This window comes from Malaclemys terrapin, chromosome 5 (assembly GCF_027887155.1).
Source record: "Malaclemys terrapin pileata isolate rMalTer1 chromosome 5, rMalTer1.hap1, whole genome shotgun sequence".
Classification (NCBI taxonomy): domain Eukaryota; kingdom Metazoa; phylum Chordata; order Testudines; family Emydidae; genus Malaclemys; species Malaclemys terrapin.
In genome coordinates, this window is record NC_071509.1 from 142,478,653 (window position 1) to 142,609,693 (window position 131,041).

General features: G+C 48.9%; 1 protein-coding gene across 3 annotated transcripts; it reads left to right on the forward strand.

The window, feature by feature from the left end:
• The first annotated feature begins 6,358 nt into the window (after positions 1 to 6,358).
• On the forward strand, positions 6,359 to 101,641 carry MFHAS1 (multifunctional ROCO family signaling regulator 1). Of its 3 annotated transcripts, none has more exons than XM_054029428.1 (4): positions 6,359 to 9,609; positions 84,683 to 84,967; positions 91,687 to 92,135; positions 101,158 to 101,641. In XM_054029428.1, the coding sequence occupies exons 1-2, from the start codon at positions 6,375 to 6,377 to the stop codon at positions 84,811 to 84,813; spliced, it is 3,366 nt and encodes a 1,121-aa protein (XP_053885403.1). In that variant the 5' UTR covers positions 6,359 to 6,374; the 3' UTR covers positions 84,814 to 84,967; positions 91,687 to 92,135; positions 101,158 to 101,641. The 3 variants fall into 3 exon arrangements, with proteins under 3 accessions (XP_053885403.1, XP_053885404.1, XP_053885405.1); XM_054029429.1 differs by having other exon boundaries at positions 84,683 to 84,809; XM_054029430.1 differs by lacking the exon at positions 91,687 to 92,135.
• Positions 101,642 to 131,041: the final 29,400 nt, after the last annotated feature.

Genomic DNA, 131,041 nt, shown 5'->3' on the forward strand with positions numbered 1-131,041 from the left:
AAGTTACTAGTGACACCCCCCACCCTTAACAGCTAGTAGCTGTTATGTCAGCCAGCAGCCATTAGGGGGAAGCAGACACTTCAAGTACACAGTAGCCTGAACTTTTCAACTGTTTTCCCTTCAAGGCCTTAAGGTAGTTGGAGCTGGTCCCAAGCCGGTTTTCACTGACCAGATAGCAAAAGCACGGGTCTGACCACCACCAATCAAGTGTTAACATGGCAAGGACCTTTGTCTGAATGTGTATAAAAAATCTGTAAAATGTGTGTAAGACAAAGTTTTTGTACCAAGGTGCAAAGCTCTCCTTTCTTCTGCAGAATAAAGCAACTCTTCCTTATCCCTGTCTGGCTGTTATTGGCTCTCAGCTAGGTGGACCCGATATTTCGGTAACATTAGTTACCAAAATAAAATAAAATAAAATAAAATATAAGCATGCAATCTAAACTCTCAATCCTATTAGACTGGGCAACATTTAGATTAACCAGTTTTTCTCACCCCACTGGATATTGCAGTTCATAGTACACAGATTTCACCCTTGAAATCTGGGCCAGTCCCCTCAGTTGGAGTCTTCAGAGTGTCCTTGTTGCTTGCAGCGTAGGTGGGTGAAGGAGAAAGGCGAATCATGGGCCTGCTCTGTTCTGTTTTATACCCTCAATCCCAGGTGCTTGGGGAACACACACGTCCAGGCATGTCTAGGGCATTGCAGAGTCTCCAGGCAAGGTTGAGCAATTCCCCTGGTGTGGCCTTATGTAGGTGAGTCATTGAATTGAAGCTTCCTTGCTGGACAATGACTGGTGATGGTTGTTTGACACCTGTCCGGGCATTGGTTACTTTCCTTGCTGTTGCCTCTGGGGAGCTAATATCTGGCTGATTCCCCAAATTACAGCATGTTTTAGTGACCACCATACAACACAATTCTCATAACTTCATATGCATTGATGATACACATATTTCGATAGAACAATGTCTTTCAGCAGATCATAACCTTTCCCTGATACCTCACATAGCCTGCTTTATATGCAATATCACCATTATATACAGATGAGGAATATGGGGGTTACAAGATGCTCCCCCAAGGTATAGTATGTCACAGTGTGTTGTCGGGGGTGTTGATTATTGTAGCAGTGGAGATGTGTCTGCAGGTTTTGCATCTGTTGTTGTGGCAGGGTCTGGTGCCACTTTGAGTTGGTGTGTCCTGGTCTGTTGGGAGCTTGCTCTGATGATGAGCTTGGAGAAGTTGAGGGGTTGTTTGAAGGCCAGAAGAGGGGTTTCAGGAAAGATTTCGGGTCCCCACTGTATGAGTTGTAGTTGTTTGATGGTATGCCATATCGGTTCCAGCATGGGGTGGCAAGTGACAACTAGGTGTGTGCAGTCAGAGCTTTCACTCACAGGATACATGATGAGGACCCCATCCAGAGGGAAATCTTTCCTGAACTCCCACCTTTTATTTAGCTGTTCACCTTTCCCAGACCTGAAGCAGAGCTCTGTGTGGCTTGTCTCTCTCATCAACGAAAGTCGGTCCAATAAAAAATCACCCACCTTCTCTTTCTAATATCCTGGGACCGACACGATTCCAACTACACTGCCTACATGCAGCCGTAAGTCATATGCCTTACAGAAGTGTACTTAGATTCTGCTAACACAGTTATCATTAGCATTATTTGTGATCTCATCATACCCTCTGCTGTATCGCCACACAGCTTTTCATCATTATTTTTCAAGGTCCACATTTCTCCACCCTCCAAGCCCTTTGTCTTATTTGGCTCCTGGCATTGTCAGTTTCTCTCCTCCTTTCTGCATCTTTATAGCACCCTTCCTTTAGCCTACTGGTGTTTCTCTCTGCCAATCGACTGCTCTGCTTTCCCCTCCATTTCCATCTATCTTAGGTATTCCGATAGCCCCCATTCTGGTAGTGTTTGACCACCTCACAATCTTTAAAATATTTACCCTCCTACATCCCTGTGAGTCAGAGTAGTGCTATTATCCCCATGAGGCAGCTGGGGGAACTGAGGCACAGGGATCTATGGGAGAGCAGAGAACCAAACGCAGGTCTCCAGAGTCATTGGCTAGCACCAGAACCACTGGACCATCCTTCTTCTCTGGAAATATTCCCCCACTTGTCCTCCCATTTCCAGTAACAGCCCCAAGACTCCCTTCCTTCTCCACTAGTTTTGTCTTCTGCCTAATATTGCCTCCCAGTGTGCCCCTTCCTGTCTCTGTCTGAACCTCCCTCCCCTATTACTCCTTCTGCAGCATCTGTCTCCTCACTCCCTCCTGGGCCTGATCGACAATAGCAAACTAGAATCAGGTTCAGTCCTTCACAAAGACACAGCCACACCCGGCGCAGCAGTGATGGAAGCTGTAGTGTAGAGAAGTCTTTAGATGATGTGATGGAAAAAATGTGTGAGTCCTGTCTACATTGCAGTATGCAATAGTGGATCCCTTGGTGTGGTGGTGTGTGGACAAGGGGCACTCCCTTGCCCAGGCCTAAGGGCAGAAGTGTGGGAGAAGGGATCTCTCTGGATCCAATCTGATGGAGGAAAGGGAATTGCGCACTACGCCCATGTTTGATCTTTTCCCATTTGTGGTGGGATTCCCGCCAGAAGAGGAAGCAGGGCTTCTCCAGGGCATTACCTTTGAAAAGCAGGCCTAGGGCTCAGCCAGTTTCATTTGGGAGCTGGCCTGGCTGGCTCAGCAGTGGGGGAAGGGCAGGGGATTTCCCCCAGAATATTAGGTTCTCAGTGTGACTCCTTGGCACGCCTTGCAAGACAGAAGATGGAGTGCTAAAGTGGTTGACCAGGCCAGCTGTCACTGTGAGAAGGATATGGGGAGAGTCCATCTTCCTGCCCCTAAAGCCCTACAGGATAAGTCTTGGGGTGACCCCACGACAGAGATGGCAGTAATTTGGGGCAACACAAATGGGGCAGACAGGAAGCCGAGAGGGTAAGTGCAGCAGCAGTCAGGGGGGTAGTTAGGAGAGCAGAGGGCACTAGGACAGAGTTGCCACCTGTCCTGATTTTTTTACACGATAGTCCCTGTATTCAAGATATTGTCCCACTACCAAGGAGAGCTCAGCTTTAGAAAAAGAGAGACCCTCTGTTGACTGGATTTTATACCTTGGCCGGGGGAACCAGTCTGAGGTTCGTCTCCCCACCCCGCGTCTATCAACGGGTTTGTTCACCCCAAAGAAAATTGACAAGGGATAAAGTACAAAACAGGAAACGGATTTATTAACAGGTCAACAATTAACCAAGTAGGTAAAACACGGATAAGTGAACACATGTAAGCATATCAAATAAACACTAAAGGACTCCCAAATGGAACAGGAAAGGGGCTAAACACAAGCCTAGGAAGGCTATAACAGAATAGAGGCCTTAAAGCCCTGACCCAAGATCGATCCCCAGGTTAGGCTAGCATATGGACATATGTTGCTCCTTTACCAGACTCTTGCAGCTTGATGGGTAGCTCACACCGACACAACTGGCTGGGCTCCGCATCCAGGTGAGACTGGCAGGTACTAGAAACAGGACCTCAGGACAGTAGGATGACCACTCTGTCTTCTTCTCGTAGATCTTCTTTCCGTGCGTCGTCGTGGGTGGATGTCAGTTGAACAATCAGAACAGCAGATGACGGGCCATCCTATGTGTGCAAGGTAAGAAACCCTCCCGACAACTCTGATGTGTCCTAGGCCTACCTATCAAGTAGACAGCAGCACGAGCAATTCCCTAGAACAGCAGCACACTCTGCCTCCAGGATGGGCAGCCCCGCCTGACTGGTGAACTGGTTTTATATACTGTCCCAGTAGCTGGGCAGACTCTCAGTCAGATGACCTGCCAGTTTCCCGCCTTTGGGTGGAAAAAAGCGTCAAAACCAAAAGGGGTGGGGATCCAACATGAATTCCAGGTTGTTGGAAATCCAAGAAGGCATATGGGGCAAATGTGAAAAATCCTCTTGCCCAAAGTGCCCTGGGAAAGATGGGCAGAGTGGGAAGCCAGGAGCTCTTGAGTTCTAGTGCTAGCTCATTTGCCAGCTGCTATTATTTGAGTCTGTTGCACAACCCTTCTTTTTGAGGTCTTGTTCACAGTCATCTGTAGAAGGCCAGCAAGTGTCATTCCCTTCCTTCACAAACATTGCTTTTGGCAGAGCTAGAACGCAGATCTCTGAAAGGGTAGATCAACTCTCAGCCATGCTGCCTTTCAGAAAGGCTGCCCGCCTGTTTGCAACCACTAGACCAAATTCCCCTTGCAGGGCCAGGCACAGAACCCAGAAATCCCAATACCCAGGGCCGTCCTTAGGCATACGCAGCACACGCAGCTGTGTAGGGCACCATGAAATTTGGAGCACCAAATTCCTCCAAATTTCATGGTGCCCTAGGCAGCTGTGTGCCCTGGTGACCAGCCCTATCCCTTGGCCGGCCCCCCTGCAAGGGGCAGGGTCATCCCTAGGGGAGTGTGGGGCCCCAGACAACTCCCTCCGCCCTGCCTCTTACCCTTCTCCCCTGCTCCGCCCCCGGCCTGCCCCCATTCCACCTCTTCCCCCAGCAACCCCGCACTCACTGGCAGCAGTGGGAAGCGGAGTAACACAGCCCCAGCCCCACTCTACTCTGCCAGCTCCCAGCCGCGGCGCTCCGCTTCCCGCCGCCAGTGAGTGTGGGGAAAGGATCGCCCCCCACACTCACCAGCGATGGGAAGTGGAAAGACGCGGCCCCAGCCCGCTCCACTTCCCTTGCCCCGGCCTCAGTCATGTCACTCGGGTTGGGGAAAGGACTGCCTCCGGCTCTCACCGGCGAGGGGAAGCGGAGCGCCGCGGCTGGGAACTGGCGGAGTAGAGTGGGCTGGGGCCGGGCTGCTCCGCTTCCCGCCGCTGCCAGTGAGTGAGGGGGGATCTATTCCCCCAAGTCACCTCTCCCAAGCGACATGGCTGGGGCCAGGGCGAGGGAAACGGAGCGGGCTGCTCCCGGCCCCCTGCTAATCCCCTGGGCCACTCTGGGCCTGTGGAGCCCCCCAAAGCTCCTGCCTCCCAGACCCTGGGGGGGGGAGGCCTGGGGCCCCACACAGCCCCCTCAAATGACTAGGGACGGCCCTACTGTTGTCTAGCAAATATGTGTCACCATTGGCAAAAGGCACTCCCCCATCCCCAGCAGTTGGGGTGCAGAGAAAGTGACAGCCTGATTCCACAACCCCCATGTGACAAAGTGGGGTTTTCCCCCTTGTTGCATGTGCGGCTTACTGTCCTGTATGAACACTGTGTGTACCTCAGTTTCCCTGTGTGTTGCACCACTGCCTAGGTGGTGGGAATTGGGTGTGTGACTATTGCTGAGGCCCTTGGGGCAGGTGAGACTGCTCCAGCTGTCTGCATGTAAGCTATGGGGTGGCCTTCGTAACCTGAGAACCAGGAGGGGGATGCGACCAGGTGACACTTTGCCTGGGAAGTAGGACAAAGACCAGAGGAGGAGCAACAGGCGTGTCAGAGGCCAGGCAGCAGGGTTCAGGGCAGTCTACCATGGGGGACTCAAGGAGGGGGGAGTCCAGTGCATCTGGGGTTCTTCTAAGATGGACTTGGCTGAAAATCACTGATTTCTGTACTAAGAAGTTCTGTGCTATGTTGTGTTCCTGTGGACTAATAAACCTTCTGTTTTACTCGCTGGCTGAGAGTCATGGCTGAGTGTGGAGTTGGGGTGCAGGGTCCTTTGGCTACCTCAGAAGCCCAGCCCAGCCCAGGCGGACTCGCTGCGGGGAGCACATGGTGAAACAGGGATGCTGAATGCTCTGAGGTCAGACCCAGGAAGGCCGAGGCCGGATGGGCTCCTGCCCTGCAGACACTGTGCTCAGAGCGAGGAGGCTGCTAAACCAGAGTCCTGACCGGCGTCATTCGGCGCAGTTCCAGAACATCGCCCGGGGACTCCGTGACACCCTGGAACTCCCGGGGACCGAGTCCGGGCTGTGAACCGCTTGGCGTCAGGCCCCGCCGAGGGCTCGGCGAGGAACTAGCGGTAGGTGGCGCTGTTTTGCAGGCAGTCGGGTCACGCCCGGGGGTGTGGGGCGGTGGGGCGCCGGCCCCGGCAATGGGGCGAAGGGCCGGGCAGGGTGCGGGACGCTGAGCCCAGGCAAGGCGCCGTTCCCGGCGTGGGGCCGGGCTGTGTCCCGCCCCTGGCAGAGGGGGCGGCCGGCTGGCTGCGCACGGGGGCGGGCCGGCCTGGGCCCCTCCCCCGGCGGGGCGGCGCGGCGCAGCGCGGCGCTCCCTCTCCCGGAGCCGGCCCGGCGCGGAGCATGGGCTTGGCGGCTGCCGGGGCGCCGGCGGGCTGGGGAGGTCCCGGCGCCGAGCGCTCCGCGGCCAGGCCCGGCCGGTAGCGCAGCCCCGCTCCCGCCCCCGCGGCCATGGCCGAGCCCGAGCCCCCCGCGGCGGCCCGGCGCTGGCGAGACGCCGCCCTGCGCGCACGGAAGCTGCGGAGCAACCTGCGGCAGCTGAGCCTGGGCCCCCGCGAGGAGCCGGAGCCCGCCGGGCCGCCCGCGCTCCGCCGCCCGCCGCTGCCCGCCGGGCCGGGCGAGCCGGCGGCGCTGAGCCTGGGCGGGCGCGGCCTGGAGGAGCTGCCCGAGGGGCTGGGCGCCGCGCTGGGCGGCCTGCGCGTCCTCAGCCTGCGCAGGAACCGCCTGGCCCGGCTGCCCGCCGCGCTGCGCCACCTGGGCCGCCTGGCCGAGCTCGACCTGAGCCACAACCGGCTCGGCGGCCTGGGGGACGGCGAGGCGCTGGCGCCGCTGCGGGAGCTGCGCAAGCTGAGCCTGAGCCACAACCAGCTGGGCGCGGACGGCGCGGCGCTGCCCGGGCGGCTGGGCGCGCTGCGGCAGCTGGAGGAGCTGGACCTGAGCTTCAACCGCCTGCGCCGCCTGCCCGAGGCGCTGGGCCGCCTGCAGCGCCTGCGCTCGCTGGACGTGGACCACAACCAGCTGCCCGCCTTCCCGGCGCCGCTGCTGGAGCTGGGCGCGCTGGAGGAGCTGGACTGCTCGGGCAACCGGCAGCTGCGCGTCCTGCCCGAGGGCATCGCTGCCTTGCGCTGCCTTAAGATCCTGTGGCTGAGCGGCACGGGGCTGGGCAGCCTGCCCGAGGGGCTGTGCCAGCTGGGCGCCCTGGAGAGCCTCATGCTGGACGGGAACCAGCTGCGGGCCCTGCCCGCCGGCTTCGGCCGCCTGCAGCGCCTCAAGATGCTGAACCTCTCCTCCAACGTGCTGGGTGAGTTCCCCGAGGCCGTGCTGGCCCTGCCCAGCCTGGAGGAGCTCTACCTGAGCCGCAACCAGCTCACCCTGCTGCCTGCCCGCCTCTGCCAGCTGCATCAGCTCCGCACCCTCTGGTTGGACAACAACCGCATCCGCTACCTGCCCGACTCCATCGTGCAGCTCCACAGCCTGGAGGAACTCGTGCTGCAGGGCAACCAGATCGCCATCCTGCCCGAGGGCTTTGGGCAGCTCTCCCGGGTCACCCTCTGGAAGATCAAGGACAACCCGCTCATCCAGCCCCCTTACGAGGTTTGCATGAAGGGCATCCCCTACATTGCCGCTTACCAGCAGGAGTTGGCACACTCCCAGCCCGCTCTCAAGCCCCGGCTCAAGCTGGTCCTCATGGGCCTGAAGGATGCTGGCAAGACCCTGCTGAGAAGGTGCCTGATGGAGGAGGAGCGGCAGAGAGACTCTCCCCTGGCTGCAGCTGGCAAAGATGCTGGGAGAACCCAGCAGCAACGAGACATCACCCTGGGCCTGATTCCCGAAGGTGTTGGGAAAATACAGCTAGGACATAGCCCCATTACTGAGCCCCGAGATGCTTTGTCTGCCAAAGGCTCCTCGCTAGGATATGCCTCCATTGAGCAGCAGGACCCACTGCTGTCCCCGTCCCTTAAAGTTGCTGGGAAAATCAAGTTAGAGCACCAGGACGGCTGCCTGTCTCCATCCCCAAAAGTTAATGGGGAAGCCCAGATAGGACACTTCCCCATGCTGCTGGAGCGAGACGCCCCCCTGACACCATTGGTTGCAGGACTTCCAGGCACCAGCCAGGGCATCGAGGTGACGGACTGGACGGCAGATGTAGAGAGGGGTCTGACCTTCATTGTGTATGAGCTGGCGGGCGACCCTAGCTACGATGTGATCCAATCCTTCTTCCTTTCGCCGGGAGCCCTGTATGTGCTGGTGGTGAACCTGAGTGCCTACACCCCACATTGCTTCTACTCTGCAGTAGGCTATTTCCTGCACTGGCTAGGTGCCAAAGTGCCCCATGCTGTAGTGTGCATGGTGGGCACCCATGCTGACCTGTGTGCTGAGCGGGAACTGGAGGAGAAGTGCCTGGACATCCACCACCAAATTGCCCTGCAGGAGAAGCGGGATGCTGAGGGACTCCAGAGTTTGGCCCAGCAGGTGGACAATGCCCTGGGACAGGACTTTGACCTGCGTTGCTCCAGCCCCCACACTGCCTTCTATGGGGTTTCAGACAAGAACCTGCGGCGCAAGAAGGCCCAGTTCCAGTATCTGCTCAACCACCGGCCACAGATCCTGTCGCCGGTGCTGCCCATCAGCTGCCAGGACCACTCCCAGGTGCGCCGCCTGCGGGACAAGCTTCTGTCAGTAGCTGAGCACCGGGACATCTTCCCAAACCTGCACCGGGTGCTTCCCAAGTCGTGGCAGGTGCTGGAAGAGCTGCACTTCCAGCCGCAGGCTCAGCAACTGTGGCTCAGCTGGTGGGATTCGGCGCGGCTGGGCTTGCAGGCGGGCCTGACCGAGGATCGACTCCAGAGCGCCCTGTCCTATCTGCATGAAAGTGGCAAGCTGCTGTACTTTGAGGAGCATCTGACTCTGCGGGAGTATGTATTCCACAATCTGCCCAGGCTCATTGACATCCTCAATGTCTTCTGCCAGCAGGACACCACGGTGCTGCTCCAGAAACTGCTCAGTGACACCCATATAGATGAACTGAGAACCACCCAGCTCCACCACTACGTGGAAGGGTTCCTGCTGCATGGGCTCCTTCCTGCCCATGTTATCCGCCTGCTGCTTAAGCCCCATATCCAGAGCCGGGAGGACCTGCAGCTTATCCTGGAGCTGCTGGAGAAAATGGGGCTCTGCTACTGCATCAATAAGCCCAAATGCAAACCCCTTAATGGGGCCACTGCCTGGTACAAGTTCCCCTGCTATGTGAAGAACGAGGTGCCCCATGCAGAGGCGTGGATTAATGGTACAAACCTGAGTGGACAGTCTCTTGTCATTGAACAGTTGCAGATTGAATACACCTTCCCCTTCATTTTCCCACCTGGATTATTTGCACGCTACAGTGTCCAGATTAACAGCCATGTGGTTCAGCGGTCTGATGGCAAATACCAGATTTATGCCTACAGGGGGAAGGTGCCTGTGGTGGTGAGTTACAGGCCTGCTAGGAGTACTCTGCACCCAGATACTCTGTCTATTGCTAGTCACGCATCTCTACCAAATATATGGACAGCCTGGCAAGCTATTACCCCCTTAGTGGAAGAACTGAATGTACTGCTTCAAGAATGGCCAGGTCTGTACTACACTGTGCACATCCTCTGTTCCAAGTGCCTTAAAAGAGGATCGCTGAACCCCTACGCTTTTCCAGGTAAGGGGTGATTCAGATTGACTTTAGCAGCCTTTACGTGGTTTAAATCTCACTCATTCTTCCAGAGCACTGGTTTTCAAAGCTGTTTGGTTTTGTGGGTAACTTTTTGGGGGATACTTCTCTTCCCAGCCAAATTCCGTCCCTTCCCTACAACTACAGTACATAGTTACATGGGAGAACATGAGTATGGCCTGAAGGAGACAGGAGCAAAATAAACTTAATCTGCTGCATGGTCATATCCCCCCTAGCTATGTGGTCTATTTTTGTCCCTCAGGGTAGGGTCTTCACATAGAGTAAGACTTAACCCCCAAGTTGCCTGCACTCCCCGCTCTGCATTTTTCTGTTCACATTTTATTGCTTACTCAAAAAAAAAAAAAACCAAAAAAACAAAAGGAAGCTATGAAGCAGCTACTCTGAATGCAAAGAAGGTTTTTATTTAATTTTTTTTGTTTAAAAACGGCTTCAGAAAACCTCAAATTCCTGTCTAGATCTAGGAGGAATAGTCACTTCCTGAATACTGAAGGGTGCTTCATTATCCGGGTGTCAGACCTCAGTTTGAGAGCTATTGTTTGGAGAATAACTCTGAAACATTTTTTAAAACAAATTTTTGTTGATGCTTTAAGTATACGTGAAACTTTAAAGCCGGTGTTTGAAAGAGGTGGTAGTTATCACAATAGTACATGTTTAGGTAATGGAAATTTTCCGATGGCCTCTGGTTTGGATTCTGTTCCATTTAGTATGTATGCAGATGCTGCTATCTCACTTTATAGAACTGTTGCCACTTTTGCTGCTACAGCCTCAAAGAGAACCAGAAAAGGATGCGTTAGCAATCAGTGCCTGTGTTGGCATAAAATCAAAATAAACTCTCGACCTTAAGCAATGCTCTGAGCTTTCTACCCTCGCCCCCCCCCCCCCAATGAAAGTACTTTGAAATATATTTTATTTATAAAGATTTTTAATTGGAAAGGAGGTGGAATAGTACTGAAACTGAGGGTAGTAGGACTCCTGCTTCAGCTCGTGAGGTATAATGTGGACAATTTAAATATTTCTTAAGCTCTTTAAAGCAGAGAGCTGCTAGTTGTGCCCCAGCCTATGTCCTGGCTCCGTCAGTTACGTCTCCGCCTCAGTGTATTACGTTATATAAGTGACTGAAGGGAGAGCGTGAGCTTCCACTTCTGTGAGCCATTGGTAGCTATTGAAATATGAGGTGCATACCTGGACCTCTCTTTTGTGGACACACAATACAGTTTCCCTGGACTGCTGACCCATCTGGTGTTTACGCTAAATGGAATTAATTAAAAGCAAAGCAAAAAAATGAACTGCAAAGAAAATAAGTAAAATGCACAAATAACAGCAATAAGCACTGCATGTGCCTGCTTCTCCCTCTGGTGGGTGTTTGCTAACCCCTCCCTCCCCCAGGATCCATCCTGGTCCCGGATGGGGCCAGCAGTGATCATTCCTAGGCTGTAACTGTAGTGTTGATAAATGGAGAACTCCACTTCCAGCGCTTATCAGGTGAACTAAATGCATCTAAAAATAGAGTACAAAGGAAAATCTCTCTCTCTCTCTCTCTCTCTCTCTCTCAACATTGGCAAAAGCTGTTCTACTAACCTGAGTGAGAGGCATAACATAACCCCCACTCAGACCTAAAAAATCCCTTTTCCTCTTGGTGTTTAGTCTCCTGAAATTATTGTACTCTGATTTTTCCTGACTTCTTTTTTTTTTTTTTTGGTAGCTGTGTGAAAGAGTACATGAATTGAAATCTCAGTTGGAATCTGTATGTATATGCAAGAAATTCCCATCAGTAGTACTGATAAATTGTGCGTTACTCTTGTGTGTGAATGTTTTGACTAGTTAAAAGGATGCTTGGAATGACTCCTATATGTTCATAGAATCTGTTGCAACTCTAAGAAGATTAGATCAGTGCTTCTCAAAGTCAGGCTGCGCTTGTTCAGGGAAAGCCCTTGGCGGTCCGGGCCGGTTTGTTTACCTGCAGCGTTCGCAGGTTCGGCCGATTGCGGCTCCCACTGGCCACAGTTCGCCATCCCAGGCCAATGGGGGCGGTGGGAAGCGACGGCCAGCACATCCCTCGGCCCGCGTTGCTTCCCGCCACCCCCATTGGCCTGTCTCCGATCACAAGGGGACGTGCCATGAGATTAAAAGGTGAGAAATTCAAAACCGACAAAAAGGAAATAGTTTTTCATGCAATCTGTGAGCTCACTGCCACCTGAAGTCATCTGGAATTGCTAGGCTGGATGACACGTGTTTTCCAAGGTGCTAAGTGGCTAGGACAAGGGTAGGCAACCTATGGCACGCGTGCCGAAGGCGGCACGTGAGCTGACTTTCAGTGGCACTCACACTGTCCGGGGTCCTGGCCACCCGTCCGGGGGGCTCTGCATTTTAATTTAATTTTAAATGCAGCTTCTTAAACATTTTTTAAAAACCTTATTTACTTTACATACAATAAAGTTTAGTTCTATATTATAGACTTATAGAAAGAGACCTTCTAAAAACGTTAAAATGTATGACTGGCACGCGAAACCTTAAGTTAGAGTGAATAAATGAAGACTCGGCACACCACTTCTGAAAGGTTACCGACCCCTGGGCTAGGAGCTCCTGCTGTTCGCAGGTGGGTGAAGGGGAGAAAGTCGTTCTCAGTGGGAGCTGCAGGACGCTGAGCTCTTCTGAAGATTTAGCACCAGCTGACTCATGTTGAAGTTCACTTTGAAAATTGGAGTTGGAAACCACAATATCAGGTGTCAACGTGCTCGCCTTTATTTATAATTAAATTCTAGGCTGCTGTTTTTCATACAGTTGCTGTGTAGCAACATCTCATGTAATAGAGATTGAGTCTAGCATCTGGCAGCATTTTCATAGTCTGACATGGGAGCTGGGTTTCTTTTTTCTTGCCTTATTTTAAAGATAGCTGCTGTAGCTGTTTTGTTCCAGTCTTGCGTTTGTCTTATTGGAGCAAGAGGTCAATCTCCTCTAAATCTGTGGGGAAAGGCTTACTTTTATATAACCACTGGGTGTTTAAAGGTTAGACTGTGGAAAGTCACAGATCAAGCTGAATCAGTTCTGTTGAGTCGGGTTAAGAGGATAGAAGATTAGCTGTAAAATGTAAAACTCTAAAACTCTAGCGCTGTTTGTTCAATGTATCCTGGTTTTCCCTATTATTGAATGTTGGGTTTGGATAATGTAATTTGCTATAAATAATGGGATACAAACTACTTCAATCAGATCTATAGGAAAAAGGCCAAAATGCCCATCTCAGAGTGTACATACATACTATGAATTTCGTGTTTTGTTGAGGATGCCCAGCACCTGGGATGGCTGATGTATTTTTGTTCTGTATTTAGTAAATCTAAATGAAATATTACAAAGAGGAGAAAATTGGGCAAGCCCACTTACTGTATGGGAGAGATTGTCAGAAACGCAGAGATCAGTTAGGTCCCCAGCTTTTGCAGGATGGATTGATTTAAATCAGCAAGCAGAAAAGCTTGATTTAGATCATTGATTTTAATCATGTTTTGCATTTGTACATTTTATTTTTTTCTAAAGAAAGGTTGATTCTCCTTGGTTACCATTAAAACACGTTATTTGCAGCTAAACATAATCTTTACGCTACATTTGGGGGTTCTTTCTGCTGATCAGGAGGATCTGTTCTATCTATCCACATTTATTTCAGCAAATAAATAGCTTAACTTACTATGATTCATCTTAGTGTTTCTTTTTTTATGTTAGAAAATGGTGAACGATGCATTTCTTATTTACTAGATTAAGTAAGATTCTTACTTAATCTAGATTATTTATTTTTTATTATTTATTTTACTTACTAGATTTTTTATTTATAATTTGTCAAGCCCTCTTTGGATGGAAAATAAAATTCAATTAAAAATACACAACTAACATTTTATTTTTTTTGTTAAATAAAACTACTCCAAAGTGCTAGATACATAAGGGAAAAAAACTTGATCAAAACATGTTTTGCATTTAAAACTAGCTGATTTATTAAGCAAGGGAAATATCTGTAGCTAATTAATTGAACTAATTTTTTCTGATCCCCATGTCCTTCAAGATTTTAGAGCTAGTAGAGTTTATCCTCCTAGAGTTTATTCAGGTTACCTGTTTTTTCAACTCCAAGTTGGTTTCTTAACTTTGAATGAACTAGTAGTCATTGAACTGAACTAGCTGAATAAACTGAAATGAAGCAAATACTCTCTCTGCACTTGCAGAAGAGGCTACTGCTGTCAAAAGCTGGTTTAGCACTTCAGCAAGCTCTGGTTCCAGGCAGTGATGAGCTGCCAAAATATTAACAACCAGTTCCCTCCTCCTCACCCCACAAGAGGGTCGTGCCCCTCCCCTGCTCCCCCGGGACTCCTGCCCCATCCACCCCGCTTCCCTGTCCCCTAACTGCCCCCTGCCGCCCCATCCAACCCCTCCTCTCATTCCTGATGGCCCCCTGGGACTCCCTGCCCCATCCAACCACCCCTTCTCCCTGTCCCCGGAACCCCTGCCCCTGACTGCCCCCCACCGCCCCATCCAACACCCCTGCTCCTTCGTGACTGCCCCCCCCCGGACCCTTGCCCCCATTCAGTTCCCCGCCCTCTGACTATCCCGATTCCCGACCCTAATCCATCCCCCCGCCCTCTATCCAACACCTCCTCCCTGCTCCCTGCCCCCCTTACCGCACTGCCCGGAGTCGGTGGCTGCGCCGGGAGCCTCGGGGGCCGGGCCGGAGCTGTGGGCTGTCCCAGAGTTTAAATTAAAAAATTAGATTTTTGATTGAAATCAATTTTTTTTAATTTAAAAAAATCAGTATTCACCCTGACAGCTTGCACTGAAAGTCATTGGGAGGAAAAACTACTGTTTGCCACCTCTGCTCAGGATTGAGGACTAAATTATCCATGTTAAAGGCGTCTTTGTTAAGCTGCCACCACAGGGAATGGAAAATGCAGACAAACTTGCTGCACATGTTGGCAAAAATTTACAAGTTATTTGTAAAAATACTGATACTTTTTAGAAAGTGACCCATGGGTTAAAGTTACTGTGCCAAGCACATCATTGATTCCTTGATACGGTGGAACCTCAGAGTTATGAACACTTCGGGAATGAAGGTTGTTTGTAGCTCTGAAATGTTCGTAACTCTGAACAAAATGTTATGGGTGTTCTTTCAAATGTTTACAACTGATCATTGACTTAATACAGCTTTGGAACTTTCCTATGCGAAGAAAAATGCTTTTTTTAACCATCTTAATTTAAATGAATTAAGCACACAAACAGCTTCCTTACCGTTTCCATTTTTTTAAACTTTCCCTTTTTTTGTAGTAGTTTATATTTAACACCGAACAGTACTGTGTTTGCTTTTTTTTATTTGACTCTGCTGCTGCTGACTGCATACTACCAGTTCCAAATGAAGTGCATGGTTGACTGCTCAGTTCGTAACTCTGGGATTCTATTGCAGTGGTGGGCAACCTGCGGCCTGTCAGGGTAATCCGCTGGCGGGCCGCAAGACAGTCTGTTTACATTGACTGTCCACAGGCATGGCTGCCTGCAGCTCCCACTGTCCGCGGTTCGCCGTTCCTGGCCAATGGGAGCTGCGGGAAGCGGCGCGGGCTGCAGGGACATGCTGGCTGCCGGTTCCTGCAGTTCCCATTGGTAGGGAATGGTGAACCGCGGACACTGGGAGCTGCGAGTGGCTGTGCGGATGGCCAATGTAAACAAACTGTCTCACGGCCCGCCAGCGGATTACCCTGACGGGCTGCAGGTTGCTCACCGTTGTTCTACTGTATTGTTTTTTTCTTCTTTGAGTGCTTGCTCATGTCCATCCCATGCTAGGTGTGCGCACTCTCATGTGTACGGTGGTCGGAGATTTTTCCCTTAGCAGTATCGGTAGGGCCGGCTCTGGCGCCCTCTGTAGTCCTGTGCTCATGCGCTGGTATATGGAGCGCTGCCGGCGCCGCGCCCTCTCAGTTCCTTCTTACCACCAGTGATGGTGGCTGGAGCTCTTGCAAGTGCCCTTAGCGTTGTTTCTGGACTCTCAGTTGTTTTCCTGTAAATAGTTTCCTGTGAACAGTTAGTTATCTGTTGTTTGACCTGCCCCACTGCTGTTGGAGCAAGAAGAAACTGAGAGGGTGTGGGGCCGATGGCGCCCCATACACTGGCACATGAGTGTGGGACTCCAGATAGTGCCAGAGCCAGAGCCAGCCCTATGGATATTGCTAAGGGAAAAACCTCCTGCTGCTATGCATGTGGGCGCGCGCACACCTAGCATGGAATGGACATGAGCAACACATCTCGAAGAACAACCGTTACCGAAAGGTAGGTAACCGTCTTTGATAAAATGTTACTAAAGCAGTAGGAAACTTGCCAACATATTAGAAGTTCCTAGTGCAACAATTATTACAATTTTTACCCAATCAATAATCAACATTAGTATATAGTATTAAGCTTATCTGAAACTCCAAACAGCTTAAATATGTAACAACTGTGTAGAAAAGCAGTAGTTCAATAAAACTGTTCTTTAAAGGAAAGAAGATTGGTAGGCTGGAAATGTGGCCTGTCCTTTTTCATGTTGGCGCAGAGTCTGTGCCTTTTTAATGCAAATAACACTTGATTTTTTTAATAAAAATTTAAAAATAAATGCTGTAAAACCCTTATTTCCCTCTCCTCCCTCCCGCCCCTTTTCTTAAAACGTTTGGGTAGCCCCAAACTCACAAATAATACTTCAGTAAGTAGTCAGCATGTCTGCGTGCGATGCAAGCAAATTGTCAAGGGACAATATTCTAAATTACAGTTAGGAAAAAACAGTTTTTAAACAATAAGGAAAGATTACAATTATTGTACTTTGTTAAGGAATCCTGGGTAAACAATATAAAATGGGTTTATCCGAAGAAGTGGGCTATAGTCCACGAAATCTTATGCTCTAATAAATTTGTTAGTCTCTAAGGTGCCACAAGTACTCCTGTTCTTAATTCAGCAAAGTTTCCCTTAATCAGCTGGTGTCTTGGTGCCAGCGTGGCAGCACATTGCTTGAAGACAGTCATCTCTTGCTGTAGGCCCTTATGATGATTCCCCAGCTCAGCACCGAGAGTGTAATACTGTGTTCAGTTGAATGGATCTTTCAGTTTGGCTAGTGAAGCAAAACAGAATTCTGTGCCTTTATTGTATTACTTTTTAGACTTGCTGAAATTTGTTTGTGCAGGAAGTGACCTGTAAAAGGGATGCACTGCTTTGAATTGGTCTTTGTTTTGTATTATATAAATGTTAATTAACAGCCACTCATGAAGATTTTTGCTTTATGGATTAGATTGCATTCATATTAAGACTCGTTTCTGCTGTGTTTCATCACCTCTGCTAATGAGTCTTGTGAACTGGCTGGAGACACTGTTCTGTAGTGATCTCCTCCATCTCTGACCAGGTGTGTCAGAATCTTGTATTGTCTGCTTGGTTTAAAAACTTGATAACTTGTGGTTCTAGTGGCGTTAACTTACATTGTTAGGGTACAATTCAGTAGGCTTAGTGTGATTAGACTCTTATGTCTTCAATATGCGTGCCATTGACAGCAGTATGAGTGGAATTGCATTTAAGACTGGATGTTTTTTCTAAAAGGATCTGCTGTAGGAATTATTTTGGGAAAGGTGTGTGCCCTGTGTTTATGCAGGAAGTCACAATGGTCCCTTCTGGCCATGGAATCTATGAATAATCTGCTTGTGCAGAGCAAGAGTAACTTGTAAAGTAAGCTAGAGAGAAAAGGTTCAAATTTCTTTAAACATCACTGGTTTTGTGAAAATTTCTTTGAAGCGATGTTTGTTTTTAGCATTAAAGATGATAACCCTGTATGTATCTCTTACAGCGGAAAATACTGTTAATAGGCAGTCTAGTGATCAGAATCATTGAGGAGTGTTACTTTAAATAGTGGGAGCAAAAGGAGAGGGAGAAGTGTGAGGGGGAAAAAGAGACTAGAGAGAGTGAAGAGAGTGGTGAGGTGAGGTGAGGAACACACAGTTGGTCAAATGACCTTGTATGGCAGTGACTCATTGGTATTGGAAATCCAATTCTCTCTGCCTAACCAAGCAAGAGCTGCTTTCCACCTAAGCCAAGACACTTTGGGAACTGATCTGAGCTGTGTGTAAATCCACTTTCTGCTGTTTGTCAGATCTGAGCTTAGAAAGATGTTGAAATGCCACTTAAGCAGCAGTGTGGCTTTGTGGATTTGAGCACCAGGTTGGGCATTGGATGCTCTCAAGTTCTAATCTGCCAGAGATATGCAGCCTTCATCTGTGTCTGATTCCCCATCTGTAAAGTGGGGAAGATCATTCTTACCTACCTCCCTGGAGGATAATCTAATGCATGTTTGTATGGTGCTTTGCAAATATAAACCGCTGTGCAACAGTATGGGCAATACAGGTCTAACCTTCAGGCAGTGTCTTATGCTCTGCAGTCTCTTTGATGCTGGAGTATTAAGTAGGTATCTGCTTACAGTAGCTTGGCCTGAACTCTAGTCAGGAACTCTGGTTAATGACAGCACAGACTAATTGGCTGTCAGTTCCTTCTGGCTCATTGCTGGGAAAAATTAAGAGAGAGAATTCAATTAAACAAGTTATTGGTCATGTTCGAAGGTTAGAAAAACACTAAAGTAGGATTTTTTATTTGATATTTCTGTTAAGATTGGAGTCTGAATGCAGGAAAAAACTACATTTGTCTAATGAAAATAGCTTTTTGGATTAAATATAAGAAAATTACTTATTCCCCCCCGTCCCCGAGAGAATTAAGAGAACTAGCTGAAGTCAAATAGCCATTTGAATGGGCTGTTGGCCCAGGTGAACTTACAGGACACCGATTAAGGGCTATGCTATTTTCAGTCTGTCTTTGTCATCTGATTACAGAAAGGAGAGAGAGATCCTACAAAAAGCAGGATGGATAAAAATCAATGATTTAAAAAAAATTGGATTTTTTGATATGCTTTTGAGGGGAAAAAACCTGTTATATAAAGATAGATACATTATAGCTCAAAGATATCTCATCATGGAATAGGGATTATAAATTCTAATTCTATAGTATGAGACAATATTCATAGATTCTAGGACTGGAAGGGGCCTCGAGAGGTCATAGAGTCCAGTCCCCTGTCCTCATGGCAGGTCCAAATACTGTCTAGACCATCCCTGATAAACATTTATCTAACCTGCTCTTAAATATCTCTAGAGATGGAGATTCTACAACCTCCCTAGGCAATTTATTCCAGTGTTTAATCACCCTGACAGTTAGGAACTTTTTCCTAATGTCCAACCTAAACCTCCCTTGCTGCAGTTTAAGCCCATTGCTTCTTGTTCTATCCTTAGGGACTAAGATGAACAAGTTTTCTCCCTCCTCCTTATGACACTCTTTTAGATACCTGAAAAATGCTATCATGTCCCCCATATATTCATGTAATGTTTAAGAAAAAATTTGTAAATGATTTCCAATAGTTCATGGATTAGGGACCCAGTCTTATGGGGCTTCTGTATAGATTATGTAGGTTAATCTTTCTATCTACCAAATGGGATTCAGTGCTCAGTCTAGAAGGTACCATCAGAGATGCTTAGTTTTGCAGTTCTCAAACTGGACTTGTGTGTCTAGAGATAACATGCTTGTTAACAGCAAAAATGTTTTTAAATAAATAATCAATATATAGAGGTGAGAAATAACAGACCTCAACCCTATTGTCCTTCTGCAAATTTGTGTTACACAGAGTCAATCCCTTATCCCTCTCTAAAAGTGAAAAGTTTCAAAAAGTTCAATGAATAGAATATTGTTGGGGACGAAATAGATCTGGACGAGGAGAAGAAGTCTGGAGATAAATGTGAGAAGGGAGGGACAGGCAGTAGAAACAAAAGTGAAACGGTTTGAGCAGCATATTCCAGAAGTCTTGAGGTCTTTCTGAGTGTAGCCTTCATTGATTTGAGATCTAGCATACCATTTTCTCACTAGAAGGGAAACCTATAATGGCAGCAGGCTGTAAAAGTGACCCAGTTTGAGAATAAGAACTATTCAAGAAATATGTTTGATGATGTTTTAAAGAAATTCACACCAGTGAACTCTTAAGCAGTTGGATTCAGGGACTGTTGAAGTGATGATCTCATTTTTAACAGCAGTAGCTTCTTCTTTCTACACCAGCAGAATATTTTCTTCCTTTGGACTAATTAATTCCAAATTGAGAAATCGTTTGTGACCTGAAAAAGCAGGAAAACTTGTTTTTCTTTTTCAGATTATGAACAAACAGGGAAATGAAGGTAAAGACAACTGAGTTAGCTGCAGAAGCCAATATTTTAAATGTCTCATGTTGACCTGGCTGACAGTCTGTCTATTTATTTATTTATTTATTTATTTTTAAAAATTTCATTTAACTGTTTTAGTTAAAAACAATTTTAACAAAAACAAACCTGATCTTAAAAAACTTGAATGTTTAACTAAATTCAAAAATTCATATGCTTGTTTTGTTAAAATATTGTTTGCTGTTGAAGAAAAAAATCCAGAATACATAACGTTGTTGTTTTAGTTAAATAAAACAATTTAAGTGTCTGTCTGTGATGTTCTTCTCCTAATACAGCATGGCAAGAAAATCCTCCAAATATTAATGACAGTCCCAATGACTTCATAAATATCTGCTTCAATTACGTTTGGTAAATGAAATAACCAAATACTCATTCATTTTCTGGTATAGCTGTAAAACTCATCTGAAAAGTTTTCAAAATAAATCACTTAAAAATGTATAGTGTGTACCTTCTAAAAATGAAACATACATCTATCTCTGAGTTGTGAAGAATATGCATTAAGGTTAAAACAACCAACAAGAATGCACTTTTATGTAGAAAAACATGATTAAATTGAGGCTTCCCAATTAGTGATTTAAATCAATTTGATTTAAACTAAATCCACCCTGACAAAAAGTTTCTTAAAAATATCATGTAAATGTACACGCAAACCAACCACCGTGGTACCTTGGGGTTTGCGGCTAGGTATGAATATTTCTCTTTTTAAGAAAGTGATGTAACTGGTTTGAAGCACTTCAGACCATAGTACATTTCACTATAAACAAAGGACCTGATTTTAATTTAAGGAGAGAGTCAGTCATTGGAATTTGATGGGATTGTAATATGGCAGATTAATGTGAATTTGCCAATGATCCTTCTTTGATTTAGAGGAGAATAAAGAGAATTGAATAAAACAGAGCTGATTCCTGGTTAATGCCTCCAATAAGAAATTAATGATCCAAAACATAGTCTTTAGCTTTACAACAAAGAGTAGGTGGAGAATTTCTAACAGAATGGGCATTTGAAAATGGGATATGGGAGACAACTCATGTCCTGCCTTCAGAAGGACTCCTGAAGTTGTTAAAGGTAGGGCATGCAAACCAGGATGCAATCACCATGATGCTTTAGGCTGATCAAGATGAAGGCAAGAACTGTGGGAATATAGGTGGGTCCATGAGCATATAGTGCTGCCATGTGTGTGAATTGGATTTTATTTTCTGTAGCCGAGCAGTAGTCTCTCTCCAGTGGGGTTATGTCCAATCAGACTCCGAGGGTGGCTGGCTGAGTTTCCATTGTATGGTAATTCTACATTGTGCCAGGGGTGCAAATCTTTTCTTGTATTTGTCTCGGTTTGGTGATGAGACTGTAGTGGGGACATGCTCTTGGAATGAAAGGCTTGTTCAGACTTCTGCATCTGTTTGTTTACTGTGCATTTCTAAAATGCTTGTGAACATGAGGAGACTTGGCATCCTTCAAAGGACTACCTTGAAGTACCACTAAGACCTAGCATTGGCACATACCTACTGCATCTGGTGCTGCTTGCTTTTTGAGGACTGGACTAAAAGGTTATGTAGCTTACATTTCAGGGGTGTTGGGTGATGGGGGCACCTCACCTGTGTGTCATATAAAGATACATACCCCAAAACTTTGGATTTCATAATTCCTTGACTCCACAGGCCAACTGTGAAAATGCAGTAGACTTAGGATCACAGCTCATAGATGTGGAAATGCTACCTAAAGCCCATCAGATACACTGCATGTAAAATGCAGACTACGATTGATACGCAAGGCTGGCCAGAGAGTGGCAGAGCCCCAAGGTTGTTCAGATGGTATTCTGCACATTTCTAGACCATTTAGGGTATAATTGTAACCTTAACTTCAGACCGCCATTACAAAGCTGAAAGTCTGTTGAGAGCTCCAGACTTCTCTAAAGCCTTAAGTAAATGATGATAATTAAGTTGGAGTTCAGGTTGTGAGTTTGGCGAGGTGTTTCTTTTGGTCTGGAAGCAGACTTCATATGGTGTATTGCTACGTCTATTTGGAACTTTTTTTGTTAAGTAGGAGCTCTCACTATGCACACCAGTGTGCTGATAGTGCAAGTGTGAACATCTTCTCATTGTGAATTGATGAGGCTTCATAGATTTGATGCTAGGAGGGCATTATGATCATCTGGTCTGACCTTCTGCATAGCACAAGGCATGGAGTTTCACTTGGTGACTTCTGCATCAAGGCCAATAACTCCTGGGTGAGCTACAGAGTTTTTCTGAAAAAGCAACCAAATTTGATTGAGGTCCTAAGTGATAGAGAATCCACCACATCTTTGGTAGATTGTTCCAGTGGTTAATTACTCTCACTGTGGAAAACAAACAAGTCAGTTTGAATTTGTCTAGCTTCAGCTTGCAGCCATTTGGATGTAATGCTGGCCTCACAGTGTTCATTAATTCAGATAACTTGGCACTGTTGATTTAGTTTGAAGTAAATTGTTCAGTTCAGATGATGCAGTGCTTTGACAAAGCTCTACTTAATGGGATTTCACTATTAACTCACCCTATTATAGTACATCTGTCTAAGCTTGCTTTGTAACTACCATCATGTAGCTTCTTGGTACCATTCACAAGACGGCACTTTCTAAGTTGCTGTCCATTATAACTAAATGACTGTGCCATGGATGAGGGACCCAAAGCTATCCTGACTTTTTTCCTTTCTTATTTTATTAAGAGGTTTCAGATTCCCACCAACTAAACTGTGTAATAGGAAGGAAATAATTATCAAGAACCACCATGGTGGGATGGAGCCAAGGGGAAATTTCAGGAATATAAAAATTGCTTTGATTATAAAATTCATGCCAAATGTAACTAACACAAACTGGACATTGGGGCACCTAATGTGAGCATTATTCTTATATAATTTCTCTTTAGGACTTTCGCCGTGTAACTGGCAAGTGTCTGACTATTAAGGGAAATGTGGGCCTGAGCCAGTGTTTTAGACTTTATATGCAGCTGTGAGCCTTTGAACTCTGCAAATGCCAGGTCCTCATAGCTTGGGCTCCTGGGTGTTTGCAGGGACAGTCAGTTCCAAACAAACATTGCTACGAGAGCTGCAGACCTGAAATGTAGTCTGTCCCAGCTCTGACGCTGCAGAGCCTTCTCCTGTGTCCCCCAGGGCAGGGAAGGGATAGCTCAGTGGTTTGAGCATTGGCCTGCTAAAACCAGGGTTGCCAGTTCAATCCTTCAGGGGGCCATTTAGGGATCTGGGGCAAAAATCTGGGTATTGGTCCTGCTTTGAGCAGGGGGTTGGACTAGATGACCTCCTGAGGTCCTTTTCACCCTGATAGTCTATGATTCTATGATTTCCCCCCTCCCCATTCCCATTTCTCATTTTCTCCTCCTTAGCAGGCCCAAATATACCTGCAATTCATGCCCTCAGTCCCACCCCTTACAACTTATGGTCATATTCCATTTTGGAGGGTCATGAGCCTAGGGTCTTTGTTCCACCTCTTTTGTATCCTATGGGAAGGCTGAGGATTGAGGTCGTGCTACGGTCAGGGACAGACATTTCTTTGCCTTTGTAGTGTTTTATACCTTCCCCCCCCAATCCGCCATTGTCCCTCCTGACTGGTTGCTTGACCTTGTCTCTAGAGAAGAGCCAGGCAGCCTTCCAGTGTGTGCTCAGATATTAAACTCCTACCATACCCTGTAACACTTTAGTTCCATCTCTTATCTCTCTTCACCCCCATCTGCTTGTGGGCAGATGTAACACACAGTGTCTTTGTCCTTTGTTTACACACATTAGTATAAGATATAAGACTATCAAAAAGTCAAACCCAAAATTCTATCTCAGGCTGACAAACAAGCCGAGATACTAACACTGCCCAGCCTAAGGTGGCCTGGAGATACCGATAATAAGTGGGGAAATCTTCCTGCTTTCCCCTGTCACAGTTGAACTGAGTGAGCACACTAGGAGAATGGTTTCAGAGTGGGAGCTGTGAGGAGACCTTGTGGCACCTTAGAGACTAACACATTTAGGAGAATGTAACTGGGCTTAGGTGAATGGCAATGGGGGAGACGGTTCGCCATGTGAGAACCAAATCTTCTATCCTGGTGGGTCCATGGTGCCGCCTTTTGGAGTTGAGTGCGGCAGATAGATTCTGCACCCAGATGCCTACCACCAACCCAGACCCAGAACACTGATTGTTGTTCATGTTTACAAACCATTGACAGATTGCATGGTGGTTAATTGGTGTCAAACTATGGAGAGCCTTAAGCTGTTAAAATATGAGAGGAGTCTGACAGATATGGCAGCTTCCTTCAGTGTTCTTGAAATACCCTGTTGTGTTTAAGTTTATGTATTATTGTGGGCCCGGATTGCATGTAACTTCTCTAAGGGGGAGATGTGACAAGTGACCATATTGAAAATGTGCCAGATGATTATGGACCTTGGGACAATAAGTATTAAGAGGATTCTCCATAGGAATTCTCCAGGAAAGTTAATGCAAATTCCCCCACTCCAGATATGTAAAAACCAAGCCTTTTGAAGCTCTGCTCTGAGGAGAGAGCCATTTTCTGCTGATCACTTGTCACACAATGCCAAGATCAAATTGTTCTGCCCAGCCTCGGTTCTGGTTCTGGATCGCAGATGGATGTGAACTTTGTAACCACGGGGAAAACCCACTTACGGTTGTGAGAGACTACAACATAGGGCACTGGTAGGTTTCAGTTTAGTGTGACCTCTGGTAAGCTTTTTAGCATGCATGTAGGTTCTTTTACAATTAAAATGTGTTTTCTGTGTAATGTTTTCACCTTAAGAATATGTGTGCTTGCTCAGAAGGAGCTGTGTAGTAACTTTTAACTGCAGGCAATATACTGTTTACGGTCCTCCGAGGGAAACCCAGTTTGTTTAGGCCAGGGGTCTCAAACTCCCAGCCTGCGGGCCATCTGCGGCCCGCGAGCCTACCCAATGTGGCCTGCGGGGCTCCCAGCAGTTTTGGGGCCCGGTCTCTCCTTTGGCCCCACCTGCCGCCCCCGGGCACTCCCCCCTCAGGGGCCCCGGGAGCGCAGCGGAGCTGAGCAGCATCTGTCTGCTCGCTCCAGTGGCTGCCGGCCCCTCCCTGCAGTCCAGGGGCGGAGAGGGGCTGTGCCTCCATGTGCTGCCCCCGTCCTAATCGCCCCTGTGGCCAATGGGATGCTGTGGGGGCAGTGCCTGGAGGCCACCCGCCCCACCTTGAAGTCCCAGGTAAGCACCGCACCCCCGACCCCCTCCCAGAGCCTGTGCCCTCTTCCCACACACCCCCTTCCACCCCCATTCTCCCTCCCAGAGCCTGCGCCCCAGACCCCCTCCCAGAGCCTGTGCCCTCTTCCCACACACCCCCTTCCACCCCCAAACTCCCTCCCAGTGCCTGCGCCCCAGACCCCCTCCCAGAGCCCAACCTCTCACCCCTTCTGCACCCAAACTCCCTCCCAGAGCCTGCACCCCAAACCCCTACCCCAGACCTCCTCCCCCACCCAAACTCTGTCCAAGAGCCTTAGGCAGGTGGGGGGTGGGTTCTGGGCGGCATGAGTGGCATTGGCCCGCTGGGAGGATTTGAGGACTGGCACTGGACCTAAGGTAAATTGAGTTTGAGACCCCTGGTTTAGGCATTCTGACTTGCTGGGGATATCGGTGTAGATCAGGGAGCTGTGCAGCCTTAAAAACCCCCAGTGGGGAAGGGGAGAGATGAGGGTCTCCGCAGGGCAGAGGTGATGGCTGGGAACTGGGAGGCTAGAGTGAGTGCCCTTGGTGGACCATGGAGTGGGAATACAGGGGCAGTTGCCCTAACCTGTGACAGAGTCCTTCTCTTGTTCTCCCTCCTCACTGTGTGCCTGAGGTCTGGTGCCTACCCCACACAAGGCCTGAGCGGAAAAAGGGCCCAACGGATTGCCCCGGGAGGAGAAGATCTAGTGGATGATGAAACCCAGCGGGGCAGGGACAGGCGGAGCAAGTATAAAACCCGGAAGTGTAGAGCAAGCTGGGACTGCAGGGAGGCGATCTGCAGTCGTTCCATAGAGAGCAGGGAGTCGGCTAGATACAAGGAGGTCTGGGGAGAGTAACCCCTGGGATCCTATTTTGTACTATAGACTCTAGCAAGAACCCGAGTGGGGTGAAGTAGCCACAGGGAGCAGAGGAAACTCCACTGGTGACCTGCGGGGAGGCCCAGAAGATAGGGAAGAAAGGTAGGAAAGAGTCCAGGGAAACAGCAACAAGGTTAGAGCTTGAGCAGATGGTGGTTTCTGGGTTTAGTGTTCCTGGGCTGGAACCTGGAGAAATGGGTGGGCCTGGGAAAGTGGCACAGACTGGCCAGTGGGTTGGAAGACTGTCTGAGTCTGCAGATATTGCTTGGCCAGTGGGCCTTTGTTATCCTGGAAGGGGGGGGGCTGTAGTGACCTGGCTAGAAGGCCGTGTCACAGAGAGTAACCTGCGTGCATAGAGAGAGACGGACCACAGGGCGAGCAACCGAAGGAGGGGGCATAATCCCCATAATCTGGGGAGAGCTAATCCCCAGATGAGTCACATGGAGGTGCCCCAGGGGCAAGTACTAAACCCCATGAGAGTGCCATTGTCTCTTGTGAATGATCCCATGTTGGTCTCTCTAGGTTATTCTTTAATGTAGAGAGTGATCAGTCAAAGGCCTTGGCTACACTGGCAATTCACAGCGCTGCACTTGCTGCGCTCAGGGGTGTGAAACCCCTCCCCCCCCCCCCCGAGTGCAGCGAGTGCAGCGCTGTCAAGCGCCAGTGTAATCAGTGCCTGCAGCGCTGCGAGAGAGCTCTACACGACTACACTCATGCAGCGCTGTGAATCCGCGAGTGTAGCCAAGGCCAAAGCTAGGAGTCAGATGATCACTACTGCACAAAGAGGTCACGGTCTGGAGAACCCAGTTTTTTATAGGAAGTACAGGATGATGTGTGGGAAATTTCAGTGACTTGATCTGAAGTGGGATTATACTTGCATACCCTGGTGAGCTCTGTTGCCTTTAGATAAATATACTGCTCCAGGAAAGCTTCTAATTGGGTATGAAGGACAACTGGTCCACCCTGAACTAGCTTGAAGGATGAACTAGTTGTCTGGAAAAGTTTGCATGTTACAGCAGGAAGCAAGAGTTCAATGTTCCATTTGAATTCCCTCTCCAAGCTGCATCGTTGTTTTCTCCATCTTACAGTGATGGATTTTTAAAGCAGAGCAGCAGTGAAAGCTGAAGTACTGAACCATGGCATTCGGTGGCAAATATCCAAAGACAGGAGGCTGCAGAAAGCACCAGGACTAGTTAAAAAATGTTATAGAAGTGGACAGGGTTTCATGTCTCTCTCTTTTTTTTTTTTTTTTTTTTAATTGCAAATCTCTGTTTTCCTTTAGCACAAGCTGAAGTTGTCCAGCTGAGAGAGATTTGAGACTCATTTCAGAAGCAGCATATATTCTAGCCACAGAAAACACCTAGAGAAACCCAGTCCATTGGGATACAGGTGGCTACAGTAGGAAAATTATGTAAAAGAACAAAACCACATTGCTGCTTCTGAGATTGTGTATTCTGATGGGTGCAGTATTTTGACACTTGGCAGCTGAATGTAGTTTGGGAAAGCACTAAAAGATAGCAACATCCTCTAGTAGCAAGCAATAACTAATTTCTGTCAGTGTGTATGGGGGCGGGGAAGGGATACAAGGGCTTCAGCTTATACCAGTGCTTGCGTTAGCATGGTACTGAGTTGTGTGGCAGTGCTGCTCTACTTTTAGAAGTGCTGGCATTCAAAGAATCGTTAAACTAGAGTCTGCCCTGCCTCCCGCCGGGGGAATTTAAGGATCTTTAAAGAGCACCTGGTGTCTTTGCCAATAGTTCATCTTCCAGTACCACAGGTTCTCAGGTCCAAGGTTCTGGGAGCGTTCATACTGAGCGAAGGCAGAATAGCAACTATTTGCCTTCACGTTTTCTCTCGCTGCCAGAGTCGGAAACCTGAGGAGATACATAGGAGTAGTAAAATACTGTATAAAATCAAATGGCCTTGTACATTAGGAACACACTCAAGGACCAGTCCAGGCTCCAATTCAGTTTGTCTTTCATCCACTAATTACTTCATTTAATGTATGAACATTATGTGAATTATTCTAATTTGCAGGATTGGCTATGAACCATCTGAGAGTTGGGAAAGCACTTGGCCCAGACATAGTGTTCATCTGGGAGTGACTTGGATTCTCAGTGTTTTAATGCTTGTGATTAATGGAAGCACTTCTGAATACAGGCTTCTTGAATCTTGTAGCTTAACAGTTACAGTATGGATTCCTGAGTGTTGGGAGTTCTCCATCTACTCCTGTGCTGTGTCTGTCTCTGAAGAACTTGTTCAGATCGGTGCTTTGGTCACCTGGGTACTTATGAGAATAGAGCAAGCCTTTCAGGAGTTGGAGTAGTTGTAGCTGTTCTTGCTCACAGCAGCTATTGCTGTAAGGAGTGGGGGAGAGGTCACTAATGGCTCAGGGTGTGCCTCACTATGTATTTGTGGTTCCTTTGAAGTTGTGGGGAGCAGGCAAAGGGATTGAGAGAGACAGAACTGAGAGAGGGAAGGAAATGGACAAAGTTGCAAAGGGAGAAAGACAGGGAGGTATGAAGGGCAGAAGTATGGACCAGAGTAGCCAGGAGTTTCTTCTCCTGCCCCTGAACTCCTGGGTGGCTGTTTTGGCTTTGTGCTGCCAGTCTCTGAGCTGCAGTGGTAGCAGAGATTAGAGGGAATGAGTTGTGGGGTTATTTTCTGGATGGGTGAGGAGGGATCATTTGAATCTTGTGAATGAGGCAAATACAAACCTCTTTCAGATCAGTTCTGGTCTGTCTCTCCCTATGTATGAATGGAAACATGTGAGGTTGTTAAACTCCTCCTCTTCCCTGCCTTGCATGGAAGGTCACCAGTTGGAGTTCTGATCCAGTATGCCAAGCTGAACCACTTCTAGGCTGATGGATGATCTTACTTTGGTGAAACCTTGGAACACCATGCAGAAATAATCAGTGTATGATAAAAATGTATTTCAGGGGGCCCTTGATTTCCAGTTCTGAAATAGGACTGTGTATTGAGCTCCAGGGAGTTGACTTTTCAACCTTATGATTCAGTTTTTTAGCCTATTTTCTGACTCTAGCAGTGCATGAGGAGCACAGCATTTGTGTTGTAATGGTGGTTCATTGCAGCGTGTCTGGTGACATGGGTATGTTAGATGCGGCAGATATTCTCACCAGAGAATTTCAATCAAGTCCTAGATCAAGAATTTGCGAACTTGTTGAATGGCCCCATTGACTTAGCATATTCGGACTACGTTAGAACTTTGTGGCAAGAACTGTGTGTTTCCTAAGTGCTACGGCTGTTTAGAAAATCAGCATAGATGTGACTGGAGGGAGATTCTGAGCCTTAGTGTTCCAGAAAAGGGAGATTCTTTGAGCATCTTTGCCTGACCTCCTCTTCCCCCCCCACACCAAACCTGGCTTTGTGCATGGCTGAAGTGAAAGAACTTGCAGCTAGGGCGGCTCAGTACTGCAGGCTGTGCCTTCTTCGATACTGCCTTGCAGTGCAGGTTGTAGAGCGGTTGCTAGGGCGCCAAGCAATCTCTGATGAAAAGACGAAAGAAAAGGAGAAAACTCAGGAGTGAGAGAATGATTTCTTTAGATCAGTAATTGTTACAGAAAACACAGGTAGATACAGAAACAGTTATTTACGATAAAGAATTGTCTCAGCTCTTTCATGCTGCTTCTGTTCTAGCAATTACTTTAGCTTTTTCACAACCACCATATAAAAAGGGAAAATAGTAATGCAAGATGTGGCCATTCTAAAGCCTATCGGGTCAAATTAATTTCTGGTTTAAATCTACTGATGGGCTGAAATTGGCTCTCATGTCTTTATAAAAACTGATGTTTTGCAAACATTATCCTTATTTGTACTTGTTCTCTTAACTAACTACGTCAAAGAAGCTGTGCTTGTGCGGGCAAAACATTCATTGCATACATGGTCCATTGCTGCTGGGTATGGACTTCAAAGGGCGCTGTGCCCATACACGTACTGAAGGATTTGGCCCTGAATTATTTTGTATAATTGATTAACTAAAATTTGGAAGTCTTCCTATGGGAGAATAAAAAGTACATTTTTTTTTCTTCCAGAAATCTACCTAGAGCCCTTTCTTCTTTTGAAGATGCCTGTTATTCTTAACTTTTTCCTTGGCTTTTATAAAGTAAACTACTTGTTCCTCCCCCAGCAGAAGGCTGCCTTCTGGAGAGCCTAATGCATTATGTTTAGTTTCTCTGCAGACACTTGGACTATATCTAACATTAAGAACATTTTGCCAAACAAGGCAAGATCATGCAAGTGTTAGAAATTGAAACACAGCACTGTGATAAAGTTCCTTAGGCTGAAGAAGTAATGTTGAATAAACAGCCTTTGGTCAGAGCAGACATTTGCTGCTTTCATTGTTCGTGTGATCTTTGATTTAGTGTTGTCTATTTGTCCTTTTAATGGAATAAATCAGTGTTGGGACAGAACGTTATCTCTTTGCATAACTCAAGTGTTCAGCATAGCACTGTTGAGGACTTGGAGGACTGGAGCATTGGCTTCGAAAAGCTTTACGTACTGTGGTAAAGGTGAAGTGGAGTTGTCTGTACATTAGTTTCTCTCACTTTTAAAATACCCACACTCACACCCCCGATGATGGATGCCAGGCTGACAACACTGGAGTTGCCAGGCCCCTCTCCCCAGCCTACATGCAGCTCTGGCAGCAGCAGTTCTGCAAGCGTTCCCTTTCTCCTGCGCCAAGATGCCTGACTTCTGATGTGGAAGAACTCCCTCTAGAGCCTGTTATTACAGGCTTTACATGAGTGCCGTAGCTTCATAGATGTTCAGGTCAGAAGGGACCATTGTGATCATTATCTAGTCTGCATAGCACAGGCCAGAGAATCCTACCCAGGGATTCCTGCACCCTGGTCCCCACTAGGTTTGTGGTCCTGTTGTGCCAGGCCCTCTACACACATGATCCTTTGCCTGAGAGTTTACAGTCTAGAGCAGTGGTTTTCAAACCACGGGAATGTCAGGCACTGGGTCGTGGCAGCTCTGGTCAGCACCGCTGACCGGGCCATTAAAAGTCCTGTTGGCGGCGCTGCAGAACCAAGGCAGGTTCGTCCCTACCTGTTCCGACGCCGCACTGCACCCCGGAAGCGGCCAGCAGGTCCAGCTCCTAGGCCAGGGGTGGTCACGGTGCTCCACGCGCTGCCCCCACCCTGAGCACCGGCTCCGCACTCCCATTGACCAGAACTGAGGGGGGCAGTGCCTGCAGGTGAGAGCCGTGCAGAGCCTCTTGCGTGCCTCCGCCTAGGAGAGGACCTGCTGCTGGCCGCTTCTGGGGTGCAGCGCAGTCCGTGGTGCCAGGACAGGCAGGAAGCCTGCCTCTACACCTTCTCTGCACCACTGACTGGGAGCTGTCAGAGGTAAGCCTGTGGCCCCCCCCCCAAACTTGGAGCCCCTTCCTGCACACCAAACCCCTCATCCCCAGCCCCACCCCAGAACCTGCACCGCCTCAACCCAGAGCCCTGACCCCCTCCTGCACCCCAACCCCCTGCCCAAGCCCCTCATCCCCAGCGCCGTTGGGTCACGGGCATCAACAATTTTCTTCAACTGGGTCGCCAGGAAAAAAGTTTGAAAGCCACTGGTCTAGAGGGCAGTTGGTTCTCCTTGGCTGCTCTTGACCCTGTCCTGTTGAGAATAATGATGAGAATGTTGGGTGTTGGTGATAGGTTTTGGAAGCTTGTTGAGACCACAAACTCACTTCACATCGGCTGTCCGTCAGCAGCTGGATGGTGGCAACAAGGTCATTACTAACTTGGGTAACTACACTGGCGTTCCGGAGGTGATGGGCTCTGTAATCCATTACCAATATGCTGGACCACCCACTGCTCCAGTGTGGCACCTAGCTCACATTCTTCACTACTGTCTTCAGACTCTCTTAAAAAAGAGGAGGGATCCAGAATCTATCTAGGGGTATGTTCACCCAGCAAAAAAAACCCAGACCACCTGCCACAGTGAGTCTCAGAGCCTGGGCTAACTTGGACTCGCAGATCTCATGGTATGGAGCTAAAAACAGCAGTGTAGAAGTTCTGGCTCGGGCTGGAGCCTGGGCTCTGAGACTTTTCGCCTTCTGGGTTTCAGAGCCCCGGCTCCAGCCTGAGCCAAAACTTCTACACTGGTAGTTTTAGGCCTGTAGACTCGGTGCAATGGTTTGTTTAGTATAGACATACAGTGCAGCCAGACCTTCTACAGGGTAACAGAGTACTGGGTTGTACGTGGGTCTGCTCTTTGGAACACATCAGCACACAGAATCCCCTCTGAGCTTTCATGTAGACACTTGGATTGAGAATTGTCTGGAAAATTGTCGCTTAGATATCTGAGAGAACACGAACTTGTGTTTTTGTTTTAGTCTCTGTTCTGCTTTATCCTTAGTTGTGTAATGCCGGAGTCCGTTAATCTACTCCTCAGTACCAAAAGATTTAAAACTCCTGTAATCAGAAATTATTTTAAAAAAATAAAGCGTCGCCTTACTTAGAACACTGCCCTCTGTCATGTAGTTAAAGAGAGCGTAGGCTGGCAGGCAGAGGCAGAGTGAGATCACTGGGGGAAAAGGTTACTATGCTTAGTACCTGGGCAAGTAGTGATGTAGTTATAAAATGTGTTATTAGCAAAGGTATTGCCATCCCAGGTCAGATTTGAGGTCTATCTAGTCCTGTATCTAACGGGCCAAACGCATCAAAGAAGGGTGCAAAGAACCTGTCGATGCATGTGGGAATTAGGTGTCTTGGCTTTTCAAAATCTTCCCCTTAATAACCTGCCCATAGGAAGAGGTGGGTTGTTCATAACCCGTCGGGTCGTGGCTGGCTCATGCTCTGAAGCATGAGGGCTTATATCTCTGTTTATTAAAATCCTGTCTAAAATAACATGGATAGACTCATGAATTCCTTCCAATGGGCGTTCCCATGAGTTTGGCAACATTGAATTTCATCTGACGTGCTGGCTGTTCACCTGCTGTGGTTAGGTCCCTCTGAAGTTCTTTGCAGTCTTACTAACCTAGGTAATTGTCGTCTGCAAACTTTGTCACATCCTTGCTTACACCTCTTTTTAAGATCATTACTATATTAAATGATTCCTGTTGACCATTTGATCACTTATTCCTACTTCCGATTTTCTCCCTGGGGCTGTTTCTGTTCAGTGACATTACTTTGCCTCTTAGCCCATGATTACTTGGTTTCTAGTAGTGGTACTGCTTTCCTTTGCAGTGGCTGGCTGGTTAGACCCTATCCTAGCCTGTCCATCTAGCTGTTTCTTCATTTTAATTTGATTATTTCCACCGGTTTACTGGATCATGAAGTAAGATTAACTGGCCTATAATTCCTAGGGTCGTCCATAGAGTCTCCTACACAGATAGCAAATGTTGTCCCTTCCTGCATATTTTTGTTGGTAGCTTAGCCCCTTTGTTAAGATTGTTCAGAATTCTTTGAACAGACTCCCCAGGACCGGGTGGCAATTAATCAGCATGTTCAATCCCCTCTCTACATGTCAGTCTGACAGTATTTTATCAATACTGCTTGCAAAGAGTTGGCCCAGGGTCAGTATGTCTGTAACCTTTCCTGTGGTGAAGACCGATTCAGAGATCTCATTCAGCCCCTTTGCAGTGGCCCGACCCCCTCAACTGCTCCTGTCACTCTGCAGTGGTCCAGCAGGCCCACAGTTTTCACAGGCTCCTGCTTCTGATACACTGATAGCATTGCTTGTTCATTTTTATGCCTTTGGCTCTTCAAACTCTGAGTCTCCTAATTTCCATCTGACAGTTTACCTGCCTGTGCTAAGGCTTTTTTTCTTGACTTAATTTGGTCTGGATTTCTAGTTTCTGGAGGATTTTTGTTTGTGTCATAATCTTTTGATTCTAACCATTTAATCCTATTAGGGTTTTCCCCTTGCCTTTCAGTTTCCTCTCTTTGCTTAGGGTGTGCATACCTTCTGGGACTTGATCCCAGCATGCGTAGGGAGCCTCAGTGCTGAATCTAATGTCTGACACTAGGTGGTTTGACTTTTTTCTTTTTCTGTATTCACATCCTGCTTTCTAAAGTTTCATGTCTCTAATACCCAGTCAATAAACTGGGAGTTTCATGAGTTAGCCCTGTGTGCGGATTTTAATGATGATGTATGTGAAAGGAGAAAGGAAGAACCTAACTCTATATAGCCAGCCAGACTAATTCTGACTGACTTCCATATGTCTGGTTGGGAAGGAATTTCTCCCTTGCCTCCCCGGTCACATTGGCAGTGATCTTAGGGGGGTGGGGAGGTTTGCCTTCCTCTGCAGCATGGATTGTCACTTGCCAGGCTGATCTGGGTACATTTCATTTAATCCTTTCCCTGCCATTGTGGGGGCTTCAGGCATTGGTGACACCTTGGTCTCTTCTGTTCTCTGCTCATGGCACAGTTATGGGCTCTAGTCAGGGGTGAAAGTAACTTAAAGGACTTACCGGTACTCGGGAGAGGAAGGGGCCTCAACCAGAAGAGGCGTGGTCTCTACCGGAAGAGGTGGGGCTTTAAATCACCATTGGAGGGGGCCCTGGCCTCTGGCAGAGCTTTAAAGGGCCCTGGGCTCTGCTGCAGTAGCCCTGCCAGAGCCCTGCCACCACTACCCCAGGGCTCCGACAGGCTCCGGGGATGATTTAAAGGGTCTGGGGTGGTAGCGGCTACCGGAGCCCCGGACCCTTTAAATCATCCCTGGGGCCCTGCTGCCGGAGCCCTGGGGAGGCAGTGGCGGGGCTCCGGCGGCTATTTTAAGGGCCAGGGCGGTATCGGCAGCTGAAGCCCCGGACCCTTTAAATAGCTGCTGGAGCCCCGCCGCTGCTACCCCAGGGCTCCGGGGTTGATTTAAAGGGCCAGGGCGGTAGCGGCAGCTGGAGCCCCACCGCTGCTACCCCAGGGCTCCGGGGTTGATTTAAAGGGCCCGGGGGTGGTAGCTGCGGCAGGCGACCTGAGCCCTTTAAATCGCCACCCGAGCCCTGCTGCCGCTTCCCCAGGGCTCCGGCAGCAGGGCTCTGGCAGCAATTTAAAGGGCTCGGGGATCCAGCCGCTGCTGGGATCCCCAGGCCCTTTAAATTGCCGCCAGGGGAAGCCAGTCCATCCCAGTACGGCGCACTGGCTCTTGCCAGCTAGGCAGCCCGTTTTATCTGGGTAACTTCACATGAGCATTGTGTTTTCCATTTCCACCTGCTGGCAGGACTGTTGTATTTGCTGTCTGGGCTGCCACAGAGAGATTTAACGCTGGTTCTCAAACTGGGGGTCGGGACCCCTGGGGGTCACGAGCTGTCAACCTCCACCCCAAATCCCGCTTTGCTTCCAGCATATATAATGGTGTTAAATATATTAAAAAGTGTTTTTAATTTATAAGGGGGTCGCACTCAGAGTCTTGGTATGTGGAAAGGGTCACCAGTGCAAAAGTTTGAGAATCACTGATTTAACGGGTAAGGAATTCTGCAGCATAAGAGGAGAGACTCCTTGATTTAGTACCGAATAGCCAACAGGAGTGAGTTCTGAAAGTCTATATGATTGATCCACTACATAATACTGTCCCTGAATAATTCAGCTGCTTATCACCTTCCCAGAGTAATAGTCCTCTGCACTGGCACTTGGACGCTAAACCTCAAAGGAGGGGGAGGCTTTTAAAATGAAGAAGATAGAAACAGCTTGAAGGGAGAAGTTGGCAAGCAGAAATCCATACAATCAGCAGGGAGGCATTTTAAGAATACTGTGTTGGTGCTAAAGGGGAATGGGTAAAAAAAGCAAATCCAAACATGCCTGAATGGAAGTGCATTGCTTTATTTAGCTACAAAAATGTGTCTCCTGTCTAAATGACGCTAATAAAACAGGCAGGCAAAATGTAAATCAAGGTTAAGAGACAGTTTGAAGAACAAATCATAGAGCTATAAAGACAAGCTAAGTTTTGAATAAATCCAAGAATCCCACAGGAGAGATGGGGACCCTTAAGCCAGGAGGGTGGAAGGGGCACAATGAGAAGATAAGGAGCTAAATGATTTTTTGGCATCAGATTTCACCTGCCTTGGAGGCTGATGAATTATTTACTGCTCTCAAGGTTATTCTTCTGGTAATGAGGTAGGAGACAGAGATCTTAAAGAAAAAAAAAATTGCATTAAGTGACCCAGAACAGATGGGCTTTATCTGAGAATTAATTCTGGAGGAACTAAAGAGCAAAGTAGCTTAGCTACTGTCTAAAATTATATAACTTATTGATGTAAAAACAGCTTCTGTTTCAGAGGACTGAAAAGTGGCCATAACTTGTAGGGGTTTGTTTTTTTTTTTTTTAATAAGTCAAAAGTAAGTAAGATGTTACCTTGTAATGTCAAAGTAATAAAGAATAATGCAGGAAATATGAAAATGCCCATTCTAAATGACTGCTACATAATTGGCCTGACTACAGAGCTTGGTTTTAGTCACCTCATCTTAAGAGAGACATCAGAAACAGAAACGTCTGGAGAAGGACAATGGATTGATTGGAAACATTGGGGTTTAGGGATTTAAAAGATTAGGTCTGTTCCCTTTTGGAAAGGGGACGAATAGGAGGAGCTATTTTATAAGCTTTTTAAAATAAATGCTAGTATTTGAGAACTAATGGAATGAAGCTATTTACCCTTTCTTTCAATACAAGACCAGCAGCTTGTTTATGAAATTAAAAGGCAACAAGTAAAAGAAGGAAATGCTTTTAAACAAAAGATACCAGGCCAGATTTTGAAAAGAGCTACTCTGTCTGGGAACTGCCTGGTTCTGAGCTCCTGTGGAAATCTGCCACCTTTAGCCTGTCTGGGAGGGGAGCAGGGCCACTCACCCCACTGTATAGCGGTAGTAGTGCACGGCTGATAGTGGAGTCTCACTGGTGTGAAGAGGAGAGTTGCCCCATCTGGACTAAATCCTGTCCTGCATCATGATGTGGTACATCTAGTGTAACCCCGTGTATTTCAGTGGTTATACTCTGCATCGACAACCATGTCACTGAGAGGAGAATGTGGGTGGATGTCTCAATTTGCACAGTCACAAAATGGGATGGTGATAGTTGCCTGTTCTTGGGAGTGTGTGTGTACAGTCCAACAGAATACATTCCACAGAGTGCTGTGTGGGTGAAGAGGTACTCTTCCATCTAGAAAAGAGAAAGCGACCTAGGAAGAAAGTGCAGGAGAGACTCTAGGCTTGACATAAACATGGTACAGGAGTTCGGAAGGGAGACGGAGCAAGATTCACCTCTCTGATTCTCTGCTGGCCCATCAATGGAAGTAAGAACAGCTTAGGGTATGTCTATACTGCACGCTCTTTTCAGAGGAATGGAGACATGGGCAGCAGCTGGAGCCCCCCTTTGGGGAGGTTAGCCCCCGGCTCTGCCCCTTCTGCCCATGCCCTTCCCATGGCTGGAGCCCTGAGACCCTTTTATCCCCAGCCCCGAGCCCATCCCCCCCCACCACCTGCCTGGAAGAGCAACCCCACCTTTGGCTGGAGGAGCCCCGGACCAGCCTCAGCCCTGAGCCTGCCTCCCCCCGTTCCCCCTCCCCCCCGAGGAGCCCAAGCCTCCCCCCTCCCCGGAGTCGCTCGGGGCTGGCCGAAGCCGTGCTGTGCCTCCCCTCCCCGGACCCAACCCACCCAGGGGAAAAGCCTCGGTTAGAAGATGCTTTTGATATGCCCCATGCAGGTTGCAGGGCGGCTGAGGAGGCACACACTGCCTCTTCAGCTGCCCTGGAACCTGCATGGGCCATAATAAAGCAAAAACTTCACTGCCAAACCCCGTAAGTTGGGGTCCGGCAGCTGTGGCAGCACTCAGGGAGGCAGAGCCTCCCCTGGCCTATTATACCTGCCGCCCATGAATGTATAGTACGTACATTACCCCCCCCCCCCCCCCCGAGTATAAATAGCAGTGTAGATGGTGAGGCACTGCTTAGGCAAGTAAAGACACTCCTGAGCCTGTGGGTATATACCCAGGTACGTACCCACAGGACTCCATACTCGCCCAAGCCTTGCCTCCTCCTCTACACTGGTATTTTTAGCAGTGTAGTGTCCTGCTGCTGGATTCTTTCCTCGCTGCAGGGAAAGGCTCCTGCAATGGGGAGCTGCCAGAGCCTTTCACTGACATACGTAGCTATGCAACACAGGATGGATGTAGCCTGTTTCTCACTGCGGTGTGTAGCTATGCATACTCTACATGCTGCAGCAAGAGATTTTCAGCATAGATGTAGCCTTAGAGGCTGTGAAGTGGTGTGGTGTAATGTGGGCATGCCCTACCCAATCTCTGTGCTGGGTTGGGAGAGGGGCAGCTGGCATAGAAGCCAGCTGTGCCCTACACTTGGACGAATTCTGTACATTTTTAATTCAGCTTGTTGGGAACAGTTATGGAGAGATGCCTCATTCTCTGCATATGCAGATTACTGTACAGGTTTGCCTTGCCTTGTCATAGATCTCTCTTTAAACCTGACTTGTCAAGGGACCCATGCTGCTATGCCCCACCCTCGCCACTTTAGAGAGGGGACCTTAATTCAGTACATTTAAGCTGAGGCAAAAGGTGTTCCTTTTGCACTGAAATTTGACTGTTGAGAAGGTTCTGAGCAAGTGAAGAAGGCAAGTTAGAATTCCATTCTGTTTCTGTCAGGGTTGAGGTCCTGATCCAGCATGTTCCTTCTCTCTCTAAGTTGTTGGAGAACCAGACACTTGGCATGTAAACTTTTTAGGATAGGCTCTTGTTGTCTCATGTCTGCCCATGCACAATTCTGCTGCAGCAGAAATAACTAGAGAGTGCGCTACTCAGGTGTGGGGTTGCTGAGTAGCTAGTTGAAATGTCAGAAGACTTGATAGAAAAATTGAAGGCATGCATTCAGGCTGAGTCATTCAACAGTAGGTTCTGTTACTACAGGTGCAAATAGGAAACTGGGAAACTGACTAGACCAAGTGATGATAAATGCACAAAATAAACTCAGTTTTTTTTCTCTACTCTTTCAGTTAAATGGTCATTTTAGGTGTCACTTCTAAAAATTTAGACAGAAATCTGACTTCTACATTGATTCTGTTGTCTTTTTAAGTTGGGCAAAAAGATCAACTGATAATGAGGGGAAAGAATTTTCTCACTGTTATCAAGCAGACTGGCTGCTTATCCTATTGCCTAGTCTGTACAAATCTTAATATATTTAGTTAAGACCCCAAATATAGCTTTAAGATGGACCAAACTAGCTTTAAAGTGACATACATAATATACACCTCTACCTCAATATAACGCTGTCCTCGGGAGCCAAAAATTCTTACTGAGTTATAGGTGAAACTGGGTTATATCGAACTTGCTTTGATCCGCTGGAGTGCACAGCACCACCCCTCCAGAGCACTGCTTTACCACATTATAGCTGAATTCGTGTTATATCGGGTCGCGTTATATTGGGGTAGAGGTGTAGGTATATAAATTAGAGAAAAGTGAACACAATGCTATTCAGGGCATAACATGAATTTTAGGAAAAACCCAGTCTGATGGATCAATTGCTTATTAAATACATTTAAGCTTTGGAATGACCCTGCAGCCAAGTTATCTTAACTCAGGGAGCAGTTTATTTAGTCACAGGAAAAACTGTTCAAGTGTGCGTGTGTGCGCTCACCCACTCTGCTGAAAGCCAGGTAATTAAAAATTAAGGCAACATCACTGTTGAGAGAGAAAAGATTCTGACAAGCAAATTAATGAGAAACTGTTAGGCTTAAACTTAAGTATTCTGGTTTGTGTCATAGCCTTAGTGTGCCTTAAATGTGTGTAAGTAAAATAAATACATCGGAGCATTGTCACGCCGTCTGGAGTGGCTCACGACTGTGAGTGCCTATCTCCTGGCAGGCTGTCAAAAGCAGGGTAGAGACCCCAAACTGGTAGTTGTATTCTATAATTAGATTTCACTAAGCCAGTAATAGATGTGAGCTCCTAAAGTACCAGCATAGTCTTCTAATGGAGCCTTAGACACTCATAGACCCTTAGACTGGATTGTCTATCTTGCCACCCAGGCAAGCTGGACTATGTGATCAATGGTCACTTATACCAAAAATCACGAATATTCCAGGTTCCCAGTTCCAAGAGACCAGTCAGTTCCCAGGTCAATTTGCATCCTAGATCACACACAAAAGCCAATGCTGGTACTTAGTAAACTAGCTAAAGAGTTGTTAGCTAAGAAAAAGGAATGAGAGTTATTGAGAGGTTAAATCAGGTAAAATATATGTACAGGTGAGTCAGTCTATAAATCCAAATGGTAGCAGAGATACAGTAATCTGCCAGTTTCCCAAAAGTCTCTCAGGGCTACCCAGAATAATTCTGGGGATATCCATAATCTTGTTCAGTTATTCTGCTCTGTTAGTATCCAAACAGTCCAGAAATGAAGAATTTAGATGAACTATCTTTTGTTCATCATTTTTATAGTGAAAATATTTGTAACCAAAAGTAAATATAAAGTGAACACTGTACACTTCATATTCTGTGTTGTAAAGTAACTCCTCACTTAACGTTGTAGTTATGTTCCTGAAAAATGCGACTTTATGCAAAACGATGTTAAGCGAATCCAATTTCCCCATAAGAATTAATGTAAATAGTTGGGGGATAGGTTCCAGGGACATTTTTTTTGCCAGACAGAAGACATTATATACATATACAGTATACGTTTTAAACAATTTTAAACAAACAGTTTAATATTGTACACAGCAATGAATGACTGTGAAGCTTGGTTGAGGTGGTGGAGTAAGAGGGTGGAATATTTCCCAGGGAATGCCTTGCTGCTAAATGATGGACTAGCACTTGTCTGAGGGCAGGTCTTCACTACGTGGGGGGGCGGAGGGGGTCGGTTTAAGATACGCAAATTCAGCTATGTGAATAGCGTAGCTGAATTCGACGTATCGGAGCTGACTTACCTCGCTGTGAGGACGGCGGCAAAATCGACCTCCGCGGCTCCCCGTCGACAGCGCTTACTCCCACCTCCGCTGGTGGAATAAGCGCTTCGATTCGGGGATCGATTGTCGCATCCCGACAAGACGCGATAATTCGATCCCCGAGAGATCGATTTCTACCCGCCGATTCAGGCAGGTAGTGTAGACCTAGCCTGAGCCCACAAGGATTAATACGCTGTTGTTAATGTAGCCTCACACTCTACAAGGCAGCCTGGACTAATGCAGGAGGGAGGAAACACAATAGATGCAGGGCAGTAGCCGCAAACACTTCCCTGCAAAAACTGAACATGATGAGCCCACACTATCCAGCTTTAGCACACCATTCCCTCCTCCTGACAGCACATGCATGGCTGCACAGGTGCTGACTTTCCAAAGTGCGGGGGGTGCGTGCATATGAGAGAGAGAGAGAGATGGATGTGCATTGCCCCTTGAGGTACGCTGACCCAACTTCAACTATGTTGCCCTTTTAAGCAGATCAGACAGGAAGCAACAGCTTCCAGCAAGCTCCCTCCTTTCTGTCCCTGAGCCCTGTCCCCCTCCTCCACTTTGCGGAGAGGGGGTACAGAGCGGGGAGGGAGCAGGAGCAGGGGGACATCCTGATATCAGCACCCCTCTCCCCCAGCAAGCAGGACGCTCCAGGGAGCAGCTCCAAGGCAGAGGGCAGGGCAGGAGCAACACGGCAGTGGGGGGAGGGACAGCTGAACTGCTTCTGGGCAGCTGCTGAGACACATACCTTACAGCAGGGGTAGGCAACCTGTGGTTCGGCTCGCGAGCTGATTTTCAGGGGCACTCACACTGCCCGGGTCCTGGCCGCCGGGCCGGGGGGCTCTGCGTTTTAATTTAATTTTAAATGAAGCTTCTTAAACATTTTAAAAACCGTATTTACTTTACATACAACAATAGTTTAGTTCTATATTATAGACTATTAAATTAAAAGAGACCTTCTAAAAACATTCAAATGCATTACTAGCACGCGAAACCTTACATTAGAGTGAATAAATGAAGACTCGGCACACCACTTCTGAAAGGTTGCCGACCCCTGCCTTACAGGGAACTTAGGGGAGCTGATGGGGGTGGGGGGCCTGCCGGCTCCCCCTGGGTCTAATCCCCACAAGGAGGGGCTGCTCTTCCAGAGAATCCTGCAAGCAGTGGACAAAGCAGGCAGCTGCCAGACAACGTTATAAGGGAGCATTGTGCAACTTTAAACGAGCTTGTTCCCTAATAGATCAGCAACAGGACAACATTAACTGGGACAACACTAAGTGAGGAGTTACTGTAATTGAAAATCAATATATTTGAAAATGTAGACAACACCCAAAAATATTTAAATAAATGGTATTCTATTATTGTTTAACAGCGCGATTAATCGAGATTACTTTTCTTTAATCACATGACAGCCCTAGTCCATACTTATAGCTGCTTGTCACAGACACCAAACTGACAGGGTCACTACCCACCTTGGCTCTTTCTTTGAAGGAGGGAGAGAGGAGCACATTTAGAGTCTTTGATCTCTGATCGTTACACACAATGACCACGTGCCTTCAAATGTGCAAAAAATAGCACTTTCCAGTTAAAGTTCATTTGCATTACACAAGGCTTCTTTCTCATTTGATGGTTTATTTTATTTACAGGGGTATATAAAATGTAAATGTTTGCTATTACTTTATAACAGGATACAGATAAGTGAAAACAATGCATGCAGAGTCTTATTAGTTTTCATGAAGTTTAAACATCAACTACATTCTTGTACATTTAAGAATCGCTTTGATCTATGCTAGTACACAAGGGAATTGGCCTGCCTCCCAGTTGTGCATTTGTAACATTCAGTCAGGCCTGAGATTTTGGCCTGAGTTGGCACCTCATCTGCCAGCATCACAATCATATCTTGAACATCGTAACTATTTCAGGTTATACGTGAATGCTTCTTGTTAGTGATAGATCTTGTGTCTAGCATGTAACGCCGTCATTCATTAAAACTTTCCATGAGTTTCATAGAAGAAATGTCTCAGGAGTTTGCATCACTGTTCTCAGTTTAGAAGAGGGGGGGATGCAACCTTGGCTGTGCCCATTTATTGTGTAAGGGTAGAAGTCCATTGGATTCTTAGTCACTGGGGACTCAAGGGATGCTTTGAAACAGTTTATTAACCTAGGTCTTGTGGGTTCTCTTGGTGTCAGAATGCTTGAGTGCATTGTTGCCGCCATAGGGGCTTCTGTATGGTACAAAATGTTGTGTCCAAACCTAGTTGCCAAGAGTTAAGTTAGATGGCGAGCTGCTGACCCTGACTAACCCCTCTGCCTAGACCATGGCAAATAGTGTTGGTTAATTCAACTCATAATAATACAATAGCATTTTGTAACACACACCATTTTCCACTAGTGGTAACTGTTGCAGCATTCCTACATCCCAAAGAAAGGCTAGGTACATGCACTAAGACCTGAAGAGTGCATTGTCTGGGGATTATGCATTGTTTGGAAAATCTGGATTCATTGTTTAACGTGAGTTAAGTATTTGGATTGGCTGCATGCAGAATTGTCCAACATGCAGGTGGCGGGTGTGTGTTTTGTGTTTTGTCTTTGGTGGGTGACTAAGTAGCAGTGTCGTGTGAGTCTGTCAGCTCATTCTCATGGGTTGGCTGTGGTTCTGATTCTTTGTCTTGGCAGACTCAGAGCTAATGGTGTCTAGGGTAGGGAAATAACCAAAATGCAGATTCTCGGCAAGGTTACTCTGTTATTGCCTGTTTCTATTTGGGGATGATTGTTTTCGCTGAGCCGGCTAGATTAGACTGTTTTTCATGCCTCTACAGTGCCCTTTTAACTTCAGCTAACATGGTTCTAAAATGTTTATGAATTACATTATTGCACAACCAAGTGATGAAAAATGGATTGTAATGCAGCACTCTCCACTGTGCCAGCCGCAGGGATCTGTTTATGGCTGGACTGGTTGGTACAAGAAGCCTGCACAACATCATCTGAACAGCTTGCAAGGTATCCAGTGACTTTGGGGGCGTGATAAGCCACTTCTGGAGGGGTTCTGCCATTGGAAAAGTTAGAGTATGTAATACACCTGGAGCACTCAAAGGCTTAACTCCCCATCCCCCCAGAAAAGCACTATCCATTATTATTTGTATTGCTGTAGCACCGAGGAGCCCCAGTCATGGACCGGGATCCCATTGCACTAGATGCTGCACAAACGGAGCAGAAATATGATCCCTGCCCTGAAGCAGTAGCATAGCTAGTGGGGTTCAGGGGAAGCGGCTGCTTCCCCTGACCACATTTCCCAAAAGTGGCGCCTGCGGAACGGGGCCGCGGGCTGGCTCCCGGCGCTCCGGCCGGCTGGCGGAACGGGGCCGCGGGCTGGCTCCCGGCGCTCCCCCACCCTCACTCGCTTTCACTGTGCTGGGGCAGCGGGGTGGGATCCGGTGGGGGTGCGGGGTCCAGCTAGGGTTGTAGGCTCGGGTGGGGCCGGGATGAGGGTTTTGGAGTGCAGGAGGGGCCTCTGGGCTGGGGCCAAGGGGTTTGGCATGAGGGTGGGGGCTCAGGGCTGGGACAGGGGTTTGGGGTGTGGGGCCTCAGAGGGAGTTGGGGTGCGGGAGGGGGTTCTGATCTGGGGCAGGGGGGCTGGGATGCTGGCTCCAGCCAGACAGTGCTTACCTCAGGCTGCTCCCGGATGCAACCAGCATGTGCGGCCCCGGCAGAGGCACGACCAAGCAGCTCTGCACGGTGCATGCAGCCAGCGCCCACAGTTCCCTTTGGCCGCAGTTCCAGGCCAATGGGAGCTGCGGAGCCGGTGTGCAGGGTGGGGGCAGTGCGCAGAACTTCCCCGGTTGCCCCTGAGCCTAGGAGCCGGACATGCCATCGGCTTCTGGGAGCCACGTGAAGTAAGGCAGACAGGGAGCCTGTCTTAGCCCCACTGCGCTGCCAACTGGACTTTTAACGGCCCGGTCAGTGGTGCTCACCAGAGCTGCAAGGGTCTCTCTTCGACCAGGTGTTCTGGTTGAAAACCAGATGCCTGGCAACCCTAGATGCAGTTATAGAGGGACAAACACACCCATGCACCTGGCTGGGACGAGCACTGTGCTCTGGGGTGGTACTGCTAGCGGCACAGCTGGTACCTTGGGCTTGTGGCTGGCACAAGGCCCCTGAGCAGGAGACTTAATGGGAATTGGAGAGCAAATCACAGCACCATTCCTGTCTTGATTCCCTGCCTTACAATATGTTCCAGAACCTTGAGGAAAGAGGGGCTGGGAACTGAAACCACACAGGGCTCGCTCACATAGACGCCTCCTTCCTGCCGTCAGCCTGTGTGTTCCCCGGGGAAGTCATTACACCAGTCCCAGTGATGATAGCAATTGCCCTACACTGGTTAATGCAAGCACTGGCGTGCGTACGCGCGTGTGGACACATGAGAGAGAACATTAAAGAGGCTGGGGGCTCTTTTAATGTTTGCATAGGCAGGAGAGGGTGTCTGATAGGTAAGTACTTGGGTACGCATCTTTCAGCTCTTGGTGTCTTGCAGTCTAGGACATTGCTTTTTAAACTGTTTGTTTTTTAAACCTTTTTGGTCCACGCACACACTCTTACTGAGGTAGGTGCTCAGGGATTTTGTTTTGTTTTTTTAAGAGGGGCTTTTTAATTCAGTCCTTTGTTTTAAATTAAAAAAATGGAGATATCCTATCTCCTAGAACTGGAAGGGACCTTGAAAGGTCATCGAGTCCAGCCCCCTGCCTTCACTAGCAGGACCAAGTATTGATTTTGCCCCAGATCCCTAAGTAGCCCCCTCCAGGATTGAGCCTGGGTTTAGCAGGCCAATGCTCAAACCACTGAGCTCTCCCTCCCCCCCATTATATAATGCTGAGAGACAGAGCTCCCGTTGTACTCTGCGTTCTCAAAACAGCGTCGTTACATTTTAAAACATTGTATTGCTTTAACTATTTTGATTAAGTGCGTGCAAATGGACTGGTGATTGTGTGTGCTTCTTCTGACAGACAAGTACCTTCCTTGACGTGCTTTATTCCCAGCAGTCCGTCGGGAATGGTGCTAGGAAGTCCCAGCCTTGGGCTGCCTCGTGTTAGAGGAAGAACCAGTGCTCTGTCTGAGGTGTTGGGAATCAAACAGTTCAATGGTAGAGCTTTCTTTCTGCTGTTTGTGTTTTGTGTTCATGCTGACTTCTTTTAAGAGCCTTTGAATCAGGACTGTTGCACGCAATGTACCAATATGTCTGTTTGGTGCATATTTGCTGCTGTTGCTAGTCTGCTTGTGGTACTTGTTTTAGGTCTCTGTTGGCCATGCAGTTGCACTAAGTCAGTGGTCTCCAACCTTTTTACGCCCAAGATCACTTTTTGAATTTAAGGGCAACCCAGGATCTGCCCCACCCCTTCCCCAAAGCCCTGTCCCACTTGCTCTCCCCCACCCACACTCACTTTTCACCAGGCTGGGGTAGGAGGTTGGGGCTCGGGAGGGGGTGCGGACTCTGGAGGGTTGGGATGCAGGAGGGGGTTCGAGGTGCAGGAGGGGGTATGCGGTGCTGGGCTCCGGGAGGAGGCTGGGGGTTGGGGTGTGGGCTCCGGCCAGGCAGCACTTACCTCTGGCGGCTCCTGGTCCGTGGTGCAGTGTGGCTGCCGCTAAGGCAGGCTCCCTGTCTACCCCAGCCCCACGCTGCTCCCGGAAGGGGCCAACGCACCCATGCGGCCCCTGGAGGGGGGCGAGGGGCATGTGGCTCTGCACGCTGCTCCTCTGCAAGCACCACCTCCACAGCTCCCATTGGCCACAGCTCCCCATTCCCAGCCAATGGGAGCTGCGGGGGCAGTGCTTGCAGGCAGGAGCAGTGCGTGGAGGGAGACCCCTCACCCCCTCCCGGGGCTGTGCTGACCGCACCGCTGCACTACGGGCTTGGCTACACTTGCGAGTTAAGCGCAGTAAAGGAGCCCCAGGTGCACTAGCTCACTCCCCGTCCACACTGGCAAGGCACGTAGAGCGCTCTGACTCCAGAGCTAGAGCGCTGCTGGTTCTCCACCTCGGCGAAAGGAATAACGTCTGCTGCGCCTTGGCTACAACGCCCGGGCGTCAGTGTGAACGAGGTGTTGCGTTACTGCGCTCTGATTGGCCTCCGGAAATGTCCCATAATCCCCTTATTCCAGTGGCCACTCTTGTCACTGTTTTGAACTCCTGTAGGAATGCGGAAATGCCCTTTCAAAGCTCCGTTTCTGACAGCCGGCATGCAAGCCATTACTGTGCAATGCTGTGAGAGAGAGAGGTGGGCGGGAGGGAGGGGGAGGACTGCTGCTGCCTGAACTTACAAGACAGCATGCTGACATGCTCTCAGCCCCCCAAAACCCATTCTCTCTCCCCCCCCACATACACACAACACACACCCTGTCACACTCCACCCCATCCCCCTCATTTGAAAAGCACATTGCAGTCACTTGCATGCTGGGATAGCTGCCCATAATGCACCACTCCCAATGCCGCTGCAAGTGTTGCAAATGTGGCCACGCCAGTGCACTGTCAGCTGTCAGTGTGGACAGACTGCAGCGCTTTCCCTACTGCACTCTATGAAGGCTGGTTTAACTCAAAGCTCTCTACATCTGCAAGTGCAGCCATGCCCGAAGTATACAGCCTCGGGACTTTAGTCATAGTGATCCTTCCATTGGAGAGACCAGGCACCTCATGCAGACGGGAGCAGCTCTGCACAGTACCCACAAGTTACTGTGACATTACATTTGTGCTCAGAAATTCAGTTAGTTAAGTAGTGTAACTGTGAGCACGAAGTCACTGTTGTCTGAAACCCCTTTTTTTTTTAAAAAGGAGCAAGAGTCTAGGTTCCCATTATGGAAAGCTTTAAAAATTGTCTGCAATTCTATAGTCATGCTCCGAAGTGCAAATAACTGACCTGCTTTTCAGAAGTGCTAAGCATCCAGCAGCGCTCATTGGGGTCAATGGGATTACTCGTGTGTCTGCCGGACTGGGGCCTCAATGAACAAGACTCGCAGTGGCTAGGAGGAAGGAAATCTGTATATCCCATTTTGCAAATGGGATCACTGAGGCACAGACAGACATGGCAAAGTATTTTCTGTGGGGGGGTGGGGGGGAATTCTAGGTAGCCTGGAAGGATCTGGCAGAGGTGTGGATGTGGGAAATAGGAAAGAGAGTGTTGGGGGAGGAGGGGGTTTGCAATGATTAGAGACCAGTAGGAAGAAGCAAAGGGAAAGCAATTAACCCCTTTGAAGGATTTCACTGGTTACAAAAATTGATTTCTACAAATGTGACCTTTTTGCTATCTTCAGTGCTCTAAATCAAAAAGAGGCAAAATATGTCAAGGATCATTTCTGTTAACTGCTAAATGCAATTGCATTTGAGCTGACAGCTTGTGCTGCACCATTCATGGCATAGTAACAAGAAAAGGTCCAATTTTAGTAATGGAAATACTGCCAAAAGGAATCCCGTTATAAACTGCCATATGTAAATGTAATAGTGTACTGTATCAAAGCGTGGTATTCCATGTACGGAATACTGAACAGCAGAATATGCTTAAGAAAGAAGTGCATGAATTAGACTTATTCCTAAGGGAATGAAATGATTGTTTCTCTAAAGATGCTACTAACACCTGATAAGTTGATGTCTTTGATTACAGAATCTTTCAACCAACAGCTTGCTAGCCTATTTGTGGATTTCGGTTTCAGAACTAGTGGCAGAATTAGCCGTTATAGCCAGTTCTACCTGCGGTTTCCATGCAGTATACTGTATGCAGGTACATAACATTGTGGGGGGTGGGCTGTGTGTATGTGATGTATATAATATAAATCTATGTGGCTGAAAAATATGTTTAAAAATAGTCTTACTATAAACTCCTGAGTCGCATTGCTTTCAGATGCCATTTTGTTCTATATGGAAAGTAGATGTCTGCAATTTTATTTGACTTCATATTTTTTCTTTCTGCCACAGAAATTCACCTGACAGTAGAACAGCTGTTTGTGAACTCTCCGCCCATACATTATGCATGATATCACTGTGTGGGTTGGAGCTGGAGCAGGCAGGCATGGCTCTAATGTGGAAGGCCTTAATGACTTACTGATTTGTTTTCAGCATGCTGCTCACATCTCTAACACTGGGACTGGGTACAGCCATCATTTCTGTTTAATTTTTAGCAGCTGACTGCCTTTTCCGGTGATAAACTGATTAAACTAATTGGCTAGCATGAGATGGATTTTTCTACTAGTGGGAGGTTTGTCTCTGAATAGGACAGTTCTTATTTTATCTTTACCTCCTCCAGTGCTTATGTTTGCATGGTTATAATGCTGTGCAGTGAGGGGATGCTCTAGGTTTGGTGCGCACTGTAATTTCTGTTAACACATGTGGAAGTTGATCTTGCATATTTGTGGGGCGGGGCTGTAAAAATCAACTCTTGTAGGCACGCTCCTACAACTGATGATAAGAAAACATAAATGTACATGAAACAACTACTTGTGTAGAATAGCACTCTTTGACCGATGTGAGCACATCCCACATCCTCTCCACATACATAGCTATAGAGACTTAAACCGGGTTAAGTGGAGTTAAAATCCAGGATGTTTGCTGGGAGGAGTAGTTCAGAAGTACTCCTCAAGTTGCCAAGATGAGAAAGGCATTCCACAGATTTCTAGCTTAAAACAACTTTTATGTGCATTTCTATCGTGTCCTGCCCCACCCTGGTTCTCTGGGCCCTGCTCTGATTAATATCTTGTGCGTCACAGTGCATGCCATCAGTCACCAAGTTCTGACAGAGCCTTGGCTTCAGGGAGTAGGTGAAGGGCACTATTGTGCAGTTCTACAAATATTTTATATCCTATGAAATGATGCCAGCTCTAGAAAACTGTACAGTTTTGCTGGGAAGAGACCTCCACGTTAGGAGGAGTTCGTTGACTGCCTCCATGCATTTCCAGAATCTGGTTGATATCACCTCATCAGAGTTGTCACTCACAGCAGGAGCCAGCGGTCTGGCTTTAATGTGCTGAGTGCTTTGCTAACCTGGCTGTAAGGTGCCTGAAGTCAGATTTATTTATCTATTTATCTATTTATTTTTTAATACAACCCCAGTTGGTGGTTGAGTCTAAAGGATTATAAGTGATGGCTTTACTCCTAGAGTGCTGATGCCCTAAAAGCAAGCTTCAAATCCATGCCACACAAATGCTTCAGTAACCAATGAAATTTTACAAAAACTGATTTCTACTCATTGAAGAACAAATCCTTCAGTTCAGTATTTTCCATGTTTACTCACAACCAGATATTACATAAATGATCTGGAGAAAGGGGTAAAAAGTGAGGTGGCAAAGTTTGCAGATGATATTAAACTGCTCAAGATAGTTAAGACCAAAGCAGACTGTGAAAAACTTCAAAAAAATCTCACAAAACGAAGTGATTGGGCAACAAAATGGCAAATGAAATTTAATGTGGATAAATGTAAAGTAATGCACATTGGGGAAAAATAACCCCAACTGTACATACAATATGATGGGGGCTAATTTAGCTACAATTGATCAGGAAAGATCTTGGAGTCATCGTGGATAGTTCTCTGAAGACGTCCACGCAGTGTGCAGCGGCAGTCAAAAAAGCAAACAGGATGTTAGGAATCATTAAAAAGGGGATAGAGAATAAGACGGAGAATATCTTATTGCCCTTGTATAAATCCGTGGTACACCCAACATCTTGAATACTGCGTACAGATGTGGTCTCCTAATCTCAAAAAAGATATACTGGCATTAGAAATGGTTCAGAGAAGGGCAACTAAAATGATTAGGGGTTTGGGGAGGGTCCCATATGAGGAGAGATTAAAGAGGCCAGGACTCTTCATCTTGGAAAAGAGGAGACTAAGGGGGGATATGATAGAGCAGGGGTCGGCAACCTTTCAGAAGCGGTGTGCCGAGTCTTCATTTATTCACTTTAATGTAAGGTTTCACGTGCCGGTAATACATTTTAACGTTTTTAGGAGGTCTCTCTTTATAAGTCTATATATTATATAACTAACTATTGTATTGTAAAATAAACAAGATTTTCAAAATGTTTAAGAAGCTTAATTTAAAATTAAATTAAAATGTTGATCTTACACCACCGGCCCACTCAGCCCGCTGCTGGTCTGGGATTCTATTCACCTAGGCCGGCAGTGGGCTGAGTGGGTCCTGCGGCCAGGACCCTGGCTGGCAAGGGTCCAGCAGCCAGAACCCCAGACCGGCTGCTAGCTGTGCGGGGCCAGCGGCTGGGACCTCAGACCGGCAGTGGGCTGAGCGGCTTAGCCCACTGCCGCTCAGGGGTTCCATCTGCCGGCTCCTGCCAGCTGGGATCCCAGCTGCCAGATCTGCTCAGCCCGCTGCTGGTCTGGGGTCCCGGCCCTGCCCACATATAGTGGGTACCTACCTTCTCTCTGGTTCTGGCCCAGTCTGTTCCCCTCTTTCTGCACTGATCTGAGGGTGGGATGCACTGAGCACAGGGCTGGGGGTGGAGGAGCAGGTTGGGGTGTAAGGTCTGGCCAGGAGCTAGAATGAGGGAGGGGGTTCAGGGTTAGGGCAGGAGGTTTGAATGTGGAGCGCTTACCTGGGAAGCCCCCATTTGGTGCGAGGGGTGCAGGTGGGAATGTGGGGGGGGTGCAGGAGCTCCCATTTGGTGCTCAGGGTGGGGGTGGGGGTGTGGGGGGCTGGGGATGTGGGGGGGTGCATGGGGTGTGGGGGGCTGGGTGTGTGTGAGGGGGGTACAGGGCTCAGGGCAGAGGCCTGGTGTGTGTGCGGGGCTCAGGGAACGGGCCTGGGGGGGGGAGGGGCTCAGGGCAGGGGGGAGGGGGGTTGTGGGGGGAGGCCTCAGGGCAGAGGGCTGGGGGTGTGGCCTGGGATCGTGGGGTGCTCAGGGCAGGGGGCTGGAGGGGATATGCCCCTATTCCACCCCTCCCTGCCCCCGCTTCTTCTCTGCCTCTGCCGGGAGCAGCGAGCACGCTGATTCCACTCCTCCTTCCCCCCCCCCTCCCTCGCAAGGGCCATCAGCTGATTGGCAGGGAGGGAGGGACAGAGAGGAGGAAGAGGGGCAGGGACCCAGCACACTGCGGGAAGAGGCAGGGGAGCCGTCAGGACCAAGCTTCTGCCCCGGCGAGGAGGGGCGGAGAAGAGCGGGCCGGGCTGGGCTGGGCAGGATTTTTAATGGCACACTGCTGCCTGCTGGGACTCCGGCAGGCAGCAGCGTGCCATTAAAAATCGGCTTGCGTGCCGTCTTTGGCACGCGTGCCATAGGTTGCCAACCCCTGTGATAGTGGTATATATAAAATTATGAGTGATGTGGAGAAAGTGAATAAGGAAAAGTTATTTACTTATTCCCATAATACAAGAACTAAGGGCCACCAAATGAAATTAATGGGCAGCAGATTTAAAACAAGTAAAAGGAAGTTCTTCTTCACACAGCGCACAGTCAACTTGCGGAACTCCTTGCCTGAGGAGGTTGTGAAGGCTAGGACTATAACAGCGTTTAAAAGAGAACTGGATAAATTCATGGAGGTTAAGTCCACTAATGGCTATTAGCCAGGATGGGTAAGGAATGGTGTCCCTAGCCTCTGTTTGTCAGAGGGTGGAGATGGACGGCAGGAGAGAGATCACTTCATCATTGCCTGTTAGGTTCACTCCTTCTGGGGCACCTGGCATTGGCCACTGTCGGTAGACAGGATACTGGGCTAGATGGACCTTTGGTCTGACCCGGTACGGCCGTTCTTATGTACTCAAGGGAAGAGCAGGCAGCATTGGCTTTCTTGGGTAGAATCTATGTAAGTCTCACTCTTGTGCACAGCATTGTGAGGAGTGTATTAAAAATGCATAACCACCAGTGCAAAGGGAGTTCTCCTATGGGATCTTTGGAGGAACAAGCTTGCCGGCATAGAGACAGTCATTGAGGGTATGTCTGCACTGCAATAAAAAACCCGAGGCACAGAATCTCAGAGCTCGAGTCAATTGATTTGGGCTTGTGAGGTTTGGGCTGCGCTGTCAGCGGGAGAGCGTCTCCAACCGCCATAGCTGATGCTGCTCACAGAGGTGGATTTATTATGATGACGGTGGAGCTGCACTGCTGTAGCACTTCTAGCATAGACTAGCCCTGAGATGCAAATCTTTTATAAGCAGCACCTGTCATGCTAGCCTTCCATGATCTCTTCTGTGATGAAACCTAAGATTCAAGTAGTCCAGACAGGAAAGAGTCTTATGAGCATGAATCAGCCTTACCTCCCCACTCGCACCTCCTGAAAAGCCTTTGGCCTTTTCCCAGTGAGGTCTTAAAAGTACTGAGTAAGCTTTACACAGAAGTCCTTTAATCCGGCTGCAGAGTTCGTTCTATTTACATCTGGCAGCTGCTTGCATTCATGCTGATGCTTCTTTCAAAGAACAGCCCCCTTGTACGGTGACAGATCTCTGCAGCACGGGTAGGTCCAAAGCCACTGCATGCCATGCTGTAACATGGCCTTACAGCTAAACAGCACAAGTGGCTTCTTCCCAACCCAGCACTTATTTGCAAGATGCAAAAGCATAGGGTGGGGGAGGGATTTTGTGTTCAAGAACAATGATCTCAGTGAAGTGCTGTGCATGGTCATGGCTTTGTTTTCAGTCACTTAAAACTTTTTAAGGACTTCTTCAAACCGCTTGGACTCTTGCCCTCATTAGCAACTACATTAAATACACAGTCTAAGCCAGAGGTGGGCAAACTATGGCCTGAGGGCCGCATCCGCCCCTTCAGATGTTTTAATCCGTCCCTCAAGCTCTCACCAGGGTGCGGGTTGGGGGCTTGCCCCGCTCCACGTGTGCCATGGCTCCCAGAAGCAGCGGCATGTCCCCCCTCCGGCTTCTATGCGTAGGGGCAGCCAAGCACCACCACCCCCAGCTCCCATTCGCCGGGAACCATGGCCAATGGGAGCTGCAGGGGCGGTGCCTGAAATCATATGAAACATGAAATCACCAACTTTATTTTTGTGTATGGCTTTAATAAGATTTTTTTTTCTTTACACTGTGCTGTTAAACAGCCTCTTCTCACAGCCATTAACCTGGTCAGAAAAGCATAAAGAACAACATAAGCTGCTAGGGTGTGTAAAATTACTCATCCTAGCTCTCTAGGGTATTCTCCAAATACAGGAATATTTCCATGTTTATTGCTTTACTTGATCTGGTGCAACTCTCACAGGAAGCTTCCGCACACTGGCATGATATCAGCACTTGTCTGGTCATTAGTGTGGTGACTCCAATGCTTACCTCCTATGTCATGTTCTTTGTCTTTAGCTAGGAGCAGCCACACTAAGGATTCTGGGACCTGGCCTCTCCAGTACATCCCATTCTCTGTGGCTGTTCTTGGGGTCCAAGCCTTAATGAGGTATGTAATGTATAAATGGAGAGCTCAGAATGGGAGGAAAAGTGCTTCTCTAGTGCCATCTTCTTGCAGGGCTTTGGGGCGGGGGGTGAGAGAAAGAAAATGAGATGTGATGCCAGCGCTGCAGATCTTGCAGTCTGTGTCAGACACAGGAAATCAACAACAGGTGGTGGGGGAGGGTCCGGAGGAGGGGGGGAACACAAGAGTTGGAACAAGCAAAGGTAGCATTGGCTGCAATATACTGTAAAAAATGCTCCTGAATTCTGATATTTGAAGAGCTGCAGTTTAAGGTGGGATGAAGGCGGCATGCTCTAGCACGGGTCGGCAACCTTTCAGAAGTGGTCATAGAATCATAGAATATCAGAGTTGGAAGGGACCTCAAGAGGTCATCTAGTCCAACCCCCTGCTCAAAGCAGGACCAATTTCCAGCTAAATCATCCCAGCCAGGGCTTTGTCAAGCCGGGCCTTAAAAACCTCCAAGGAAGGAGACTCCACCACCTCCCTAGGTAACGCATTCCAGTGTTTCACCACCCTCCTAGTGAAATAGTTTTTCCTGATATCCAACCTGGACCTCCCCCACTGCAACTTGAGACCATTGCTCCTTGTTCTGTCATCTGCCACCACTGAGAACAGCCGAGCTCCATCCTCTTTGGAACCCCCCTTCAGGTAGTTGAAGGCTGCTATCAAATCCCCCCTCATTCTTCTCTTCTGGAGACTAAACAATCCCAGTTCTCTCAGCCTCTCCTCATAAGTCATGTGCTCCAGACCCCTAATCATTTTTGTTGCCCTCCGCTGGACTCTTTCCAATTTTTCCACATCCTTCTTGTAGTGTGGGGCCCAAAACTGGACACAGTATTCCAGATGAGGCCTCACCAATGTCGAATAAAGGGGAAAGATCACGTTCCTCGATCTGCTGGCAATGCCTCTACTTATACAGCCCAAAATGCCGTTAGCTTTCTTGGCAACAAGAGCACACTGTTGACTCATATCCAGCTTCTCGTCCACTGTGACCCCTAGGTCCTTTTCAGCAGAACTGCTACCTAGCCATTCGGTCCCTAGTCTGTAGCAGTGCATGGGATTCTTCCGTCCTAAGTGCAGGACTCTGCACTTGTCCTTGTTGAACCTCATCAGGTTTTTTTCTGCCCAATCCTCTAATTTGTCTAGGTCCCTCTGTATCCGATCCCTACCCTCTAGTGTATCTACCACGCCTCCTAGTTTAGTGTCATCTGCAAACTTGCTGAGAGTGCAGTCCACACCATCCTCCAGATCATTAATAAAGATATTAAACAAAACCAGCCCCAGGACCGACCCTTGGGGCACTCCGCTTGAAACCGGCTGCCAACTAGACATGGAGCCATTGATCACTACCCGTTGAGCCCGACGATCTAGCCAGCTTTCTATCCACCTTACAGTCCATTCATCCAGCCCATACTTCTTTAACTTGGCGGCAAGAATACTGTGGGAGACAGTATCAAAAGCTTTGCTAAAGTCAAGAAATAACACATCCACTGCTTTCCCCTCATCCACAGAGCCAGTTATCTCATCATAGAAGGCAATTAGGTTAGTCAGGCACGACTTCCCCTTCGTGAATCCATGCTGACTGTTCCTGATGACTTTCCTCTCCTCTAAATGTTTCATAATTGATTCCTTGAGGACCTGCTCCATGATTTTTCCAGGGACTGAGGTGAGGCTGATTGGCCTGTAGTTCCCCGGATCCTCCTTCTTCCCTTTTTTAAAGATGGGCACTACATTAGCCTTTTTCCAGTCATCTGGGACCTCCCCCGATCGCCATGAGTTTTCAAAAATAATGGCTAATGGCTCTGCAATCTCACCCGCCAACTCCTTTAGCACCCTCGGATGCAGCGCATCCGGCCCCATGGACTTGTGCACGTCCAGTTTTTCTAAGTGCCGAGTCTTCACTTATTCACTCTCATTTAAGGTTTTGCGTGCTAGTAATACATTTTAACATTTTTAGAAGGTCTCTTTCTATAATATATAATTAAACTATTGTTGTATGTAAAGTAAATAAGGTTTAAGAAGCTACATTTAAAATTAAATTAAAATGCAGAGCCCCCCGGACTGGTGGCCAGGACCCGGGCAGTGTGAGTGCCACTGAAAATCAGCTCGCGTGCCGCCTATGGCACGCGTGCCATAGGTTGCCTACCCCTGCTCTAACGGGGCAAGGCGGAAGGGGGGAGAGGAGTATGGAGGGTAGGAGTTCGGGCAAAGGGGGGTTGTTCCAGACCTAGGGATCAGCATGTACAAAGCACAGAGGTGAATGTGGGTGGAGGAGCAGGAGAGCAGTGGGCAGAGGGAGGGATGGGATGGGATATAGGCAAGCAGAGGTGTGCAGAACAGTAAGTGGGGATGAGGTGGAACTTCATGCTGTTTTGGGGGGCCCATTGGCATGTGCATGTGCACATGTGTGACATAGTTAGTGCATCTGGAGGGTGACACTCTTCTAGCTGCAGAACGCTGCATGGAGTAAGAAAGGAGTCTGTGAGCTGTCCTGGCAAAAGAACCAGTGTGTCCCACATAGGCTTAGACAATGGGTCGCCCTCTGTGCTTTGTGGGCTGCCCTCTCTCATTCTGAAGGCAGAAGAACTGGAGTTCCGAGAGCAGCATGCATTTGCCTTGAAATCCTTTTGAAAGCTGTTGATTAGGATAGTATCAGATGGGTGGCTGTGTTAGTCTGGATCTGTAACAAGTAACAGAGAATCCTGTGGCACCTTTAAGACTAACAGATTAGGATAGTGTGGCTGCTGCTGAAGAGTAAAGATTTTAAAACTGCCAACTTCTTGAAGCCATTTTATGGTGGTAGAAGAATATCATGTAAAGGGCAGCGTCTTACCTTGGCTTCTCTGCTATTACAGAATTAGAACAGCCCTGTACTATAAGTGTTAGCGTTGAAGTTGTGTAGTGGTGGTTTGATCCTTATGTAGGATGCTGGACATTAGCTGTTTGCAAGCCAGCTGTCATAGTGTAACCTGAATTCTGACTTCAGAAGAGTCAATATAATTGTTAGAAATAAGTGTGTCTGTTTTCCTGTGTGTTCTAAACAAAGCTACCGCTGTGTAGTACAGGTTTTAAGGCAAGCCATTTTCTAAGGTCAAATTTTTCCACCCTGGGTGCCTAAATGTAGGTTCCTGAATCTATATTTAGGCACCCCAATAAAGACTGCCAAATGGAGGCTGCTGGCTGCTCACTTGCCAGGATGCAGTAATTTAATGTTCTTATCAATACACAATTTTCATTGTTGCAACATGTTTTCCTCTTAGCCTTGGCCAATCAGAGGTTTATGTGGCATTGTATGGGTATCTTATTTGGTGCTGTGATATGCACTCTGCAGAAGGATGGCATAGCAGTTACAATGGGTCTAACCTTTTTTGTTTTTCATTTCTTTCCCTTAAGTTAGAAGAAGATAGCTTTCTGTGAGAGGGTAGCAAGCCTTGTGGATAGGGGGAAGCAATAGAGATGGTATATCTTGCCTTTAGGGAGGTGGTGAGCAGCCCTCAGTGGTTAAAGAACAGCTTAAGGACTATTTAGAAAAGCTGGACATGTACAAGTCTGTGGATCCAGATCTAATGCATCTGAGTGTGCTGAGGGAGTTGGCTGATGTGATTGCAGAGCCATTGGCCATTATCTTTGAAAACTCGTGGCAATTGGGGGAGGTCCCGGATGATTGTAAAAAGGCAAATATAGTCCCCATCTTTAAAAAAGGGAAGAAGGAGAATCCGGGGAACTACAGACTGGCCAGCCTCACCTCAGTCTCTGGAAAAATCATGGAGCAGGTCCTCAAGGAATCCATTTTGAAGCACTTGGAGGAGAGGAAGGTGATGAGGAACAGTTAACATGGATTCACCAAGGGCAAGTCATGCCTGACCAACCTGATTGCCTTCTATGATGAGATAACTGGCTCTGTGGATATGGGGAAAGCAGTGGATGTGATATATCTTGACTTTAGCAAAGCTTTTGATATGGTCTCCCACGGTATTCCACAGGGATAGCTCAGTGGTTTGAGCATTGGCCTGCTAAACCCAGGGTTGTGAGTTCAATCATTGAGGGGGGCCATTTAGGGATCTGGGGCAAAAATCTGCCTGGGGATTGGTCCTGCTTTGAGCAGGGGGTCGAACTAGATGACCTCCTGAGATCCCTTCCATCCCTGCTATTCTATGATTCTTGCCAGCAAGTTAAAAAAGTACCGAGTAGGTGAATGGACTATAAGGTGGATAGAAAGCTGGCTAGATCGTCGGGCTCAATGGGTAGTGATCAACAGCTCAATATCTAGTTGGCAGCTAGTATCAAACGGAGTGCCCCAGGGGTCGGTCCTGGCTCCGGTTTTGTTCCACATCTTCATTAATGGTCTAGATGATGGGATGGATGCACCCGCAGCAAGTTCGCGGATGACACTAAGCTGGAATGGGTTATCTAGGGAGGTGGTGGAATCTCCTTCCTCAGAGGTTTTTAAGGCCCGGCTTGACAAAGCCCTGTCTGGGATGATTTAGTTCATGTTGGTTCTGCTTTGAGCAGGGGGTTGGACTAAATGACCTCCTGAGGTCCCTTCCAACCCTAATCTTCTATGATTCTATGATTTTGTAAATCTTTTGATACTGTCTGGCATGACCTTCTCATAAACAAACTAGGGAAATGCAACCTAGATGGAGCTACTATAAGGTGGGTGCAAAACTGGTTGGAAAATGGTTCCTAGAGAGTATTTATCAGTGGTTCACAGTCATGCTGGAAGGGCATATCGAGTGGGGTCCCGCAGGGATCAATTCTGGGTCCAGTTCAGTTCAATATCTTCATCAATAATTTAGATAATGGGATAGAGAGTACACTTATAAAGTTTGCGGACGATACCAAGCTGGGAGGATAGGACTAGACAAACTGGAGAAATGGTCTGAAGTAAATAGGATGAAATTCAATAAGGACAAATGCAAAGTACTCCATTTAGGAAGGAACAATAGTTGCACGCATACAAAATAGGAAATGACTGCCTAGGAAGGAGTACTGCGGAAAAGGATCTGGGGGTCATAGTGGATCACAAGCTAAATGAGAGTCAGCAATGTAACACTGTTGCCAAAAAAGCGAACATCATTCTGGGATGTGTTAGCAGGAGTGTTGTAAACAAGACATGGGAAGTAATTCTTCCGTTCTACTCTGCTCTGATTAGGCCTCAAATGGAGTATTGTGTTCAGTTCTGGGCTCCATGTTTCAGGAAGGATGTGAACAAATTGGAGTGAGTCCAGAGAATAGTGACAAAACTGATTAAAGGTCTAGAAAACATGATCTATGAGGGTAATTGAAAAAAATGGGTTTGTTTAATCTGAAAGAAGGAAGATTGGGAGGGGACATGATAGTTTTCAAGTACATAAAAGGTTGTTACAAGGAGGAAGGAGAAAAATTGTTTTTCTTAACCTCTGAGGATAGGACAAGAAGCAAATGGTCTTAAATTGCAGCAAGGGCGGTTTAGGCTGGGCATTAGGAAAAACATCCTAACTGTCAGGGTGGTTAAGCACTGGAATAAATTGCCCAGGGAGGTTGTGGAATCTCTGACACTGGAGATTTTTAAGAGCAGGTTAGACAAACACCTGTCAGGAATAGTCTAGATCAGGGGTGGGCAAACTTTTTGGCCTGAGGGCCACATCTGGGAATAGAAATTGTATGGCGGGCTATGGATGCTCACAAGATTGTGATTGGGGTGTGGGAGAGGGTGAGGGCTCTGATTGGGGGTACGGACTCCGGGATGGGACCAGAAATGAGGAGTTCAGGGTGTGAGAGGGAGTTCCAGGCTTGGCCGGGGGGGGGTGGAGGCTCGGGCTAAGGATGAGGAGTTTGGGGTGTAGGAGGGTGCCCTGGGCTGGGACCAAGTGGTTCGGAGGGCAGAAAGGGGATCAGGGCTGGGGCAGGGGGTTGGGATGTGGGAAGGGGTGCAGGCTCTGTGGGTGGGGCTGGAGATGAGAGGTTTGTGGTGCAGGAGGGTGCTCTGGGCTGGGATCAAGGGGGTTGGAGGGCAGGAGGGGGATCAGGACTGGGGTTGGGGTGTGGGGGGAGGCTCAGGGGTGCAGGCTCTGGGTGGCACTTACCTCAAGCGACTCACGGAAGCAGCAGCATGTCTCTTCTCCAACGCCTATGCAGAGGTATGGCCAGGCGGCTCTGCACGCCGCCGCATATGCACCGCAGGCACCGCCCCTGCAGCTCCCATTGGCCGCAGTTCCCGGCCAATGGGAGCTGTGGGTGCAGCGCTTGGGGTGGGGGCAGTGTGCAGAGTGGAGCCCCCGGGCTGCCCCTATGCATAGGAGCCGGAGGGGGGCCAGGCCGCTGCTTCCCCTGGCCCTGCTCCCCGGCTGGAGCGCCGGAGGGGGGCCATGCCCCAGACCCCGGGTGTTCCCCAGCGGGAACTCGAGGGCTGGATGTGACCCGTGGGCTGTAGTTTGCCCACCCCGATCTAGATAATACTTAGTCCTGCCAGGAGTGCAGGGGACTGGACTAGATGACCTCTCGAGGTCCCTTCCAGTCCTAAGATTCTATGATTCTAAGTTGCAGGTATACAATCCCGAGTGAAATAAAGGAGTGGTGCTTGCTTGCAAGCTTTTTGTCAGGCTGTTCACCAAGACCAAAAATTCTTAGTTAGTTCTGTATGGCAGCACAGAAAACATGTTAAATTTATGACATGCCATTTTACTGCTTGTCAAATTGAATAGCATCAACTACAGCAATTTAAATTTTTTAACATCCTGCACTGTAGTTCCGGTTCATCAGGTAATGGGCTAAATCTGTGACAAGCAACATCTTTTAACCCATAGAGCGCTAGTATTTTCCAGACTGCCACCTATATAAATGGTTCTAGGGTCTGCAGTATATAGGACTGCAGTCTCCCACCAGCTTTCGCATGAACAGAGAAAACCGTTGCAGTGAGAGTTGTATTTCTGGGGCAGACACACTCAACAGTAATCGTAGGGATTCTGCTGCATGAGGCATACTAATGACAATGGGAGTAATAGGCCTCATTATGCAGGGTATTAAAACTGTATTCCTAAATTTGTAACCATCAGAATCACATGGGCATTTATAGCGTTCAAAATGTCTCCCTTTCTCCTGCTCCTTTGTTGTGTGTATTACTTACTGCGAGAATCTCCTCCGTGTGGTCTGTTCCCAGCAATTGTTTATGCTGTGCACAGGGCTGCACAGGGGGGAGGTCAGTGCCCTAAAAGCATGAGCAAAGACACTACAGGCCATATACAGAGGGGGTGTGGCTGTGCTAATTTGCGTGCAGGAATGGCTGGGTTTTGAGAAGTTTCCTGGAAGGTGAGTTGCAGGGCTGTTAGTGGCTGTTCCAGAGGCTGTTCCAGGCACAGGGAGAGCATCAGATGGGGGTGGGTCAAGGAAATGACTGGGGTTAGGGTGCCAAAGTGCACAAGATGTGGGTTCTGTCTTCAGGGCTGCCTTAGGATTGCAGTGTGATAACCTCTCTGTGCCTCAGTGTCCCATCTGTGAAATGCAAAACAATAAGGACGCTCATTTCATTAATGCTGCCAAAACAGTAGTAGTGGGTGTGAAGTCCTGCACATCGTAGGCATGGGCTTTGAAGTACCACACTCGTTCAGTCACCTAAGTAGCAGTAGTGGAGATTAAGGCACTTCTAGGGCTGCGTTCAGCGCTAGGAGTGTGTGACTGTCGACCTTCAGTGTGATGGCTCACTAGCTTTCTCGGTGGACTCTGGTCCATCTGTGGGCCTTCATTTTAAAGGAGTTGGGACAGAAAATTCTTCTTTGAGATGTTTTGTCTGTGTGGATCCTGCTCATGGTGTGCATGCATCTTGTAAGTCCAAAGGATTTGCACACTGGAGGTGCACATGAACCTTGAGTGGGATCCGCACAGGCAAAACATCTCAAAGAACTAGAGTTACTGTAAAGCAAGTAACCATTCTTTGTACCACATCAACTCAGCAGAACCCACTCAAACCTCTCCCAAATAGATAGATATCTGCTGCTTCTACAATATGCTGGGGGTGGTAAGGAAATGCCAAGCAGTATACTAATTATTAGGACTGTTGATTACTAGCGGTTAACTCACGCGATTAACTGAAAAAAATTAATCGTGATTTAAAAAATTAATCATGATTAATCGCACTGTTAAATAGAATACAAGTTGAAATTTATTAAATATTTTGGATCTTTTTCTGCATTTTCATAAATATTGTATTCTGTGTTGTAACTGAAATCAAAGTGTGTATTTTTTATTACAAATATTTGCACTGTAAAAATGATAAACGAAATATCATAAATATCTTGCAATACCAGCTATAACAGTGCCATGCGAACGCCTATTCTCACTTTCAGGTGATGTTGTAAACAAGAAGTGGGCAGCATTATCTCCTGCAAATGTAAACAAACTTGTTTGAATGATTGACTGAACAAGAGGTAGGACTGGGTGGACTTGCAGGCTTTACATTGTTTTATTTTTGAATGCAGGTTTTTTTGTACATAATTCTACATTTGTAAGTTCAACTTTCATGAAGAGATTGCACTACAGTACTTGTATTAAGTGAATTGAAAAATACTATTTTTTTTGTTTGTTTTACAGTGCAAATACTTGAAGTAAAACAAATTTAAAGTGAGCACTGTACACTTTGTATTCTGTGTTGTAATTGAAATAAATATATTTGAAAACAGAAAACATCCAAAAATATTTAAATGGTATTCTATTTTGTTTAACAGTGCAGTTGATCGCGATTAATTTTTTTAATCGCTTGACAGCCCTACTAATTATAAATGAAAATGAAACTTTTTCTTGGAAATATACTATTTGCACAAATGCATCGGTCTAGTGGAACAGAGAGCTAAAGCAGTGCATGCGTGGATTGATATGTCTTATGTCAAAGCTGAAAATGAGTTCAGTGGTTTCATAGTCAGTTTTCATTTATATCACAGACACTGCTGTGCAATTGTGTGATATTCAGTTTCTGCTTGAGAGGCTTGGGGCCAGGACAGCAGTGATAATGCATGGCAAAGTTCAGGTGCGTTAGCAGAGTTCTATGATGGTAGCCTTGTGTATTACGTGCTTGTGTATTACCCATTTTCTGTTTGCGAAGAGGAACGTTTTCAAAAGCATCTAAATCCCATTTGCAAAAGTGATTTTGGCTTTCAGTGAGACTTAAACTCCTAAATCCTTAAGTTGTATTTTAAAATGGGATGTAAGCTTCTAAGTCACTTGTGTGCTTTTGAAAATGTTACCTAAATCTCCTGTTACCTCTGCTCCTGTTAAGAAATTTAATTAATTTCTAGAAACTGATCATTTTAATTTTTATAAAGAATCTAATTAATCCTCACTGTTAAAGACAGCATTTTACTCAACAATTTTTAGGGTCAAAGCTCTCTATATATTAACGTTAAGAGGAAAGCTGTTCTGAGAATAGAAAAATATTTTGGTGAATGTTTTATGTATGTGCTGGTTGCAGTATGACTCTTGGGGGGGTGGGTAGGAGGGGAAGTTTCCAATAAAGAGTGTGTGACATGCTGCTGAAAGAATGCACCATCAAAATACAGAGTGATTGGCTAAACATTTCAGACAGCAAAAGCCTGGATTTCTTTTTTCTTGTGCTTTGAGAGGGGAGGGGCATGTTCACTCTAAGTGACCCTCTCCTGACACTGCTGCACCACAAAGCATGTCTAATCCGTCACCAAGTGACAGGAAATTTATGCCACAGAACAGGAAGATGGAGTATTTTCCTTTCTTAGGTGGGTTTATATTTATATAACTCTTGGCACCAAACAACTAGCCAAGTGGCAGACTCGGAACTGGAACGAGGGAGAGGGGAAAACCCTCATGGAAACGAACGAGAACAGAATCATCCCTCCAGGAAAGGGGGCGGTTCAGACTTTGTAGGATTTTATGATTAAAAAACCCCAAATAAACGGGCATGCCAGTGGTCTGGTTTTACTGAATAGTAGCATGGTAAGTTACTTCGTCCCATCCCACCTGTCCTGCTTCGTTTGTTGCTGTGGCCGACAGGACGAAGGGTTGCTCTGTACCTGCTCAAAGGATTTCCTCCTGGATCACTGCCTGCATTCGCTTCTGCTATGATCAAGCGAAGGTGCTGCCCCAGCGATCGTCACCACCCACTCTACAAGGGCGCAAGCCTCTTCGGCAGCCTTTATGGCCCAAGTGCCTATCCAGGACATCTGTAGAGCAGCCACCTGGTTGTCCGTCCATATCTTTATGTCCCACTGTGCACTTAGCCAGTAGGCCTGGGACGATGTTGACTTTGGTAGGGCAGTACTGCAAGCCACTAAGCTGCGAACTCTGAGCCCAGCAGTGTGGATACTGCTTGTGAGTCACCTAGAATGGAATCGACATGAGCAAGCACTCGAAGAAGGAAAAAATGGTTACCTACCTTTTCGTGTCTGTTGTTCTTGGAGATGTGTTGCTCACGTCCATTCCATGACCCGCCTCTGCCCCTCTGTCGGAGTTGCTGGCAAGAAGGAACTGAGAGGGCGTAGGGCCGGCAGCACCTGATATATCACCGCATGAGGATGGCACTTCAGAGGGTGCCACAGCCGGCCCTACGGGTACTGCTAAGGCCGAAATCTCTGACTGCACGTGGGCGCGCGCACACCTACAGTGGAATGGACGTGAGCAACACATCTTGAAGAAGAATGGTTACGAAAAGATATGTGAACGTTTTTTGTCTGTTTTCCCTGTGACTGGTAGAGTCCTAGCCTGCTGTATGAGATGTAATTGCGATTCACACTTCAATCTAAGGCCTGGTCTACACTGCCAAGTTTTTTTGCCAAAAGGCAGCTTTTGGCGCGAAACAGCAGAGGTGTACCCATTGCAAAGCCACTTTTTGTGATGAAACTCCTCAGTTGCAGCAGTGTGGTAAAACCACCTGGAGGAGAGGGTCAGGCTTTTTGCACCAAGGCTTTAGTGCCGGAGAGCCAGTGTAAACACCTTGATTGCTTTTATTGCTGCAATTGGCCTCTGGAGGTGTCCCACAATACCTGCAACGACCACTCTGCTCATTGTTTTGAACTCAGCAGGCATGCGCCCCTCCCCTTTCAAAGCTCTGTGCTGCTCTGCAACGGGAAACAAAACATTAACATGGGTGGATGTGTGTGAGAGAGAGCAAGCGCCTCTCTGCTGTGCAGAGCCCGAGACGGAGGCGGGGTGGTGGTGGTGTCGGATGGCGGGGTTCCCCCGCCTCAGGACTGGTTGCTTCTGGCAGGGCAGCTGTCTAAACTTACAAGGCAGCATGCCGACACACCCTACCCCCCGTCCCCCCGCATGCTCCCTGTCTCTCTCTCTTCAGTTGAAAAGCAGCTCGCAATCTATTAGGATGCCCATGGAACAATGGGATTGAGAAACCTGCATCATGTGATGCTGTACCTGCCCCATGAGGCATTGCAAACCCTTCCCAAAGCCCCGCACGGCCAGTTGCACACTGGGATAGCTACCACAGTGCACTGCTCTCTGTCGATGCGAGAGCTGTTAGTGTGGATGCACTCCAGCGACACAAGGAGCACAGGGTGGACATGCAACAGAGGTTGAATTAAAGCACTTTAATAAATGTGGTATAACTTTTGGTGAAAAAATTTGCCAGTGTATACATAGCCTAAGTATAATCAAAGAGAAGCTTAATATGTCTTGCTGTTAAATTACAGCGTCTGTCTCCCTCTGGGAGTGTAGCAGAGGTTTTGTGGGCTCTTGTATGGAGCTGGGTGTGGGGCAGGAAGGGGCTGATGATGCAAGGCTTTTATCCTTAAGGACAGACTTCCTCTGGCAAGAATGAAAAAGGCCCTTTTATCAACACTAACATTAACTCATTCATGTCAGTGAGGTTTGTGACTGTGGAGTACAGGCACTTTATTACTTAGAATGGTGTCTCTTTTTCTGCTGTAATAGATATTTATATTTTTAATGCAAATATTCCTGCTTGACATGGTTTTCTAGTGATCTGGCTGTGAACTCAATCTGTTGCAGTTTGTGCTGGTACAAAACATAGTTTTGGCTTCATTGTGTTTCAGTTCCAATGAGAAAAGACATTGAAGACAATTGTTTAAAGAGAATTATGTTTCCCAGAGGTGCTAAGGGAGTCAGTGTAGGTACCAGTTTTTACTTAACTGTACTGTCCAGTCAGAAAGTCCATCCTTAAGGGAGAGTTACTTTTCAAACCAACAGGTTGAAAATTGGTCCTGAAGCTCAAGCACAGGTAGCAGTATTCTGTGCTCAGCTGTGCTCTTCTTCGAGTGACAGCCCCGATTGTTTGCACATGCGCCCAAAGCCAGAACTTTTCAAAGTAGAAGTGTCTGTTGGGCCGTGCGTGCCCCTTGTACTGCCTTATAGTTTTGACTGAGGGGACAAAGGGTAGGACAGATGAACCACGCCCTCAGTTCCTTCTCCCTGCCGCATGGACTGAGTCGCAGCTTCTTCTGTTCTCTTGTCCCTTGTGACACACTTTCAAACTTAGTGGAAAAGACTGCTTTATTCTTGTATGTAGGTAGCATTTTATTGTTTTTGTAGTAGTTTTTCGTGTTAGTAGTTTTATTAAGATTTAAAGACTTCTGGAAGTCACTTTGGTGGTTTTCTCATTAAACTGCCCCTCAGCACCCACATCTGGGTACTGGATTATGCCGAAGATACTGGGGTTCACGATCTGTACCTCCTGCCCTCACTCGTTTTTGATCAGCAGTGAGCACCAGCGCTGTTTGTACTGCTTGGGGGAAGCCCACATCGTGTCCCAGTGCAGTATCTGCCTCTTGTATCTGGAAGCCTTGAGAAGCACCTCATGGATCCCGGCCAGAAACCCCCATGTACATCAGCTTAAGCAGTCCAGGAGTGCACCTCCTATCCCAGAGCTCCAGTCCAGTTCCGCCAGTACCAGTACTATGGACCCTGTGCTAGGTCTAGACGTGAGGCAAGGAAGCATGTGCATAAGCATGGCAGTAAGTCTTCCTCAAGGCCCAAGAAAGATGATGCATAATCCATGAGTTCCAGCCACGGAGAAGTGGTGCAGTCCAAGGTCCACAAACACGACAACAAGTTGCACCACACACGGATCTGCTGGCCCTGGCTCCCGAGCAGCATCCCCGGTTTGCACCACTTCACCCGAAGTCCTGTGAATCGTCAGTCCCGAGGCAGCTTCCCATTCTGGTTCCCTCCATGGACTGTGTGCCGTTGACACAAACCTGCCCCTGAACCTCATGAATTGTTTCATGGACTCATAAACTGTTTGCCCTGGACAAGGTGAGGTCTCCGTGGGCATCTTTGCTACTGTGGGAATGCTTGTCTGCAGTGTTACCTGTTCTCTCGAGTAGCAGGAAGGAATACATGAGGCGATTCTATCAAGAAACATTTCCAGTTGCCACCTCCTGGGACCAAGAGAAGGGCCTTCCCTGTAGACCATAAGTCCATATTTCCTTGGACTATCTTTTGTCTCTGAAAGAGTTGGGGCTTGCTCCGAGCTCCATCAAGGTGCGTGAAGTGGCCACGAGCGCTTTCCGCTCTCCTTTGAGCAGGGGGTTGGACTAGATGACCTCCTGAGGTCCCTTCCAACCCTGATATTCTATGATTCTATGCTTGTTGACCCCCTCAAAGAATTCTAGTAGATTGGTGAGGCATGATTTCCCTTTACAAAAACCATATGGACTATTTCCCAACAAATTATGTGAATCTGTGTCACAATTTTGTTCTTTACTATAGCTTCAACCAGTTTCCCTGGTACTGAAGTCAGGCTTACCGGCCTGCAATTGCCAGTGTCACCTCTGGAGCCCTTTTTAAAAATTGGCGTCACATTAGCTATTCTCCAGTCATTTGGTACAGAAGCTGATTTAAATGATAGGTTACAGACTACAGTTAATAGTCCTGCAATTTCACATTTGAGTTCCTTCAGAACTCTTGGGTGAATACCATCTGGTCCTGGTGGCTTATTACTATTTAGTTTATCAATTTGTTCCAAAACCTCCTCTAATGACACCTCAATCTGGGACAGTTCCTCAGATTTGTCACCTAAAAAGAATGGCTCAGGTTTGGGAATCTCCCTCACATCCTCAACTGTGAAGACTGATGCAAAGAATTCATTTAGTTTCTCTGCAGTGGCCTTATCGTACTTGAGTGCTCCTTTAGCATCTCGATCGTCCAGTTGCCCCACTGGTTGTTTAGCAGGCTTCCTGCTTCTGATGTACTTAAAATTTTTTTACTATTACTTTTTGAGTCTTTGGCTAGCTGTTCTTTAAATTCTTTTTTGGCCTTCCTAATTATATTTTTACACTTCATTTGCCAGAGTTTATGCTCGTTTCAATTTTCCTCAGTAGGATTTAACTTCCACTTTTTAAAGGATGCCATTTTGCTTCTCACTGCTTCTTACTTTGTTGTTTAGCCACAGTGGCACTTTTTTGGTTCTCTATCTATGTTTTTTAATTTGGGGGTATACATTTAAGTTGAGCCTCTATTATGGTGTCTTTAAAAAGTTTCCATGCAGTTTGCACAGATTTCACGTTTGGTGAAACCTTTTAATTTCTGTTTCACTACCCTACTTGTTTTTGTGTAGTCCCCCTTTCTGAAATTAAATGCTGCAGTGTTGGGCCACTGTGGTGTTTTCCCAGCCACAGGGATGTTAAATTTAATTATATTATGGTCACTATTACCAAGCGATCCAGCTACATTCACCTCTTGGACCAGATCCTGTGCTCCACTTAGGCCTAAATCAAGAATTGCCTCTTCTCTTGTGGGTTCCAGGACTAGCTGCTCCAAGAAGCAGTCATTTAAGGTGTCAAGAAACTTTATCTCTGCATCCTGTCCTGAGGCGACATGTACCCAGTCAATCTGGGGATAGTTGAAATCCCCCATTATTATTGAGTTTTTACCCCCTGCCTGCACACAGCCCCTAGCTACCCTCTCTCTGCACCCTTACCTACCCCCTGCCCGCACACAGCCCCTAGTACTCCTCTCCCTGCACCCTGAGTTACTCCCTGCCTGCACACAGCCCCTAGCTACCTGGCTGTTTTCAAACTTTTTGAACTAAGCCCCCTTTTCAGTTATAATTTTTGGTTGCGGCCCCTCCCTTCCCCCAACCCAGACAGGCTGGGTGGCTCGCTGAGGCGAGTCGGGGGTGTATTTGGTGCTCCCTCCCTGGACCCCCCCCCCCATGCGGAGGTGGCTCGAGTCCCGCTGGCCCCTGCCCCTCCAAAATAGAAGTCAAACTACGCCTATGCCCTCCCCTCCTCTCCCCCCTCCCCCCCCGTTGGGCCCTGGAGATTTTATAGCATGTCGAGGGGGTCCTCTGAGAGAGAGGTTGAGAACTCCTGCTCTATACCTGACCTGATTTCCTGATGACTTTGAGAACATCTGCACTCTGTGTTAGCTTGTACCACTGCTAACAGCATTGCAGCTGCCCTGGTGCTGGAAAATGGGTCTGGAATTGTGTAGTGTAGGTGCACTTTAGTATGTTGTTCTAGTTTATATCCTGGTTAACCTGTGACTTGTCAATTACATGAATGAAGGCACATTTTTAGAATTAACTTCTAATTTCAAATACAAATAATCTTCTATTCCAGGAAAGTGCGTGGGCCTTAAAAGCAACTAACATTTTTGAAGATAAAATCTGGTTGAGAGACTTACGTAAATACTGTATTAACTCAAATTTAACTGGTCACTATACAGACTATTAGGGAAACATTTGAACCAGTAGCTAGCTATTAGGCTGATGGATGAGAAGGGAAGAGTCCCAATAGATCATCTCACACTCAGGGTGCACATGTGCGCTTTCTGCTGCACGCTGCTGGCCATGCTGCTCTTTTCAAGTATTGAACTGAAATTTACAAGAATCCTGCTTTGGTTGTTTTTTAAAGACCAAGTATTTTGTACATCTCCTTGCTCACAAAAATGGAGACGATAACCACAACAGAAAAAAAAAAAAAAAGCGGTATTTGGATACTCCTGAAATAACAGCGCTAAGTTTCACAGTGCTTATTATGGGGTCACTACCAGTGCAGTTGTTCTGTTTGGCTTTTATGGGGGGGTATCTTTTGTAAAAGGATTTTTTTTTAAAACTTAACAGCAAGATTTATCAGCAGAATGCTTTGAATAAATTTATTCTTGGGACCAGACAGCTTGGGGTTGGTAATGGGAACATGTCAGCACATGGTTACTGCTTAGAAAATGAGAATAGTTCAGGTTTCAGGGTAGCAGCCGTGTTAGTTTGTATCCTCAAAAAGAACAGGAGTACTTGTGGCACCTTAGAGACTAACAAATTTATATGCATCCGAAGAAGTGGGCTGTAGCCCAGGAAAGCTTATGCTCTAATAAATCTGTTAGTCTCTAAGGTGCCACAAGTACTCCTGTTCTTTTTGAGAATAGTTCATAACATCACGTGGACAATGTCAGCGTCACAGTCCAGAGCAACTGCACCTGTATTCCCCTCTGTGGTCCAACCAGGCACCCACTCTAGGCTCCTGGCTCCTCAACAGGATGGATAAAAAATCAATGCTTGTTTTTCTTTTCTTTTTTTTTCTTTTTTTTTTTTTTTAATTTAAATTATTTGTTTTTAATCTGTTTTGAAATAAAATCTGAATTTAATACAAAATTTGTTAAGGCCTAAACTACTTATACACTCGTAAAACATTTAAATAAAAAAATGACTGCTGAATTCATGAGTTTCTATCAAAATCTCTGACTTAAAGGCCACTTGTCTATATAAAGAATCAGAAAAAAATCTGACTTTTGAGGTCAAGCTTTATAAATATGGCACAATAGACCATGTTGTGTGATACTGTGTTAATGGCTTTTTTTAGTAAAAAGGAATTTGGTACGCTGTTTTGTGTGTATAATTAAAATTCCAGTTACCATGCTACTGCAGCTTGACCCAAATCATGAGCAAAAAGGTAACTATCCGATAAATAAACCATATCTCATTCACCATTTTCTAACATACTAAAATGTATGATTAGTAAGAATCTGGAAATATGAAGCTATATAATTGCTTAAATAAATGTATATAGTTGTAGTGGACCCTCCTAGGTAGCAAAAAGATGCACCAAATCTAGTGTAAAGGCTTTATTGTAAATCAGCATGTTTTAATGGCTAGATCAAGTAATGAGAATGCACCGTTTTTTAGAAACTGAAGTACAAATGGAAAGTTGATTAACATCAATGATTTAAATTGAGGCTTTCCACTTGGGTGTTTAAATCACTTTGATTTAAATTAATCCACCCTGCTCTCCTGCCATCACCTCTCTTGCACAGAGACCTGCCTCTTTCTGCCTCCGGACTGGGGTTTTTCCAGGCTGCACAGTTCCCTGCCTATACTGTGAATTCTCCAGCAAGTCAGACTACCTAAGCAAGCCTGCTTTGCTTTCTCCTCACAGGCTATCAAGGCGTAATTGCCCACAGTTAAGTTACAACACGGCTCTTTCTAAGGAAGCACATTTATGCTTAAGATGAAAGTGGAGTAATCCCTGGCATATTAGAAAATACCTGTTTGTGGCTTTGCAGCACAGCCGTTATTTCTGCCTTCTCAGTCTGTGTAGGCTCTTTGCATATCTCAGTGCTTCAAATGATGAGTCATCCTGCCAACTCCGCCACTGTGAGGTTCTGTCTGGACACAACAGCCGGTCTGCCTTGGGACTCTGCCAGTCTAAACCTTGTCTTGCAGGTAGCCATCAGCAAATCCCAGTTCTCGAGTCCCTCAAATGTCTCCCTGCAGTGTCCCTTTCACTGGACAGTCACAGAAATTGTTTGCTGCCTCCAAGGAAACAGAGCACACGTCAGCCTGTTAGGTTAGTTGACTACTCAGGCTTTCATTCAGAATAGCAGTACTGAGCTGGTTTGGTAATAAAACGAATACATTTATTAACAAGGAACAGAGATTTGTGATATTAAGCAAGAGAAAAAGAGACAGGTCTGGTTACAAACACCAAACCAGCTTTCTAGTGACTGAAACTTAATCTTAGCAAGTTACAATCTTTATCTGAGCAATTTTCTTATTTACCTCCTGTTACAAGCATCTCCAGCCCTCCAGGTCAGAGGATCCAACGTTCACAGAATCAGAAGGTGTTGTTCCCTTTGTTCCCTAAGCGATGAGTAACTTATTCTCTGCCTCAAGAGCCAGAAACTCTGACCCCCAGCCTGATAGCTTGTTGGCTTTGTTTACCTATATGTAAATATACAGTGAAACCCTGCTATAACGCCATGATTGGGGTCCAAAAAATTCGATCGCTATAAATGCGGGGTAGCGGGGTTACAAAAATTTACCTTTTCAAGCCGTTCAATTTCTCTTGGGCAGAAAACGACTTGCGTTTGCGAACTGCCCATAACAGTAACTGAAAGGGTGCAGCTCCAGCAGCGGGGGCTCTCAGCCATGCAGTGAGCGAGGGAAACACTTGGGGAGAGCGGGGGAGATGTGCAAGGGGCAGAGGAAGAGCGAGGAGCATCTGGGGAGGAGAATGGCTCCCGACGCTTTATTTTATTTTATTTTTTTTTGCTTGGGGCGGCCGGAGCCACCTTATGATCGCGTTATATCCGAATTCGCATTATTGTGGGGCGTGTTAAAGCGGGGTTTCACTGTACTTTCATTGTTCTCTGCCAGTAACTAAGCCAAGATGAGCGAGGTAATATTTTTTTATTGGACCAATTTCTGTTGGTGAAAGAAGCAAGCGTTCAAGCTACCCAGAGCTCCTCTTCTTCGAGTGATTGCTCATGTGTATTCCACAAAAGGTGTGCGTGCTCGCCACGTGCACCGGTGCCAGTTTTCCCCCTAGCAGTACCTGTAGGGGAGCGCCCCTACCGACCCCTAGAGTGTTGCCTCCATGGCGCGCTATAAGGGGAGCTGCGCACTCCCCCTACCCTCAGTTCCTTCTTGCCACCAGTGAAGGTGCTTCGGAACTGCCCTGCTCCAGCTTTGCTGTAGTTCGTCCCCAAAACTGCTTGTTCGTTCAGTGTATGGTACCTGTAGTTAGTTAGTTGTTTAGTTAGTTTAGTTTAGCTAGAGTGCCTGGGCCTGTCTCGTGCCCCGGGTTTTAAGTCATGTGACACTTGTAGGCGATCTATGCCAGTGAGTGATCTGTACGCGGACTGTTTACGGTGTTTGGGGGAAATCCATCTCAGCGATCGCTGCAAGATTTGCAAGTCATTTAAGCCTCGAGAGAAAGGGACATTAGGCTCCAGCCTATTCTGATGGAGTCGGCGCTGACCCCGGCTCCAGCGCACCGCTCCGAGTCAGCACCGGGCACTGCAGTGTTGGTGTGCGGTGACCCTTCGGTGCCATCGACTAGTCGGCACTGCTCCCCATCCATGGGGCACGTCAAGAAGGCTAGGAAGAGGCCGCCTATGCGGCGGCACCAGAGTAAACCTGGGACAGAGGCTAGACCCATCTTGGGCAGTCCTTGGTCCCCACTGGCCTCTAGGCATCTGACTCAAGTCGAGTGGAGTAGCCCAGCCCACTTGGAGCAGGCCTCCCCGGATGTCCGGATGCCCTCCACACTAGAGGCCCTTCAGGCAGCCCGGGATGTTATGTCCATGCCGGTACCAGGAGCACCACCAATGTCGGCGCTCCGCCTTGAGGAGCGAACACCGACGGGACCGAGGCAGACAATGCTAAAGGTCCTCATCTCGGAGGGGCTATCTCAGCCGGTCACGGCATAAATGTCGACATTGTTCCAGTTCGTCGTCCCGCTCCAGGACTCCACCACAGCACCGTCTCTGCAGCCCCGGGCGTCAATCACCGGCGTCTCGCCGTCGCGGGTCCGCCCGCCAGAGCCGATTGCAGAGCATCTGTTATGGATGGTACCGGTCCTCCGTGTTGGGATCACGGTCCCATGGTCAGCATCGCTCCTGGCGCCGCCGCTCCTCCCAGTCCAGGGACAGCAGCAGGTCGTATGTCAGCCCGGTCTCCCTTCATAGTCTTCCATCGATGGGCTAGGCCAGCCAGGCCGAACAGCTGGCTCCGCCGGTGCCACAGCAGGTGCAGTGGCACTGGGCCCCGTGGCTGGCCCAATTGTACCAGTGGGCACTGTGGCCCCTGACGCAGCCCCCAATGGGGGCTCGCTCGTTGGCCAGAGCCTCAGAAGGACCATCAGCCTCCCTCTCCAGAACTCTGAGGAAGGAGTTGGTGGGACGTACATCCTCGGCACCGTGCCCGGAGACAGACCATGTGATGGACCCTTTGGTGCTGGTGGACGCACAAAGTACCGCACCAGCTTCCTCACCCTCCCCAGATGAGGCAATTACGGCTTCTCCTCCCTCGGTCCTGCAGGAGGACTTTAGGGCCCACCAAGAACTCTTAAAAAGGGTGGTATCAAGCCTTCACCTCCAAGCAGAGGAGGTGGAGGAGCCCTTGGACTCCCTGTGTAATGTACTGTCCGCCTTGGCACCGGGCAGCGTGGCCTTGCCTCTCCACGAAGGGGTGGCGAAAATTTCAAATGCCCTGTGTCAAGTATCAGGGGGTAGCCGTGTTAGTCTGTATCTACAAAAACAACAAGGAGTCTGGTGGCACCTTAAAGACTAACAGATTTATTTGGGCATAAGCTTTCGTGAGTTAAAACCTCACTTCTTCGGATGCATAGAGTGAAAGTTACAGATGCAGGCATTATATACTGACACATGGAGAGCAGGGAGTTACTTCACAAGTGGAGAACCAGTGTTGACAGGGCCAATTCAATCAGGGTGGATGTAGTCCACTCCCAATAATAGATGAGGAGGTGTCCATTCCAGGAGAGGAAAAGCTGCTTCTGTAGTGAGCCAGCCACTCCCAGTCCCTATTCAAGCCCAGATTAATGGTGTTGAATTTGCAAATGAATTTTAGTTCTGCTGTTTCTCTTTGAAGTCTGTTTCTGAAGTTTTTTTGTTCAATGATAGTGACTTTTAAATCTGTAATAGAATGACCAGGGAGATTGAAGTGTTCACTTACTGGCTTGTGTATGTTACCATTCCTGATGTCTGATTTGTGTCCATTTATTCTTTTGCGGACGGACTGTCCGGTTTGGCCAATGTACATGGCAGAGGGGCATTGCTGGCACATGATGGCATATATGACATTAGTGGATGTGCAGGTGAATGAGCCCCTGATGGTGTGGCTGATGTGGTTGGGTCCTCTGATGCTGTTGCCAGAGTAGATATGGGGACAGAGTAGGCAACGAGGTTTGCTACAGGGATAGGTTCCTGGGTTGGTGTTTCTGTGGTGTGGTGTGTAGTTGCTGGTGAGTATTTGCTTCAGGTTGGGGGGTTGTCTGTAAGCGAGGACTGGCCTGCCTCCCAAGGTCTGTGAGAGTGAGGGATCATTTTCCAGGATAGGTTGTAGATCGTGGATAATGCGCTGGAGAGGTTTTAGCTGGGGGCTGTATGTGATGGCCAGTGGTGTTCTGTTATTGTCCTTGTTGGGCCTGTCCTGTAGTAGGTGATTTCTGGGTACCCGTCGTGCTCTGTCAATCTGTTTCCTCACTTCCCCAGGTGGGTATTGTAGTTTTACGAATGCTTGATAAAGATCTTGTAGGTGTTTGTCTCTGTCTGAGGGGTTGGAGCAAATTCGGTTGTATCTTAGGGCTTGGCTGTAGACAATGGATCGTGTGATGTGTCTTGGATGGAAGCTGGAGGCATGTAGGTACGTATAGCGGTCAGTAGGTTTCCGGTATAGGGTGGTGTTTATGTGACCCCAGCCTCATTGGCCCCCATCTCTAAGAGAGTGGAACGCAAGTATTTTGTACCCGCCAAGGAGCATGAATACTTATACACCCACCCTGCTCCTAACTCCCTGGTGGTCGAGTCGGTCAACCACAGCGAACGGCAGAGCCCAACCAGCCCCTACCCCAAAAAATAAAAATTCAAGGAGGCTGGACTCATGTGGAAGAAAAATTTCTTCGTCCTTGAGCTTCCAATTATGGGTGGCGAACTACCAGGCTCTCCTGGGCCAGTACGAGTTCAGTCAGTGGCGCTCCCTGCCTAAGTTCGAGGACTCCCTCCAGGAGCATGACAGGAAGGAGTTCAAAGCACTGGTGGAGGAGGCCACAGCGGCTGCCAGGGCAACCCTGCAGGCAGTTTTGGATGCAGTGGACACGGCCACGCAGTCCAAGGCCTCCACAGTGTCTATGAGAAGGGCTCCTGCTCTCTGGGCTGTCCAGCGACGCGCAGACCTCCCTGTAGGACCTCCCGTTTGCCGGCAAAGCTCTGTTTGTGGAACAAACGGATACAAAGCAGCATGGCCTGAAAGACTCCAGCACGACTCTCCAGACTCTGGGTCTCTATGTTCCGGCTCCGGCTCAACCTAAGTTCAAGCTGCAGCAGACTCCCGCTCAGGCCACCCACTCAAAATATGAGACGGCTTATAAGAAGTCGCGCGACTATAAGAGGTGCCCACAGAGGCAGTCTTTCCCCCCCTCCCAGCCTGGGTCCTCCAAGAGCAAGCAAGCGGGGAAAAGGTGGTTTTGATGGGATGCCCGGGGGCACCCTGCCACTTCTCATCAGAGATCCACCCTCATTCCCTTCTCCAATCGGTTCTGTGCTTTCCTCCCAGAGTGGTCGCGGCTGACTTCGGACCGATGGGTCCTCAACACCATCTCCTGGGGCTACACCCTCCAGTTTACTGCCACCCCACCCAACTACCCTCCGCCCCCGTCCCTCCTGGGGGACCCCTCACACGAGGCTCTGCTTGAGCAGGAGGTGGGGCGGCGGAAGCAGTACCGGGGGAGTTCAAAGGCAAGGGCTACTACTCCCGCTATTTCCATATCCCGAAGGCCAAAGGGGGGCTCAGGCCCATCTTGGACCTGCAAGGCCTGAACCAGTATATGGTGAAGCTCAAGTTCTGCATGGTCTCCCTGGCCTCCATCATCCCCTCCCTGGATCCCGGGGACTGGTACACCGCCCTTGATCTGTACTTCCACATTCATATATTTGAGGGGCACAGATGCTTCCTCTGTTTCACGGTAGAGCAGGAACACTACCAATTTACAGTCCTCCCATTTGGCCTGTCCCCTGCCCCCAGGGTATTCATGAAATGTATGTTGGTGATGGTGGCATACCTCAGGTGGTGGGGGGTCCAGATCTTCCCTATCTGGACGACTGGTTGGTCAAGGGCAGCTCCCTGTCGCAGGATCACGTGGCGCTCCTTCTGTCCACATGCACCACTTTGCGCCTGTTGGTAAACAACAGCACGTCCATGTTAGTCCCAGTACAACGCATAGAGTTTATCAGGGCAGTCCTGGACGCCTCGTTGGCCAGAGCCTCCCTCCCACCATACAGGTTTGATACTCTGAAGAGGCTTATTGACACGGTCACAAGTTTTCTGGTGACAACAGCCAGAGTGTGCCTCCAGCTCTTGGGTCCCATATCAGCGTGCACGTATGTGGTCCATTACGCCAGACTCAGGATGAGGCCCCTCTAGCTCTGATTGGCCTCGGAGTTCTCCCAGGCCAGGATGGACAAAGTCCTCACAGTGCCTGAGCCAGTGATCACCTCCCTACGATGGTCCTCCCCAAGAAACATGCTCCAAAGGGTCCCATTCAGGGGCAGGGCCCCGTTGCTGGAACTGGTGTCTGACGCGTCGGACCTGGGATGGGGGGCCCATGCGGGGAACGTTCAGACCCAAGGTCTGTGGTCTGCTCAGGATCTGACCCTCCACATAAACGGTAAGGGGCTCAGGGCAGTACAGCTGGCGTGCGTAGCCTTCCGCTCGCACCTGGAGGGCTGGGTGGTCAGGGTACTTATGGACAACATGGCCTCGATGTTCTACATCAACAGGCAAGGCGGGGCCCAATCCGCTGCCCTCTGCTGCGAAGCCTTCATGCTGTGGGACTTTTGTATAGCCTACGACATTTCCCTACAGGCCTTCCATCTGCTGGGCGCCCGGAACGCGTGGGCTGATTGCTTGAGCAGGAACTTCTCCTCTCAGCTCGAGTGGTCTCTCCACCCAGAGGTGGTGCACAGACTTTTCCAAGTGTGGGAAACTCCCTAGGTGGACCTGTTTGGGACTCGGCAGAACCATCGTTGTCCCCAGTTCTGCTCCGGGAGGGGCTGGGACGGGGCGCTATCTCCAGTGCCTTCCTCCTGTCCTGGTCAAGCCAGTTTCTCTATGCCTTTCCCCCATTCCCACTGATCGGCTAGGTCCTGGAAAAGATAAAGACGGACAAGGCCAGGGCCCTCCTGATTGTGCCAGCATGGCCCAGGCTGCATTGGTATGGGGCCCTCATGGCCCTGGCGGTCGCCCCGCCATGGCCGTTGCCATCCCGCCCGGACCTGCTCTCCTAGGACCAGGGCCGCCTCCTCCACCCCAACCTAGCGGCACGCCACCTCACGGCGTGGCTGCTCAATGGTTAGGTAGGGAGGAAAGGATGTGCTCGGAGGGGGTTCAGCGCGTTCTTCTAGAAAGCAGGTGGCCCTCCACGAGCCGAGTCTACTTGGCAAAGTGGTCTCGGTTATCCAGATGGGCGGACAAGTGGGTCATTTTCCAGATGGGTGGCTGCCCTGATCCAGCTTATTCTGGACTACCTCCTTAACCTTAGAGCCCAGGGTCTCGCGCCCTCATCAGTCAAGGTGCACCTGGCGGCCATATTGGCCTTCCATCCGCCGGTGCAGGGCCACACGGTATTCTCCCATGCTATGATTGGCCGATTCCTTAAAGGTTTGGATCGTCTCTTCCTGTATGTTAGGCCCCCAGTCCCGCAGTGGGACCTAAACCTGGTGTTGGCCTGTCTCACAGGGCCCCTATTTGAACTGCTAGCCATGTGCTCCAGGTCACACCTCTCGTGGAAGGTGGCCTTCCTGGTTGCGATCACGTCAGCTAGGCGAGTTTCAGAACACAGGACCCTGACCTCCGAGCCCCCGTACACAGTGTTTCATAAAATAAGGTCCAGCTCTGCTCACACCCTTCATTCCTCACGAAGGTGGTCTCCGCCTATGACATGGGTCAGGACATTTTTCTGCCGGTCCTCTGCCCCAGGCCCCATGCGTCCAGTGAGGATCGCTGCCTCCAGACGCTGGATGTGAGACGGGCTCTGGCTTTTTACCTGGAGTGGACCAGGCCGTTCAGAAAGTCCTCGCAACTGTTCATCGCCTTGACCGAGCACATGAAAGGCAGGCGGATCTCCACTCAGCGGCTCTCCAACTGGATCACCTCGTGCATTCGTACCTGTTATGACCTGGCGGGAATCCCTCCGCCACCTATTGTGAAGGCACGTTCGACTAGAGCGCAGGCCTCGTCCGTCGGCTGCCTTTTTGGCCCATGTCCCCATTCAGGACATTTGTAAGGCTGCCACATGGTCTTCAGTTCACATGTTCACCTCGCATTATGCGATTGTCTCCCAGACCAGGGAGGATGCTGGGTTTGGCAGGGCTGCGCTCCGTCCCGAGAGTTTGTGAACTCCTTCCTACCTCCAACAGATATAGCTTAGAATCACCTATTGTGGAATACACATGAGCAATCTTCCGTAACTGTTGTTCTTCGAGATGTGGTGCTCGTGTCTATTTCACATCCCGCTCTCCTTTCCCTCTGTCGGAGTTGTCTGGCAAGAAGGAACTGAGGGTGTTGGTAGTGTGCAGCGCCCCTTATACCATGCCATGGAGGTGCCACTCCAGGGGTCGCTGGGGCGCTCCCCTACAGGTACTGCTAGGGGAAAAACTTCCGGCACCGGTGCACGTGGCGAGCATGCACACCTATTGTGCAATAGACAGGAGCAACACATCTTGAAGAACACCAGTTACAGAAAAGGTAACACTCTTTTCCTCTAGTCACGCCAGTCAGAGAGGTGAATCCAGACTCCTTTATCAGGCTTGGTGTACGCGCTGCCTCCCAAACATAGTCTAAGGACGTATTTCCAGCCCACCCACAAGCTCTTGAATACCACCTGTACATACCTCACGCAGTGACTTCTGGGACCAGTGTGTTACCGGTTTACATGTGATACCTGACATGACAACAGATAGTTGGGGATAGTGAGTGCGTCGGGCCTGAGAAGTTACAGTATGGTGGGCCCTCTGCCAGCTGGCTCTGAGGGTCACAAGCGTTGCACACAACACACATTCAAGCCAATAAAAGAAACTACTCGACAAGCTGAGAGCTCTCCCTGAACTCCAGCAAGGGTTCTGGCTGGTGATTAGTCCCTCAGACCCCACGGAAAGGTTTTTCTGTGGTTACAAGCACATAACCACTTGGCTCAGAACAAGCACCCCAGGAATCTGAAGTCACTTCTTTATACCATTTGGACCTTTGATCTTGTCCTCATGTAGCAGCTGATCAGCAGCCAATGGACCCTTCCTAAGGGCAAAGATTCAGAAGGCTGAATTCTTGCATAGCCGGAAAGGGTCTGTGTGCATACACCTCTCCCTAGAGATTTCACTTCACTTTGAAAGGTCCTTCTAGCTTGGCCTTTTGTTTCAAGTAGCCCTTTCACGCTCTTAATGTTTCCCAGGGTTTACATCAGGCATGTCTCCCTGGAGATATTATATCCCAGGGTGGCCAAACTGCGGCTTGTGAGCTGCTTATGGCTCTTTTACAGTTAAAGTGCGGCTTGCCGAGGGCCCCCCTCCCATTCTCTGCCTACCAGACTGGGGAGGAGAGCTCAGGGCTTCCTCCCTGCAGTGGGGTGGTGGGGCTAGGGCTGACTTCTGCCCAGCAGGGAGGGGTGTCTCAGGGCTTCAGTCCCAAGACCCTCCTTCCCACAAAGCTGAAGCCCTGAGCCCTGGCAGGGGTGTCCTGGCTCTCGAACTTCTGAAGATTGTCCTATGTGGCTCAGAGGGTTAGTAAGTTTGACCACCCCTGTTATGTACAAACCCATAAATTGGGACAGTTGGCATCTTTGTCTGCGGTCTAAGCAAACAGACAAAGTGTTTAGTGGATGCTGATATACCTTATCACTGGTAGAACCGTCACCTCCACATCACAGTGGAGACATTTTCAAGTGGGATGGGTACTTGCACTGCAGATGTCTGCAGGATATCTCTATAGCGCTGTCAGTCTAACATCTCTCATTACTGTGCAGCTGTTAATGGGGTATTGCATCTGTGGCCTGCAAGCTGTGACAATAGTGGTGCTTTGGATAATCATTACTGGGTGAGGGAAACCTGAATTAGTCATGACTATTCTGAAATATTTAATGCCAAGTTTTACCCTGGGCTGTGAATCGCACTTTTGTTGGTCAGGAGCAATGCCCAGGAAGAGAACGCTACAGTAGGATGGCATGATGTGAACTTTTAGACTTGAAAGGACTCAACTATCACTCCTAGTTTAGAGAGGTTACAATCAGAGCCGTGCTGTGGGAAGGCTACTTGCACAAGCTAAAGACTAAGGTGAGGCTTAGAAAATAAGTAAGAGTTCTCTCCTAATGGAGCTGGGGAAACCTCCAGAGATTTGACTCTTTATTCTATTTCTGATTTAGCCTTCCTGTCTCTCCCCCTCCACTCCCCCATTCCCAGCCTCTTGTTCTTAACTGGACATTAAGAGAGCCTGCTGTGGGCTCTTCTTGTTCTATCTCTTCTCACTTGAATGATCATCAGTGTCTGTGGAATTGTTTAATGGGCTGGTTACAAATGGTGAAACCCAGCTCACTGTCCCAGAGGCTGCTCCCGGAGATGGAAGTAGAGGGGTTAAACCCGGGGTTCCCAAAAACTTCCATACCACAGACCACATCTCCTGGCCAATTGCCCTCCCATTCACCATGGCATGGGCTGCTGCTGCTAGCAATTGGGTCAGGTTCCACAGGTGTCAGCAGCTGTTGCTTACATGGAAAAGTAAAATGAGGGACATTATTTAATGTATTTTTAGCTGTTTTTAACATGATTTAGCAGCTGAAATCGATTTTATACAGTCGATTGCGTATGTCCACACTAAGCGCATTAAGTCGGTGGAGTGCGTCCTCACTACCGTGGCTAGCATTGACTTACGGAGCGGTGCACTGTGGGTAGCTATCCCCCAGTTCCCGCAGTCTCCGCCGCCCATTGGAAATCTGGGTTAAGCTCCCAGTGCCTGATGGGGCAAAAACATTGTTGCGGGTGGTTTTGGGTACATGTTGTCAGTCACCCTTCCCTCCGTGAAAGCAACAGCAGACAATTGTTTCACGCCAGACACCAGGGCGATTAGAAGAGCACAGCAAGGCGCACTGCGCATCTGAGAGGCTTTGAAAACCAGTTTCATGACTGGCCAGGCTTCAGTGTGACAGTTGTGTGTGTTTCTCCTTGATGCAAACCCGCCCCTTTGTTGATTTTAATTCCCTGTAAGCCAATCACCCTCCCCCCTTCAAAATGAAGTAACTATTGTTTTGAAACCATGCATTCTTTCTTTATTAATTAAAAAACAAAAGAGATAACGGACAAGGTAGCCCGGGTGGGGTAGAGGAGGAGGCCACATTGCTTATTGTAACCACACTAAAAGTCAAACTGTTTGAATGACAGCCTTCTGTTGCTTGGGCCATCCTCTGCAGTGGAGTGGCTGGGTGCTCGGAGCCTCCCCCCACCGCATTCTTGGGTGTCTGGGTGAAGAGGCTATGGAACATGGGGAGGAGGGGAGGCGGTTATACAGTGGATGCAGCGGGGGTCTGTGCTCTTGTTGGCTTTCCTGCAGCTCCAACAGACGCTTCATCATGTCAGTTTGCTCCCCCATTAGCCTCAGCATCACGTCCTGCCTCCGCTCTTCGTACTCACTTAATTCTTTCCTGGCCTCTGCCACTGAATTGCCTCCATGCATTAAGCTGTGCCCTATCAGTGCAGGAGGACTGCATGAGCTTGGAAATCCATGTCATTGTGAGTGTGTTTTTTTCGCCTTCTAATCTGCGATAACCTCAGGGACGGAGATGATAGGGGGAGCATAGAAACATTCTACGCTCTATGATTCTGGGGGGACTGCATGGTCACCTGTGCTGCTGAGTTTACCACGCTGACCAAACAGGAAATGAAATTCAAAAGTTTTCCTGTGTACCTGGCTAGTGCATTGGAGTTAAAAGTGCTGTCAAGAGCGGCCATAATGGAGCACTCTGGGATAGCTCCTGGAGGCCAATACCGTCGATTTGCGTCTGCACTACCCCAAATTTGACCCAGCAAAGTCGATTTTTAGTGCCACTCCCCTCGCCGGGGAGGAGTACAGAAGTCGATTTTAAGAGCCCTTTAGGTCAACGGAACAGGATCATTTTTAAATTGACCTAACGTGGCTAAATTTGACCTAACCCTGTAGAGCAGACCAGGCCTGAGAATAAAGGGACATTGCTACGACAGCTCTTTATTCCAGGATCAAACACTCAGGGCTTGGTCCATTTGTTTCTTCACTTATGTCCTCTTCACATGACTGTAGCTGACGCAGGGCCCTCCCTTGACTCCTCTGATTCTGGGTGTCAGTAATTGGCCAATCAGGAGTAACTTTTTCTCAAACAAATGAACTTGCCTGACTCATGGCATAGTTGCTGAAGTGAGCCCTGGCATATGGGTCAGCTGTAGAAATGCACCACCACTGCCACTCGGCAGGCAGCTGCAGAATGCTCTTGTATTCGCTCTGCTTAATTCCATAAGGGCCAATGCCGAAGATGGGCACGCTGTGCAAAAGGTCAAAATAAGAGGCCAACATTCTGCCGTGGACGGCACCCCTGGAACTCCCATTGGCTGCGTGGAGGGTTGTGCAGGAGCTTCTGAGGGCAGGGTTTGACACACAGCATTTTGCTCTAAATGGGAGCATAGGACACGTACTCCAGCCAGCAAACACACAGCCAGCCGCCTGGTGCAGCATGATCTCTGAGCTAGAGCAGCAGCAGCCCCTGGGAAAGTTGCATCCCAGAATCTAAATTTTTAATGATGCTCAAATTTGGTCACTTCTGATTAATGCAAAGGAATAGAGTCTCCACTGGGTAGTCATAGAATCCCTCTAGCTAGATTTGTACTGACTTATTCCATGGTAGGGTAATCTCTCGGGGGGGAGGTGCCGATCACTGTACTGCATAGACACAAATAATAGGGGGATGTCTGTAGCTGTCTCCACTGATCTGCCAGCTGCCTTACTGACACCTACAATTCATATTGTGTATGCAGAGCTTTGTTGGAAGGTGAATTTCAGATCCCATCTGCCCTTGAATCCTAATTAGGAACACCTACTCTGCAGTCCTTGCCTCATTAGACTCTAGAGAGCCTCATTAGACTCTAGAGACCCACTTCAATTTGCAATGTCTAGCTAAAGATCTTTTGAGTCAGTCTGTGGTGATCAGGTTAGGGGAGCCGGGAGTAATGGCAGATGTTGTCTTTGTCTGGAGCAACGTTCTTCCAGCTATAATCACCACCATGGTTATGCAGATGAGAATTTTGTTGGGCTGAAAAATAAAATTCCTTATAGAACATTTTATGACATTGGTCTTAGATGTCTCCCTTATGGGTCTTTGTGAAATGAGCTGTCTTGTGAATATGGCTGTGATGCTCAATGTGTGTTTCTCTCTCTCTCTCTCTCTCTCTCAGGAGAATTGCTGAGTCAGCCTAGACCAGAGGGAGTGATGGAGATAATCTGCCCCAGGAATGGCAGCGAGCGAGTCAATGTCGCCTTGGTTTACCCCCCCACCCCGACACTCATCAGCCCTTGTTCCAAGTGAGCTCTGAGAGACGCACGGACCCCAATTTCAGTACACGCCAAAAACCCTACATAAGACAAGACCTCGCTAAGCATTTTTGAAAACTAGCCGCCACAGAGCCCAGGGACTGTTCTAATTATTAGTGGGATGTGGACATCCCCTTCTCAGAATAAAGGTACAGTAAAGCAAAATCCTCCTCCGTTTGTTTTGCTGAATGAAGGAAATGTTTGACTAACTGGTGATTCTTCTTTGAGTGCTGGTCCGTGTGCATATTCCATGTGTGGGTACACAGGCACACCATGCTCCCACGCCCAGAGAATTTAACAAGCAGTGTCTGTTGGCGCAGTAGATCTCCTCGTGTTCAAAGTTGAGGGTATCAGAGGCAGTGTGCGTAGACGCCACCTCAGTTCCTTCTAACCACCGTGTGGCCTGAGTCCGAATCCAGTGTTCTCTCCTTCTTCAGCTTTTCAGAAAACCTGTAAATAAAATGGTTGGTGAATAATTATTCTTTTTAGCTTAGTACAGTTACAGTTCTAGTGTAGTTTGTTTCCCTAGACCAAGGACTTCTTCCCTATGGTCTGGGACTATGTCCAGAGTCCCAGGCTTCAAAAACTGCATCTCCCGCCCTAGGTCCTTTTCCATCAGTGACGAATAGCAATGCTGCCTCTACTGTTTGGGTGACATGCATATTTTGTCTCTTGTTTCCACTGAGAAATCACAAAGCCCGTCAGCTTTGCCTTGGGAATGCTTGATGAAGAAGGCCATGAGGCCCCTCTCTGATCCAGCTAGGGAGACATATGTGTACTTCAGCCTCAACAAATGAGCAGCGCCCTTATGAGCACATGCTTAGGAGTGGAGCCCTCCAGGACTTTCCATGAAAGTAAGGGGCACTCATGGGCATGAGGACAGACTCAGTCAGTGACTGTCCATAAGAGATGTGCTCCTTCCCCGAGCCCATTGAGGTCAGGCAAACCCTTACATGTCCTAAAGAACCAGTTCTGACAGACCAAAACAAAAACCCACAACAATTAAAAAAACCAAAAAAACAAACCCCACACAACCCTGGCTTGAGGGTAAAGCATGTAGGAAGAAGAAGAATGCACTGGTGATTCTGGAATTGAAGCATAAAGACAGCCGTCTGCTGGTTCTGTCCACAACGGTCCAGACTCTTTGGTACTGACTTACCTGCCCAAAGAACTCATCACGCTCAGGAATGCACCCATACCGTCGGTGCTGACCATCCGAACCTCCCGTGCATATATTCATATTCAGACCTACAAGGCACCAGAGGATACTTTTCTTCCCTATCCACAGTCTCCCCTCTTCTCTGGCCCAGCCCTCCTGAGGGACATTACTACACCAGAAGACGATAGTATGTTGTTGTCCCAGGAACCATCTCACTTACAATCATCAGGCAGCATTGACAGCTGCTGCCAGCTCCGCCATTCCAACAGGAGCAGTTTTCAGATTCAGATGAATTTGGTGAGCTGGCTGCTGCTTCATCCCCCCCAGAGAGAGCCAAGCCCAAACAGGCAATCCAGGACTTACAGTTGCTACCTTTATAGTCATGACTTTCTTAGGGACTGACACAGTTGGCCCCTCTTTCAGGCCTTATTGGGGACTGTAGGATCCTGATAGCAGATGCCTGGGACTCCCCCAGGAGACTTTTCACTCTTCTCCTTCTCACCCACAACCAGATTCATTGGTATATGAGGAGGAGGAGGATGTCGAACCAGAACCACAGGTACAGACAGTCCCGATGGGAATCTCCTCCTCTTCCCCATCCCCGCCGGACAATCATCAGCAATACCATGACTTGTGCAAAGAGTGGCTAATTGTCTCTAGATACCTCTGGAGGAAACCCAAGGCCCACACCAACTGGTTGGACATTCTGCAGCCTCAGGGTCCAAGTAAGGTGGTCCTCCCGGTTAATGAGGCTGTATTGGAACTAGTAAGATTGGCACACCTCATCATCCTGTATTCCCACACCTCTGAGGGCCAACTGGCGCTTTTTGGTCCCACCAAAGGGAGCCAAATTTTTATTTTCCCACCCTGCTCCAGACTCTCTGCTGGTACAGGTTGCTACCGAGAGGACTAGGTCACTATACCTAAGGACCATCCCGTCAGACAAAGGCTTCAGGAGACTGGACCTCCTGGGGAGAAAGGTCTTCTTTGTGGGCTTGCAATTCCGCATCACCAAAGTACAACTTCAACAACTTCTCTAGGCTGGTGGCCTTTCAGGACAAACTTTCCCCTGGTGACAGAGCCCAATTCCTCTCCTTACTAGAGGAGGGCAAGTTGGTGGCAAAAATGGCTGTTCAGGCTGCAGATGATGCAGTGGATAGAGCATCAACAAGCTTGGCCACTGGTATTGTTGTGAGGAGGGATTCTTGGTTGCAATCCTCGGAATTTCCCAGGGAAATGCAGAATACTATCCAAGGTCTTCCCTTTGACAAGTTGAACTTCTTCAATGAGAAAATTGATGACTCTCTTTATTCGTTAAAAGACTTGATGTCTGACCTTTGCTCCTTGGGGATCTGCTCACCAGTCCCGAGAAGGAAGCACTAGAGACAGAGCTATAAATCAAGACCACCTCCTCCTCCTCCTCATGCTTTCTACTACGAGCATCCTGCTGAGCCTCCACGCAAGCAACAGAAGACTGAGAGGCTCTGCTTTTAAGTCTCCTCTACCACCTCAACCACAGCCCATTCCCAGCCCGCTGCTAGGAGCCACTTATGGCATCTTAGTTGAGACCCATGTGCCATCTCTGATGCCACCTATCCTTTTTTCCATCACCTTTGGGGGCCATCTTACTCTTTTCGCCTGGAACTGGGAGCTAATCACGACAGTTGGGTCTTGGAGATTATCCATCAGGGATACTCCATAGAGTTCCTCCCCTTCCCTCTGCACAAGCCCTCTTCCCGGTCCCTCTTTGGGGACCAGTCTCACTAGATGACCCTTCAGCAGGAAGTGGAATCCCTATTATACCGATGGGCAATAGAACACGTCCTGCCTCAGTATCAAAGAGGGTTCTAGTGTCCATATTTCCTAGTCCCCAAAAACACTAAGGATGGAGACCCAGTCTGGATCTTTAGCACCTCAACATCTTCATTTGAAAGTCAAAATTCAGGTTGGTTACGTTGGCATCAAGTGTCTCCTCTCAAAGAGGTAATATGGGTTGCAGCTCTCAACATGGATGCATATTTTCATATAGACATTCACCCCTTCCCACAGGAGGCTCATACAGTTCATGGTGGGTCAGGAGCATTTCTAGTTCCGAGTCCTCCCCTTTGGACTAGTGGTAGCACCCAAAGTGTTTACAAAATTTTTTTCTGTGGTGGCAACTCTGATGAGATGTCAGGGCCATTCAGTTTTTCTGTATCTGGATGACTGACTCCTGTTAGGACCCTCTCGACGGGAGATCACATCAGCTATTCAATTCCTCATTCAGCTTCTCACAGCACTGGGGGTTTGCGTGAACAGAGAAAAATCCATTTTATCCCTCATGAAGCTGACAAAATGTGTTGGGGCAACAATGGAGTCTTTCTGCAAGAGCCTTCCTCCCCGCAGAAAGGTTTCAAATGATGTGCAACCTGTTTTATTTGATTTCCTGCAGACCAAAGGCTACAGTGAGAATGTGCATATCACTGCTGAGCCATGTGGCAGCATGTTCTAATGTGACACACTTTGCCAGACTTCATCTGTGTTGCCTACAGGCCTGGCTCAGCTTAGTCTCAGCTCAGCTTGGCTACTCACCCAACAAGGACCACATCAACTCCAAGGTTCCCACCAGGATCATGGCCTCCTTTGTTTGACGGTCAAAACCTAAAAAGGTACCCTTCTCTATTCCCACTCCCTGTGTCACCATCCATGAAAGTGGTGGTGTGGCCATCGCTTCGGCCAGGAGAGTCAACAAACTGGGAGCCCTCATGGCGGATCTTCCCTTTACGGTATTTCAGAAGGACAAGGTTTCACCCTGAATTTCTTCCCAGGCTAGTCTCTGAATTTTACCTTAACCAGCGTATTCACTTACCCATCTCTTTTCCCAAACCCCACACTTCTCCCAAAGAGAAGAGACTTCATTCCCTTGACGTCCAGCATTCGCTGGCTTTTTACCTGCAAAGAACCAAAACCCATCAGAAAGTCACCAAGACACTCTATCATGATACCTGCGAGATCCCAAGGTCAAGCTATTGTGACGGGATTCCTGGGGTGCAGCCTGGGATTTGTGGGACCACTGTGCCCCCTTAACTCTCTCCAGCCTGAGCTGTCTCTCACAATGCCTTGCTAATGACCAGCAGCAAACCCCTCCAGGAGCTGTTATCACTCAGTACAACAGCATGTGGAGCCCCACACCCAGCTAGATTGCATGAATGCTCCCAGAGCCACTCATGAATCACAGAGGGAAAGGCACCAGCTAAATCCCCCCCCCAGCTCCCAGCACTGTACCCCAGGAATGTACCGTCTCGCGCTGCTCAAGACGAGCAATGCAAATTTATTAATTGGTTCACCACTTCATCAATGGAAAGTGGATATACACCAGCCTCTGTCAAACCTGAGCAGATTTGCCACACACTTCATACAACCTCACTGGTAAAGATAAACAGTTAAAACAAATTTATTGACTACAAAAGATAGATTTTAAATGATTATAAGCGATAGGCAAAAAGTCAGAGTTAGTTACCAAAAGAAATGAAATATAAGCATGCAGTCTAAACTCTCAACCCTATTAGACGGGAAAACATCTAGATTAAGCAGTTTTTCTCACCCCACTGGATATTGCAGTCCTTAATATACAGGTTTGTTCCTGGGCCAATATCCTCTGTTGGAGTCTTGTCTTCTCAGTGTCTTAGTTGCTTGCAGCATAGGTGGGGGCAGGAGAAGAGGCCAAACATATGGCCCCTCTGTCTGTTTTATACCCTCAGTCCATGTGCTTGGAAAACGGAAGTCCAGGCATGTCTGGGGGCATTGCTGAGTCTCCAAGCAAGGTTGAGCGATTCCCCTGGTGTGGCCTTATGCAGGTGAGTCATTGAATTGTAGCTCCGTTGCTGGACAATGGTTGTTGATGGTTGTTTGACACCCACCCAGGCGCTGGTTATTTTCCATGCTGTTGTCTCTGGGGAGCTAATATCTGGCTGATTCCCCAACTTACAGCATGTTTTAGTGACCACCATACAACACAATTCTCATAACTTCACATGCATTAATGATACACATATGGATAGAGAAATGACTTTCAGCAGATCATAGCCTCTCCCCTGATACCTTACAAGGCATGCTTTATATGTAAGATAGCGATTATATAAAAATGAGGACTATGGGGGTTAAAGCACACTCCCCCAAGGTGTGGAATGTCACAGCTATATCGTCTCAAAGGATTTCTAAGTGGGTTTCTGGCTGCATTATCAAGTGCTACATGCTAGCTCACATTCCGCCTCCCGGAGGCATAGTAGCACACTCCCCGAGAGCACATGATAGCATCCCAGCAGGAAGTCTCAACACAGGACATATGCAGAGCAGCGACTTGGAGCTCCAGACACACATTTGCTATACATTGCGCACTAGTCCGGGCCTCTGCTGCAAATGCAGCAGTGGGATCTGCAGTAGTGCACACATCTTTGTTGCTGGCTTCCTTGCCTTCACCTCCAGCCTGAGCACTGCTTGCCAATCACCCATGCGTGGACTACATGTAGGGACCAGCTCTTGAAGAAATGGAGGTTGCTGACTGTAATGGGAAGTTCTTTGAGATGTGTGGTCCTTCTGTGTATTCCACGGCCCGCCCTCCATCCCCTCTGGTTAAATTCACAGAAAGAGGAACTGAGGGGGCATCGACCCACACTTCCTCTTGTACCCTTGCTCGGGAGCATAAGGAGATCTACTGTGCGTGTGCAGGCCAGCTGACACTCCTTGTTAAAATCTGTGGACTCAGGCGCATGGCGCACATGCCTGCCCATATGTGGAATACAGATAGGGACCACACATCTCAAAGAACTCCCAGTTACAGGAAGTATCCTTTATTTTTGTTCTTCTGGCTACACATCACTGAATCATAGAATATCAGGGTTGGAAGGGACCTCAGGAGGTCATCTAGTCCAACCCCCTGCTCAAAGCAGATAGAAAGGTCCAGGTTTTAAAATGGTGTCTTCGCTTCTCTGGATGCAAGCTTCTGCTATGGCAGAGGTTCCCAAACCTTTTGCTGAGACCCTCTTCAGAGATTCATGTCCCATGTGTTCCCCCTTGTGGGGAGGGGTGCGCTCTATAATGGGAGCAGACAAAAGTGTGCAAAGAATGTCAGCTGGATACGTGGCCAGCTGTTCTCGGGCACCAGACTTGGTGTTCTTTCCTGCTTTTAGATCCTCACTGGTTTCGTTCACTATCTGACACTAGTTCTGAGCACAGTTTGCCCTGGCCTCCCTGCAGTGTGCCAACTGCGATTAACCAGCTTGGGAGAGGGGGGAAGCTGTGTTGAGTTGTGTGTTCAAACACAGCTCTGTCTGTCGACCTTGCATCTCCTGAAGCTCCTGAACCACAGCCGCACACCTCTCCTTTTGTTTGTTTGACACTGGGTTAGAGCTCAGAAGCAAATACATTTCTACCCACAAACTAAACAGTTTGAGATGGAACACAAACGCCGTAAGGCTTGTCTGCCCTAGGTAGCACCTAATTCTAGTGCCCCCATCCCGTAATAGTTGTGGTGGTGACTCATTTGCCAGCAAACCCATGACAAAAGAAACCCTGTCTGTTCTGAAGAAGGGCCATTTTATTTAGACTGAGTACTCACCATATTTGGCATCTGGAAGAAAACAGAATGTGCATTAATCTGTTCATCATGAATACTATAAGCCATGAAAGACTGCTGCTACATGACGGTTTCTTTGTCCTTCTCTCCTTCAGATGAATGGTAATGCTAGTGCTAAAGGTTTTATATCGGGCGGCATGTGAAACTGCGGTGTGGCTGAAGGATCTGTAGTGCTACTGTCTCTCTTGGGTTTGGAGTCCTGCCTTTACAACGAGACCAGACTTTCGAACTCTGAACTATTTGAAGTGGGAACACAGCTAAGTGTGTCTCTCCTGAGATACCCTTGAGAACTTAAGTGTACAGTGCAATCTGAAGGTCACTGATGACCAGATGTGACGTGAAACAATAGTCTTGCAGCAATCAGATGGCAGCATTATTGGCTGGAGATGAAACACTGGGATTGAAATTCTATGGACCCTTTGATTACCTGCTGTGCACCCATTTAGACCTGTTGATGAATGTAAAAATGTTCTCAGTGCTGTTTCATTCAGATGTAACTGAAGAAAAGTCAGTTGTGGAGTTTCATGGAGTTGTTTCCTTACAGGTGAGTGTTTGGGGTTGCATCAGTCAGATTTTTCAGTGGGGTTTGGCAGCGTGCAGGTAGCTATCATATCTCTTTAAAAGCAGACCGGTAGAGCAGGCCAGTGCGGTCTGACTCTTCTTCACCGTAGCTATCTATGGCACAAATGTTCCTCCGATAATTTGGTGGAGGGGTGGACTGGGGCAGCTTGTTAATGGAGATAGTTTCACATGGTATGAAGTCCAGTATCAAAATTAATGTCCCAGACAGTTAACTGCAGATACATTTTTTTAACTATGAGGTTGTAAATGTACGTGAACCTAATTCGCTCACTGGTGGGTTTCACGTATCGAAGGTTGAGATGGAATAAGAGGACAGTCCAGCTCTGGGCTGGCATGTGCTAGGTTGTAGTTGACACATGATGCTTGGTCTGTAGCAGGTTGAGTTTAGGAGCAACTGAACTGTAGTTAACCAATCAGTTACGTGTTTTTAGTCCCTGACGTGCTGGTGGTGTCTCTCATTTGCACAAACCCACACGCCGCCTGTACGTATCCTGCTTTCTGTGGCATTTGTAAGAGGAACAGTTTGTAAACCTTCTTTAAATCTCAGCCAGATCTGTTACTTTGAATCCTCTGCTAAATTCATGATGGTGTAGAGCTAGGACATTATCCTAACCCTTCCCATTCAAACGACACTCACTGGTACAGGGCTGGGAAGATACCCCTGCCCCTCTCTGTTCCACCTGCTTTCTTGCAAGATGGATCCTCCATTCACTACTGCTCCCCATCAAACACCTAGTGCTGGCTGGACAGTCCATCCAAAAGGACTGGTTTGGTGGGATCAGAATGTGCCGCGTAAACAGGCTGATTCCACCAGCACTTGTGCTGGGAACCAGACTGGCCACCGGGGCTCCCTTGTTCTCCGCAGCTCACCTGGTGGGCTTCCCAGACAGTCCGCTCCTTGTGCTCCTGCAGAGCAGGTGATTCCGGGGGAGCACGTTTTGTTTTGGAAACATTGAAGTGGTCCCACTGTGGGAATGTGTCAGTATTTCCAAAGCCAAAAATTTAGGAATTTCATCCCCACAAAAAATTCAAGTTTTGTGGCTTTTTGTCCTGATTCAGGATGATATTTTCCCTCAAACTCAATTTTTTTTGCAGAACAGAAATCCCATCTCCTGGCTGGCATTACAAAACTGCTTTTATGAGCACCAGTGTTCACTGGCTCTAAGCCCAAGCTCATTACGTGACTGGCTGCAGCTGAGTTAATATCTACAGTGTCCTTCTAAGAGACCAGCACTCTTCTCCCCCCCAACCACCCCACCCTGCAGTGAATACTGGCCATCCAATCCTCCACACTGCTAACACTGGCCACCCTCTCCCAGTGATTGCTGACTTCCCCTGTCTTCTCTGTCCCTGCAAGGACTGGAGCTGCCAGGAGACTGGCTAGGGGTGGCAGGAGTACGGAGGAAGCTGCTGGGCGGCACATTGTTCATGGATGGAAGGGGGCCGTATCTCTCTGAAAAGGGCAGCTCTCTTTCTTCCCTCCCAGTTCTCTCCTTGCTTCTGGGAGGGGAGGGCAGAGCTGAAGCAGGAGCCATCTTGTCCCATCCAGGGGAAGCCAAGTCAGTGGGGGTGGGGCACAGCTCCAGGGCAGAAGAAGGCTTTAGTTGGTTAGGTCATTCTCTGTATTTGCTGGACCCTTCCAGACCCCTAAAGGGCCATCCCAGGGGGCGGGGTAGGCTGACCACTAGGTGCTACTACCCCATCACAGAAGGGTACGGGAGCCGTCTTACATGGGCTAACATGGGGGAAAACGCCACCACAGGAGGCTTGATATGACTGATTCCTCTCCCTCCAAAGGACCCTGTCAGTCACCTTTTAAGGCAGACAACTCTTGCGCTTCTTACTGCTCCTCTCCTCCTCCTCCTCCAAGTGCAGATGTGTTGAGAAAAGCAACTGAAAAAGCACCATGTATTGGTCAGACACATGTGCCCAGACTTCAGTTGCAAATGAGTGCTTTACCTCCGGGAGAGAGTAGCGGGGCGGAGACTCACCCAGTGGCGCCTCCTGCTGGTTTATCCGGGAATTAGCTCTTTTTACCAGCTCCAGAGCGCCCTCTGCCAGTGTCTCGCCGTCACTGGCCCCTATGTCCCTCCCGGACCCCGGTACCCTTTTATCTGGGGTGCTACCCGTGCAGGCAATACCCCACAGATCTGGTTCTCCTCTCCCCCAGGGAACCCCCGCCCTCTATCCCCACCTTACCTCAGCCTATGGGCTACTGCCAGTCACCATCTAGCCCCCTTTCACTGGGGCCGACTGCAGTCTGTATAAGCCAGTCATCATAGGCAAGGGAGGTTTTGCCCTGCTGCCTTTCCCTGCAACCCAGTACCTCCAGGGGCCATGTACAAGGCCCTGCAGCCTGGGGAGTTGCCGGCCTGGAGCTCCCCAGCTCCTCTGGCCTTTCCCCAGCCCTGCTTCACTCCAGTCCCCTTTAGCACTCAGGCAGCTAGGGAATGCTTGCTCCTGCCCACTGCCCTCTTATAAGGGCCAGCTGGGCCCTGATTGGGGCGTGCCACAGCTGAGGCTGCTAGGCCAATAGGCCTAGCTGATTGGCTCACCCAGCCACAGCCCTGTTTACCCAGGAGTGGGGCAGCGGTCCCACTACAGAGAGCGAGCTGGGTTCTCTTCCAGCTTGTGCATCACACACACGGGTCTAACTCTTCCGACTGCGGGTCTCTGGTGCTGACGATGGCTTACCAGGCAGAGCTTTCCTCTGGGTGTGCTGTCAGATAGGACGCTTTGCTACCCGGAGCAAAGTGCTGGCTCCTTTCCTGATGGGCCACGAGGGGGCGGTCTGGCCTGCGGGGGCTGCAATTGCCCTCTTACAGCTGAAAAGTCCTACACTGTGTGTGCTGGGCTCTGGCCATCTATTGCCAACGGGCTGAGGTAGAAAAAGGAAGTAGCAGTTTCTCACTAGGCCGGGATGCACAGCCCCTAGCGTAACGGAGTCCTAAGAGCTATCCTGGGAGGAGAGGGGCTGATTCACCCTGCCCTGCCTTTGGTGCAGCCACTTACCGCAATGCAGAGCAGGTGTGAAATGCCACCAGCTTAGGAAAGTGGGGACAATCAGGCCTGCATGCTCCCTTTGTCACTGCTAAGAGAGGGCTGGCTGCTGCGCGAACCCGTCTGCATTTTAACCCCAAACAAATACATGGTGTCCTCCCGACACTTCGCTCAGCGAGAGCCTGCTCCTGTAAACAAGAAACCTGACTTGGTCATTGAAATCCCTGACAGAATTACTGCCTGGCTGGGAACTGGAGCTCCCTTGGGGTCTGCAGGGAAAGGCACGGCCAGTTGTGTGTCCCTACTCAGCAAACGCACAGTGGTCTGAAAGCTGCCAGGCTGGGCTTGTCCTTAGGGAGCTGGGCTGGAAAAGTGCACACTCCCCGCTCTCGGGTACCTTTGGAACCAGATCTGTTGGTGTAGGCACACGTGGCAGGCGTGTCAGACTGACCAGCTGCTGTGGAGCACTCACACGTGCCGTGGCTGCTCCTCCACAGAGGGAGCTCCGTAGTGCAGTCATGTTGTGTAGTGAGCTGGTAACAGCCTGAAGAAGAGCATTCTACCAGGAAAGCATTCAGCCACAAACGTGAGCTCACGGCTTGGAGGAGCCTTTGGCTCCCTTGGCCAAGTGCCTTCAGTACCCCTGTGGTTCCTGAGGGAAACTCGCAATAGTGTCCTGTGTGGGGCAAGGTGCAGAACCGCCTTCCTGAGGCAGCTGGCAGATGGCTCCAGCACTGCTGCTCATGCGTGGCACTTCCTGAAGCTGCGAGCAGCAGTAACATCACCGAGAATAGGGGCAGCCTCACTCCGCTGCTTGGCAAAGCTGTGAGTAGCATCAAAGACAGGCCTGCAAGTTGTGTTGGGGGAGCAGAGTGACCGTGGACTCCTCGCCTGGACTGTGAACTGCCAGTTCCCTTGGTGGGACAGGAGGAGAGAGAGAGCTCCTTCTTCCTTCCAACAAGCAGAGGGGTTATCTAGAACCCACCGAAGGCTGACCCCAAAGACCCCTGCACTGGTTCCAGGAACAGGACCATAGTGGGGTTGAGGGGACGCTTCCCCACAGCTGTGGGGAGTGATTGGCTTCCCACGTGGATGTTTCCTGTGGAGAAGGATGTGTGAGTAAGAAAAAGGGGTGGGGGATAATAGGAGCCGGGGAATGAGGCCAGGAGCTGGGAATGAACAGAAGCTGGGAATGGGTGACTGGGGCTGGATCGCTTGATGATTTCCTGTTCTGTTCATTCCCTCTGGGGCACCTGGCATTGGCCACTGTTGAAGACAGGATACTGGGCTAGATGGACCTTTGGTCTGACCCAGTACGGCCGTTCTTTTGTTAGGACAGGGAACCACTCTGCATAGTGCAGAGTCTGAGGGATTGGGAGCGTCGCCCAAACCAGAGTGCTCTGTCTCCCTTGTGCTAACAGTGGTGCTTTCCATGGTTTTGTTTTGGAGCATTTTAGGCTCATCCTGGCCTATCAAACAGAGATCACTTGGGTCGGTGACCCCTGAAATAACCGGATACCTGAAAGAACAGTTCAGCACTATTGAGATGCTGACTTGCTGTGAGAGCCGAGCGGGGGTTGTCTCTAGGAAGCTCCTTAGAGAAGAAAAATGTAGGCTGACCTCAAACCTTTGTCTCTGATCAAATAGTCAGTGAGCCGTCTGGGCGCTGGAGACCACCTCGCTTCTCAGCACTAATGTAAAATGCACTGATAGCAGGTGCGGGCAGGGGAGTGCTGGTCTTGTAGGCAGCTCCAGGCAGCTCGATTTGAAGAGGTTTTTTTATAGTAGTAAAAATGATTTCTCTGTAGCATCTAATGTACTGATCCAGAAGGTAAAGCTGCTAGGCTACACCGCTCAAGCTGCTGTTTGAACACTTCTGTGCTGTGGAAGGTAACCAATAGGTTGTGATTTTCCACTGAAGTCAAAAAACCTCAGTTGCAAGAGCTTCCTGAGGTACTCCCGCAGAGACGCAGCCGAATCAGCACGCCATGGAACGCGGGAATGGCAGAGACCTCGGCACACCACACTGACTTACTCCTCAAGTCTGTGCCCCCAAAATAAAAATTCTGCACACAATATTTTCAAATTCTGCAAAAATCTGCATATTTGTCAAAATAATACAATATAATCACACTATTTTCAATTCTTTGCTGAAAAGTATTTTGAAATAAATGACCAAAATAATTGAAAATGATGTGATTATATTGGCAAATAAAATATGCAGAATTTTGCAGAATTTTAAAACTTGATTTTTTGGTGCAGAATTTTAAAATTTTGGTTTAGAATTCCCTCAAGAGTACCAGATTCTGTGTGGAGCAATCAGGTTGTGGGCAGCCCGGTGTGGGGGAGGGAATCTGGATGCACAGGGGCTTGGTTGGGGGTTCTGGGTGCAGGGGAGTCCAGGTGAAGGTAAAAAGCAACAGAGGGTCCTGTGGCACCTTTGAGACTAACAGAAGTATTGGGAGCATAAGCTTTCGTGGGTAAGAACCTCACTTCTTCAGATGCAAGTAATGGAAATCTCCAGAGGCAGGTATAAATCAGTATGGAGATAACGAGGTTAGTTCAATCAGGGAGGGTGAGGTGCTCTGCTAGCAGTTGAGGTGTGAACACCAAGGGAGGAGAAACTGCTTCTGTAGTTGGCTAGCCATTCACAGTCTTTGTTTAATCCTGATCTGATGGTGTCAAATTTGCAAATGAACTGGAGCTCAGCAGTTTCTCTTTGGAGTCTGGTCCTGAAGTTTTTTTGCTGTAAGATGGCTACCTTTACATCTGCTATTGTGTGGCCAGGGAGGTTGAAGTGTTCTCCTACAGGTTTTTGTATATTGCTATTCCTGATATTCCTTCAACTTGTGTCCATTTATCCTCTTGCGTAGTGACTGTTCAGTTTGGCCAATGTACATAGCAGAGGGGCATTGCTGGCATATGATGGCATATATAACATTGGTGGACGTGCAGGTGAATGAGCCGGTGATGTTGTAGCTGATCTGGTTAGGTCCTGTGATGGTGTTGCTGGTGTAGATATGTGGGCAGAGTTGGCATCGAGGTTTGTTGCATGGGTTGGTTCCTGAGTTAGAGTTGTTATGGTGCGGTGCGTGGTTGCTGGTGAGAATATGCTTAAGGTTGGCAGGTTGTCTGTGGTCCATCGTCTACAGCAAAGCACTGAGGTACAATCGCATCTGCTCCAACCCCTGAGACAGAGACCAACACCTACAAGATCTTCACCAAGCATTCTCAAAACTACGATATCCACACAAGGAAATAAAGAAACAAATCAACAGAGCCAGATGTGTACCCAGAAGCCTCCTGCTACAAGACAGGCCCAGAAGAGAAACCAACAGAACTCCACTGGCCATCACCTACAGTCCTCAGCTTAAACCTCTCCAACGCATCATCAGTGATCTACAACCCATCCTGGACAATGATCCCTCATTTTCACAGACCTTGGGAGGCAGGCCCGTCCTCGCCCACAGACAACCTGCCAACCTTAAGCATATTCTCACCAGCAACCACGCACCGCACCATAACAACTCTAACCTGCCTCTGGAGATTTCCATTACTTGCATCTGAAGAAGTGAGGTTCTTACCCACAAAAGCTTATGCTCCCAGTACTTCTGTTCGTCTTAAAGGTGCCACAGGATCCTCTGTTGCTTTTTACAGATTCAGACTAACACGGCTACCCCTCTGATACTTGACAGGTGAAGGTAGTTAGGGCTCAGCAGGGGGATCTGGCTGCTGGAGGAGTGGATCTTGGTGGGGTGGGGGTCAGAATGCCACTGTGCAGCTGGTTGGGACTGAGTGGTGTGGGGCTCCCGAAGCATGGGGTGAGTCTCTATAGGGTGGGGCTTTGGATGTGGGGGGCTCAGTGGTGGTGTTCTGGGTGTGGGGAAGTCTGGGTACTGGGGGCTCCTGATGCAGGGGTGAGGCTCAGCATGGTGGGAATTCTGTGGGAGGTTGCAAGGGGCTCCCAATGCAGGGAGGCCTCGTGGGGGGGTTCTGGGTGCAGGGGGGAGGGATCCAGATGCACGGGGGTTGGGTGGACAGGGGGAGCAGCTCCCTGTACAGGGACCCCTCCCCCATGGCTGAGGAGCAATAGGGCCAGGAAATGGCGGGAGAACCACTGTACGGGTAGTTGCTCCCCTGGCTGCCCAATGCCCGTGCATCTGGACTCTTCCCCCCCACCTCCTGCAGTGACCTGCCTCTCCCCTGGCTGCTCCAGGCACCCAGACAGATGCGCCTGCACAGCCAGGGAGGAGTGAGAGTGTGTCACGGAGTCCCCGGGCGATGCTCTGGAACTGCTCCCTACGAAGCCAGGCAGGACTCTGGGGAGCCTCCTGTCTCGGAGCAGACTGTCCCCGGGCAAGGAGCTCACACGGCTTCGACCCTCCTGGGTCTGACCTCGGTGCATTCCGCATCCCCCTCCACACGGTGCACTTCCCACAGCGAGTCCGCCCAGGCGGGGCGCCTGGGGCAGCCAGAGGGCCCTGCACCCCAACTCCGCAGTCAGCCGGGAAAACAGAAGGTTTATTAGTCGATAGGAACACAGCGTAGAACAGAACTTGTTAGCACAGAAGTCAGTGACTTTCAGCCAAGTCCATCTTCGGGGGAGGGGAGCCCAGAGCCCCCAAGCCACCTGAGACTGACTCACTTCCAGCTGCCTGGCCCCTACCCTGCCTGTTGCTCCTCCTCCTCCGACCTTTGTCTCGCTTCCCTGGTCAAGAGTCATCTGGTCGCATCCCCCTCCTGGGTCTCCATGGCATCCGTGCAGGCAGCTGGAGCAGCCCCCGCAAAATTCACACACCCTTATTCCCATCACCTAGACATTGGTGCAATGCACAAGGAAACTGAGGCACACACAGCATTCATGCAAAACAGTAAGACTCACATACAACATAACAAGGGAAAATCCCCACTTCGTCGCAGTGAGCACTGGTAAAGCTTCTCTTTGCCTCCCCACAGAAATTATTTTTCTGCAAGGAAGCAAAGAGAATCAGCGGGGGGGCATGTTTCTGTGCGTGCGCAGTGGCGCAGAATCCCCCCAGGAATACTGAGTGCCCCTATGGCTGAGAGCTTGAGAAATGTTACAGAACCATAAGGCACACGTTAAAATGGGAAGGCCTTGCCTCCTTTTCAGGAATAGTTTGGTGTTTGCTCCCATGAACTGTGCCACAGCCGGTGCTGGTCAGGTTTGGATGAATACTGAATCATCAGCGCTCTGGAAGTCCCCTAATTAAACCTGAGCTTGAGCTGCGAAGACCTGTACATCCCCAAATCGGGAACAGACGCTCACAGATGGAGCTCTGGATTGGACCAATCTCTAGTCATGACCAGTGGAAGCCGTACAAGCTAGAGTCAGCGGGGAGTGTGTAGCTGGCTTCTTTTCTTTCTTAACTTGTTTGCAGTTAAAATAATGTATAGTTAGCTAAAGATGCAGCTCCTCCTTCTTTACAATATCTGAACTATTTGAGTGATGTGATCGGCAATAGCTAGTGTGTATTGGGTGTTGGCAAAACCTTCCAGCATGAGAGGGTTGGGAATGCTAGTCTTGGCTAAGAACTCCCTAGCTCTGGTTTTGGGGAAACCTCCAAATCCTCTGGCTCAATAAAAAGCAGGTTCTTCCAGGAGCAGAATGGCTTGGGGACAGGGCTCTGCTGGCACCGCAGTCATGGTCTACTTAGCACTATCATAAAACCCACCCGTGAACTAAATTCACCTACAAATGTTGGGGGAGTGGGAGGACACATGTTCAAAGGGGCGTAGAGACAAGGCCAGCCTTACAGGTGGCATGTTCTCCAGCTGTTGGAGCTCAGTGTCACTGCTTGGAGGGGGCAGGAGAGGCACAGAATGCCCACATGGATACAGGCTTTGTTTGTGCCCAGAGCTGGGGCTGGATAAATAGCAAGGATCTCCCATCATTTCCCACATTTGGAAACATTCTCCTGTTCTCTCCACTGCCACTGATGTGTCTCTCTCTTTATTTTCCCCAGAGGAAGAAACTAGTGATTTGTTGCTGTGATAAGTGAGGAAAAGAAAACTCCAGACTGGAATCTCTTTCCCAGCTGGAGGACCGTTTCCTGATAACTCAGCATGATCTATGGACACACTAACAAGAAGAGTTCAGATGTTTTCAAGGAATAAATGCCGTGGCTTGGTAAAGCAGAACTGAGTAAATGTTTTACACCTGAACCTCAGAATCATGATCATCCTCCAAGGAAGAGCTGCTTGACAGACGAACAGTGTGAACGGCTTCTCAGGGATTCTGTTTGCTGTACACAAATAGCCATAATGTCGGGATTGATGGCAGTATTTAGAGCACTCCAGTTTGGTTCTATTTCATGTGGAAGCGGGATCACTCATCTGAAGTTCACTGCTGTTCAGTAACTAGTGTAGAACAATGTGGTTTATCTTTATTTTTGTAATGTGCAAAACCATTTAATTTTCTACACAGTTTAAAGCTTCTAGTATTAGTGACCACTGAGTGCAATATTCTGCTTGGGAGCCCTGCCAAATAGCCCTTGGGTTCTTGGTTTGTTGTCGATATGTTCAAGTATCTATCACTGTTCTTTTGTCCCTCACACACAGTGTTAGCTCACCAAGTACGCTCCAGGCTATCACTGTTGAGCAGCTCACAGGAGCGGCTGCTTCTGGAGACATTCTCCCCTCTCCACGGTGAGGATATGCTGTCTGATGTTCATCGTCCCTGTCTCTCTCCACTTCCAAGAAACCCAAAAGAACCCCCCAGAACAAGGTGGTGGCAGCCAGAAGATGCTAGTTTGGGAATACCCTCACTTCCAAGTGCCATGCTTCAGCACAGCACAATGGCAAGGAGCAGGGGGACTAGGCATTCAATGAAAATAACCTGTTGCTAATCACAGGCCAAGCACCAGTGAGACTGGTGTCGCTGAGCTCAGAATGGAGACCAGGGAAAGGTGGGCAGGGAAACATACATTTTCAGCCTGCATGCACACCCCTCGCTGTCATACTATGCTTGGGAGTTAATGAACTGTCGCAATCAAGTAGGGTTTTTAAACCACTCGGGTGTTATGTACCATGGGTCCTTGGCAGGAGGGCAGGGCACTCTGCTATTTGAGAATATGTTCTGAGGGTGTAGAGCGCACTGGCTGTATCGGAGAAGAATTTACTTCAATTAGTAGGGAATTCAACTCCTTTTAAGTAGGAGGATAAATTCCCAGCAGCCAACATTCTCAACCAGAGAGCACCATATTGTGCTCACTAACCTGTTTCCAGGCTCCAGGTTGCTGGCTGATCTGTGTTCTACAGAAATAGCACAGTTCAGAAGGGCAAATCAATAAATCATTTGCCCTTGGGGCAACAATGGGAGGCAGATAGCACCATTATTCCTTGGGGGGTGACCAGTAGCATCTTATATTGCATTTCAAAGCAGAATCCCAAAGAGGTGGTTCCAGTTAAATGAAGCTCAAATGCAGCTGCTTGCTTACTTTGTGTGTTGACAGAAAATGTGCACAACTATATGTACGTAATCAGTGAGAGCAGGGAAAGGTGGGAACTCTGTCAGTGGATATTACTTTACATGTCTTGTATAGTGAGAAATCTGGAGTATTCTTGCAGTACTGGATTGTTGCTGGACCATGTACGTCCCTGTTGTAACTGCATTTGACATCTTTGGAGTTCTTACCGAGAGGAGTTTGGCTCCATAGCTCCAGTTTCTGCTGACTGCTTAGCCTAAGGCCAGAGTTGGGCTGACTAGTCCCTTTTCAACGTGCATTGTTCTCTCCAGGTTCGGCCTTTGCTAAACGCTTTAGGACTCTGTTTTAAATCTGAATACAGCTGAGGTCTAAGAATGAATTGGGGTTAACCAGGCGTGTCTGTACTCAGTCTCTGAAGGCAGCTCGGGGTTTGTGTAACAGGAGTCAGAACTGAAGGAGATGGTTTCCCTTGGGCAGTCCCCCGTAAGGTGTTTGGTAACTATAAACCTTGAAAGTAAAGGCAGGTGTGTGTGTTCAGCTTCTCTGGGGGCAGTGAGCATGCTTGGTCCCTGCTATAGCGCTTCTGGTCAATGGGGGTCATACCAGGGTGAGTTATTTTTTGTTGTTGATACCTAAAGCTGCCAAAGTAGCAAAGCCTGTGCCCAGGTGTGACAGGCACTGTGCTGGCAGGGTGCAGGAAATGTGTGAGACTAGCTGAAGAGACAAACAGTTGGAAATGCTCCTTCGCTGGGCAGGACCATTAACCCTCTGTGCAGGAAGCTCCTTTCTGTCTCATCGCCTGGGAGTTTTGCAGCCAGACTCCCCGGGAGCTCAGCTGTTGAGACCCCAGGCGGGATCCTGTTGGGACAGCATCACTGGAAGAACCATGTCAGGCTCTTCAGGAAAAGGCCAAAGTTCTACCCCAGTAAGCACAAGAGAAACGATTCTGCCCAGGCAAGCTGCCCGTTGCCTCCCCCCTCCCCCCCCCCGGCCAGAAACTGCCCCCTGAGGCTGTTCTGTCTTCTACTTGTGCCTCTTGAGCACATTTCCCAGGTTTGTGACAAGGCACTGCCCAAGTGTTTTTCCTTCCTAAAAGGTTCACTTGCTTGTGTTGGACCTGTCCTTGTGATTTGCACTCTTGCAAGAACAGCAAGTGGTGTTGGTGTACAGCTGATGCTGCAGCTACAGTTATCCATTAATCTGGGTAGAAATTTACAAATTATCCTTGCCAAAAAGATTGAAAATAAATCTGATCTTAACTTGAAACAAGGCATCTCTTCCCAGTCATTTAACTCAGTTCAGAATTTCCACCACTCCCCCCTTCCCCCCCCCCAATTGATTTCTGGCTTTGAAGACCCAGGGCCTAGTTATGTTTTTGAACTATGAACATAGAAGATTGATGCACACCCTGCATAACTGGGATTTGGTGCTGGAGCTGAGTACTAATTACTGTCGTAAAATACAAATTCAGACAGATCATATAACTGTAAACACTTGTTCTGTAACACCACGTGTGCCCCTCCAGAGCGCCCATAGTCCCTGTTCCCATATCGAAACACTAGAGAACATATAAACTCCGCTTCTTTTTGTTGCTGTTTCTCCAAATGGCACTCACTCACAGTAAGTGTAGAGAGAGTGACTACACGTACAATGTCTGAAACCTGAGCTCTACTGAAGGAGACATCAGCACCGCAAAGGACGGGCGGGATAGATTAATCAGCGCGGAGGTGCTCAGGCAGAGGCGACTGGTAACTGCTGATTGGGGAGGGCCCCAATGTAAAGGTTCTGGTATCATGCAGCAGAGCTCAGGGCAGATACTCAAGAAACAAAGGAGTTTTGATTTCTAGAGCTACTTTTGATGTCCTAATTTGCAATACTACGTAATAGCAGATGGAGACATTTCTAAAACAGAGCTACACATGAAGCAGTTCTGGATTGTACTGGCATATTATCAGTTGGAAGCAGTTCTCAAGCAGGGGTGCATGTACCCTTGGGGGTATGCAGATGTCTTCCAGGGGGTACATCAGCTCACCTAGATATTACTGACAGAACAAGGAGTAATGGTCTCAAGCTGCAGTGGGGGAGGTCTAGGTTGGATATTAGGAAAAACTATTTCACTAGGGGGCTGGTGAAGCACTGGAATGGGTTACCTAGGGAGGTGGTGGAATCTCCTTCCTTAGAGGTTTTTAAGGTCAGGCTTGACAAAGCCCTGGCTGGGATGATTTAGTTGGGGTTGGTCCTGCTTTGAGCAGGGGGTTGGGCTAAATGACCTCCTGAGGTCCCTTCCAACCCTGATATTCTATGATTCTATTTATTTGCCTAGTTTTACGGCAGGCTATGTAAAAAGCACTAGCGAAGTCATAGATTCTAGGACTGGAAGGGACCTCGAGAGGTCATCGAGACCAGTCCCCTGCCCTCAGGGCAGGACCAAATACTGTCTAGACCATCCCTGATAGACAACTGAAATTTCATACAGACAATGACTTGTTTATACTGCTCTATGTACTATATTGGTGTTTCTCAACCTGGGGGTGGTGGGATGGTTTGGGGGGTTGCAAGTGCCGAGCTGGCATTAGAGGGTGGCAAGCAGGAGCCCCGCAAAGCTGAGACACATGCTGAAGCCTGGGTCCTGCTGCCCATGGCTGAAAAGGGTTCAGTCGTCTGGAAAGATTGAGAGCCGCTGATTTGAAGAACAGATATTTGCAGACAATCCTTTGATATGATCTTTGAGCTCTTGTAATAATATCAACCCCCAATAATTGTCAGGAATCTGTTCTAATTTAACCGTATCAAATTATTTTCCCTCTCCATTTTGAATCCGTTTCTCTCGTGGGTTTACAAGGAGACCTTAGCTCTCTTGGGCGTCACAAGTACCAGAAATCTTTTGCTAACCCTCCTGGTGACTGTGATGTCTCCTCTGGCAGCTGACTCTTCAGGTATCTGAAGTATCACAGAATGCTGAATATAGGGCATCATTCGCAAACCTGGAAAAACAGATTTCATGGCAGGAGAATAGTGGTTTGAAAGAATGTTTGGAATGTAAATGGAGCACAGAAATCTGTTTTAATCTCCTGTGCCTAGGCCAATTAGCAGTGATGTTCAAGTCCCAGCACACCACAGACTCTTGCCCAAGGTCACACAGTCACTTACATCTCTAGGCCCAGTGGCATCTCCCTCACTGGTATTGTAAGGCACTCAGAGACGGCAGCAGGCGGGGACACACCGATACCTTGGTATCTAGACAGATTACAGCTTGGGAGCCAATGATACGTCAGGAGGGGAGGTGTATACGTCCCGTTGCTCCCAGCTCAGGGAAGAGCCTGTCCCATGCTCTGCACTTCCTGGCCTGGTTCTGCAGTGGCTGCAGCCTTCCCCTGACCCTGCAGCTCCAGTTCCTGGCAGTTTCATCCTTTAAAGAGGCAGCCAGGCCTTCAGCACAGGGTGAAGTGGGGGTGGCACATGCTGCTTTTCTCCCACCAGCAGGAGATCAGGGGAGCTGTCAAATACAGGTCAGTTGCTCCTAGTTCGCTATCAGACTTTTACAAGGATTAATGTATAAACAGCAAAATTATGTAGGAGAAATGGGTAACTAAATGATACTGACCGACCTCGGGAGCCATTTGTGCTGAGATCACAGACTTGGAAAGCAATGCTCAGGCAGTAATACAGAGGTGTTTCTGGTTCTAGAAACCTGTTCTTGCCACCTGTGGGCCCCTGGGATAGCCCTGTGTGCCTCTGATTCCCCAAACCCCAGTGCCCTGGTGTGATGACCTCTCTCGTAGTCTTTTAACCTTTGTTTCCCTCTTTGGAACGGAAGGAACAGTATTTCCGCTTCCTGTTTCTCACTCCCTACGTTAGAGTCAATCCCAGGCACTAAATGGCTAGAAGAGCAATGGCATCAGCTATAAAAATCTGGGCAGGAAAAAGGTAACGTTTGGACAAACCACGAGCTCCAGGCGGCTAGAAAGGTATCTCCACTGGGCTTTGGGCATTTGGTAACCAGTCTGGGTCCAGATACCAGGCTTGAAATTAGCCAGCTAGATTAGATTAGTAAATTCTGTCCTGGTGCAGCCGGCGCTGAGGCAGAGCTCTGGTTAAAGCAGGAACACACCCATATGGGAGAACATGCTGCATGTTATGTACTCCTGGATAATACCAAAAACCTCCCTGTCACAGAGACCGGATGTTCACCTTTAGAGGGGCCCTGCCCAATGGCAGCAAAGAGGGAGCTTCAGGTATCTGACTGAATTTGTAACGAAAATCGATTAATCCATTAAAATAATTCACATCAATTGATAATGCCCTGCTATGGCTTTTTGGAACTGCCACTTTCAGCCCCTCGGGTTCCAGGCCTAAAGATGTTTTTCTCGTGGTGGGAGAGTTGTGGTTAAGGCACAGCAAGGGGTACACACATGCTGCCAGTTCCTAGGCAGCTGTTCTCTGTAAGTGGGAAGCAGGATGTAGATGGGGAACAATGCACATCTCTTCTTGCTGTTAGTAGTGCTCTGGGGCTGTTAGCAGGTAAGAGTGGGATTCCTTAGAGACCCTGCCCCTATGGGCCCCTCCCTGTCTTGATTTGCTTTCAGAGAGAGGTTTCTGGCTTGGCAAGGATGGGTCCTCGCTATGCATAGTGGGAATTCCCCTCTAGGGATTTGATTTCCTTTGTGCTGAAGATTGACGAGTGACATGCAATGGGGGCGGACACCTGGCTACCATACAGGACCTTCAGGATGGAGGAAGACCAGCCCCAAAGAGATCTCTGGGGAAGGATGGACAGATGAACATTCTTGCAGCCCAGAATCAGTGGCTGGTTTTGCCCCGTTTACTCTCCCCACGTCAGGAGTAAGAGGTTAAATGTTCTTCTGAGGCACAGCAAAGGGTGTGGGCAGGCAATCCTCATGACATCCCACACTGTCCTGCTGGGAGGGACCTGCGGCCAGAGGGTGCTTCCCTCTCCCTGCCCCCAGCCTCCTGGTAAACGTGATTCCCAGACCAAGTTTTCTGCTGGCTCCACTTGGATTTCTGAATAAAACATTTCCATGGTAACCGTGACACATGGTGCAGTAATTTTCAACATCTCTACAAAAATATTATCTTCCAGCTCTTCCAAGCAGCTGTTTGAGTCACCTGGGACATTTCATGTGTGTTTGTATGTTTTGCTTCCAGGTGCTGGATTGAGAGCCTATCCCAGGGGTAGGCAACCTATGGCATGTGTGCCGAAGGCGAGCTGATTTTCAGTGGCACTCACACTGCCCGGGTCCTGGCCACCGGTCCGGAGGGCTCTGCACTTTAATTTAATTTTAAATGAAGCTTATTGAACATTTTAAAAACCTTATTTACTTTACATACAATAAAGTTTAGTTCTATATTATAGACTTATAGAAAGAGACCTTCTAAAAACGTTAAAATGTATGACTGGCACGCGAAACCTTAAATCAGAGTGAATAAATGAAGACTCGGCACAGCACTTCTGAAAGGTTGCCGACCCTTGGCCTATCCGTTCACTGAACAAGCACAGCCCAGGCAGTGGGCATTTGCCAGTCAACGGACATGCTGATTTGCTTCAACCTACTGTGGAGCTACCTGCCAAGGGCAGGTCAGTGCTCAGTCTAACTGGCTACTTCACCTCTGTGGAAGCCCGTCCAGCAGGAACTGGATGGAGACACGAACTCATTTCATAGGCCAGAAAGCAGACGTCAAATGTAAGAATGTCTGGTCACTACCAGGGCCAATGAGAGGGGGAGGAAGCTGGTACAAATTACCAGGGCCCGGCGGTCCAGAAGGGGGTCCGGGGCCTGGCTTCCCCGGCTTCCCCCCCTTTCTTGTCGGCCCTGTTTAGCTGGTCCGCCCTTGCTGGGGAGCCCAAAAAAATTCCAGGCCCAGCTTCCCCGCCCTCTCTTTGGCCTTGTTTAGCCAGTCCACCCTTGCTGGGGGGGGCCTGAAAAAATTTTTTCACTGGGGCCCAAATCCGCTCTCGGCTGCCCTGGTCACTACCAATCTATGTTGAAAGGCTTCAGCTAACATTGCAAGACTGCAGCTTGGCTTTCAGTGATACCGTGATGGGATGTTGCTGTGAAGACGTTTCACTCCCTTGAAAGTTCATGGCAGCTCCAAAGATGTGGTGCATCAAAAGAAGAACTTTTCTGCTGTGATTATACCAGACTTCAGCTAACTAGTCTGCTGGCCCTAGCCAGGTGTCATGCACTGATATGGCTTCAGAAGCTAGCTCAGGACTCGGGGGCCCCCCATAGGTCCTGCCTGTTTTGCAAGGACAAATTGAAAATGTATGGGGCAACTCTTGCAGCAACGGTTCCTAATAGGATTATCTTACCCTTCACCACCCTCCATTGAGCACTGTTGTGAATAGACACTGTGGCTTAACCTTGAATTCAGTTTTCCCTACTAAACTCTCTGATTCCATTAAAAAAAAAAAGTCTGCTCCTGCTAGCTGCAAATGGAGACATCTTTTCACGCGGTGAGTTATGCGCTTAGCTAAACAGTGCACTGCTCCACCCCGAGTAAGGTGACAAACCAGAGGGGACTAACGTTGCTTAGCTAAAGCCGCCAAAGGTGGAGAGAAGGCTGCTCCCCGTAAAGGCCCTTATCTGATCACATCTTACTGTTCGCTCACATCTCATGTGTTGGAAGGTCTTTGTCTGGTATCTCCTCCCACTCGTGGCTTCATGTTCCTCTCTCACGTCCTTTCCTTTCTATGCCACAATCTCTACCTCATTTCTTGCAAAGACACTTCTGAAGGGAAGCTATTTCCCTGCCAGATTTCAATTTCCTGATCTCAGCCATTGGAGTGCTAGAGCTGTTCAAAGAGAGGTTGGAAAACTCTTTTATTGTTAGCGTTAATCTCAGCCCCCCCAAATGGACAATCCAGTTTTCTCAAACTTGCGGGGAAGCTAATAGTTTTGGAAAGTTGTAAGTAGCTGAAAGCGATGGGTTGGGATCGACATGGGGATGTTACCTGTTCTAGAGTTGTCATTGCTGCTGCTTCTGCTAGAACAGACACTTTGGCAAGTCTCTCTTTATACTGGAGGCTTTCCCTACCACTCTACCACAGTGATCTTTACTGCCAATAACCTGGCCTGTTACATAGTGTCACACATCTGGACATTTCACCAGGCCAGTCCTCCTTGAGTCCGTCACTACTCGTACACATGCCTCCCAGCCACCGCGTCTATTGTGCCTCATTGTCTCAACACTCTTCTGGGCAAGCCAGGACGGCAGCTGTGCTGCCGGCTCCTCCCACTGCCCATGGGCTAGGAAGCTCGGCAGAGTGGAACCAGTGTCTGGCTGTTCTCTTGAAGGACCAGCCTCCCAGAGGTCCCGTTCACTCTGAAATGTGATGTGCTCCCCAGAGACACCACGTGTTCCCCAGAACAGTAAGTGAACTGGCTGGCTGACCTATGCAAACACCTGTCCATCTCCTGTGCTGCCAGCCAGTGTCACTCGCTGAAATGTTCCACAGCTCTTGGGTGGATCCCTCCCTCAGCTGGGGCTGGAGGTGCTTTGGTGGCTTCCTCTGCCAGCAGCAGTTCCAGAGATTGGAGCTGCGGTGAGGCCAGACCCTGGAATGGACAACTCCCAAGCTCATCGGGTGTGATGGAGCCAAGTCATGAGCCTGGTCTGTCAGCTTATGTGCCAGCTTCCCACAGTGCAGTAAAGGACCCGCAGCGTGTTCTTATCTGCCAGATTTCCACACCCTTTCGCCTGCAGGCTGTTTGTTCCCTGTGTCTCCGGTGCCACCTACTGAGTTAACAGGCACTAACAAACAGCAGGTTTTACTCACTAGCAGACATGCTTTTAATTGTCTTTTGTGTTCCGAATCCTCCCCAAGAGCCAGGCAATTCCCTTCCAAATCTGTGTCAGCTTGATAACAAAGATGCAGGCCCTGCTGTAGTGGGTCACTGTCATCCTCTGGGGCATCCAGGCTATGGCGGCTCTTTGGTTATGTTTGCAAAGGTGGGCGGGGGGGATCCCAGCTGACTTCCCAATCCAGCCCATTTACTCCTGAGGGCATTCTGCACCAACAAATAAAAAATTCTGCACCAAAAAAAATTAAAATTCTGTGCACATTTTAAAATTCTGCAAATTGTATTTGTCAAATAAATGTGGCAGCTCCAGAATGGCATTGGGGGGTACAGGCCACTGGCTGCACATAGGTGGGAGATCATTGTACAGCTCCTCCTCCTGGGACCCAGACTCACACAGTGCAAGGATTGGGCCTGCCCCAGAAACACCCCAGGGCCCTGCCCCTCCAGGCCAGGTGCACCAGTGTGCGGCAGGCTCAGCAAGGCAGGATCCAAGTGTGGAGGGGCTTAGTGTGAGGGAATTCAGGTGTGGGTTCAGAGAGTTCTGTGTGGGGCAATCTGGATGCGGGCGGCTCAGTGGGGGATCAGGATGCACAGGGGCTTGTTGGGGGATTCTGGGTGCAATGGTAATGGGACTCTGCAGGGGGGATCCAGGTGAAGGTGGTTGGGGCTCAGCAGGGTTGGGTGTGGAGGAGATAGAACTCTGCAGGGGGGTCTGGGTGTGGGGGACTCAGTGCAGGGTCCAGATGCTGGGGGAGTGGGACTCAATGGGGTGGGGATCCAGGTACAACTGGTTGTGGCTCGGTGGAGTAGGGATACGGATGTGGGTGGCTCGTCCCTGTGATCCAGGTGCAGGGGGAGTGGGCTCATCGTGGGGTTCTGAGTGCAGGGGGGTGAGGCTTGGTGGGAGGGTCTGTGTATGAAGGGGTCTGGATGCACAGGGGTTGGGAGGATAGGGGAGCAGCTCCCTGTACAGGTACAGGTATCCCTCCCCCTGCAGCAGAGGAATGATGGGTGCAGGAAGCAGGAGGGGGATTGCAGAGCTTCCTGCAGCTGGGGAAAAAATCTGGGGGTGGGTCTGACCCCGCTCCGGGTGCCGTGAAGGGGAAGAGGAAGAGGAAGTCACATCTTCCCCAGACTGGCTCGCCCAACCATTATTTACCTCTCTGCTTGCTGCCCTGGGCAACCAAAGCATACTGCTGGGAAGGGTCGCATGATCACTCTTGTGGCTTCCCTTTGCTTCCCTGTCAGAAAGTCATTTTTCTGCAGGGAATAAAAGAAACCTGTGGGGGACATAAATTCTGCACATGCGCAGTGTCTGGCCATAATAGTTCCTATTGTACTAACTCTTCCTGGAAGCTGCAAAGGTATGGCTTGCTGTGGGGCGGTCTGCCTGGCCTGCAGCCCCAGCTGTGAGGCACAGCTGCTGCCATGAATCCACTAGGAGTCCTGGTCCAGCTTGGCCAGCTCCCTCCCCCACCCAGGGATGGCACACACCCCGCCCCATGCTTCGGAGGGGGTTCACTCTGTTGGCATCACTCCTTCCTGTGCTGCCATAAACTTCCCCGGCCTGGCAGGACGCGGCAGAGCACAGACCCTGCTGTGTCTGACGCAGACCAGGGTGCTACCCACACATTGGTGACACTGCAGCCCTACAGTGAAGAGGGAGGGGAGATCTGCACTCCCTATGACAGACACGGGGAAGACAAGCCCACCTCCTCATCCCTTGCTCTGGGGTGGTCTGGAAAAGAAGCAGTGAACCCCCCTCCGCTGGCCAGCCAGTCCCAGAAGTGGCGCTTGCAGGCTGGTGTGCATGCCCACCTTGTGTCCAGAACCCAGCCAGAGCCGCCAATGGTTCCTCCACACTGTACCTGTGGCTGGCACTGGCATGCGCCTGGTGGAGCTGCTCCACAAGGGGGTTCTCAGCCCTTCCCTAGCACTAGTGTGGGAAGGGGCATTAAGCAGCAGCTGCGAGTGATTTCCTGAGAAGTGTCTCCGTCTCTGTCTGCTGCAGGGCACGTCCCACACTCACATCACAATGCCTGCCAACAGCCCAGCTAGCCTGGGTCTCAGCAGTGTGACAAAAGCAGTCACGCTCTTCCCCCAGTGACAGCCCATCAGCGCACACTACCTGTCTCAGGCTGTAGCGATGCCATCTCCTGACCACTGTACTAGACTCCCATGCCCTTTAGTGTTCCCCTCTCAGCTCTACTAAGGTTCCCGAATCTCGGCCAGTTCACCTCCCCATGGACAGCCATCACTCTTCCCTCAGTACCAGCATGCGGCCAGCCAGTCCCCCATTGCTCCAGACCAGTCACACAGGGAAACACAGCGACCCAAGAAAAGGGACAGTAAAACTGTCCCTAGCTCTGTGGGGTTTCTCTCCCCCTCCGGCCAGCCAGGATGTTCCCCCTTTCATCCCTCCCCACTTCGCAAAGGGCAGCCCCTCCACTCCCCAGGATCCCCTCCCTGACATTTCGCTCCACCAACCTGCACCCAAAGAGCGGGGGAAGATTTTGTCTCGAGCTGTTGCCAGCTCCTGGTGGGTGGGGGGGCTCCCGGGACCTGTCTGCCCCATGGGGCTGCTCCTCTTAGTTCTCACACCTGCAGTGCTGAGGCCCACCCTGACAGAGGGGCTGAGCACCCACATGAAGTGAGCCCAGCTCATCATTACCATGGAGCCCCGTGAGATCATAAGCTATTGCATTGTTACCAACAGGCTTCAGGGTCCTTTCTCTACTGCACCCCTCAGGGCATGGCTGGGGCCGCCCACGGCAGTGATGCAGGAGAGATGGGACTCTAGAGGAGAAGAGATGAATGACCCAGTTGCTGTCCCCTGTGGAGGGAGTCCCTAGGGAGAGGGCAGCAGGAAGGGGGCAAAACTCCCATCTCCCCCATACCAATCCCAGGAGTAGCAGGACAAGGTGGTTTGTCAGTCCAGATGTGCTGCCTGCTGGGCGTGAGCGAGGTGAGAGCTGAGCCCAGACTGGGAGCGAGGAATGCCTGTGTTCTCCTGCTCTGGCTCTAGGCAAGTGCCTCCAGCAGGCTTGCCACCCCCTTGGGCTCCCTTTGTGTATGTGCCGGAACGCTGGGAAGTGCTAAGTGCAGCGAATGGCTCGGTGCCCGGCCAGCTCCATCCTGTGCCGCCCTCACATTCTTTGCCTTTGTTGCTGCACAGTGGGCAGGCAGCCAGCTGGGGTGAGGAGCCTAAAGCAGCACAAGGGGAGCAGCTGCCTCTCCCTGCTCTTCCCGGAACTCTTTGGCGTGGATGGCGAGCCTTGGACATTTCCAAGACTCCTGACCAGGTCAGCTGCTGCCTCCCAGAGCAGTGCGACGTGCTCGCTCACATGACAACATGCCCCAGTTTGTTGTGGGCCATTACACAGGGGAGATCTGGTAACATTTCTTCTAGTCACAATGTTCTCTTTAGGGTCCCTATGTGGTGCAATGCAGAGGGACAGGATACAGCACTTCCAGGGTCTCTGACAAACATGATCTCCAAGTGCAAGCTTGCCAACCTGTGAAACTACATCTACTCCATGTCTCCCTGGGATACTGAAAGAAAATGGGAATGAAGCCATCAGCCCTTCGGAAACTCCAACCAGTAAAGGAGACTGCAACACATCTCCTTGTCAGCACAGGTTTCAGCGATCATCTGACCTATCCTCTGCTTCCACACTGGCTCCCCATAGAATAGTGAGGCAAACTGAAAATCTTGGTCACTATCTTCAAGCTGTTCCATGGCGTATCTAAAAGAGTCTAAAGGTGCGGGATGCAGGCTGGAGTTGACAGCTCTGCTGCTCAGGCACCATGCTACTCTTCAGTATGGTAATACTGCCAGAGACAGAGCTTTCTCAGGTGCCAGTCTGAGATGGTGGAATGAACTCCTCCAGGTGATAAGAACCTTCACAAACCTCCTCACTTTCCACTCCAAGTACCAGGTGCATGGTGCCACCCTGTCTTCTCTAATGCAAACAGAGCAGAGTGACCCCTGGTTCTTGTGTTATGTGAAAAGAGGTAAATGACACTTCCTTATTCACTTTCTCCACACCAGTCAAGATTCTATAGACCGCTATCCCCCCTTAGTCATCTCCTGTCTGAGCTGAACTGTCACAGTCTTCTTAATCTCTCTTCATACGGAAGCTGTTCCATACCCCTCATCCAATTCTAATGTGTCTTATTTGAGATGAGGTGATCAGAACTGCACACTGTATTCAAGATGTGGGGGTACCAGGGATTTATACAGTGGCTTTATGATATTTTCTGTCTTATTATCTATCCCAGCTTAGCACAGGGAACAGGGGCAAGGGAATAAGTGTGTCCCCAGCAGCCCTGTATGTGCGTTTGCCGTGTGGAACTGTGTAGGGGCTCAGCCCTCCTGCTTCCACCCGCCCTCTCTATGGACAGTAGGGGACGGTGCTGTTCGACCACCCCTGCAGGGGGGCGGAGGGGCACGGTTCCCTTTTCCCCTGGAGGGCTGGAAGCAGCAGACTCCCCCTTCCCTGCTCTGTCCCTAGAGGAGGAGGGACAGTTCTCCCTGCAGGAAGGAGGAGGCTGGTAGGAGACTGCCCATGGGACAATTCCTCTCTGCCATCTGGTGCGTCCCCATCCTGGTGTGATAGGCCTGGAGCCCCATGGACTCCCAGCTGGCACCAGCGCCCCCGGTGGCCCCACTGATTGCTCGTTAGAGCAGCCTGTGAGAGGCAGGAAGGGCCAAGCTCCCACCAAACCCAGGGGAGGTAGTGGAGTGGAGCCCTTGGGGCACTGCCCTCCCCAGTGATGAAATTACAGGTGGTTGAGTGCTCTGAGCATGGAGGCCTGTTTCGCTCTGTGAGACCCCTTTTGTCACCACACAGTGGATGAGCTGGGCTTTGCCGTGGAGCGTCTGCTTCATGCTGTATCTCAGCCAGCCCTTCTCCATCACCAGCACTGTCTGAGCCGCGACTGGGCCTGACACTTGTTGCCGGGGCCAGCCCTGAGCCATCCCAATCACAAGTCAGGCCCGCAAATCCCAGGGGTTTTAACAATACCAACTGTGGGGTGTGTCTCCTGGCTGCCTGGGGCTGCAGCCAGCAGGGGTCTTGGCGTCAAGCTTTTCTTCACAATCACAAGGGCTAGAACCTTTTTTTGGAAGCTGAAATCTGGAATTAAAAAAATAAATTAAATTAAATTATGGAGATATACCTATCTCATAGAACTGGAAGGGACTCTAAAAGGTCATCGTGTCCAGCCCCCTGCCTTCACTAGCAGGACCAAGTACTGATTTTGCCCCAGATCCCTAAGTGGCCCCCTCAAGGATTGAACTCACAACCCTGGGTTTAGCAGGCCAATGCGTAAACTAAATTCTTATGTGTAATCCCATGGCTCCAGGAGCTGGGCCTTTAAGAAAAACACCAACTATTGCAAGACTTACAATAAGCTCAGGAGAGTTGGCCACAGTGGAGTGCATAGTTTAGTCTGCCTCTTACAGCGAGGGCTCTGTCTGAGTGGCAGTGGGAGCGTGACTACCATTTTCGGTTAGTGGCTGCCTGTGAGCCCAGCTGTCTGTTCATCCAGCCTAGGGGAGTCAATATATCTGTGAATTCTTTTTTCTCCTGAAGCAGTTCCAGGTAGAGTGTATTGCACTTGTCCCACATTGCGGCCAGCTGAGTTATTCTTGTGCTGCTAATACAGCGGGACTGGCTCTTGTTCCTGCAGTGAAGGCGAATTATCGTGGGTACCTGATCCCTTTGTCAGTAGCTCGGCTTTGCTATCAGTGCTCTCCTTTGGCTCGGCAGGTGCAGTAACAAAATGAATCCCTCATTTGCCAGTTCTGACATGACCTTAATGATCATGTAGGCTGAAAATGCCCTAGAATGGATTAAACATAGGACAGGCTGAGTATAGTTATTTCTGGGATATGCCCTTTTCAGTCTGGTCGTCACATGCAGGCAGTCACCAAACTCAGCATTGCTAGTAGTCTTCCTGTGTCTAGTGAAGCAGCGTGGCCTCCCTCCAGCACAGAGGGGTTAACCCCCCTGGGGGGTCCAGCTCACCCTACTCCCTCGCAGGAAGTGCTGTGCAAGGAAGGCAGTAGAAGGGCAAGGCCCTGCCACTCAGTTGGGGCTGGACCAGAGAAGGCGGCAGACCTCCATTCCAGGAAGCTGAGCCCTCAGCTGAGCCCGCAACCAGCAGCAGGGAGGAAAGGTGACCTACTGCTCCAGGAGCTGGACAACCCCGGAGAGAAACAAGCGCAAGGGTTGCCTGGCTGTGAGGCTGAGAGCCAGGTCCCAGCGGGGATGGAACAGCACCTGCCGGAGCTGGTAGGAAGTAGCCTGGGGCGGCAAAAAAGCCAGAGCTGGCCCTGCCCCCAGACTGCATGTTTTCCCACTCACCCTGTGGTAGGGCCACACACCACTTCTAGGGCCCCGGGCTGGGACCTGGTGGAGCAGGGTGGATCCAGGTCCATCTACCTCCAGCCCCATACACAGGTCTGGGTGTGCTCTAACCTTTAGGCCAGTGTCTGGAAATGCTACCTGTTTGTTTGTTCAGCCCTCATCTTAGGAAGCCTGAGCCATCAACTCTTATTGGCTGCTCCAGCCAGGAGGCCGGAGCCCATGAACGTTTAAGTGCTCAGCCCTCACCCTAGGAGGCCAACGATATAGACTGTCCGTTAACATGCTGAATCTGCATGCGGTAGCTTGAACTGTCATTTGTGGGCTGCCAACCGCTTCATCTGGCGGGTGTCCCGAACCCCCATGCCACCACAGGGGGTGCCCTGGCCCAGAGACACAGCAAGCTTATATTGTGTTAGTCTTCTCCCTTGTTAGACTGAGCATCTTCCACATGGATTCTAGGCAGCTTTAATGCCTACTGGGGGGTTGCTCACCCTAAGCTGTGGTCACTCTTTTCCCTCCCCCAGGAGGTGCCATCACTGATTTTTATCCCAGATGTCACCAGTTTCTAAGAGTTTTGTCCAGAAAAGGTAAGGTGGTTTCTATTGATGTCAGTGGGAAGAGGGGCTGGCTTCAGGCATTTATCTGTAGCATTAGCACCCAATACTGCAAAGTGTGGCTGTGACCATGGTCACTGGAGGGGCCACGCTGAGAATGCGCAATCAGGGCAAACTGAAAAGAATAGGGTAGATGCTTCCCAAAACTGGTGGTTTAGTCCAATAATTAGAGCCACCAAGTCAGTAACAAAACAACTTCTGCAATACCTTCCTGGTTACCAAGAAGCTAAAATACAGTTCCCCTTAAGCAATCCATCCTTTGGCTCCCAACCAGACAACCAAGTTTAATATGGTGAGGATTACATAAAATCTTATTCACTAATATAAAGTTCTACCAATCCCAAGAGATTGGGTGCATTACCCACCATCAGGTCAATGTATATTTCAGATCTTACTCAAATACACACTTACAGCCAAGTCTTATGAACTAAACTAAGATTTATTAAAAAAGAAAAGAGTTACTATGGTTAAAAGATCATTATACATACAGATATGAATAAAGTTCTTAGGTCAGTTTCATAGTAGAAATGGTGAGCTGCTGATTTGTAAAAGTCCTTCCAGAAACAATTCATTCGGTTATAGTTCAATAGGCCAGTGGTTCTCAACCTTTCCAGACTACTATACCCCTTTCAGAAGTCTGATTTCGCTTGCGTACCCCAAGGTTCACCTCACTTAAATATGTCATGGAAAAAGTCACCCACGCATCATTTTGATCAGAGACTCAAGCCTGAGGCCTGTTTACTGCAATACATACCAACGCGTTGGAGGTAGCAGTTAGAAACCACTCCCCCGATTGGCGTACACTTTGTCTTTTTAAAGCTGAAAACTGCAAACATATTACACGTTACACGTCATTTATTAGAATAGGGGAGTTAGGGTCTTTCCATTCTTTCCCGGCATCCCTGTTGCAATCTTCCCAGAATAGGGTGCAAATTGAGTGGAGGGCGTCTTGGTGATTTCCGATACTGGCATTATCTTGCCTTATTTGGGGTGCCGATTACTTACATGTTCCAGGCAGGGTACGATTACACAATGGGGGTACATGCAATACATACACAAGCTAGTTACTGGATGCTTATTACTTCACACAAGCGGTTATTATATTTCACCAGCCATAAACACACACGCTATTATTGCAGTCGCCGGGACTTTTCATCCTCCCCCTCCCCGGACCACCCTCCTCTGGTCATAACCCTTGACTGTCCCTGTCAGGAAGCACAACACTTAGCTTGGTTCAGGCCAGTGGCCTGCAGCGTGGGCCTATGTCGATTTAAGGCTTAAACTAATAGGGCTGGCTAGATTTTTTCCACAAATACTACTTGCCTACAAAATCAGACATAAAAATACAAAAGTGTCACAGCACACTGTTACTGAAAAATTGCTTACTTTTACCATATAATTATAAAATAAATCAATTGGAATATAAATACTGTACTTAAATTTCAGAGTATGGTATATAGAGCAGTATAAACAACTCATTGTCTGTATGAAATTTTCATTTGTTCTGACTTCGCTATTGCTTTTTAATGTAGCCTGTTGTAAAAATAGGCAACTATCTAGATGAATTGATGTACCCCCTGGAAGACCTGTGTACGCCCAGAGTAGGTGTAACCCTGGTTCAGAACCACTGCAAGTGCTCAAACTCTTCCATGAGAATTAGCGGGATAATCTCTAGGTGGACTGGAGATCTCAGTCTTGCAACTTAAACTGCCACAACAAAGTTCAAGCAGATCTGAGATGGTAAAGATCAAGCCCTAGAGTTCTTTTACAGTTCTCTAGCAGGCTGTGATAGCCTCTTGACAGCAAAACACCACAGCAGGTATCTCTTGGATGAAGAGTAAGTAATATACATTGTTGCTTTGAAGTAAATCTCTATTTCCTAGGCACACATCGGTAACTAGCTGCATTCATTAGCATAAGGTAATTAACCATTCAAGCAGTTCATAAACAGTTTACAATGATATTATTACACCCAAGTTTCATTTAAAGTTAACATTCCTTTTTGATCTCTGAATCAATAGAATAGAGTAACAGACATTACAGATAGGAACTGAAGTTTAGCATCTACAAGCTAATTGGATCACATTGTTAATCGTCTAACAAGATATAGGTAAACACAGACAAATACAATTGGTACCTATTCTTAATGCTCTAACAATACAGGTTTATTTAACGTGGCTTTGATTAACTATCCACAAGGAATAGCCCTAATTACCATTTCAATAGTTTTCCATGTTCTTAAAGGTTGATGTATGGGTCATTTAGCCTGCTGGTTGCTTAAGCATTGCTGGCTCAGTGTCACAATGGTTCACCTGCCATGAATGTGCCTTAGCCCTGAGAATGATTCCTGGAGCTGCTGGAGCTCAGCATCTTTGAACATCAGCTCACTCTTACTTAGCAGTCTAAGGCCACATCTACATGTACAGCGTTGCAGTGGCACAGCTGTACCGTTGCAGCTGCACTGCCGGAGCGCATCTGGTGAAGATGCTCTATGCTGACAGGATAAAAGAACACCTCCATGAGCAGTAGACGCTATGTCAGCGGGAGAAGATCTCCTGCCGACATAGCGCTGTGCACACCAGCACTTATGTCGGTGTAACTTTTGTCGCTCGGGGGGTGGAATATTCACATCCCTGAGTGACATAAATTCTGCCGACGTAGGCTGTAGTGTAGACATAGACAAATAAATCCAGATTTAGGCTAACTTTAGACACCCAAGTGTGGAAGTGGCAATGGGAAGCGTTTGTAGGTATGTGTGCCCGGTGACAGGTTCATGGGTGGAGATGGAGCAATGCTTCTTGCATTCTCTGGCTTTCTGGGCAGGGCTAGCAGACTCTCACTAAAGTGTAACCATGTTTTTCTAAGAAAAGGGATTAGAATAGTCACATTTCCTTCTGTCCATCCCTTTCTCCCTGCCCATCTTCATACTCCTCAGCCAAATTGCTTTCATTTTCTTTGAGCACCTTGCATCAGAAAGGAATGATAAATGTGTTGATTGGAGAAAACTCACTTGACATTATGGACCTGATCCAAAGCCCATGGAAATGAATGAAAAGTCTCCTATAGACTTCCATAGGCTTGGATCAGGCCCTACAAGAGGGACTTATGGGACAAACTGATAGCAGTTGTCTCTGGGATGGGATAACTCCAATGGAAACCTGCCATTTTACTTACTCATTACATAAATCTATGCAGTAGAAATAGGCATGTGTCTTAGATGGACCATTAATACAGGGAAATCCAATGGCCTGTGCTATGCAGGAGGTCAAACTAGATGATCATAGTGGTCCCTTCTGGCCTTAAAAATCTTGACCATTACAAGCTCTCTGCTGCTCATGGAAGGTCACCAGGCCTGCTCTGGGGTCATCCTTCAGGCCCATCTTAGCTAAGGTAAGGGACCTCAATGAGCAGCCTAGCTCTGGACCTGGTGGGTACCCTGCTGGCACAAACCTTGGCCCAGGGATGCCCACCAGCCCTCACATAGCTCCATCAGCTACTGTGTGACCTGCCTGATGGCACTGGGGAAATATCTGGTACCCCATCCCCCTAGCTCTGCTCCCATTTCCAGGACACTGAAGAGAGTCACTGACTCCCACAGCTACTCCTTGCAAGCCCTACAGTGCAGGCAGGCAGCAGCCATTGTCCCTTTGTAGAAAAGGGTGTTAATTTACACTTTTCTTCCTTCTGGGATGAGGTGAGGACATCCTCAAAACTGGTTTGGTTGGAGCTTTGGGTGGCTGCTTATTTTATCTTAACCAGTTTGCCAAGAACAAGGAGTACTTGTGGCACCTTAGAGACTAACAAATTTATTTGAGCATAAGCTTTCGTGGGCTACAGCCCACTTCTTCGGATGTAGCCCACGAAAGCTTATGCTCTAATAAATTTGTTAGTCTCTAAGGTGCCACAAGGACTCCTGTTCTTTTTGCGGATACAGACTAACACGGCTGCTACTCTGAAACCTGTCATTATTCCTCTAGGTGAATAGTTGGCCTGATTATGCTCTCCCGTGCACTGTGAAGCCAAGACTTGTGTAACACTCAGTCGTTGGCAGGCAAGATCAAACCGGGGACCCTCCGGAGCTTAGTGCATGAGCGTCTACAGCATGAGCTAAAATCCAACTGGCTGGTAGCGAAGGCTGTAGAGCAGATTCATTTTCTCTCTCTCTCTACGTGGTCTCGGTGCCACTCGATGGGACAGAACACCACCCCCAGGAGGTGTGTGGGTTACACTTGCACCAAGAGTGCTGGGCCCAGAACCCTTCATTCCAAACCACTCACTGGGGCCAAATCCAGCCTGTGGGTGAGTCACTGCAAATCCAGTGTCCTGAGGCAGAGCTGCGCCCACTTACTCCCTTTGGCCAGCACCCATTGCTAGGGGAAGGTTCCTCCTTCTAGTACCAGAGGCTGCTCTTTGTTTTACAGACGATGAGCAATCTGTTCACCTCCTGGTTCTGAGCTCCAGCTATTGTTTCCCTTGTTGCACAATAGTGTCTAGTATGATTTCCTGTTCACCTTCCACGAGCCACTGCAGATACTTTTGGCAGGACAGTTGTTTGAGAAAGTTATAGATGGAAACAGCCCCCCACATCCTACACACCCACTGGCTGTTTGGCCTGAGCCTGGTAGCCTAAAAATAACCCCTGACTCTTGGGGAGCTAAAGCGTAATTAAGAGCTGGAGACTGTGGCGATTGTTTCCATTCCCAAAGCTTTTCTGGCTGAAATGTGCTTGGCAGGTTTTCATGTATTTGTTTTGCAAAGGAGTAGGACAGCCACTGCTTCCATGACAACCACAACAACCATGGCTAGGCCGCAGCCATTCAAGGCTGCAGTGGTGAGTGCCAGGGGAGCAGGTGGCTGGGCTCCTTGGCACTCTCCTGGGCTGTCTCAGCTGAACAGGGGATGCCAATATCCTCAGGAGCTGAAGGACCTGTTGGGTTTGGGGTTGACACATCCATCAAGTGGCTACCAGAAGGAGGACAGGGCACACACTTGCCGCTACCTTGCAAAGTCAATTCCTACCTGCAGCGGTAAGGCAGCTAGGGCTTGTTTAAGGTGGTCTGAGTTGACACTAAGGACTGGTAAATTTCTGGGGAAGCTTCCTGCAGTGAGAGTTGAGGCTGTGGAACAGTCTCCCAAAGGCAGGAAGGGAAGCCCCATTGCTTGGGACATTTTGAAATGAGACTGAAGAAAGCCAGAGAAAATGCATTGTGGATGCTGATCCTATTGGCCTTTGGAGGATATGAGGTCTCTTCAGCTGTGCTTTCTGCTTCAGGCTGAGGGTAAAATGTGCAGGAATTTTACATTTTAAGGCTCATAGTGCTTACCTGAGCTTAGAGACCTCAGTGTATCGGACCCATGTGGGAACAACGGGCTAGCGCAAAAGTAGGGCGGAGACATTCAGCCACGTCCAGCCCAAGAGCAATCAGGCTGTGTCATGGCACCTCTGTAAAATCCAAACTTGGCTGGGGAACATATGAAATGAGAAGAAATAAAAGCGCCTATCTTCCCCACGAGCGCAGCGAGGCCTGCACAGTCCCCACGCAGCACAGGACTTTCATGTGCTTCTTTGCAATACGTCTCCAGTCTACCAAAATATTGAGTTGCGAAATCATGAGAAATGAATGAGTGCAAAAAGGCAGCACAGAGTTTAGTAAAAGTTTTTCACTCCTCTCCAGTTAGTCTGTATCATAATAAGGAACATGCATGCCTGTCGTATATTCAGATACTTAGCCTGCAAACACTTACAAAGACAATGGCACTGTTCATGGGCTTATATGTCTGCAGGATCAGGGCTTTCAGGAAAAAAATAAGTACATATCCAAGTATGTTGAGGGCAAAAGTAAAGCAAGATTTAAAGAGGGATTGGACACTTATGTGGCTGACAAGAATACTCAGCATCCTAATAGTAAAAACAGTTTTAGAAGGGAGAAAGAACTTCATGCTTCAGGGCTCAAGCCAATCTCTAGCTACTCGAGCCCTGGATGTGACCCTAACAGGGAAGTTCTTGCATCTTCCTCTGAACTGTCTGGTCAGAGACAGGACACTGGGCTGGATGTATGTTGGGTCCGATTCAGTCTGGCAGTTCCTATGTCCAAAGTGTTACCGTAGAACCTCAGAGTTATGAACACCAGAGTTACGAACTGGCCAGTCAACCACACACCTCATTTGGAACTGAAAGTATGCAATCAGGCAGTAGCAGAGACAAAAAAAAGCAAATACAATGAAGTACTGTGGTCAACATAAACTACTAAAAAAAGGGAAAGCAGCATTTTTCTTCTGCATAGTAAAGTTTCAGAGCTGTGTTAAGTCAATGTTCTGTTGTAAACTTTTGAAAGAACACCCATAACGTTTTGTTCAGAGTTACAAACATTTCAGAGTTATGAACAACCTCCAGTCCCGAGGTGTTCACAACTCTGAGATTCTACTGTAGTATGCTTTTATTGGTCCTCTGCTTAGAGAAATCCTAACTGACACTTGATCCGTTCAAACATTAGCAGACATTTGCTGCACAGAATGTAAATAGCCTTGTACTCTGTGCTACAGACTGTGTCCAAATCCAGGTTGCGTTGTCTCTCCCTTTTACAGATATTTGTATTGGTACCCTGAGGCCACACAGAAAAGCTGGTGGGCGATCACAAGTAAGTGGTTTCAGAGTAGCAGCCGTGTTAGTCTGTATCTGCAAAAAGAACAGGAGTACTTGTGGCACCTTAGAGACTAACACATTTATTTGAGCATAAGCTTTCGTGGGTTTCAGCTATGCATTTTTCATGATGCTTTGTTTTTTCCATCAACAACTCATACATTCAGACAAACTACATGTATCTTGTTTTAATGCCTCACAAGAGATGAGTGAATACTGCAACAAAAGTCCACAAATATTTGTTCAATTTTTAATGAAAATTGCTTGGACTTTGATCATCACCTGTCCTGTGATAAGAAATCATGGGATAAGAGGGAAGGTTCTCTCATGGATTGGTAAATGGTTCAAAGATAGGAAACAAAGGGTAGGAATCAATGGTCAATTTTCAGAATGGAGAACAATAAATAGTGGTGTTCCCAGGGGTCTGTTCTGGGACCAGTCCTATTCAACATAGTCATAAATGATCTAGAAAAAGGGGTAAACAGTGAGGTAGCAAAATTTGCAGATGATACAAAACTACTCAAGATAATTAAGTTCCAGGCAGACTGCGAAGAGCTACAAAAGGATCTCTCAAAACTGGGTGACTGGGCAACAAAATGGCAGATGAAATTCAATGTTGGTAAATGCAAAGTAATGCACATTGGAAAACATAATCCCAACTATACATATAAAATGATGGGGTCTGTGGCAAACCCAGGACAAACAGCTACAAATGGGGGGGGGGGGGTAGTAATCAGTCCCAGGGGGTTAAAAAGGCCTCTCCCAAGCCACTGAGGAGAGAGAACAATGGGGAAATAAGGTTCAGCTGGGCAAGGGGTTACCAGGGAACTAATTAGGTTCTGCTGGCTCCAACTGCTTGGGGCCTTTTTAAACCCTCCCCGGCGTAGAAGGGAGGGGGGAGAGAGAGTGAGAGAAGTTGCCAGTAAGCTAGGAGCAGCAAGGCTCTGAACCCTTCCAGCAAGGAAGGCTGCACTCTGTCCCCAGAAGGGAAGATAAACAAGCACAAGGGACTGACTGAGGGAAGGAATAGCCAGTCCCTGTGCTACCTACAAGGATTTGCTTTGCCCAAGCCTGGGTCTCCAAGGCTAAAAAGGACTGAGCCTGCTGAGGAGAAGAAGGTACTTTGCCACAGGTCCAAATTAGCTGTTACCACTCAAGAAAGAGATCTTGGAGTCATTGTGGATAGTTCTCTGAAAACATCCACTCAATGTGCAGCGGCAGTCAAAAAAGCGAACAGAATGTTGGGAATCATTAAGAAAGGGACAGATAATAAGATAGAAAATATCATATTGCTTAGGGTTACCATATTTTGAGCCTCCAAAAGGAGGGCACTCCACGGGGCCCTGGCCCAGCCCCGCCCATGCCCCTGCCCCAACTCCGCCCCTTCCCCTGCTTCCCGTGAACATTTGATTCGTGGGAAGCCTGAAGCAGGTAAGCGGGGTGTGGGGGGAGGAGGCGCAGCCCAGTCTGGCCCCCCCGGCCTCTCCAGCTTGGGTCGGCTCGGGCCCTGGGGTGCCGGCCCTGGGCCCGAGCACCCCTGGCCCGCCCAGCACTGCCGGTCCCGGGCCCCCGGCCGAGCACCCCCAGCCCGCTCGGCACCGCCGGCGCTTGGTGCCGCCCGGCCCCCCAGGCCCCGCCGGCCCACGGCGCTTGGCACCCCCGGCACCACCGGCGCTCGGCACCACCGGCCCCCGGCCCAGCCCCGCCGGTCCCGATTTTCCTGGACATGTCCGGCTTTTTTGGGATTTCCCCCCGGACAGGGATTTGGAACCCAAAAAGCCGGACATGTGCGGGAAAATCCGGACGTATGGTAACCCTATGCCGGGGGTGCTGAGCGCTGGGGGCCGGCGGGGCCGAGCGCCGGCGGTGCCGGTGGTGCAGAGCGCCAGGGGCCGGTGGGGCTGGGGGCCGCCGGGGCCTGGGGGCGCCGAGCACTGGTGGTGCCGGGGGGCACCGAGCGGGCCGGGGGTGCTGGGCCGGGGGTGCTCGGGCCTGGGGCCGGCACCCCAGGGCCCGAGCCGTCCCAAGCTGGAGAGGCCGGGGGGGGCAAACTGGGCAGCGCCTCCTCCCCCCACACCCCCCTTACCTGCTTCAGGCTTCCCGCAAATCAAATGTTCGCGGGAAGCAGAGGAGGGGGCAGAGTTGGGGCGGGGACTTTGGGGAAGGGGCGGAGTTGGGGCATGGGTGGGGCTGGGGGCGGGGCCGGGGCCCCGTGGAGTGTCCTCCTTTTGGAGGCTCAAAATGTGGTAACCCTACCCCGGCACCACCGGCGCTCGGCACCCCCGGTGCTTGGCACCGCCGGCGCTCAGCCAAGCTCCCGGCCCAGCACCGCCGGCCCCCGGCCCAGCCCCGCCGGTCCCGATTTTCCCGGACATGTCCGGCTTTTTGGGACTTCCCCCCAGACGGAGCCCAAAAAGCCAGACATGTCCGGGAAAATCCGGACGTATGGTAACCCTAGAAGGGGTGGTAACATTTTGCAAGTCTGTGGAGTGGGCTGAGTGTGTGAGTGTAGGCCAGGTGTGGGGAGCTCCTCTTCACTATACATGACCTAAACCCAGGTTGTGCCTCAGCAAATAGAAGGCCTCCGACTGTCCTACAGTGCCCATGTGCTCTGTCCCTGAAGTGTTCTGTGGCAGGGACAGTCTTTTTGCTCTGTGTGTAGAACCCAGCACACTGGGATCCTGGCTCTGACCGGAGCTCCCAGGTGCTATACAACTAGTTACTAACCTGTCAGAGCAGTGTGCCGAGGTGTGTGCTACTGCGGTGTTGAGGCATTGTGCAAAGAGCGCACAGTTCAGGTTGCATTATGGGGGTGGTGTATTCCTTAACTCTTCATTTCCTAGTTGTCAGAGGCCTGCGTGTAGCTGAACTCCGCATTCTGGAAGGCCTGAGGCACACTGGGCAACCTTAACTCTGCGTTAATGACATTTGGGGAAGTTTCCTTGCTGTTTAAAAAGTTTCTCAGCACCCCGTGTACACAGTCCAGCTCTCCCCCTCTGTGGCCTCTGGCTCCTTGGCAATGATTGCCCCAGCCCTAGAATGCACAGGCTGCATGTTAGCGCCTTCACTGCTCCTGAGTCCCCTCCTTGTCTCTCAGTTCTTTGCCTGTCCAGCACAGCCCGCTCCTCGCTCCCCAGCCTTCTACTCACATGGGGTGGGCACTGGTGGTGGCCCTGCAGGCTGAGAAGCTGGGGAGAGGACATAGGAATAGTGCAGGGACTGGCATGGACTCAACGGGGGGACATTTTTGAAGAGGGTAGAAATGGAGAGTCATAGATGTAGGTGATTTTGGGGGGCCACCCCCTTATATTCCCCATTGCACAGCTGACCCACTTCCACACACACACACACACACACACTCTCCTGCACTGTCCTGAGCTCCCCTTTCCCCTAGAAGCAGCAGCATTCTGGGAAGCCTGGAGCCCCTTCCCCAGAGGTCACATGGGGAAGGACAGGAGTTCTGGGTTCCTTCCCCCAGCAGGAAACAGTGGAGGGAAGGGGAACCCTGGAGCCCTCCCCTTCGGCTTGGTGTAGCAGCCATGGAAACTAATTGTGGGGGCTAGGGGTATTTGTAGGCAAGGGGGAGGGGCACAAATGGTTCCACTACCCTTTCTCTCCCCCCCCCCCCCCCCCCCCGAATGTCACTGGAGGGAAGGTGCCCAACTTTCCTTCTCTTTGTGGTTTTGCTCTGTTTTCTGAGCTCCCAGGGAGCAAATGTCTCTTGGAGGATGAGCCCCTGTTCAGTGAGAGATTGTGGAAGAATAGTTTTTGGAAACCCAGTTCTTCATCAATGCTCTAGTCACAAGAACAGTGTTTAGGGGTCCCTTCTACTGATAGGTGTCGTCGTCTAGGGCTGCACTGGTCCCTCAGAGCTCAGTAGCTGTGTCAGAGCACAGCCCTAAGAGGCAAAGGTTGGCCAAGGGGTAGAACTCCCACCATGACCCTCCCAATTTGCACAGCCTCTCCCATTCCCCGCCTCCCCCTACTGCTCCAACCTCCCACATACTCCCCCATCACTGCCATGACAAACAAAAACTCCTCCTCCACCACACGCACACCCTGCCAGCTCCACTCTCCTTCTTACCGCTCTGTGACCCTGGTGAACTTGGAGGGGCCATGGGATGGAGGTGTAGCTGTGAGGGGGGCATGTACCAGCTGGAGGCAGGAAAGAGCAGGAGTAGGGTGATGTGGAGTGCCTAGCCCAGATCTGAACTACCAGGTGTTCAGATTTGTGGCATCCCTTCCCCGGGTGCAGTGGTTCTCAAACTGTGGGTTGGAACCCCAAAGTGGGTAATGGGGTTGCCAGGGCTGGTTTAGACTTGCTGAGGCCCGGGGCCAAAGCCCAAGGGCTTCAGCCCTGGGTGGCAAGGCTCAGGTTACAGGCCCCCTGTCTGGGGCTGAAGCCCTTGGGCTTTGGCTTTGGCTTTGGCTCCCCCCTTGGGGTGGCAGGGCTTGGGCAGGCTCAGGCTTTGGTCCTCCTTCCTGGGGTCCTGTAGTAATTTTTGTTGTCAGAAGGGGGTCATGGTGCAATGAAGTTTGAGAACCCCCTGCTCTAGTGTATGGGAAAGAAACTCTTTCAGCCATCAAAGTCATATGAGGTTTAATGAGGTGTGAAGTTGCCAGTTCATCTCATTAAAATATTCTCAGCTGAAGGAGAATGCCCATGGAGACGAATGCAGCTTGGAACAATGGCTCTGAGAGGTAAGAACAGCTTCATTCATCTCAGAGTGTGTTTTCGTCCCTCCTTCTGTGGTGCCAGTACTTGTGGGCTTGTTCTGTGCACTGAGCCTGCCCGTTCTCAGCTACCAGATATGCCTGTGTACTGAGTCATGCTCTAGATCTGCCCATTTCCAGCTCTCTGCCCATCTCTGCAGTGTGTGCCTCTGCCATGCACCAAGCGTGGCTGTTTTCAGCTCCCCAGCCCATCTCAGCACTTGTGAGCATGTGCCATGAACTGAATGTGCTCATTCCCAGCCTTCTAGCCCAGTCTCTGCACTCTACACTAGGTGTATGCACTGATCGTGCCTGTTCTCAGCTTCCCACCTGGTCTCAGCAGTGTGTGTCTGTGTCATATGTTAAGTATACTTTTTTCCTGTGCCTGATGCAGACCTGGTCCATTGTGCCTAGTGCTGCTTGGCAGGAATCCAGTGAGCCTATCCTGGCTGGTGCGATTTTAAATGTGGCAACTAGGCTCTCCCATATCATCCTGACCCCACATCCTCACCCAGCAGGGTTTCATAACCCCAACACAGTGCCAAACTGTGCCAGGGCGGGACTTGGGCTGAGGTGTACATGGCATTGGGGGTGTATTTGTGGGGTGCTGAACTTCCTCAGAATTCAACACACCACTGACACCTCCAAAACAAACTCCACTGTAGTCCTGGCACCAAGCAGAAAGGCAGGGTGAGAGCACTAATGCACACCCCATGGCAGGCACTAGAGTAGAGAATTTGAACTTGTCTTTGGGTTCTAAGGGCAGAGCTTGTCCCCATAAGCCACCTAGTGAATACATTATTTAGTGTGTGTCGTTCTGGAGTTCTGGAGGAAGCAATAGCTGACACAGAGGCAAACTGTTTGTAAGTAGAAGTCCTTCTGAACAGCTGATCTCAAGGTCACTCCAGTAGTATACATTTTATGAGAGCCAGAGTCCTCATTTCTCCCCTAGCACTGCACAATATAATAATAATAAACAAGCTATAAGAACCTGAAAATAATAAAAACAGCAAATCTGGGGGGGCTATGTCTCACACCAGTAGAGCAAATGACCCCAAAATCGTACCAGAAGGTCTACTCCAGACTCTGGTGCAGCATGTCAATTTTAAAAGTAATTTACATCAGTGGTTCTCAAAGCCAGTCTGCCGCTTGTTCAGGGAAAGCCCCTGGCGGGCTGGGCTGGTTTGTTTACCTGCCGCATCCGCAGGTTCAGCCGATCGCGGCTCCCACTGGCCGCGGTTCCCCGCTCCAGGCCAATGGGGGCAGCGGGAAGGGCGGCCTGCACATCCCTCGGCCCGCGCTGCTTCCACAAGGGTCATCTAGTCTAACCCCCTACCAAGATGCAGGGTTTGTTGTGGCTAAACCACCCAAGTCAGGTGGGTATCCAGCTTCCTTTTGAAAACCTCCAGTGAAGGCACTTGTACGACTTCCCTAGGCGTCTGTTCCATTGTCCTACTGTTCTTACAGTTAGGAAGTTTTTCCTGAGATTTCATCTAAATCTGCTGTGTGGTAGTTTGAACCAGCGGTTTTCAACCTATTTACCGTTGTGGGACGCAATCAATACCACCTGTATGGCCCTGAGGATGTCACATGGGCCACAGCTGTGTGCTGATTGGGCTGCAAGCAGCTGGCAGCCCACAGGTTGAAAACCACCCGCCCCATTGCCTCTTGTCCTGCCCTCTGTGGCAAGAGAGAACAACTTTTCTCCATCTTTTTTATGGCAGCCTTTCAAGTCTCTGAAGACCACTATCATGTCCCCCCTTAATCTCCTTGATTTCAGTGCAGCTAGTTAAAGTAGCTCACTTTGAGGAGGCCTGTATCTCTGGAACCCTTTAATCAAAAGGTTCCCAGTTTGCAACACACAATCTCTTGTTGTGACATACCAGTTTTCAAGATAATCTCCCTATGCATGTGGATTTTATAGCATGTTGATTATTAAAATCTGCCTTTTATTGGGTGCCCTCGAGGAATTCTTTGAACAAATGACCCCAACTTGCACCACTTAGTGTATGCCTAGCCATAAAGTGGCACAGCGATGTTATGGTGGGGCAATAACACCACCGCAGTTAAGACTGCACCAGGAGTTCCATTCACATAGTGCAGAATGCCTATAGAGTTGTGTTTTGGGTTAAAGTATCATTTTTAATTGTTAATGTAGTTTGTACATGGCTTGATTTTTTTTTATTGCTATTTGTGGGGGGAACTCTCATTTGACATTTGCTAGGACTGGTTTTAAAAGAGCCATGTGACTAACTTTTT

Bases quoted from the DNA above. Each gene is read 5' to 3' on its own strand.
- MFHAS1 (XM_054029428.1), top strand. From the start codon at position 6,375: ATGGCCGAGCCCGAGCCCCCCGCGGCGGCCCGGCGCTGGCGAGACGCC. The intron at 9,610-84,682 runs GTAAGGGGTGAT...TCTCTCTCTCAG, and splicing joins GAACCCCTACGCTTTTCCAG to GAGAATTGCTGAGTCAGCCT.